The sequence below is a fragment of the Crocodylus siamensis genome, chromosome 8, assembly GCF_052110815.1.
Source record: "Crocodylus siamensis isolate JL-2025a chromosome 8, ASM5211081v1, whole genome shotgun sequence".
NCBI classification, from domain to species: Eukaryota; Metazoa; Chordata; order Crocodylia; family Crocodylidae; genus Crocodylus; species Crocodylus siamensis.
Window position 1 is genome coordinate 45,896,227 of NC_143402.1, and position 144,179 is coordinate 46,040,405.

The 144,179-nt window shown below is 46.0% G+C and overlaps 2 protein-coding genes across 2 annotated transcripts; both read right to left on the reverse strand.

Moving 5' to 3' along the window:
* Nucleotides 1-1,390: 1,390 nt before the first annotated feature.
* On the reverse strand, nt 1,391-13,463 carry GLOD5 (glyoxalase domain containing 5). Its single transcript, XM_090061174.1, has 4 exons — nt 13,416-13,463; nt 9,630-9,794; nt 7,199-7,354; nt 1,391-6,758 (listed from the first exon to the last, which is right to left on the reverse strand). Exons 2-4 carry the CDS (start codon nt 9,768-9,770, stop codon nt 6,612-6,614), a joined length of 444 nt encoding a protein of 147 aa, XP_089917300.1. The 5' UTR covers nt 9,771-9,794; nt 13,416-13,463; the 3' UTR covers nt 1,391-6,611.
* A 37,477-nt stretch (nt 13,464-50,940) lies between these two features.
* On the reverse strand, nt 50,941-117,260 carry LOC149858409 (exocyst complex component 1-like). The gene is made up of 18 exons (XM_090059688.1): nt 117,213-117,260; nt 112,175-112,304; nt 110,883-111,010; nt 103,466-103,625; nt 98,497-98,690; nt 84,343-84,570; nt 83,275-83,407; nt 80,817-80,926; nt 76,872-77,021; nt 75,411-75,504; nt 65,566-65,690; nt 64,505-64,618; nt 64,148-64,221; nt 62,191-62,431; nt 61,167-61,350; nt 58,357-58,556; nt 53,368-53,562; nt 50,941-52,858 (listed from the first exon to the last, which is right to left on the reverse strand). Exons 2-18 carry the CDS (start codon nt 112,296-112,298, stop codon nt 52,703-52,705), a joined length of 2,610 nt encoding a protein of 869 aa, XP_089915814.1. The 5' UTR covers nt 112,299-112,304; nt 117,213-117,260; the 3' UTR covers nt 50,941-52,702.
* Between the last annotated feature and the right edge of the window lie 26,919 nt (nt 117,261-144,179).

Below are 144,179 nucleotides of genomic sequence, written 5' to 3' on the forward strand. Positions count from 1 at the left end.
AGGCAAAAACCTATGACCAGTGTGAGGGAGCCCATCAGTTTAGCCATTAGGACTCCCACAAGGGAAGCGGGAGGTCTCCCTCATCCAGAGGAGATTCGAACATGCATCTGCATCCTGACTTCCTCATACAATGCTCAAACCACAGGCCGTAGTTGTTTCACAGTGGGCCGCTAGGACTTCTTCCTTTCCTGGTGTATCCAGTAGTCATGTGGAACAGATGCACAAACTTCTGGTAAGCACCAAAGTTAGCGGTCATGTGGCTAGGTAATTGCCATTAGGCATGAGAAGTGAGAAAGGATTCTGAATCACTGGTCCAGTCTTCCTCCCAATTTTATGACCCTTTGCACCAAATTTTCAAAAATTTGGGCCCAGATTTTCAGCTCAGCTCCCACTTAGGGGCACACCAGATTCTCTTCAAAATTTTATTTTAATTATTTGTGCCCAATGGAACTGGTTTGGAATTTTTTTGGCAAAAGCACTTTTTTGTTAGAAAAATGCCAGTTCATTGAAACCATCACATTTTGTGCAAATAACCTGGGTTTCACTTATTATCATGGGTGTTTCTCAGCCCCAGCATGGTGGTGGTGGTGGAGGATATTCACATGGGTTTGGGAAGACTCAAATGCAAATCCCTGGTCTGAAATTTGTTTCTCATGAAACCAAAGTCAAAAACCTCCTTTTTTAAAACAGAAATGGAGTTTTTGATTCCAGCTTGACTCACTTCTAAGCCCTTCCGAAAAACCCAGCAAAGTACTTACATTTTACCTTCAAGATACACACAGCACAGGCAAGACCTTCATGCCCCAGAAACATATTTGTTCACTAGGCCCTGTTTTGTCTACACCCTTTCTAAGTGCAAATCAGGTACCTATATATAAATTATGTTCTTGGTTACACTGGTGCAAATCAAGAATTTAATGACATCTCTCCATATTTTCAGAAGTGTGCTTGAGAATCACTTTGACATCTTATCCTTCAACATCAGAATTAGTTTACATGCATTTCTGCAACACGTGGATTAAGTTTCAGTCTGGCTGGTTAAATGAATAAGCAAAGTTGATGAACGCCCACAGAGCTTCACCATAGAAAGGAACTGATTTGCAAGACACATCACAAAGGACTCTGGCAGATAGGATGACTTCTTACAATCAGAAAAGCTTATCTTTTTAAAATTTTCTCTTTCATATAAAACTGATCTGCATCTGGACATACCTATGCACAACCATAGCACCTGCCAGTTGGGATTATGACCACAAAGACACACTAATTTGCAACAATAAATGCAAAATACAATTACCTTATCAACGAAGGAAAAACCCCAGCATAATACAAAATAACCGCCAGAAGATGAAGCCATAAAAAATGTCAGACTAGAAGTCAGGTACAAAAGTGTAATTATGATATTTAATTAGCAGAACAACTTCCCTAGGGTTGTGGTGGATTTTCCAGCACCTGCAGTCATGAAATCAGTATAGGACGGCTTTCTTTAAAAGAAGCTTTAGCTTAAACAGAAGATATGATTGAGAAAGAAATCGCTAGATAAGTTTTAATGGTTTGTGTTATGCAAGAAATGAGACAAAACAACTGGTGTAAGAAGTGGTATGGCCTAGAGCAGACGTTCCCAACCACCAGCCCACAGCCCAGTACCAGGCTACAAAGAGTCAACTGCCAGGTTGTGGCACGAGCCCCCTGCTCGGACCCGCCTGTCCGTCCGGGCGAGTGGCTTCCGCCGAGGGCAGTCATGTGTGGGGTTAGAGCGGGGCAGCCCTGGGAGGGGGGCAGCTGGCTCTGTGTGCCCTGTCCCACTCCCACCGCCATGGCTGCGCTTGGTGAGGCGCTGCCTGCCCAGCAGATACTGGGGCCTGCACCAGACCAGGCAGGACCCCCCAGCCCTGCCCATGGCTGGGAGCGGGGAGATGCAGGTGGGGAAATGCCTGGGACAGAGGGCAGGGAGGGGCTCCACAGCCTGCTCCTAGGGAAGGCAGCGGAGGCCCTTCTTCCCAGGCAGCCGCAGCTGGGAGCCCCAGGTCACCACCTGTGCAGCCCCCTCCCCTGCAGGGTCCCTCAGTGCCACAACCTGCACCTGGGTACAAAATTACTATTTACAAGTTTACATATTTAAATATTTACAAATTTAAATATGTAAATTAGACTATTTCTATACCCAGTCTGCCAAAATTATTTGAGTGAGTTTGCCGGTCTGCAGTATAAAAAAGGTTGATAAGCACTGGTCTAGAGGACAGAACGCTGGAATGGGACTTGGAGCATCAGGGCTCTGTGCCTGGCTGGCCTGCTGGGTGACCTTTAGCAAGTCACTTCCCTTCTCTGTGACTCAGTTTCCCTCCGTAAAATGAGAATAATGATGCTGCTTCTTTTGTGAAATGCTCTGAGGTCTGTTGGTGAAAAAGTGCTATGTGAAAGTAAGGCATCAATATTATAACAGTCCCAACTGTCCATAAAATCCATGTACTGATGACATTAGAACATGCTTAGCACAGTAAAAGCCAATTGTCTGAAGTTTGCACCCTCCTCTGCAGTTACATGTGTACAAAACAGATGTGTTTAGCTGAAACAGATTTAATAAAGCTACTGTTCTCCACAACCCTCATAAAGTCAGGATTTTCCCATAAGTACCATCAGGAATAAAAATCTGAAGATTTTGACAGTTATGCTTAGACTTTAGAGAAGATTTTTAACAGATACAATCATAGATGTTATTCCCATTTAAGTACTTTCTACTAGTGCCCATGTTGATAACAAGACTGTCCTCTTGTGGCCATTGTGAGAACTGCTCCCATAGGCAAACTGAGAAACCGTTATATCCTCAGCTCATGCTATTCATCACTTCACATAAAAACAATAAATGATATACAGTCAGAAGGAAAATCCACCCATGTATATCTATGTGGATGCAGGCAACAACTCAGATGAGGGTCAGATGGTGCCTCGTAATGTGACACTAATTCAGCTGTGATGTAAGTCAGTCTCCTAAATTTGTGGGCCAAGTTGATGTTCATGCAAAAAGGTCCATGGGTGCCAACCAGAGTCAAACACCACTTAGAGCAGGGCTGTGTGAGCCTCCCACTCACAGCGGTACCCAGCAGTACAGGTACTCTTCCAGTGCTGGGCTCCCACGCACTGCTCTGCTGCCGCCCCTCCAGCTGGTCCTGCAGAATCCCCCGGGACTCCAGCCCTGAGCGCCCACTCACACAGCTCTGCCAGTGCAGGACTACTGTGACTAGTTAAATTCTGTATCCTTCAAACATGGCTATAACTCACATCCACCGTATCCTTCAAACTGCACTGCACCTTAGTCCTGACCTACATTGCCCATTACTGTTCCACTGCTAAGTCTCACATGCACAGAGACTAATAAGCAGGCCAAGTTGGACCACACTGCTACAAACTGGGTGCATCTACATGTGCACATTTACTGCACAGTAACCTAAATTACTGCGCAGTAACCAAAAACTACTGAGCAGTACAGGTACTCATCTACATATGCATGCCTGTACTGTGCAGTAAATATGGTGACTTATGCCAACTTGGGCATGTATTTGATACCTGCATCATGCAGGTATCAAATTTATACCTGATTAGTTACTGCGCAGTAGTGCATGTATAGATCTGTCTCCCCACACCCTTTCCCTTCCCCCTCCCTCCTCCCCTTCTACCACACACCAGACTTATCAGCTACACGCAGTTCTTCAAGCTGCTGGGCTGTACCCCTTGCTGCCTATGTGCTGTGCTGCAGCTGCACACATGCACGGGCCATTTATCAGTCAAATTATCAGCTATATCAGGTCAATTTCTGGCACAGACAATTTTCTTTATATCGGTGCTGATTCAATACTGGACTGATGTATTGGTGCCCCTCTACTTTCCACCCACCGCTCATATTTGGTCAGCAGGAGAGTCAAGGCAGCTGAGCTGTTAATGGTGATGTATATTGTTCAGCCCAACACTTGCTCTCATACCCTATGCTCTGCCCACTTCTTCTTTCTCCCAGGGCTGATTTCATGCCTTTATATTTTAAATAGATCCTGTTCTATTCGGAACAATAAGCTGCTTCTTTCCCATGCATCACCCTCCTCCTTTGTGACTCTGCTTAGAACCCATCTCTACTTCTCGGTCTTAGAACATAAGTTTCCCCCACACTCTAGGGCCGTCTCAGCTGAAACTCACTCAAAGCCCTGATCTGTGTGTTTTAATATGCCTAACTTAAACGATAATCTCCCCAGGGAGTGGGCTCTCCTACCTCACCTTGCAGTGATGATGAGTATATAGGCAGTGCTATAAAGCAGTTTTTAGCAAAGATTTCTTCCCTCAGGGTCTGTTCATGCATCCATGCTCATCCACTGGGATTGATCTGAGACCAACTCCTGATAAGCTCTGACTTTCAATAACAGGGGCTGGATTTAACCCAGTGACCATGGGCTGGAACACCCTATATCTGAATCCCACCCAGCCCAGAGTGGGAGACCAGTTAATATGCTAGGTTTTTCTCTGAGGGTATACCAATGGTGGATTTGGACTGAACTGTAGATAACACACCAGTTATTGCTACTTCCAGCTCTGTCTGTGGAGTCCACAGTAGGAATGCAAAAAAACTGCTCCTTAGCAGTTGATTCAAACTTCAATTTTCTTACACTCTGGACCTCACTAATTACCCTTTGTATTGCACAAGTGCAATACAATGCTTTGAAGCATTTATGGTGCACAGTTCCACTGTGTTGGTTGCTGTACAAACACAGAACAACCAGACAAGACCCTGCCCAAGGAAGCTGGGGAAAGGCCACCCAAAGTAAGTGTGTAGCCACTCTGTGGATTTTTACCTGTGATGCTTAATAAAAAGCAGGGTCACTTCTTTAACAGCTGAATTGTCTCAAGATCTGAGAAGCAATTTTTAAAGGTTTTGTTTACTTATACTGATCATTTCCATTTGATTCTTTTTTTTCCAACAGGGCCCTTCTCAGCTACTTAAGACAATGGCCAAGGTAGGGTTTCAATGGAGTGAAACTAACTCAGTTGTGGGAAAATAAAACAATCTCCCTTCCCCAGCCCCAGCCCCAGCCCTCTACTGTTGTCCATGGAAGTATGGCCTGGGATTTAAGACAGAGATTTTTTACCTTCTCATGAATCATCACAAGCAATAAGAGCTTTGCAGACTATATTAAGTCCTCAGGCTCAGAGGTATTTAGGCAAGTCACTCTTACTGCATGCGCCTCTGCATCTCTATGGCTTGGGACATTATGGAGAGTGGCTCCCAGAGGGAAGCACAGGATTAGAACTCAGGAGCTGCTCTAGGTTGGGGGGGGGCACAAAACACTGATGATCAGACTCTCCAAACGCAGAACTGGTGTGTAATGTGTCAGGAAAGAGCCTTGTTACAAACTCAGTCCAAACACAGTGAGCTCAATACCACTTAGAGCAAATTTGCTCAGATGCGTTTTTTCTTAATGAGGTGAGCTGGGCCAGGTTCTTCACTACGGCTTATCCTTTCCCCTGGCCTGATCTATTCTAAGAGATGAACAAGGGAAGGGCAGAGCAACACACCTGTTCTCAGTGAGCCAAATTCAGATCTGGCTTGAATAGACGCTAGTTCCACTGTGATCTTTGTCTGCCTGTGTGGTTGACTTCCCCGGCTAACTGGAGACACAATCATGAACATATGCTTGAGAACACAGGCATGTTCAATCAGAGGTGTGACTATGCTGTTGATAAATCCTCCCCCCACTCCCTTCCTTCCCTTTCACTCCACCTCTTCCCCTCTCCCTCAACCTAGCTTAAATCTACCTAGTACAAGAAGCAATGCAGGGCTAACGGCTGTCTTTAGTTCTGCTGTGGAATGAATATGGGTGGGACTGAATGTACAGGCTAGTTATGTGTTAGCCATGTTAAAGGATTGGGCTACAGTATTTTGGTCTAGAGTTTAGGATTTGAGAAACTGTGCAGCTGAGAAATTCATATCTGGGCTCAGATTCAAAATCCTACAAACCTGAGGTTGTTCCCATTAATATTCTGCCTCAAGCCCCTCATCCAGTGAAAGGCAGAGCAAGGGAAGATTAAAGCAACCACTACAGCCCTTGTATGAGTTCAGTAATATGATACACTGGAGGGAGCTGAGAGATTCTTGATGCATACTGCTTATTGCAGGGAGTGGCTGATGATACTGTGAGCTTGGGGTCATAAAAGCCTGTGCATCTCTGATTTATTTAGTCTGCAAGATGTATCTCTACCATGCCTTTTGATGACATTGAAGCATTTTCTGCAGACTCCTGACATTAGCCACTGAGTCCCTCCTAACACTATCCAGGGTTGTTCCCCTATTGATTTGCAAAGGGATCAAAATCAGCCATTTCTCTAAATTCTCTCACACATCACAGCTTTCAATGGAATGGACCCTGCACATGAGCTGATGCTGGTTCTCGATATGCAAAAAAACCCAAAAAACAAAAAAAACCATAGGTTTGCCCTGTCTATCAGATATTGCAAAAAAATCTAAGTAAAATCGTAAAAAAAAAAAAAAAAAAGTAAAATCATGGCTAATTTGTCTTACATAAAAATCAGTAAGGAAGGAGATAAGCAGAGAGAGGATTTCAACTAGTATTTCACTTTCTCTTGTCCGCAGCCAAGTCTGTGTTGTAACTGGAAACTTCAATGAGGTTTTCATCAGGATCTCGGAAGTAGATGGATGTGATTGGTCCAATGGCACCAGTTCTAGACACAGGGCCTTCTTCAATAGTCACACCACAGGCCTGCGTGGAGAGAGGATTGTTAATGTTCATAGTGATTTGACAAGGCTCCTGGCTGCAGATCCTTCCGAGCCCTGACACTTGGGCCCTCTTGCTCCTGAACCTGTTATACGCTATGTACAGCACATGGTGGGTATTTGTCACATAAAGGGCACCAAAGCAAGCCATTCCATTTCATGGGTACTCATGTTTAGCTTCATGGATATGGGTATCCTCTGTCCTATACCTGTTTTATGCTGGTTGGGCCCCACTAACCTTAAAAGAGTCGCTCCTCATTCTTACACATAAAGGATGCAGTATGAAGCACCAGGTCTCCAGAGATGAAAGGGTTGTTCACTAGCTCCATTCCCCTGCTAAGCCCCTTTCTTGATCTGTTCATCCCTAACCCACTACAGCATCCCCTAAGACAGAATGCCATGTGGGGGATACACCACCTGCCCCACCTTCAGGTGCTCCACCAGCTGGTCTGGAGGGGTCTCCGAGATCAGGCAGACATCTGTGGAACCAGGAACTGGGCTACGGGCCTTGGGCTCAAACTCCTTCCCAGCCTCGTGGAGGTTAAACTTTTGGTTGCCAAATTTTAGTGCTTTCCTGTCTTCCTGTTACCAATGGAAAGAAAGAATCAGTACAGTATGTTACATTTGCCTCCGCTTCTTCTGAGTGCCAGGATGGATAGAAAAACCCTGCTCATGGCTCCAGGGACACAGCAGGATCTTCCTTGCTCGGGATCAGATGAAGTGCCCTGTGTATTTTCTGTGATGGATGCTGCCCCTTGTGTCCTACACATGGAACAGTCCTTTCCTTCCTTCCATGTCCAGCATATCAAAACCTGTTAGGGTTGATGGTATCACAAGAATTGCAGATTGCAACCCATCTGGTAGAACCGGCAATGAGCATGCTTCTTCCATAGATCCTATTGATTAGTTATTCTGGAGGTGCCAATGTGCCCTGCCTTCTGCCTGATTTGAGACTAACATGACTAACAACCTCCCTAGACTGAAAGAGACTCAGTTACTCAGGGTCACACACAGTCAGTGGCAGGATCTCCCAGGCTCCAGGGAATCTATTCCCACTTTTCCCAGTGGGCTGTTCTTCCATCCATAATACAATGCAGAACACCAGAGTGGACTTTTTCATCACAATCCATTCAGAAATTTGGGAAGGGGGGGATAGATAATTGTGTCACCTGGACTACTTTTGCACAACCAAAACTACTAAATGCAAAGTAACTCAAATTTGTAGATGCACAAAGGGCTTGTGTGCACAGTTATGGTTCTACCTGTGACATTTGTTGCTCATATAAACTGCATGCCTTCATTTGGATGCAAAGTGTTTGGTGACCTCTCTGCACTGAAAGGAGAATGCCACATGCAGTGTAGATGGCTTTCTTCTGGTCAGTTTGGGTTGTGGGTGATGTGGGATTCATTTGTTCTGAGTCTGTTTCCTTCCTTTATAGATTTCATAGACCTTAGGGCTGGAAGGGACCTCGGAAGATCATCGAGTCCAGCCCCCTGCCCAGAGGGCAGGAAGTCAGCTGGGGTCATAGGATCCCAGCAAGATAAGCATCCAATTTACTCTTGAAGGTGTTCAATGTAGGTGCTTGAACCACCTCCGCTGGCAGACTGTTCCAGACCTTGGGGGCTCGGACAGTAAAGAAATTCTTCCTTATGTCCAGCCTGAAGCGGTCTTGCAGGAGTTTGTGACCGTTCGACCTCGTCATCCCCTGGGACACTCTGGTGAACAAAAGTTCCCCCAGATCCTGGTGGTCACCCCTGATAAACTGATAGGTGCCCATCAGATCACCCCTGAGCCTGCGCTTTTCCAGGCTAAAGAGTCCCATGGCTCTCAGCCTGTCATTGTAAGATCTGTTTTCCTGACCTCTGATCTGCTATGTGCTGTAAAGAGACATCACTTCTCATAGTGACTTCCTAAATCTTCTATCTACTGGCACTCAGTTCTGCTATTGTAATTTTTATTAAGTTGGGATCTTACACCTACATGACTCATAGGGTCAGTGTAAGTTACCCATTGCCCAAACGTACCTGATTCATAGAAGGTGTGGGCCGGCAACAGCCCCAGCTATATGGGCTAGGAGAGAACCCAGGAAGATGTGGGGCTAAGGTTTCTAGGCATTGTTATAGCTTGACAAATGTGAGAGAAGATTTTCAAAAGCACAAATGATTGTTGAGAGTCTAATGCCCATTGAAAACTAATGGGAGTCATTTACCCAACTTCTACTCATAGTTTTTGAAGCCCTCATGCCCTTTCAACTAACCAACCTACAAGCAGCCATGGGAAGTTGGGTTAGCCAACAAAAAAATTCTGTTTGTGGTCAACACTTGAAACTTTGCTGAAATAACTAAATTCCAAACATTTTAATCAAATCCGAGTCTGGGAGTCCTGAGCTTCAGCCCTGTGTTGGACGGGACAGGAGGACTGACTCTTAAAGGCAGTTTCTTCCTGATCCCCAATATCTAGGTTTAGTGCTAGCCCCCTGAAACAGAAGGGTTTATGCCCCATTGATCCATAAGCTCTTTACCTCTAGAGCACCCTGACATATTTTAATTTTTAAATGTCTGCAGGCACATGGAGGATAAACAAATGGGGAGAGAAATTCACAGAAATGCTGTCAAGTTTATCCTTCTGCAGGGTTTCTTTTTCCTTCTTTTTGTTCAGCAGGTGCTGACCATTGTTGGAGACCACACACTGAGCTAAGTGGACCCAGCGCTCTGGCACTTCCTACAGTCCTCATCATTATATAAGATGGGGAGAATTGAGATGCAGGAGATGCCTTGCCAAGGGCTACTCAACACATCAGTGACAACACCAGGGCTGAAGCTCAGGACTCTCAGACTCACTGGCTGCTTATGTTACCTTGAAGGTGACTACTTCCATGCCCAGGACTTTGGAATAAAAGGCTACGGTGTCCTCAATGCTCTTCACAGTCAGCACTAGGTGGTCCAGTCTCTGGATAAGACATGGGGGTGGACTCTTATCCTTGTCCAGCCAGGACATCACTGGAGAGTCAGCAGCCAGAGACTAAAATAAAAGGAAACGTGAATAGTCAGGACAAGCTGGGCTATCTCCTGATGGGGCTGGCCAGTGAGATGCAGGGTGAATTAAATGGAAGCGGAAAGCAAGCTTTGGTTTTATTTGGGCCTATGGGTGAATTGAATAGAAAAAATGAGGTCTCTTCATGAAACCCATCTCAGCCCTTAGGGCCCAATCCAAAGCATGCTGAAATCCACAGGACTTTCACTGATGTCAGTAACCGCTGGGTCAGGCCCTAGAGGAAGCAGCTAATGAATAACAGCTAAATGGAAGGGCAGACAGGACAGGTGACATTTATGCTTTCTCTTTTAATGGCAATAATGAAAATATACACGCGTGCTGAAGAAAGGAATATACATGGCTATCTCCATCTCCTCCCACTTCCGCTCCTTCTGCTCTTAGTGTGAGTGGACACTTGCACATGTCACGAGTGAAGACCAATGAGGACCTGCCCAGGCCCTGGGCCTTGACTTGCCAATTTTTTGAGGAAGGAACCACATCTGGCTTTATACATACACACAGCCTCTAACATCACAGGATCCTGATCCTAAGCAGAGCCATGAGGGCTCCTGCAAATTTATAAGTCTCTGGCAGCGTTACTGCCACAGGGCTGGTCGTGACTAGAACCGTAGCTTGTAGCTCTCTGAGGAACGGGGGATGTTTAGGATTCCCAGTCCTAACCATTTACTAATAAAAGTCAATCTTCTTTGAAGAGGCCAGAATACCTGTTGGTATAAAATGGTAACCTCATCCTGGTTCAGTCTTCAAACACTATTGTAAAATAAGGACTGAGGGCCTGATTCAAAGCCTATGGAAACCAATGGATTGCCCCCAAATTCTGTACTGATGTAACTATGCGAAGCCTCTAGCGTTCTACTCCAGTATACCATCAGGGAATCCAAGGGGATTAATAGTGACAATACACTGCAAGAGGATGCTTAAAGGCCGACTGTTATCACTGAGGTTTTTAGTTTAACTTCCATGGCTCTGTGGGCACATCTACATGAGATGCTTGACTGCGCAGTAGCATAGTTTACTGCACAGTAAGCACGTGTCTACATGCAGTAAAACTGCACAATAAAAAACACTTCATCTCAACTAAAGTCCCCTAGGCTCCTAGGCTGGGAACCTCCCCTGCCCCAAGGCAGGGCTACTTCTATGGCAGCCCCTGCCTCAGGCCTTTAAAAGCCTGTGTTTAAAGAGTGCTCCAAAGAAGAAAATCTTTTCCCCAAACCATGGATTTTCTTATTTGCTCAGCCCCATGGAAACCTGCTCCCACACACTTGCCTTGCACTTGTCTAGCTGAGCTGGCCAGGTAGGGCTGAACCACCCTCTGTATGGATACGGTGGGCTCTCTATACTAAGTGCCTCTCCCAGGGGGAGGGGGAGGACACTGCTCGTTCCCAGGGAGCTGTCAGTTCACACATTCCCTATTAAATCCACATGCAGAAGGAGTCCAGTGCTTCAATGTGACAGCTCCTAAAGCCCAGTCCCCCCAGCACTGGGCTCCCCATTGCACTTAGGTAAACACACAGTCACAACAGATTTGTGTTTACTTGACTCCGTTACAGTGACACCTTCTGTTTTTCCTCCAGGGAATGGGAACTCCATTGAGTCATCCTGCAGAGGAGGAATAGATTTGGCCTAATCCCCTCTCTTGCTATTTGGCACCGGGGAAACTTAGTTTCTTTTTCTGACTAATATGACATTTAGATAATCAGGATTTGTCTAGAAAACCCAGAGACTCTATGGACCACTGAAAGACCTGGAAGTCTGGCCCATCAAGATGCTTACAAGCAAAACCTCCGCAGTGAAAAGGGGGAATTATTTTAATTCATTGTTTCATAGTTGATAGGGTTGGAAGGAACCTAAACACAACATCAAGTCTGCCCCCCTGCCATGGGCAGGAATGGATGCTGAGGTCATATGACCTCAGTCAGGTATCTATCCAGCCTCCTCTTTAACACCCCAAGATAGGAGCTGGCACCGCTTCCTTGGAAGTTGGTTCCAGGTCCTAGCTGCCCTAAACATAAAGTAATGCCACCTGATGTCTAGCCTGAACCTGCTCTCTCTCAACTTGTGGCCGTTATGCCTAGTCGCCCTGTTCCCCCAGGCACCACACAGGGTATCTCCTATTCCCCCCTGGTGAATTTGTAGATGGCCACCAGATCCCCCTCAGCCTTCTCTTGTGGAGGTTGAACAGGTTCAGGTCCTGTAGCCTCCCCTCGTAGGGCCTGCCCTGCTGCTCCCTGATCATGCGAGTGGCCCTCCTCTGGACCCTCTCAATGCTGTCCAGATCCCTCCTGAAGTGCGGCGCCCAGAACTGGATGTAGTACTCCCACTGCAGCCTGACCAGTGCCGCATAGAGGGCGGGGATCACCTCCTTCGCCCTGCTTGAGATGCATCTGTGGATGCATGCCAAGGTGCGGTTGGCCTTACTGACAGCTTCCTCACATTGGCAGAAGTTCAAAGTGCTGGATTCCTGTTTACAGTTTTTTTACACTCCAATACCCCATGGATAGCTGGGAAACATTTTCTTTGGGAAAAAGCCTCAACTTCTGGAACAAACTACTTCCCTGAGACACTCAACAAGTTATCCAGCAACATCACTGCATGCCACACTTGCCCATCCTGAGAGTTCTAATAAAAAGGCAGGGGTTTTTAAAAAGACTTCCAGCCTTTTCCATCGTGAAGTGATACAAAAAGGAAGAAAAAAGCTTCAATCCAACCCCTTTCTTGAATGGGGTTTCTCCTTTAAATCAAGGTTCTGTGCCTTAATAGTGGGTGATGCAATTGCTGTAGGAGTATTATTGATTATGGCTACAGTGTGATCAAATTTATATGAGACTCACTAAACTCCTGGGCTAGAGGTACAGAAGCATTTGTCAGGGTTAAACTGCACAATGGTTTTACACTCCAGGGGCCCATCCACTCCAGCACTATCAGCAGCACACCTCTGGCAGTGACAAAGTTGAAGGAAAACTGAAATTCCAAAGTCCAGCTCAGCAAGCAGTGAGCTCAGTGTAAAACCTTTGAGCAGAGACACTGACACGCGTCCCTTACTTATCATGGTTTGGAATTGGAACGGGATACCCCCAGGACTTCAGAGTCAGAAACACAAAGAAAATTTCACATAACATATGCAGGATGCCATTAGCCAGATATGACACACAATTACGTCTGCACCAGCTACAGCAAAAAAATATACACCACTAAGAATTACCCAGGTTTTCTTAGGCTGGTGTTTGAAAATACCAGCAAATATCAGCGCTCAACAAAATGCATCTTAATCTGCAGACTGCCTCATCTCTCTTGCAAAGTGCCATACATTCCTGGACTAAATAGAAAACACACACATTATCGTATTGCTTTTGTTTTGACATTTGTAAGAGCTGATTTCTAGGTACACAATCACTCAGGAAGTTTCACTGTTTGCCATGTAGAAACAAAGCCTTCGTTTTGTTACCTGGCATGCAGTTTCACCCTCTAGCGTAGTATCAACATTTCCAATATTTTCAGAACTGGCCTCTAGCTCTAGGGTTAATATTTAAGTGTTGTATTATTTCTATAAATGAGCAGAAGTGAAATTTGTGAAGAAAGTCTGAGTACCTGCAGGAAGCAAAGACAGACAGGCTGGAAACAGCAGCCTAAAAGAAGAAGCTGCCTCCTGCAACTAACTACTTCCTGTGACCCAGAGCTGAGCTGTGCTGGGAGCAGAGTTTGTTGGGAGGGGGCAGGGCGCAGATGATGGTAAGAAGTCAAAGCCTTGAAACTGCAAGCTGCTTTGTACAGACAGATTCTTGAGCTCTGTGGAGCCCTTGAACTCATTCAACATAGAGCTACTTTTAGGATCAAGGCCTTGCCTATCAGCTAAAGAACCAAGGATCCTTGTTCAGTAAAGCATATACAGAAGTTGTTGCCTCTTATTAACCCTTTTTTTGGAGTAGGTGATGCAGGACACCTCTGCTAACCGAATGGGGACTAACAACCTGGATCAAAGACAACAAGAAGTCCTTTTTTAAATGCATAGGGAGTAAAAAGAAGGCACCGGGTAACATGGGGCCCCTACAGGACACATTTGGCAATCTGGTAGTTGCACCAGGTGATAAAGCTGACCTCTTTAACAAATTCTTTGCCTCCATATTTCTGAGCAGGGACCGGGACATCTTCCCCACCGGAATCCCGGATGAACTCAGGAGAGGCGCAGCCAGGCCAGGGTCAGAGAGGACCTGGTCAGGGAACTTCTGGTGCAACTGGGCGTCTTCAAATCGGCAGGTCCAGATTATCTCCGCCCCAGGGTGCTGAGGGAAATGGCAGAGGACCATTGCCCTCAGCACCCTGGCACAGCTCTACAAGCACTTGTGGTGCTCTGGAGAGGTGCCAGAGGATTGGAAAAGGGCCAATGTCGTCCCCATTTTCAAAAAAGGGAGGAAGGAGGACCCAGGAAACTATAGGTCTGTTAGTCTTATCTCGGTCCTGGGGAAGCTCTTTGAGAAAATTATCCAGGAGCACATCTGTGAGGGACCAGCAGGGGATATTATGCTTAGGGGCAACCAACATGGGTTCATCAGGACTAGGTCCTGTCAGACCAATCTGGTGGCCTTCTACGACCAGGTCACAAAAATAGTTGGATGTAGGTGTTTCTCTATCTTCAAAAAGGGAAAAAAGGAGGACCCGGGAAATTACAGGCCAGTTAGTCTTACCTCAATCCCGGGTAAGCTCTTTGAAAAAATTATCCTGGCACACATCCAGGAGGGCCTTGCGGGGAAATGCATGCTCAGGGGCAACCAACATGGGTTCATCAGTGGCAGGTCTTGTCAGACCAACCTGGTGGCCTTTTACGATCAGGTCACCAAATCATTAGACGCAGGGGTTGCTGTGGATGTAGTCTTTCTGGACTTCCGGAAGGCTTTCGACACTGTCTCTCACCCTGTCCTCATCAAAAAGCTGGGAGACTGTGGTGTCAATGCCCACACAGTCAAATGGGTCGCTAACTGGTTGGAGGGCCGCACCCAGAGGGTGGTAGTGGATGGGTTCTTCTCGACCTGGAAGGACGTGGGCAGTGGGGTTCCGCAGGGCTCGGTCCTCGGGCCCGCACTGTTCAACATCTTCATCAGTGACTTGGATGAGGGGGTAGAAAGCACCCTGTTCAAGTTTGCTGATGACACTAAGATGTGGGGGGATGTGGGTGCACTAGAAGGGTGCAATAGGCTACAAGCTGACCTTGACAGGTTGCAACGGTGGGCGGATGAGAATAGGATGGGGTTTAACACTGATAAGTGCAAGGTGTTGCACATGGGGAGGAAGAACCGGCACCACACTTACAGGTTGGGGAACTCCCCTCTTGCCAGCACGGAGACGGAAAAGGATCTTGGAGTCGTCATTGACTCCACGATGAACATGGGCTGGCAGTGTGGGGAGGCAGTCAAGAAGGCCAACCGTACCCTGTCATGCATCCACAGATGCATCTCGAGCAGGTCCAGGGAGGTGATCTTCCCCCTCTATGCGGCATTGGTCAGGCCGCAGCTGGAGTACTGTGTCCAGTTCTGGGCGCCACACTTCAAGAGGGACGTGGACGATATGGAAAGAGTCCAGAGGAGGGCCACTCGTATGATCAGGGGTCAGCAGGGCAGGCCTTATGAGGAGAGGCTACGGGACCTGAACCTGTTTAGCCTCCACAAGAGAAGGCTAAGGGGGGACCTTGTGGCCTGCTACAAACTGGTCAGGGGGGATCAGCAGGTATTGGGGGAGTCCCTGTTCCCCCGTGTGCTGCCAGGAGTGACCAGGAATAACGGTCACAAGCTGGCGGAGGGTAGGTTTAGATTAGATATTAGGAGGCGCTACTTCACAGTCAGGGCGGCTAGGGCCTGGAACCGGCTTCCAGGGGAAGTGGTGCAGGCTCCTAGCCTGGGGATTTTTAAAAGGAAGTTAGATGAGCACCTTGCCGGGGTCATCTGACCCCGGTGCTCTTTCCTGCCAAGGCAGGGGGTCGGACTAGATGATCTACCTAGGTCCCTTCCGACTCTAGCTACTATGAAACTATGAAACTATGAAACATCTTCATCAGTGACTTGGATGAGGGTGTGAAAGGCACCTTGTTCAAGGTCATGGATGACACTAAGATGTGGGGAGATGTGAGCACATTAGAAGGGAAGGACAGGCTACAGCTAGACCTGGAGAGGTTACAGAGGTGGGCGGATGAGAATAGGATGGGTTTCAATATTGACAAGCACAAGGTGCTGCACCTGGGGAGGAAGAACCAGCAGGCTGGGGAACTCCCTTCTTGTCAGTGCAGAGGCAGAAAAGGATCTTGGAGTCATCACTGATGCCACAATGAACATGAGCCAGCAGTGTGGGGACGCAGTCAAGAAGGCCAACCGCACCTTGTCGTGCATCCACAGATGCATCACGAGCAGGTCCAAAGAGGTGATCCTCCCCCTCTATGCGGCACTGGTCAGGCTGCAGTGGGAGTACTGCGTCCAGTTCTGGGAGCTGCACTTCAGGAGGGATGTGGACAGCATGAAGCGGGTCCAGAGGAGGCCACTCGCATGATCAGGGGGCAGCAGGGCAGGCGCTACGAGGAAAGGCTACAGGACCTGAACCTGTTCAGTCTCCAGAAGAGAAGGCTGAGAAGGGATCTGGTGGCTGTCTATAAACTTACCAAGAGGGACCAGCGGGGAATGGGAGAGGCCCTGTTCCCCTGAGCACTACCAGGAGTAACTAGGAACAACAGCCATAAGTTGACTGAGAGTAGATTCCGGCTAAATATCAGAAGACACTACTTCACAGTTAGGGTGGCCAGGATCTGGAACCAACTTCCAAGGGAAGTGGTGCTCACTTCTACCCTGGGGGTCTTCAAAAGGAGGCTGGATAGTCACCTCTCTGGGTTCGTTTGACCCCAGCATCCTTTCCTGCTTAGGCAGGGGGTCGGACTTGATTATCTGCTCAGGTCTCTTCCAAACCTACCAACTATGAAACAAGTCTTGAAACCTACAGCTACATCTCACTCCTCAGTGAGAAAGTGTGTGGCAACTTGGGGTGGTAACAACCTATAGGTACAGTACAGCAGTGGGTGTCAACCCTCTTGCATAACTAGGACAGGGTGAGGGGCCACCTGGCCCGGGCCCAAGTATGAGGGGTGCCAGGGTCCACCCTTCTAGGAATCTTTGCCACATCAGGAGAATCCCTACACTGCTTTACCCAGCCCCAGGAGCTGGGCAGTGCAGTACCACACTAAGCAGTGTATCTGAAGATGGTGGGGGAATGAAATTGTGCTTCTGTCTCCCTCTCCCCCCAGATTTTGCAATGCTGTGGTAAATCCTGTGCTGCCTCTTCCCAGGCACAGGAGTTGGGCAGTGCCATGTCACACCAGTGTATCTGGGGAGCTGGGGGAGGCAGGGTTGAGTGGGGTAAGCAAAATGGTGTTCTCCATTCCACCCATCTACTGTGGTGAACGTACCCTTGCCATCATCCCTCTGACCTGGGTGCTGAATGAAATCCCTGATCCACTGTGCCAATCTTTTGGCAGGCATGTCACAAGTTTGCCCTGCACACTCCTTGAGTGCCACTCTAGCACCCTGCCCCCGACCATCCACTCCTCTGCTTTTTGCTCCCTGCCCTGTACTCAATCTGCTGCTCTGTTTTCTGTTCCCTGCCCTATCTGATGCTGTACTGTCTGTCTGCTCCCTGATCTGCCAGGTGGCACACAGGCTGCCCATGCTACTTGTGCCATTCATGCTACAGGTTGGCCACCCCTCTCGTAGGGCATCACTGAGACAGGAGACAGGAAGGAATTTCCCTCAGTGTTGAGAACCTCACTGCATGCGGAAACTGGGCTGAATGTGTTTGAGGAATATTAAATGCACTAAAAATTGAGTTTTTGGGGAACTGATACTTTTCCTGCGATCGATTTGAATTCAGTGAATAAAAGAAAAGGTGGGGGAGGGATTATTAAAAATTTGTCAAAATATTTCATATCAAAGCACTTTTAAATGCATCCTCTTTTTCCCCCTCAAACTATTACTTTGGATTTACAAATGGAGTAAAATAAAATACAAAGCAAAACGGAACAAACCCAACTAAACAAGAAAGCATTTGAGAAGGCAAAATACCTAGAAAATGATGCAAGTCATGTCAGGCTGAGAAAAATGTCTAGGTTGATTCAAGGCACTGTTTGTTTGGTTTTTTTACTTTTTGGTCTTGACAAAAAACTTGAAACAATTTTTTGTTTTATTTTATTTTGATTTGACTCAAACAACTTTTGTCATGACTTTTTGGTTCAGGCCCAAACTGAAAAGTACCTACTGCCAGGCACTGGCAATGTTAAAGATGACCTTGGTCAAGCCAGTGCTCTGTTCTGGGACAGCAAAGCTATGCTTTCAGTTCCTTAAAGATCACCATTGGCTAGGGACAGAAGTGACACAAACCAATTCAAATCTGTAACAACAGAAATTCAGTGCACATAAACTGCTTTCAAAATGGCTGAAACCAATTTAACATAAGCCTGGATGGAAGTAGTATCAAACTTAACTGATTTAAGTTAAGTCTGTTTATTGAACTTCTGGCCCAGATTTAAGTTAACTCTCAGTCCCCCAGCACCCCAGCACGTGTTGCACCTCTCTCGCAAATCCCCACCCCCCACAGGTGGGTGGACTAGCCTTGGCCCAAGTTGTCTGCTCCAGCCAAGCAAGGAGGCATGCTCTAGTACTCCCTGGCTTCTGGCCTAAGCCCATAAAGGTGGCTGCATTTCCAGAATCAAAAGTCACTAAGGCTAATAGGTTTTCCCTCTGCTCCCATGATGGTATCCTGTTGGATTCTTGGGCTAAATACAATCAGTCAAAAAGCCCAAGATTGAATTAATTCAGTCTTCTCAGGTTGTTCAGTCTACACAGTTTAGACTAAGTAAACAGACATTCATTTTTGGTTCCAGAAATGCAGCCACATGCCAGCAGTGGCCCATGCCAGAAGCCATGGAGTGCTAGAGCATGCCTCCCTGCTTGGCTGGAGCAGACAGATTAGGCCAAGGCTAGCCTGCCCACCCTGCAATGGCAGGGAGTGGGGTGCAGGGGACATGCAAAGCATCCTGGGATGCTGGGGGACTGTGAATGAACTTGAATCTGTAGGGAATCTGGGACAGAAGTTCAATAAACAGCATTAGCCTAAATCAGTTAAATCTGATACTACATCCATCCAGGTTTATGTTAAACCAGTTTTGGCAATTTTGCTGGGACTCAGGCACTGCTGGTGGGGGCAGGGTGCTGCAAACCTGGGTTTTGGGCCCAATAGGCCTGACAACTGGAGGCCCCCTTTGGCAGGGGGGGGCGGGGGGCAGTGGGTCAGGATCGAGGGGCAAAGATATGGGGAGGGCACCTGCATATTAGGGCTGCTCAGCACCACAAAGCAGTGTTGGGGGGGTGGGAGGGACAATCACAGGTAGACCCATGTCCTTGTGAGCAAAAGGGTCAAGGGGGGCACTTCTCCATGATAAAAAACCCAAAATCAAATGCCAAAATTTAGAGGTATATAGAATTAATTTTATTATAGTGATTGAGGCACTGGTAGTCTTCCAGATTGCTTTAAAATTATACATATATAGTGGTGTTTCATTTTCTTCATGAAAAAAACATGGATTTGGGGGTTTTAATCAGACAATATGTAAGTTTTTACTCAGTGAATTTGTGATTTTTTAAATAGTGAAGAGCAGGGCAGGGGAACTCAGTGCCCAAGATGAGTGGTTGTTCCTTAAGGAGACGATACTTAGGGCTCAAGGGGTGACCATCCCAACAAGAAACAAGCGGGGCAGGAGTGCCCGAAAGTACCCCTGGCTCACCAAGGGTGTCCGGGAATGCCTTATTGCCAAAAAGGCAGCGTACACCTGGTGGAAGGGGAGTGCTATCTCCAAAGAGGAGTATACCTCCTCTGCTCGGGCCTGTAGGAAGGCTGTCAGGAAAGCTAAGGCGGACATAGAGCTAGGACTAGCGTCCAAGATCAAAGATAACAAAAAGTCCTTTTCCAAATATATAGGGAGGATGAAGAAAACACCGGGAAATGTGGGGCCCCTGCAAGATCCTCTGGGCAATCTGGTGGTTGCACCAGAGGAGAAAGCAGACCTCTTTAACCAATTCTTCACCTCCGTTTTCTTGTGCAGGGACCAGGACTTCCCCACTGTGATGCAAGATGGACTTAAGGGGAACGCCCCCAGACCTCAGGTTGGGGAGGACTGGGTTAGAGAGCTTCTGGAGGGGCTGGATGTGTTCAAATCAGTGGGTCCAGATGTTCATCACCCCAGGGTGTTGAGGGAGCTAGCAGGGGTTATTGCAGAGCCTTGGCATGGCTTTATGAGTGCTCGTGGTGCTCGGGCCAGGTGCCAGATGATTGGAAGATAGCCAGCATGGTCCCCAACTTTAAAAAAGGGAGGATGGAGGACCTGGACAACTATAGGCCCGTCAGTCTTACCTCAATCCTAGGGAAACTCTTTGAGAAGATCATCATGGAGCACATCTGTAATGGGCCGGCCTCAGAGATGATGCTCAAGGGCAACCAGCACGGTTTCACTGGGGGCAGGTCATGTCAGACCAACCTGATTGCCTTTTATGATCAAGTCACGAAAGCATTGGATGCAGGTGTTGCCGTGGACATAGTTTTTCTGGACTTTAGCAAGGCCTTTGACACAGTCTCCTACCCCATCCTCATTAAAAAACTAGGCGACTGTGGCATTGATGTCACAGTCAGATGGACTGCAGATTGGCTGAAGGGTCACACTCAGAGGGTGGTGGTGGACGGGTCATATTTGACCTGGGGAGAAGTGGGCAGCGGAGTCCCCAGGGCTCGGTCCTTGGGCCCGCGCTGTTCAAGTTCTTTATCAGCCATTTGGACGATGGGGTGAAAAGCAACCTGTTTAAATTCACTGATGATATCAAAATTTGAGGTGAGGTGAGCACGCTAGTAGGGAGGGAAAGACTGCAGCTAGACTTGGATAGGTTACAGGGGTGGGCTAACAAAAACAGGATGCTCTTCAATACTGACAAGTGCAGGGTGCTGCACTTAGGCAGTAGTAACCAGCAGCACACTTATAAGATGGGAAACTCCCTTCTTGAGAGCACGGAGGCAGAAAGGGATCTTGGAGTCATTATCGACTCCAAGATGAACATGGGCCAACAAGGTGAGGTCACGGTTGGCAGGGCTAACTGGACCTTGTTGTGCATCCACAGGTGCATCTCAAGTAGGGCCAAGGAGGTGATCCTCCCCCTCTATGCGACACTGGTTAGGCCGCAGCTGGAGTACTGCGTCCAGTTCTGTGCTCCCCACTTCAGGAGGGATGTGGACAACATGGAGAGGGTCCAGAGGAGGGCCGCCCGCATGATCCAGGGACCACAGGGCAGACCCTACAATGAAAGACTGCGGGACCTGAACCTGTTCAGCCTTCACAAGAGAAGGCTGAGGGGGGACCTGGTGACCATCTATAAACTCACTAGGGAGGACCAGAAAGGTTTGGGAGAGACCTTGTTTCCCCAAGCGCCCCCTGGCATAACAAGGAATAACGGCCACAAGTTGTTGGAGAATAGGTTTAGATTAGATGTCTAAAAGAACTACTTCACAGTCAGGGCGGCTAGGATCTGGAACCAACTTCCAAGGGAAGTGGTACTCGCTCCTACCCTCGGGGTCTTTAAGAGGCTTGATACCTACCTGGCTGGAGTCATTTGAGCCCAGTTTTTCTCTTGCCCAGGCGGGGGGTCGGACTTGAAGATATACAAGGTCCCTTCCGACCCTACTTCTATGATCACTTCTACCTGTTTATGCATAATTTCTGTCCCTCGCCTTAAGGGTTAAGTTATTATTCTTATTTGCCAAAGGTTGGTCATGCTCTTTTGAATTCAGTGAAGTTTCTTATAGCTGTTAGCACACCACCATGGTCACTTGCTGTTTAGTTTATAGCCTTGGTGGTCTGTTAGCAGCTTTAGTGTCACATCTTGCACTCAGCAAAAGTCTACTGAGCCTCCAGCCCACATCCATTCATCTAGTGCATCTCCCATCTGCTCCAGCTGGGCCCCTCAGGAAACAAGTCACTGACCCAGAAAGATGGTCTGACAGAAATGCTATTAAATACCTATCAGTTTGACAGGAGCCTCTGGATTGAGAGATCCCTTCTTCTGACAACTCCATAGTAAGAAACACAGAGTGGTGTTCATGTACATTTTTATCCAAATTCCCCAACTGACTTCCCACATCTCTGGTGCTCATTGACAGAAGCAGTTAAACTCCCAGTAATGTTGGTTTGGGAAATGATCTGTATGTTCATTAATATTCTACCCCTCCATACATCCCTATTTAAAGCCTCCTGTTTTGCAGACTTGGCCTGAGCCCTATATTTGCTCCTTCTTGCCCCAGCACTGCTCTAAGTAAGGACGTGCCTTGCAAATTGGTGGTTTCTTTACCTAAGACAGTGAATTGTAGCTACAGCTAGTGTCTCAGCCAGATCTCAGAGACTATTGCTGTGTATGTTGTAAAGCAGTTTCAAAAGAGGTAGAGGATAATCCCAATAGTGTTGGGACTATGGACTGGTGGCTAGAGCAGTTTTCAGGGAAGAAGGAAGTGAAGGTTCAAACTCTCTGTGAATGAGAAGGACCTAGAACCCAGTCCGTCTGCACCCCAGGGCACATGCTACTTCCTCTTCTGGGGTCAGAGACCTGTTCTGGTTTTTCTGCAATTGCAGTTTAAGGACTTGGCCAGTATTGTGCATGTACCTGGGCAATTCTGTTCTCCTCAGGCAACTGCCCATTCAGAGTGCAGCCTACTGGGCATGCACAGAAGGGAAGCACAGGGAAGTAGTGTAACTTGGGGGTGGTAAGTGGGGCACCAGCCTCAGGAGCTCATTCAGAGAGGGCAACAGGGTCCCCAGGGAGCCCTCACTGCTGCTGCCACAGCAGCCCTGGCAGCACCACAACAGCAGCAGTCCCTGCATGAAGAGGTTAAATGCTTGCTTTCCCCACCTCCAACACTGTTCAGGGCACCAAAATCATGTAATGGTGGATTTAAATTTTCATTATAATAATTAACATTTAAGGAGTTAAAAATATAAAATGTATGCTGGTAGGGGTATGTGGGCAGCTGGTAAATCCGGCAAGAGGTATGCAATAAGAAAAAAATCTGGGAACCTCTGCTTTAAAGGCTCAAAAACTAGAGGACAGCTACAAAGAATTTGGAATATGATCCCTTTATAAATAATGGACCTAAAGCTCTTTTTCTTCTTGTTGTTCTTTGATTTTTCTGCTAAGACTTGTGACATTTAGGATGCTTGAAGCTGCACTGCACCACGAGAAAAACATTGGTGCTCTTTCTACACTAGATCACCCCAAATTGTGCTCAGTGGCAGAGCTAAAATGCTGCTAACCACAGCGGGTGATTTTTGCAGTTTCCTTTGCACTGCTGAGGCCTCTACGACTGTGACCGTTTAGAATCCAATGGTCTGCACACCTGGTTTACCTCCCAGTCCCTCCTCCCTACAGAAACACCAGCTACCTATTAACCCGAGGATAACCATTAGATTGCTGTCACCTGCATTCCAGTTCCCTCACTCCTTCCAAGCTCTCTGATTCAATACAGGCTGCTCTTTCCTTACAGCAGCGGTCTCCAACCTTTAAGTAGGAGATCACCGTTGGCATTTAAAAGCAACCCAAGACCTACCGTGCACTGCCATCCCCCCCCTCCCAGCAGGTAAGTCTGTGGGGACGGAAGGGGGGGTTGGAGCAGATCAAGGCAGAGGCAGAAAAAAATTATTTGGGGGCATGCCTCTCTAGCAGTAAGTCCCACCCAGCCAGGGCCCCACTCAACTTACCCCTGCTCTTGCCTCTGTGGCCCTGTCCCTCACCATGGGGGCCTCAATCTAGCCCCCACCTCTTCCCTCCCCCATGGACCGACCTGCTGGGCTGCAGTACGCAGATGTGGGCACTCAGCCCCCCACCCCAGCCTCAGATCAACTTCAAGAGGCTCCAAGATCTACCAAGATCAAGATCCACTGGTTGGTGACCACCCCCTTACAGTCCAAGCATCTGGGTCATTATGGCATTAGTTTTGTTTAGTGGCTCCCAGACTCTCTGAACCAGTAGACTACTCCCGGTCTTCAATATTTCTTGCAGAGCAGCCATTTTAATCATCTTTTTACCTTAAAACTGGGGGAGCTAGTGTTATCCATGACCCACCTATCATGGCCTGTGGTCCACCAGTGATCTGCAGACTATAGACTGAAAAAATCACTGGTAGAGCTTCATGAAAGAGGTTTCATGGGTTTCAGTGAATTCCCCCTGCCTACAAATCCAGTGATGCAGTTTGAGTCTTGTCCAAAGTCATCCTATTTTACTTTTTTCTGCCCATCAGCTCTTTGGGCTTTTCTTCACCTACCCCACACTGATGGAGTCCCCTCACTTGAACATTCACACCACTGGCTTGATTAATACATTTTAAAAAGGTCACACGTCAAGCACTATTGTTCCTCCTAATTATTTCTCCCCATGTCCTATATTTGTCATCTTTTTTGATATTTTAGTTTTTCAGCATCTGGTACATGTGAAAAGTACTTTATACAATCAGGAGCTGACATTATGAGCTGCCGCATCACAGCAGAAGACTAAGACCTTGGTCACTGCCACGTAACTATTCTTTCTAGGACTAGGAAAAAAATTCATAGACGGGAAAATTTGTATTTAGCCTGTGAACAGCTTGGACCATATGTTTCCTTTGTTATGTGCAGTGCCTATCACACTTCTGGCAAAGTAATAAAATAAACATTGTTGGATAAATAACCAATGTACGGGTTTGACAAACCAAGGTTTATTGCATAACTCATGGATAACTGAGGCAAATTTAGCAACTTATACAAGGATCACTCTTACTCATTCATACCATACACTCCATTCACAGCATTAACACCGAGTCACCTATCCACAGCACTTGGAGTCACACTGTGGTAGCCAGTCTTCAAGGCGATGTCCAAACGAGAGGGGCACCAGCTTCAACTCTCTCAGCATGCAGGTAGGCTGCTGTTGTTGGTCAAGACATCCATCTGGCCTTGGTTTTCACTGCCATTTTGTTTTGATGGAGCAGACTTTGGCGATTGGTAAAGGAGTGTCCAGGTATCGATCACTTAATTTTTCATTTGTGCTCATCTTTTGGACTCTGTTACTGGTTACATATTGTTTTTATATTTCAGTCTGTTTTCTAGCTCTTATTCATAGATTCATAGATGTTTTGGGTCAGAAGGGACTTGAGCAGATCCTGCCTGGGCAGGAAAGAGTGCTGGGGTCAGATGACCCAAGCCAGGTGCATGTACAGCCTCCTTTTAAAGACCCCCAAGGTAAAAGAGAGCACCACCTCCCTTGGAAGCCCATTCCAGATTCTGGCAGCCCTTATTGTGGAGAAGTTCTTCCTGATGTCTAACCTAAATCTGCTCTCCATCAGTTTGTGGCTGTTGTTCCTAGTTACTCCAAGGGGTGCCCTGGTAAACAAAGCATCTCCTATTCCTTGCTGCCTGCCACACCCAACCCCGCAGTTAATTTTTAGGCAGCCACAAGATCACCTCTCAGTCTTCTCTTGTGGAGGTCAAAGAGATCCATGGTCCTCAATATCTCCTTGTAGGGTTTTGCCTGCAGGTCCTTAACCATATGAGTGGCCCTCCTCTGAACCCTCTTGAGGTTGTACACAACCCGCTTGAAGAGTGGCACCCAAAATTGGATGCAGTACTCCAAATGTGGCCTGACCAATGCCGCATAGAGGGGAAGTATCACCTCCCTGGACCAGTTTGTCATGCACCTGCTAATGCATGATAAAGTGCAGTTAGCTTTACTGATTGCTTCATCACATTGATGACTCACGTTCATCTTGGTGTCAACAATGACTCTGAGATCCTTTTCCACTGCTGTGCTGCTGAGAAGGTCCTCCCCTAGCCTGTAAGCATTTTGGCGGTTCCTTCTCCCTAGGGTGGGAAGGAACCTCAGCAGGTCATTGAGTCTGACCCCCTGTCATGGGCAGGAAAGAGCGCCAGACACCTCCAGATAGATATTTGCCCAGTCTCCTCTTGAAGACCCCCAAGGTAGAGGAGAGCACCACTTCCCTTGGAAGCCTATTCCAGATTCTGGCAACCCTCACTGCGGAGAAGTTCTTTCTAATGTCCAATCTAAATCTGCTTTCTGTCAATTTGTGGCCATCGTTCCTAGTTACTGCAGGAGGTGCCCAGTAAATAGTTTCATAGTTTCTAGGGTCGGAAGGCACCTGAGTAGATCATCTAGTCCAACCCCCTGCCATGGCAGGAAAAAGTACTGAGGTCAAACGACCCCACCAAGGTGTTCATCTAACCTCCTCTTAAAAACCCCCCAGGGTAGGAGCCTGCACCACTTCTCTTGGAAGTTGGTTCCAGATCCTAGCCGCCCTGACCATGAAGTAGCACCTCCTGATGTCTAGTCTGAATATACCCTCTGCCAGCTTGTGACCATTATTCCTGGTCACTCCTGGTGGCGCTCGGGGGAACAGTGACTCCCCCAATGCCTGCTGATCCCCCCTGACTAGTTTGTAACAGGCCACTAGGTCCCCCCTCAGCCTTCTCTTTTGGAGGCTGAACAGGTTCAGGTCCTGTAGCCTCTCCTCTTAGGGCCTGCCCTGCTGCCCCCTGATCATGCGAGTGGCCCTCCTCTGGACCCTCTCCATGCTGTCCACATCCCTCTTGAAGTGTAGCGCCCAGAACTGGACGCAGTACTCCAACTGCGGCCTGACCAGTGCCGCATAGAGGGGGAGGATCACCTCTTTGGACCTGCTCGAGATGCATCTGTGGATGCATGACAAGGTGCAGTTGGCCTTCCTAACTGCCTCCCCACACTGCCGGCCCATGTTCATCTTGGAGTCAATGATGACTCCAAGATCCTTTTCCACCTCTGTGCTGACAAAAGGGGAGTTCCCCAACCTGTAGGTATGGTGCCGGTTGTTCCTCCCGAGGTGCATCACCTTGCACTTGTCTGTGTTGAATCCCATCCTATTCACATCTGCCCACCCTTGTAACCTGTCCAGGTCCAATTGTAGCTTGTTGCTTCCTTCTAGCATGCCCACATTCCCCTACATCTTAGTGTCATCAGCAAATCTGAACAGGGTGGTTTTTACCCCCTCGTCCAAGTCACCAATGAAGATGTTGAACAATGCGGGCCTGAGGACCGAGCCCTGCGGAACCCCACTGCCCACGTCCCTCCAGGTTGAGAAGGACCCATCCACTACCACCCTCTGGGTGCGGCCCTCCAGCCAGTTGGCAACCCATCTGACTGTGTAGGTGTCGACGCCACAGTCCCTCAGTTTCTTAATGAGAACGGGGTGAGAGACAGTGTCAAAAGTCTTTGGGAAGTCCAAGAAGATTATATCCACTGCTACCCCTGCATCTAATGATCTGGTGATCTGATTGTAAAAGGCCACCAGGTTGGTCTGACAGGACCTGCCACTGATGAACCCATGTCGGTTGCCCCTAAGCATGCAGTCCCCTGCTGGCCCCTCCTGGATGTGTGCCAGAATAATTTTCTCAAAGAGCTTGCCTAGGATCGGGGTAAGACTAACTGGCCTATAGTTTCCCGTGTCTTTCTTTTTCCCCTTTTTGAAGATGGGAACCACGTTGGCCCTCTTCCAGTCCTCTGGCACCTGACCAGAGCACCACAAGTGCTCATTAAGCCGTGCCAGGGTTCCTGCCATGACCTCAGCCAATTCCTTTAGAACTCTAGGGTGGAGATCATCTGGACCCACTGACTTGAATACGTCCAGTCCCTCCAGAAGTTCCCTAACTAGTTCCTTGCTAACCCCTGGCCCAGGTGTGCCTCCCCTGGGGCCCAAGGGGGGCCCAGCAGGTAGGTGACTGTTCTGGTCCCTACTTAGGAAGACAGAGGCAAAGAGCATCTCCTATTCCCTGCTGCCCTTCCCTGATGAATTTATAGGCAGCCACAAGATCATCTCTCAGCCTTCTCTTGTGAAGGCTGAAGAGATCTAGGTCCCTCAGTCTCTCCTCGTAGGGCCTTGCCTGCAGGCCTCTGACCATACAAGTGGCCTCCTCTGAACCCTCTCAAGATTCTTCACATTCCTCTTCAAGTGCAGCACACAAAACTGGATGCAGTACTCCAACTGCGGCCTGATCAGTGCTGCATAGAGGGGAAGCATCACCTCCCTGGACCTGTTCATCATGTATCTGCTAATGCATGATAAAGTGTGATTAGCCTTGTTGATCACTTAGTCACACTGATGACTCACGTTCATCTTGGAGTCAACTACGACTCCAAGATCCCTTTCCAGTGCTGTGCTGCTGAGAAGGTCATCCCCCAGCCTGTAAGTGTGTTGGTGGTTCTTTTTGCCCAGATGCAGCACTTTGCACTTGTCTTTGTTGAACTGCATCCTATTTCGTTCTGTCCTTTTTTCCAACCTGTCCAGATCTGCCTGGATCTGTTCCCTACCCTCTGGTGTGTTACCTTTGCCCCATAATTTGGCATCATCTGTGAACTTGGACAGGGTGCTCTCTACACCCTCATCCAAGTCACTGATGAAAACATTGAATAGCACTGGTCCAAGGACCAAGCCTTGTGGAACTCCATTGCCCACATCTTTCCAGGTTGATATCAAGCCTCCACCACCACTCTGGGTGCGACCCCTAAGCCAATTTGCCACCCACCTGACTAATAATCTACATCACAACCTGTCAGTTAATTTATGAGAATGGAATGAGATAGTGTATCAAAGGCCTTCTTAAAATCTAGGTAGATGACATCTACCTTGACTCCTGCGTCTAGGTATTTTGTGACCAGGTCATAAAAAAGAAACAAGGTTAGTCAGGAAGGATCTACCTGCAATGAACCTGTGCTGATTTCCCTTCAGCATTATTTCCCTTGCTGGGCTCCCACAAATGTGGTCCCTAATGATTTTTTCCAGAGTTTTCTCAAGGATAGAGGTGAGACTAACTGGCCTATAGTTTGCCAGTTTGTCCCTCCTCCTCTTCTTGAAAAAAGGGACTACATTGACCCTTTTCCAGTCCTCTGGGACCTGACCAGAGCACCATGAATGCTCAAAGAGCCATGCCAGTGGCTCTGCTCAGACACTGGCCAATTCCTTCAGCACCCTTTGTATCATCTCCACATTCTCAGATCACCACCTGCACTTAATCCTTACAGTTAAGTTTTTTATTCCAACTATTTTGTACTAGTCTGTCTAATTCCTGTTCCAATTATCCAACTATTAATCATACACCCACAACACCACACATAGAAAACACACACCATTTTTGCTTCTTTTTCTACAAAATAGAAGTACATTTAAATGGCAGCTTAGCATAAGCATAACCATAGCATAAATATAACATATTTTAGAACATATTCTAACAACATCAATAATAACCAAATAAATCCACAGGAGCTCAGAGATACCAGAGCCTGGTACACAGCACTTTAGCTCCATAGAGGGGACCACAAAAGTGCTCACTTCCTTCAGTGCTTTGGAAGTGCACATCTAAGCGCATTAGGAAAAGAACACCATTCAGCTGGGTTAATATTCAATGGGTGTGTCTACTTGAGAAGCTTTACCACAGAGTTGACTGACTGTGCGGTTAAGTGTCACTATCTACACATGCAGGCAATTACTGGTGAGGTGATGTGGAAGAGGGGGATCTACTTTCCCGTGCCAGCACTCCCAGCACTGGGACCACTACTAGCCAGTCTCCTCCATGCCAGCCATTGCCAATGTGGGCCATGGGCACGGCTTCAATGCTGGGGTCCAAGTGCACCAGACCCCAGCCTCGGGCAGGTAGTAGCTGAGGTAAAAAAAACTCTCGGTTCGTTTTCTTTGGAGGCTCATTGAATAACAAATCCTTAGGCACACATTGTTGGTGAGACAAAAGGTATATATTTGCAAATAGGGTCAGAGGGAGAAGACAAAAGATCAAAACCCTCTGCCCCCGAGTACAATCATTAGCAGGCTTTTATCCCCTCTCTTCTGGCACGTGTACAGAAACAGGAACTCTTACAACTCATTTCCGGTTCATACAAACATGCATGAGAATACGTCAGATCATGCATCCCATGTGTATTATAATTAGCTACTTAAGTATGCGGGGCGGATAGGCTTAATATGTATTAGGTTATTGCGCTTGCCCAGAAAGCACTGGAGGTTATGGAGGGTTTAACCTCAAGGCTAAGATGGCAATTATTCTTATCTTAGCCTAAGAGCCGTGGGAGCCATGAAAGAAAGTGTGATTTAGTGTAACAAAGAGATAGTAAATTTGCAGAACAAAGAGAGCTCTTGGAGTTTTTCCTTCAGTTTCCAACCCCCCCCTTCCCTCTCTCATTAAGGAGACAAGGAGGGCTGGCAGCCGTGCTTATTCAAAGGACAACACTATTGATGGGAGCTAACAGCTATTGATAATGCATTTTTAATAATATTTCTAACATAGCCACCAAAGCCTCGGTGCTGTCTTACTGAGGATGTGGAGCCACTGGCTTGCAATGCCTTGGCCTACTGGGCAAGCCACAGACAGATGTGGCAGGATCTGGCCATGGTTGCCCAGCAACACCTGCCCTGTCCACCAACCAGTGCTCTAAGCGAGAGGGTGTCCAGCATTGCTGGGGATATTGTGACACCCCACCGCACCTGCTTGGATCCTGCTTTGGTGGAGCAGCTGGTGTTTTTGAAGGTGAGCCTCCCACTTCTGGGATTTCCCAAGATCCACCTGTAGATGGACTGAGTGCCACCCACCTCACTCCATCTGCACTGATTTCTTTTTCTGATTTTTTTAAAAGCCGAGTAATGCCCCACCCTCAGCTGGAGGGGGCACTAACTGCATCACCAGCCAGCAGGGGAAGAATTTGTCCCTGATGAGCTTATTCCCCTGCCAGGATGAACTTGGAGGTATGGGATTGGGGCTATGGGGAAGGAGGAGGCCCCAGTGTTACCCCTCAGCTCCATGTCCTTGGGGAACCCTGGCACAGGACACAGACTGTCTGACTCACAAAGAATCCCCACCCCCACCTAAACAGAAACTGATTAAGATGCAGTGAGAGACACACCTAAAACCCTCCAGATAAGGGTGACAAGAGTGAAACAACTGCCCTAGGTCTCATTTGCATCTGAGATGAGACCAGATGACCATTCATTTACATGAGAGATGGGGAACAGAAAGCCTGAAGCAGAGACTGCAGTGAATTCTGGGATCAGCGAAGCAGGGGAGCACTGCATGATGGGGAAGCTGTGCTCCAAATGCTAATCAACCCTCACACCCAGCTCAGCACTTATCAGACCACTTCTAATCTGGATTTACAAAGGACCTCCCCCCAACCTCTAAGCAGAAGTAAGTTTACTAGGCATCTTGGCCCATACATTCCCCAGTCCCACTATGGGAGACCTATGTAAACTTAATTGGCTAAAACTCGGTTGTCGGGCTAGGGAATGCTGAGGCAATAGACTGAGTCAAAGGGTATGGATAACATTCGAACAATGGTACAGGGTTCATCACAGCGTCCAGCCCGTTGGAGCCTTGTCCATGAGTGCTGTCATACTTTTCCTGAGACGGCTGGTGGAAGTCCTCTCCACAACAGGTTATGAACACTCCAGTAATTGCCTTAAGTCTGTTAAAAGACTATAGTAAGATCTGGAAAAGTCATGCTAAGCTGACGCTCGTTCACAGCAAGTAAAAATCCAAAACCCTGATGCTGCAAGCTATCCATTGTTTCTGAAGACACCAGGTGATGTCCCATCAAGTATATCTGCTATCCATAGGAATGCCAAGCTGGCTCCTATGTATGTGTTTCCTGAGTATCAGTCAGTTTCCTGACATGTTCCAACCAGATAACCCCTTGTCAATAGAAAAGACAATTTGGTTTACACTATTGAGACTGCTTGAAAGAAGTTGAACTGAGGGTATAAAAATCTGTAAAAGAAGCAGCAGTGTGGGTGCTGACACCACCCGCTTTCTTCTGGAGAGGCTGCAGGAGGCAGATCATCTCCCTTCCAGGATCGTGCTGAGAACTTTGACCTGTCCGCTTTGCAACCCAAGTGCCTTGGACTGGTGAGATCCCAGCTCTCTCTCTCTCTCTAAGCATAGATTTCTGAACCTGAACTGTATTAGTTAAGCTTGAGCTAAGTTTCCCCAAATATTTAGTGAAACCAGGGTAATACGGTAACTGTTTGTGTTTGTTTTTCCTTTGCATGTCTATTACTACTAGTGTCATTATATATTTAATCTACTTAGCAATAAATAACTTTTATAGTCAAACTGATGGTAACTGGGTATATTTTTCCTTCTTTACTTCTCCTTCCCCACTTGCTCTGCAGCAACGCTTCTTTTAGCTAAGCTAAAGATCCCTGTGAAGCCCAGAAATACTGTGGGGTCTGCTCATCAAGAAGCTAAAAGATTGGGACAGGTTGAGTTTGAAACACATAAGGGGATCAGCTTGTACGGGCTAATTGACCCGGTTTGGCTCAGACGTGCCCTAATGAACTGAATGCTGGCCCATGAGGGTGTCATCTGGACACCCATCGAGATTCAGAGGTATTCTGTTTAACTGTGTGCTTGTGTCTGACTGTAGTTATTGTTGCTCTGATGAGCTGATTCTTGGCATATGAGGGTGTCAGCCTGTCCATGCCAATCAACCTGGCCAGGTCAGGCGTGTCACGTTAATCTGTGTGTGTTTGTGTGTAGGACTGATTTGGGGACTGGAGGAACCCAGCCCCACTGAACTGAGTCCTGCAACATAGCTCCATTGGGGGTGAGGGCTTGCAGAAGGGAGAGATACAGCTCTGTATAGAAACACAAGTAACACAAGCAGCACATTGATAGAATTACCAACACCCCAGCCCTAATAAGTGAGCACACCCCAAAGTAGCAGGCAAATCTGGTAACACCAGGTCCTGGGCATGACCACTAAAACTGCACCCTGCCTGGGTAGGGAGGCCTGGTGGGACTGCTGGCAACTTGGCAGCCCCATAAATGCCAGGACCAATGATCCCCTGGTGAAAGGTGGGTAGGAGGCTTCATAACCTCCAACTAACACATGTACACATACAGTCCTGGCTGGAGAATGCCCAGACCCATGATATCTTTGACGTTTGCTGGTTGCAGTGCAGCTATGAGGCTCCTGATGAGCTTAGCTGCCCGGGATGCCAGCTTTTGCACTGAAAACCCCTTTGTCAGGCTGAGGAGGTACCTGCAGTTGGTCCTGGATGGAAGGAATAGTAAAGAAGCCAGAGGCTGGCCTGGCCTGCAACGCAGGCAAGAAAGCCAGTCAGTGAAAATGGACATGGAGGCGTCAGGGTATGAGGGACAGGCTGGGGTGTTCACCCCCCCCCCACACCCTAAGAAACACAGTTGCCACAGCAGGGCCTAGCATCCAGACCTGCAGTAGATATCACCCCCCTGTGCCCCAAGACAGACAGTTGCACAAGCACCTATGTCATGAGTTTTGCCTGTTAGTGGCCAGAGGTGCAGGGCCCTGGAACCCAGACTCCCTCTGCACCGATCTCCCTGACAGCTGGCAGGCTTTGTGGCTGTAGCAGGGCCTAGCAGGCCTGCAGTTTTTTACCACCACCCCCCCTGCTTGCCTTAAACACACATACAGTGTCACCTATGTCACGAGTTTTGCTTGTCAGCAGCCTGAGGTATAGTTTCCCAGAAACCGCTGCACCTATCACCTTGAGACTTGGCAGTCTTCATGCCCTTAGCAGCATCTACCACCCTTGCAAGTTTCATCCAAATCAGCCCAAAACCAAGAAAGATATAGATATTTCATTGATTTACCATTACACTCTACAGCCAAATCTCCAAATCAGATCTGAATCAGATCCATAGTTTTGGAGCCAATTCAAAGTGGAAAACCAATTCGGAGCTCCAAATTGAATCGCTGGCATCCGAATTGACTGAATCCAGTTCCAAATTGAATAGTTTCCTATTTGCACAGGCCTAGTAACTGGCTTTGCATTTCATGGTGGCTCCCACACCACCAGTGGCCCCACCAGGCCACCTCTCCCTGGCAGGGTGCAGTTTTAGGTCATGCCCAGGACCAGAAGCCTCCAAACCATCCCCATAAGTTCCTGCCCTTACCTCCAAGGTCTTCCAGGAGCAGAAGAGATCAGCATGAAGATGTTTCTTCCCTGCTGGCTGGTCATAAACTGCTCCCCTTTAGTACAGAGAGCTGGGCAATAAATGGCCACCCTCATCAGGCACCTGCCCTCTCCCTGGCTTAGTCCTTAAAGTGGGCCACACCCTCCTTGCAGAAAACTGTGGCAGGTGGAATTCGCAGGGATTAGCAACCAGTCCAGTACTGCAGGAAGAAGGTGAAGAGAGTATATTATGTTCAGATTTGCAGGGTTTTTTTTAAATTATTTACATTTTGTACATATTTTACATTGCTAAGCTGCTGGGGAGGAAGATCCCATTTTTAATACAGTGCTTCCAATAAACTGTTTATTTTTGCTTTATATACGTGTCATGTTTTCTTTGGGGTGGTTGTATGGTTGGGTTGGTTTTCAGAGACCATGTCTGCCTCAGTGTGGGGATGCTGTGTTCGGGGGGTTTTATGGAGTCTTGGCATTACTGGAAAAAGTTGCAAACAGCTGCAAGGAGTTGCAGTGTAGACTGTTATCAGGGGGAGGTCGAATGCTTGTTAAGTGCTAGCTAGGGTGCAGCCACCATTTCTTGTAAGAAAAAAGACTAAACAACCCCACCGACCCCCAGCGGCAGGAAGTCTGCACACACACACAGGAAGTCTGCAAAACTTCTTCATGCATGGACCTCCCAGGGCCTTTAGCCTTTAGCAGGGCTTTAAAGACTTTAGCAAGTCTTTGATGCATTTTATATGCATGTCATGGGGGGGGGTAGGGTTAACGCCTGATGCCGCAGCTCTAAAACAGCTTATTTTTTTCTGAGTTTTTTCTTTCCAGGGTGTACTGTTATGGGAAGTGTGTTTTCTTTTCCTCAATGCTTTCTTTGTAGTGCAATATTTTCTTTAAAAAATCCTGCATGCAGCACCTTTCAGAGCCAGGATTGCAGACTGCCCCCCTCTCCCGCCCCAGTTAGCTGCAACCTGCTCCCCGCCCTGGAGAGAGTTCATAAGATTTTGGTCAGGATTGCTTTGTCCTTCCTCACCATATCTCTCTTCTCAGCCTTCTCAAAGAACAGGGAGAAGGTGAGAGGGAAATGAGGAGCAGTGCTCCCAAGGCAGCCCAGAGTAATCTCTTCAGCTACCTCTAGGCCTCTACAGAATCAAGTGTATTCAAAGAAAGCATCATTGTGGGAGCACTTCTTTTCATCCAAATTCAAGAAATTTGTAATACCTCCTTCTCCTACACTAGGTGTTGGCATGTCTTCATCAGATGGGTCTCAGCTAAGCAGGGAGCTGCTAATCAGCCAAGGCCCGGGTTTCAAAAAGCACTCTGCTCCCTATAGGGAGACCAGAAGTGTTATGCAGCAGATGACTATCCCCAGACATATCATTGAGGTGTCTGGAGGGGAGGCCAACCAGTCTGAAATACAGGCCCTGACCAGCTTTGTGTCCAGCCTGGGAAACTACTGCACTCTCGCCCCTGGCTAGCTGCAAACTGCTGCCGCGCTCCCAGGTCCAAGCCCTGAAATCAAGCAGGAGCAAGTACAAATCAGCATTTTTTGTTCCTCATCTTAATTTTTTTCACAATAAATTGAATTGCAATCAATTTGATTGAGAAATCACAATAAAGGTAAAACAGTATACACATTTTTGTTTTACTCAACTGTGCTGTTGGTAGTCAACTGGTGAATACATTTTTTTACAGTACAGCTTGTGGCAAAATGCCATCTCTATTTCACCCTAGATGTTGTTATCAGGTGGATGACCAATCTGACAATTTGGTTACCATGGTCACTGCAGAGGGCAGACACCCCTGGCCCCATCAGCTTCAAATAACCCTGAGTTTTAACCTGAGCTGGATACATTTGTGAGGGAGGGGGAAACCTGTTTCCTCTGCCTACGTGACTGGCCTCACACACCTGGGTGGGGGCTTAAACTCTCTATTGTTCTAAGCAATGTCATCATGACTGGGAGGGGGCTAAAGAATTTGCCAGTTTATCCAGCAACCAGTGATGCATTTCAAATTGGTTGGCTGACAGTGAAAAGTTGCTGTCCTTCATTAGATCAGGTAAATTAGATCATAAGGTCTATATAAGTTAAGAATTGCCCAGGAGGCAGGGCTGCAGCCATGATGAAAACTCTTAGAGAAGATGGATCATCTGAAACTCACTCTCTGTCTTAAAACTCATGTCAATGAACTGCTTGCTTCCAGAGGGAATATTCACCTACCTCTGGATGATACTTCTGAGTAAGCTACTTGAGATTTAACTAGATATATAGCTTGCAGTAATACAGATGTGTAATCAAAGGCTACCATGCCACTGTTTGCTGTAGGAGATTTCTCTGATATTTCTCTACCCTATGCCCTATTTCAAACCTACTCCTTGTAACCAATAAAGTTCTCCTTTGTACCTAGCATGGGAGACTTATTGGGAGAGGGCCTAGATTATGGTTTGGGCTCCCCTTGGTTCAGCTGACTAAAGGAGATCACTGGTTATACTCCAGACTGAGGAAAGCACCCCAAGGTCTTGCAATGGGTCAAGTACCCTCAAGGACTACTAGGCCTGTGTTTCCCAGGGGGCACAGAGCGAAGATCAGTCCAGACCCTGAGTAGTTGCAGTATTACCCTCAGGCTTGCAGGTGTGCTTCAGGAAGGGGGTAGGCCAGACTTGAGGTGCCCCCAGGGAGGCATTTGGAGCCTGGAAGATGGTTAAGTGCAGTGAGGCAGGTGGCTTAACACAGAAGCACCCCCTACTGGCCCACCACACAGCTATTGCAAACACATACAATACCATAGGATAAAATACCAATTCACAATATGCTCCCAAGGTCCCTTGAGTAATCCTTTGATATGATATGGATGGATGGAGGGCTGCATGGTGGGAGGGTGAGAGGGAGGCAGGTGGCAGGTAGGCAGTCTGCCTGGTTACTGGCTTTTCCTGGTTACTGGCCATGTCCCAGCAGTGTTTTATTTTTGGTCTATATGGCATGCATGGCCAATGGGGGGTGGTTTTCAGAGAGCTCATGACCATGCGACTTTTATGGAGTCATGGCATTACCGGAAAGTTGCAGGGTGGACTGTTATCAGATAGAAGGAGGTTGAATGTTTGGCCAGTGCTAGTGTGCAGCCAGCATTTCTTGCAAAAAAGAAGACTAAACAAACCCACCCACCCCCAGTGGCAAGCATGGACCTCCCAGGGCCTTTACCCTTTAGCAACTCTATAAAGACTTTAGCAATGCATTACAATGTTCTCCACCAGAAGCTGGTTGGGTGGATGTGGGAAATGGAGGGAGGGAGGCAGTCATCCTATACTCCTTACTAGTTACTTAACATGTCCCAGCAGGAAGATGGCTGGGTCAAGGTGGGTGGGGGCAGCCACAATCCCAAAAGGCCCCCCTCAGGTGGAGATGGATATATGGCCCAACTGAGCTGGGTGGATGAGTTGGGCCATGCTAATCTCTGTTACATACATTGTAACTTTTGAATATTTGCTGGCCACAAAGCATAGGTAGGAAGGGAGTGATGGATGGATGGGGGAGAGGGAGGGTATTTTATATTGTACAGGTGCTGGGGAGGAAAATCCCCCCTTCTGTTACAGTACCTTCTGTTATCCTTATTTATTAAAAAACTTCCTTCCTTCTGAAAGTCAGAGAAGAAACTCAAGGAGACAGAAGCCTCAAGGAGACAGAGTGGTGGGTGGATGTCAGAAAACATATAACCCAGTCCAGTAACCAGGAGGAGGGTGAGAAGATGAAATGGGCCTGCAGGACTTGTACAACTCAAGATGATGCTCAGGCCAAAGCCAGTGAAGAAAGCTCAGCTTCCTTTGTGGCCAGCAATGATTCAAATGTTACAAGGGTGCAATGGAGAGGTGTAAGGCAGAGGTGGGTGAGTTGGATGAAGAGCCCGCAGGCATGGGCCTACTACCTGGACCCTAGGAGGGAATTTGCCAGAGGTCTCGGCCAGCAACCAAGAAGAAAGCCTCCGCGTTTGTGGCTAGCAACACTCCTCACATTACAATTCCATTACGCTCATTAGAAAACATGGCCAGCAACCAGGTAGAGGGCTAGAGTAATTTGAAATGGATCTGCATAACTTATGCAACTCTTACCATACTCAAGCTGATGCTTGGGTGGGCCAAAGCCTGTGAAGAAAGTCTCCATAATTCAAGTACACAAAAGAGAAGCCTTGTGGCCAGCAACCAGGAGGAGGGCGAGAATAATATGAAATGGACCTGCAGAACTTGTGCAACAATTCAAGTAGATAGAAGAGAAGCCATAGCAGTACTAGTGGCCATAAACAATTCAAATATTAAAGTGTGTAAAGACAATTCATAATTCTTAATAATGTATGTATTTACTTTAGTATGCATTCGTTACACATTTCTTTACATGCTTATTTACAGCAAAAGTCACTTGATAGTAGGCTGGTGAAGAGACTGTGGCTCAATGAACATGAATCCCCTCAATGATGTGCCTTCTACTGTATACTGTCCTATTGAAAATAGCCTCAGCTGCATTTGTGGCCTGGCCAGCAACCAAGGAAGAGGGCAAAAAGAAAGCCTTGCCCTCCTCCTGGCGCAGAACCAGGCTCAGAATTTGGTACTTTTCCATAAGCCAGAAGGCCCAGCCACAGGAATAGAGGGACCTAGGGAGGAACTTGAACCAGGAGGTGGGCATTTCTCCCTCTCCCACCATGGGGAAAGAAGCAAGGACAGTGCATTATCACCTGCCTTATGCTCACTATCTGCTTTCTCATCATAAGGAATCAAACTGTAATTATAAATCTGTATAACATAAGTCTATCTCATATATTGGCTATATATATATATGGTAGAGGACCAGGATGTGTGTGATGTGTGCCCTGGATGTGTGGTATATGTGGTGCAAGAGGCAGCTGGAGGTGCGGGGTGGTAAGGCAGATCTACATGCTTTGAAATGCCGTGATAATGAATGGAACCATTACAGTCATTATTGACCATTAACAAATCATCATTAATATTAATATTATTACAAACTCTTATTACTAAATTACTATTGGAATTCATTGTATTATTGACTCTTATTATTAGTATTACCTGTTATTATATTTTAAGTCTATATAAGTCAGAATGAAAGTCAACTATAATTATAATGTATAATAATTTAGTTGTTTGGAGAATCCTCAAGGAAGTGTTTGTCATCCTCTTCATCTTCTTTTTCTTCCTTTCTCTTTCTGCCTCTTGTCACACCAACAGGGATCAATCAGCCTGTGGCTAGCAGTGGAAGGGGATTTAAAAACTGAAGGGAGGGAGGATAGAAAGAGCATCAGAATTTGTATCTCTGCCTCTTGTGCACCTCCCATATCTTCCTTCATGCCCATAAAATTCCACCAGCCCCATTTACAATAAATTTGAGCTAAACAATGCATCCTCCCCAACCAGAGATGACCTTATTAGGGTGCAGGGCAGTGGCGTACCGATGGCGGTGGGTGGGGTGGCTGTCCCAGCATGGATGCGAAGGGGTGCCATTGGCAGGTGCTGGCAGTCATATGGCTTTCCCACAGTCCCACTGAGTTAGGGGGAACAGGCTCAGCTGTAATTTTCCATCTGGGTTTTTCCTGCACAGAGGCAAGATGAGCAGACTGACTTTTCCCTTTCAGGTGTGGTACCCGTTTATTTAAGAGGTACTTCTGCATGCTCTGAAAGGCATCATTGAAAGTGTCCTCTGACCTCTGTAATTCAACATGGGACTCGCTGACCATGTCTTTGAAATTCCACACGGTATCTTGCACTTCCTTGAGGATGGCATTATCCTTACACAGTGACTCATGGAGTTTGTCCTGACAGGCATCTGTGTGTTCTGCTCTGGCTACTGAAGACTCCACCAAAACCTCAAGAGAGGTTTTGCGGGACTGTCTCTGTTTGCTGTGAAAATCTCTGCAGTGCTCTGCTGTAGTGCGAGTGGGACACCATTCTGGGTGGCCATGGGCTGCGGTACCTGACAAACAAAGAGAAAGGCAATGGTTGCCTTCCCCCCAACAGGAGGAAAGTACACCCCCCCATCCCCACCACGCAGTGCACAAAATGCCGGCAGGCACAGAAACAGACCCCGCAACAGTGGGGCACCACTCGCACTGCCCAAAACTTACAAGTACCCACTTCAGAAACAGGTCCGTGGCTGCCACTGCTCATGGTAGATGCAAAAAATTAATTAATGCAAATAATTAGTTAGACATTTCTTACGTTACAAGCTATTGAACCCATCATGCACCGCCACCAAAAGAACATGGTGACCCACCTACAGCAACGCATGAATTTCTCCCAACCCCCTCAGTTCTCCAAATCCAACCAGCATGAACCCGGGAGTTGCCAGGCAATGGCAAGAGGCACATTACAAGAGATTTACCAGGTCCAGCATGTTTTTGGGTCTCAGTAACAGTAGATGATGTATCAGCCACATGGGTTTCTTCCTGACTCTCCATTTCCTCTGCTTCATCATCTGTGCTAGTCTGTTGTATGGAGAGGCAAAGTGGTACTAAGTGTATGGTGACTGATGGTTCTTCCTGCCTCTCATGGTCATCAAGGAGCAGGGAGCGGTCTTCATACAACTGAGACATGCTTATGGTTTCACTCAGAGAAGGGGCTGCTGCTGCCTCTTCCTCCTCCTTCTTTTCCTCCTCCTCCTGCTCAACCCCACTGCTGAAAGCCTCCATACCCGGGTTGTTGCCCACATCCTTGGAGAGAATGATGGACAGCTTGTTGTAGAAGAGAGAATTGTATGACCTGCCCCTAAACAAGAGTTTGTATCTTTGGCTCTGTAAAATGCTGATCTCAGGGACTTGCTCTTGGAGTGGACCTGGCTCCAGTTACGATTGTGCCCTCGCACCTGCATATCTTTTGCAATCTCAACATAAACAAGCTTATTCCTCCTACTTTCCAGCCTGTTTATGATCCTTTGCTCCTACCAAATGTCTATTAAGTCCTCCAGTTTTTCCCAGGTCCAGTTGGTTCCACGTGCATTAGAGGTATCAGCCTCCTGGCCCATTGGCTTCATACTGCTGGCCTTGGTTTTCCGAGACATGGCAAAGCAGTTTGTGGTCAACAGCACAAGCAATTTGTCAAAGAGGAATGGCAAAATTGGGGTGGGGGGGTGTCTTTATTCTCAAGCTGTGCTTGCATGAGGGTCTGGGAAAATTCCAAGGATTGTGAAGTTATTACCTGTAACTGTCAAAACACCCAAAGGTGATGAAGCACCCAGGTTAACACCAAAAAAGACCTGGTGATGGGGTAAATAAGATTATTGTACTTTGGGATGGCTGCTCAATGGCCTGGAATGTTGCAAAAATTGATACCTACCTGCCTGACTGTGCAAAATAATTTTATTGCAGAAGTACAGCCTATTTTCCCTGAAGTGGCAAAAGTTTGGAGTAGCCTACACTACCGGGAGGGGAGTAGGCAAAACATTTTTTGTTTGCAAGTTTGATTACACCAGAATACCAGTAGCTGCTAAGTTCAGGATGAAAAGATGAAAGGATGTGCAAAAGCCCCAATGCCCCGGGCTGCCGGGGAGAAGTGTTGAAAAAGCAGCTACATCAAGCTCCATACCACACAACACCCTAAAGTCTCTGCCCCACTCTTGGTGCAGATGGGTAAGAAGGCACTGCTGATGGAGAGGGGCAAAATGGAGAATGATGATGTAATGCATAATGATGGAGAACAACACAGTGAAGAGTCCTCTGACATGGAGAATATGGAGGGTATGAGTGAGCAAGAGGAGGAGGAGGAGGAAGAGGCGGCAGTACTGCTTCTGTAAATGCTGTTCACTTGGGGATTACTGCTGCAATGATTGAGGATAGGAACTATGCTAGTGTTCACTGTCAAGTTGTGTTCCTGCTTTAACAGCATTAATGACAAGAAGAAGAAGAAGATACAGGTACCCAGAGGACTTGGAATATACAGAGGAAAGCGAAGAAGTGGAATTTGACCTGGCTTTGTTGAGAAACCTGAGGAGGACCAGAATCCACGTAGTGTGGGCCCATGAGAGCAACTTGGACTGGTGGGATTGAATCATGCTAACGGCTTGGAATGACCAGCAGTGGCTGGAGATGTGCCCAATGAAAAGGGAGATATTCTATCATATTGTCTTGATATTGGGATTGCATGTTGGAAGGCAGGACACTAATATGCATTGGGCCATCCCACCAGACAAGAGGGTTGCAATGGCCATCATGAAATTGGCCAGCCTATCCAGCCTCTTCTACATCGTGAACCAGTTCAGCGTGGCTGCCTGCACAGTCGGGCTGGCAATTCATGAGGTATGCTCAAGGAAACTGCTGCAAACAAAATTATCTGCCTGGCGAATCTGCAGCAAGTCATAGAAGGCTTTAATGAGAAGGGGTTCCCGAACTGTGTGGGGTCTTTAGACAGCACTCACATCCCAGTACCGTGCCCTGCAGGGATGGGGAGGGCTTTCACAAACAGGAAAGTTTATGCCTCCATGATCCTGCAAGCCATGGTGGACCACCAGGGCTGGTTCATGAACATTTATACCAGGTGGGCTGGCAGCACACATGATGCGCATGTGTTCAGAAACTCCCCATTGCCTGGCCTCATGGAGAAAGGACACTATGCACCCGGCATTGAGGAGACAGTGATCTGCGGTGTCACCATTCCCCCGGTTATATTAGCAGACACTGCCTATACTCTAAAGTCCTGGCTCTTGAAGCTTTATGGAGGGAATGTCACTGACCCACAAAAACAGTTTTTAACTACCATCTGAGCAGTTGCAGGATGGCTGCAGAATGTGCATTTGGCCGATGGAGGTCGATTACATGCTGGCTCGAGATGGAGCCAGAAAATAACACGGCCTTTGTAGTGGCAGCCTGCATGCTGCACAATATCTGTGAGAGCTACAGAGAGGTTTTCAAGGAGTCATGGGAAGAAGAAGCATGACAGGCAGTGGCCAGACAACAGAGATGTGTCGGGACTGAGGAGATATCTTCAAGGAGAGGCTGGTCGGGTGGCCCTTGTGTGTGATTGTCTGGCAGGATATATTGCTGACAACAATGCCTAGGAGTGCTTTGCTCTTTCTCTTGGTTGTGTTAAAATGTACTTTAAATCTGTGTCTGAATACAAGGGCGTGTGGTGTTGCAGACGGGGGTGGAGGGGAAGACAGTCAGGGACAGGAGGAGAAAATCTGGACTGGACTAGGGGGTTGCTGCTTCCAGACTGTGAGTTGTTTGGGGGAGGGGGACATTATGCACCGTCACCTACATCTGAATGACCCCCACACACACACATTGGTAACTATTACAGCTTTTGGCAGGCTAGGCGGGTGGGGGACCAAGCTAAACAGCAACCCATACTTTCAAAAACATTCCAAAAACATTTATAAAATAATTCACAACACACCTCCAAAAGCCATATGTGGCACTAGACAAACAGATTGATGGTGTACCTGGGCAGGGAACAGGAGGGCTCCAATGGGAGCCCCCACTGGAAACTGTATAAAGATCAATGAGTTTGGGAATGCTGGGAAATGTAGTCCAAAAATCCCAGAAAAAAAAAAGCCAGAAGAGCTCACCACCACCAACATTGACAGCAATCGCTAGTCAACCAGGCGGCAACAAATACCTACCCACCCGCTACTCTAAACCCTGAGTATTTTATAATGTTGCAGTTATCATACCAGCTATAGTAAATGAAAGAAAAAACAGATTTGTAATATGGTAGGATGGGAAGGGAAAGAAATGGGAGGGGAAAGAAACGCTCAGGGCACTCTCACCAGGCACACACTTGAGGCATAGTGGGGGGCTTTCCCCCAGTGCCTCTCCAAAGAGGTCCCCTGGGGGGGGAGAAGGGGCACCACCAGCTTCATGAATCAGTTATCCAGGAGCTCCTTGCCCCCTGAGCCCACGTGCAGTGGACCTCGTGGCAACCAAGAGGATGGCCTGCCCTGCAGAAGAAGAAGCGGGAGTGGGTCTGGAGTACCTGCAACAGGTACTGCCAGAAGCCAGGCCTGTCCCAGCCTGGGAAGGAGGCAGGGAAGGCACGCTACCTGTGGCAAGCACCCAGTGCCCCACCTGCCCCTGTGGAGTGAGTGGTGATGGGGGTCACAGCCGGCGGCCACCTGTGCCAAGGCCCACCTTGCCAACTTACCATGGTCCCTGGCCACCTGTACACACATGACCTCTGATCTGAGGTCAATCAGAATACAGCCCACTAGTGTAGTACGTGTTATCTCAGAAATGTTGTGAACTCTCACAAACAGCCTCTTTCTCCTAGCTCTGCAGGTCCAGCAGCTACATGCAGGGGAGAGGAACCAGCTGCAAATGGGGATGCACTGTCAGGGTCACAACCAGACTCTGCCAGAGCCCTCTGTATGTGCTGGCTCCAGCAGTGCTGGACCCAGGACCAGACCTAGCTGCTGGACCAGCTATTCACTGGGGTGGAGGAATGGTTGGCAGACTTGTGGGCCTGGTCCACAGAAGATTATGATCATGAGTGGGAGAGGGTTGTGCTTCAGCCAGAAAGGGTCATGCATGACCCTTTACGAGCACTCATGGTGCTCTGGTGAGGTACCGGAGGACTGGAAGAGGGCCAACGTGGTCCCCATCTTCAAAAAAGGCAGGAAGAAAGACCCGGGAAACTATAGGCCGGTTAGTCTCACCTCGATCCTAGGCAAGCTGTTTGAGAAAATTATGCTGGCACACATCCAGGAGGGGCCAGCAGGGGACTGCATGCTTAGGGGCAACCAACATGGGTTCATCAGTGGCAGGTCCTGTCAGACCAACCTGGTGGCCTTTTACGATCAGATCACCAGATCATTAGATGCAGGGGTAGCAGTGGATATAATCTTCCTGGACTTCCCGAAGACTTTTGACACTGTCTCTCACCCCGTTCTCATTAAGAAACTGGGGGCTGTGGTGTAGACACCCACACAGTCAAATGGGTTGCCAACTGGTTGGAGGGCCGCACCCAGAGGGTGGTAGTGGATGGGTCCTTCTCAACCTGGAGGGACGTGGGCAGTGAGGTTCTGCAGGGCTCGGTCCTTGGGCCCGCACTGTTCAACATCTTCATCAGCGATTTGGATGAGGGGGTAAAAAGCAACCTGTTCAAATTTGCTGATGACACTAAGATGTGGGGGGACATGGGCACATTGGAAGGATGCAACAGGCTACAATCAGACCTAGACAGGTTACAAGGGTGGGCGGATGAGAATAGGATGGGTTTCAACACAGACAAGTGCAAGGTGATGGAACAACCGGCACCATACCTACAGGTTAGGGAACTCCCCTCTTGTCAGCACAGACGCGGAAAGGGATCTGGGGGTCATCATTGACTCCAAGATGAACATGGGCCGGCAGTGTGGGGAGGCATTTAAGAAGGCCAACCGTACCTTGTCATGCATCCACAGATGCATCTCGAGCAGGTCCAAGGAGGTGATCCTCCCCCTCTATGCGGCACTGGTCAGGCCGCAGCTGGAGTATTGCGTCCAGTTCTGGGCACCATACTTCAAGAAGGATGTGGACAGCATGGAGAGGGTCCAGAGGAGGGCCACTCGTATGATCAGGGGACAACAGGGCAGGCCTTATGAGGAGAGGGTACGAGACCTGAACCTGTTCAGCCTCCAAAAGAGAAGGCTGAGGGGGGATCTTGTGGCCTGTTATAAACTAGTCAGGGGGGATCAGCAGGCATTGGGGGAGTCACTGTTCCCCCGAGGACTGCCAGGAGTGACCAGGAATAACGGTCACAAGCTGGCAGAGGGTAGGTTTAGGTTAGACATCAGGAGGCGCTACTTCACAGTCAGGGCGGGTAGGGTCTGGAACCAGCTTCCAAGAGAAGGCAGGCTCCTACCCTGGGGGTGTTTAAGAGCAGGTTAGATGAACATCTTGCTGGGGTCATTTGACCATAGTATTCTTTCCTGCCATGGCAGGGGGTCAGACTAGATGATCTGTTCAGGTCCCCTCTGACCCTAGAAACTATGAAACTATGAGCTGGAAAGGGACCGGGTGGGCTGGACATGCCAGGACAGATTCCTGGCCTTTGAGGAGAGGCACATTGCCCTTCTTGAGAGGATGGTGGAGGCCCAGGTGTGGCAGGCTGCTGTGGTGGCCAGGGCAGTGGAGAACAGAGGAGGACTGCCAGGTGCTGGACACCATCCTGGCCCTGGCAATCACCTTTGTCCTGCTGACTGCCCTGTCCCGAGCCCTAGCCCTGCCTGCCTCCCAGCAGCCAGCAGGCACCAGCCACCAGCCACAAGACCCCCAGTGGGCTTGGGCTGAGGTGCAGTGGCCCCTCCAGTGGCAAGATCCCCCTGCCCTGGGACCTGCCACAGGTACCCTGCCAACTGGGCCTCCCACTTGGGCCCACCCCTGCTGTTTGCCCTGCTTCCATGCAGCCCCTGAAGAAGAGCTACCCATAGTGGGACCAACACTGTGCCCAAGCCCTGCTGGCCTTGGCCACTGGCTGCAGGAGGGGGAGCCAGCTGTGATGGCAGAGCAGCAGTTACCCTCACCCACAGGCAAGCCTCTCACTTACCAACCGTGCCACGGCATGCACACCCTCAGTGGTGTAGTGAGAGGCCAGGCTACTGGGTGCCTGGCCCCAGGTTTACTCTTCCCCATCGTCACCCCCACTCCACTGTCCCCAAGCCCTGGAGGGCACACAGAAAGCTGTACATAGTCTGCATGGGGAAAAGGGTGCTTGATTGGTGGTGGATGGGGTGGTTGGTGGTGGGGTCTGTGGGTCAGCAGGGAGGGGTTTGTGGTTCAGAAGGTAGGCTGGAGATTGTCTGTTACTGGGGAGGGAGTGGGGAGGAGGTCTTCTGTTTGGGCAGGATGGGGTCTGTGTTTGTGGAGGTGAATAAAGTGCTTGGCAGAAAAGTGTCTACAGTGAGTGTGGTGCTGGGAACACACAGTGGGGCTGTCCAGATGGCTTACAGCAGGGAGTGCAGGAGCAGGTGGTCTGCTAGCGGCTCTCATATCTGGTGCCCTGACCCTGCTGCTGGGTGTGTGGCTCATGTGGGGCTTCAGTGAGGGGACAGGGGGATGCAGCTGATGCTATCACTGGCAGGCATCCTTTGCCCAATGTGCCTCCGTTCATGCCTCATGAAACAGCTTCCATAAGGTCTTATAGTTGTTGTGCAGCACACAGGCTGTAACAATGACCTGGGGGGTTTGGCCCCCATGGCCTTGAGGTGGCTGGTGAGGGTGCACCAGCTTTCCATCAGGTAGTTTAAGGCGCACTCTGCCAGAGTGCGGGTTGCCTGGACACTGGTTGAAACGTGCCTGGTAGGGGTCCATCTGGCCTGTGTAGGGCCACATGAGCTAGGGAAGGAGCAGGTAGGCTAGAGGTCCAGCACCCCTGGTGTGAAGTGCCTGCTCTCCAGCAGGGTTGGCAAGACAGAGATCCAGAACATGTGGGAAACATGGGCACTGCCTGCCCAGCCAGTGCTCATATTGGTGGAGGTGCTGTGGTGGTTGGTGACAGCTTGAAACACAATGCAGTGGAAGCTCCTCCAACTGTAATAAGGCCAGTCACCATGGGGCAGGCAGGTGATGGGAATGTGGGTCCTATCCAGGGCCCCAATGCACTGGGGAAAGCTTAGGGCACAGAACCCTGCCACCACTGCCACGGTGTGCCCCAGGCATCCTGGAGAGTGCTACAGACCTCCAGGATGGCCTCCCCAGCAGTTGCCCATACTGAAGAGGTGGCTGACATAGTGCAGGCTGGCAGGCAGGGGCAGCTTGAGCATGCCGATGGCCAGATGGGTCTCTGTTGGGAGGGGCAGCCAGACAGCGGTAGCCTGCTACTCTAGGTGTGGACAGAGCTGATCAAGGTGCTTCTGGAAGATGGCTCGGGTTATCTGAAAGGACTCCAGCCACTGCTCATGCCTCAGGGGTGCTCAGGTGTGCTGGATGATGTGCTGCCACCAGTCCTGGCTGGTGTGTCAGGCCCAGAGGCAGTGGGGCTGGAGCTCATGGATGGCAGTGGTGGTGGCATCCACATGAGTATTGTCAGCATCCTGCTGGGTTCCAGGTGGCATCAGTGTGGGGGCAGGGGGCTTCAGATGCTGTGGTGAGCCTGGTCATATGGCCAAGCAGCACAGAGGGGGAAGGCAGGGCCTGGACTGACCAAGGTTCCCTCTAAGGTGCACGCATGTGCAGGCGCGTACAGCTAAAAGTGTGGCCACGCACAACATTTTCAAGGCTGTGCACCAGGAGAGGAGCTGAAGGTCAGCTCCTAGGTGAGGTGGGGGCGGGAGCCTGGCGTGGGCTCTGCTACCACCAGGGAAGTGCTCCGCTCCCCCGCAGCAGGGCCGGGGAGTGGATCACTTCCCCGGAGCTGGTGGAGCCCGCACCAGCCCCCGGCCTTGCCTCACCTTGGGGAGGAGCCGCTGCCTGCCCCGAGTGAGGCTCCGCCAGCTCCAGGACACTGCTCTGCTCCCCTGCATGGCCTTGGGGAGTGAAGAGGCATGTGGCGTCAGGGCCAGGGAGTGGAGTAGTGTCCTGGAGCCGGTAAAGCCTCACTGGGGCAGGCAGAGTCTCCTCCCTGAGGTGAGGCAAGGCAGGGATGGAGGCTGGCGCGGGCTCTGCAGAAGTGCTCCAGTCCCCAGCCCTGATGCCGGGGAGTGGAGCACTTCCCTGAAGGCACTGGGGTCTGCGCCAGCCCCAAGCTCCAGCCTCCAGCCCCGGCCTCCAGCCCCCAGCTCTGGCCTCCAGCCCCCAGCCCTCGGCCCTCTTTGGTAAGCTTCCCACACTGGACCAAGGCAGTGCGCTCACAGACCGAGGTTGCATGCTCACGGACCACTACTCCTTAGAGGGAACATTGCTTACCACAGCGGTGAAGCACAGAGAGCACGGTGGCAAGCAGAAGCCTGAGACACAGGTTCTTCCTCCTGGAGCCTGGGGATGGAGCAGCCATCGCACAGTGGGCACAGGCTCCGGAGAAAGCATCACAGAGCACCATGTGGGGATGGCTTTTAAAGAGGGCCCCTGGCCCCAGACAGCTGTGGCAGGAGCCTCCATCTCCCTCTGCCTGCTGCAAGGGGGCGGTGCAAGGCCAGAGGAGGCTCGGAGCACAATAGTGCCATGAGGCCTTTGTACACACCACAAAATTGGCCTTTAAAGTGGCTTAAATGCCCTTTTGCACTGCTTTAATGGTGCTGCTGTTTACACTGTCGGAGACATGTTGAATGTTAAATGACTTTGGGATGTAGCAAAATAAAACATGTCTGAGGTGTTTTAGTTTGCTACCTTAGTAGCTGCCGAGAGACGCACTGGGCCCCAGGCAGCTCAGGGGCTGTGCAGGCAGTCTGGCAGCAGCCCCTGCAGGCAGGTTCCTCTGAAAAAAAAAAGGAGCAAGCCTAATCTTATTTTTTCCTCCTCAGAGCCTGCCTGCCTGCCTGCCTGAGCTGTGTGGGGACCTGGTGCTTTCCTCCATGGCTGCAGTGCCCCCTGAGACTACCCAGGCCAGGTGCCTGCAGGTGGGTACCACCTGGGGGATGCTGTCACCACTGCAGAGGGAAGCAGCAACGCCCACCTTGCAGCTCAGGACTGCTTGGCCTGCCGGCAGCTCACCATCTCCTCCACCACTGGAGAGGCAAGTAAGGATTGGGCCTAACCCTTGTGTACATTAGGGGTGTGCAAAGCAGGCCCTATTCGATTTGGATTTGGCCCAAATCAGGGACAGGGATTCGACTAATTGATTTGGATCACTGTCCCTGATTTGATTCGGCCGAATCTGAATATTCGATTTTATTCGGCGAATCAGTGATTCTGACATAGACACAGCTTTAAAAGTTTTTTCTACTTACACTGAGGTAGCTTGTGAATGCTGCAATGCTGGGGGGCATGCAGCATCCCAGAGGAGTGCAGGGGGACCCTACGTGTGCTCAGCAGCAAACCCGGAAGTGGACCCAGTGCCCCCTCCAGAGTCAGGAGGCATCAGTAACTGAGCTGGGGAACTGCGGGGGGGTCCCCCGCGCACTCCCTGGCAGACCCAGAGGTGGACTGGAAGTGCTGCCAAGCACGGTGGGGAGCCCCCTGCACTTCTGTGGGACACTCCATGTACCCCAGCATTGCAGCATTCATGAGCCCCTGCTACCTAGAGTTATGTAGAAAAAAATTTAAAGCTGTGTCTACGTCTGAATCTCCGAATCTTTCTGAATCTCTCTGAATTGATTCGGAGGGTTCTGATTTGATTCAGAGAAATTAAAGGGTCCTCTGATTCCATTCAGATTCAGAGATTCAGCCACTGAAATCGGCTAAATCTCCGCCGAAATGAATCAGGGACTGAAGCTTCACACAGTCCTAGTGTACATGACACAGGGGTTTATTTCAGTTTAAATTGAAGTGGGGTTTTAAAAAACCCACCACTTCAATTTAGGGAGAATTAAACCAAAGTAAACCCCCATGGCATGTAGCCATGAGGAACAAATCTGCTTCCAGATGGCTGCATGTGTAGAAGCTTGCCCAGGGTAGGTTTACTGCACATAGCAGTAATTGCATAAGTAGATGCGCCCACTATGCATTTCTGACCTCCACACAAATAAAGTCTGTCCTTCAGTCCATTCATGTTCCTGTGACCCACACCATCAAGAGAAAAGGGATAGTTCTGAAGGTCAACCATCCCTGACCCTGCTGCCTCAGGATTACAATCCAGTTCAGGACAAGGAGGGCATTATGTTCATTTGGACTGGGCATTTTAGACCCAAGCAAATGTTGGTTTAACTCATGATACTTCTTCACAGTTTGTCATAAGTGTAAATCTCTGCTTAGCAGAACCTCAGTGTGGAAAAGCAAGGAAGATGCTTCATGCTTGCAGAGACGCAGGTGGAGCTGTGTGGAAAACACTAGTGCAGGCCCTGTCTACAATATGCAATACTCTACAGATGGCCTTTTCACTCCTCTGAACCATGACTATTGCAGTCAATGGTGGGGTTCCCACTGCCTTCCATGGAAGAATCAGGCATTATTGTATCATCAAAGCTACACACATCTGAGCAGGCATTTTATACATTTTTTTAGAATGTTACTTTTTATTGAATTAAGGGCTTGAGGTTCTTCTTGGCATCAGTGCCACAAGGCAAGGCTGCCTATGGTGACATCACTTATGCTGCTAGGTCACCAGTAAGAACAGATCAAAGCAATGCAGTCAACGGTGAAAACATTCTATTATGTTGCTGTGGGTTTTTCAATAAGGAAACAGGCTGAATTAAATAAGAGTGGGAAGTGCCCTGGGAAACTGTACTAGGTGTCTATGGATAATAGTCTGCTCTGTCATGAACCTATTCACTGATATCATTTCAGAAATATTAACAGCAATGATAGTATGTAAAATAACTCTAATTTTAAATACTCTGTGCAGCATAGCTGACAGATTAAATAATATTTCAGATGACTAACAGAATTAATACAGATATAGTGGGAATCCTATGCATTGCATGAAGTCATCCAGATACATAGATCCATTGCTTCAGTACAGCTGAACTAAGAAATAAGAGTCATCCCAATGGAGAGCTTTGCTGCTATTTGGCTGGAGGTCAAGTCCATGGAAATCATATTAGTGAACAGAGATAGCTCATTTCAATTACATCATGGAGAGCATGACAGCACAGTCCTGCTATGGACTCTAAATAAATACCTTACACAAGGAACAAACACAAGGGAACAAACTTTGTTTTTTGTACAAATGAACCACAACCAAAACCTCAAATACAAACACTCACAAACTTTAGTTTCTTTGAAGTCCAATCCCAGACTCAGATCCACAGTTTGCAAATAATTCTTATCTTTCTCCTGGACTGTATTAAAACCCTAGATCTGGATGCCTTGGGATTTTGGAGTGGTTGAAAGCCAGATCTGGAGTTTAAATTCTGCTCTGATCTCTAGTTTTATGCTGGGAGGTTATGCTTTTTACTTTAGCTTATCATTGCTGCAGTGAGAAACTCCTGGCTCTCTAGTAGGGCTCAATGCCAAGGAACCAACACTGTGTGCATTCAGAATATATGAGGAACACAGGTTTCTCTAACAGATCTCTTTGGCAGCTCACTTTCATAGGACATTACAAAGCAGTGCTATAAGGGGTGATCCCATTGACACTGAGATTCACAGCTATACAGGGGGTTAGGTATATTACTGGCTATATAGATCACCTGAGCAAAAGGATATGGCTAGAATGTACCAGCCTCCTGACCATCCCCGACCCTGCTAGCTCAGGATTACAATCCAGTTCAGGACAAGGATGGCATTACGCTCATTTGGACTGAGCATTTTAGACCCAAGCAAATGTTGGTTTAACTCATGACACTTCTTCACATTTTGTCATAAGTGTAAATCTCTGCTTAGCAGAAGCTCAGGGGAGGGCAATTTTAAGACCAACACCTGTGAAAGATCTCCAGTTTGGTTAAGTTTTCCAGTAATTCAGTAGATCCTCATATTTGGTTAAGTCCAGGCTGAAAGACCACGTGTCAAATATCAGTGAGCGCATTTATATGAGATGCTACTGCGCATTTGTTTAGTACTTGTATAAGCAAGTACTAAATAAATGCACAGTAACTGGGGTTACTGTACAGTAGTGCCAGTGACTGTCTTTTAGGTGACGCTACTATACAATAGCCTAATAATACTGCACAGTAGCATATTAGCACTGTCTGTGCTGTGATGCGTAGCTGCACAGTCAGCAACTCATGTAGATGCACCTAGCGTGTGGTTAATTTGTATATTTTAGTTACAGCCTCTTGGCTACATGGCTGCTGATGGGAACAGTGGCAGCAGCAGAAGCAGCTTTCACCAGACACATGTCCAGGGGAAGACTGTTCTTACATTTTGAACTGGGTGATGGAGTTGAAGTAGCTCAGCAAGTCCTCCACAGTAAAGTCCATGGTGATCCCTGACCCTGCATAACAGCGTTGGATCAGGTCCTCAAACTCCTGGTACTGACATATGAACTTCTGCTCCATGGCTTGCCAGACCACCTAGGGAGAAAGCACCCGTTACTGGGAACATACTGCCTGATTTTCCTCACTGGTACATAACAGCACTGTGCAACCATCCTGCTCTACATACTCTATTAGTTCAACTGTCAATTTGAGAAGGTGGCAAATGGTCATCAGCATGGAGAAGACCTCAGAACTTTCTGTATCTCAAACCAGAATGATGATAATTTCCCTTATGTTAGATGGGTAGAGGAATCCTCACTAATTATCAGGTTGCATGTCAAACAAAAGCTACTAAGAGAAAAGTGGAGCAGAGAGAAGATATTTGAAAGTGGGAAGAGGGATGAGGGAAACAACAGTAGATGAGTGGTGAAAAAAGAAAGTGGAGATAAGAGATGGAAAGGAGGAGACTATGCAGGAGAACTCATGGGTAGAAAGGCAAAGGTCCCCTTTCCCTGTCATTTATTACTTGTCAAGTCTGAATTCCTAAAACATGTTAAGATGCTGCTACACTAGTAGCATACAAGTAGAGCCTGAGCTATAGTTACCGGCAATAGATTTTCCTCTGGGGACAGAGACTTGACAATTTTCTTGTAGAGGGTTTCAAGAGCTCTCTTCACTTCCTTGCCTGGGTACTTCTCTATCACCTTCCGCAGCTCTTGCTTACTGTATGCCAGGTGAAAGCTGACCTCCTCTTCTTTCACTCCCTGAGCCACACGGGTTTTCACTCCTTCAAAGAAATGCTGAGGAAATTAAGGGGAAGATAATTTATCAACCATTTGTTTGCTGAAGTCATTACTCAGCCTTTACTGAGCTCTAAGAATAAACTGCAGAAGCTGAAAGAGACAATGCCCTGTCTTTTACAAAGCCAGAAAACCTGTTTTATGCATGTGTTTTACAGGGGAAGATGCCTTTGTTTCTTTGTTGTGATTCTATGTTCTGCAAGGAGGCCCACAAAGAGTCATATATATAATGTATCAACAGATGCCACCTGGTATTAGAAACTCATACTGTGTTTTCTATTGTTTCATGTACTAGCAGCCAGTCTAAAGGTTTTAGAGTCCAAGCCCAATTCAAAGTTTTACAGGGGCTGTGTAAGTCAGTGCAAAACAGGATTCTCTACAATTAATCCAGAATATAAGGTTTGCTCGTGGTGCTCTGGACGGGTGCCAGAAGACTGGAAGAAGACCAATGTGGTCCCCATTTTCAAAAAAGGGAGGAGGGAGGACCCAGGCAACTACAGGCCCATTAGTTTTACTTCGGTCCTACGGAAGCTCTTTGAAAAAATTATCCAGGAGCACATCTGGGAGGGGCCAGCAGGGGGCAGGGGTGGGGATGCTCAAGGGCAACCAGCATGGGTTCATTAAGAGTAGGTCCCAACAGACCAACCTGATAGCCTTCTATGATCAGGTCACAAAATCATTCGATGCAGGTGTCGCGGTGGATGTAGTCTTTCTGGACTTCAGGAAGGCCTTCAAACACTGTCTCCCACCCCACTCTCATTATAAAGCTAGGTGACTGTGGCATTGATGCCTACACAGTCAGATGGGTCACAAATTGGCTAGGGGGCCGCACTCAGAGAGTGGTGGTGGACAGGTCATATTCGACCTGGCAGGAGGTAGGCAGTGGAGTCCCCCAGGGCTCGGTCCTTGGGCCCGCACTGTTCAATTTCTTTATCAGCGATTTGGATGTGGGGATGAAAAGCATCCTGTTCAAATTCACTGACAACACCAAGATTTGGGGTGAGGTGGGCACACTAGAAGGGACAGACAGGTTACAACTGGACCTGGACAGGTTACAGGGTTGGGTGAATGTGAATAGGGTGGGATTCAATACTGACAAATGCAGTGTACTGCACTTGGGCAGGAAGAGCCAGCAGCATACCTACAGGCTGGGGAACTCCTTTCTCATCAGCACTGAGGCAGAAAAGGATCTTGGAGTCATTATCGATTCCAAGGTGAACATGGGCCGCCAATGTGAGGACGCAGTCAGTAAGGCTAACTGCACCTTGTCATGTATCCACAGATGCATCATGAGCAGGGCCAAGGAGGTGATCCTCCCCCTCTGTGCATCACTGGTCAGGATACAGTTGGAGTACTGCGTCCAGTTCTGGGCGCTGCACTTCAAGAAGAATCAGACCAGCATCAAGAGGGCCCAGAGGAGAGCCACTCGCATGATCAGGGGGCAGCAGGGCAGGCCCTATGAGGAGAGGCTAAGGGACCTGAACCTGTTCAGCCTTCACAAGAGAAGGCTGAGGGGGGATCTAGTGACTGTCTATAAACTTACAAGGGGGGACCAGAGGGGATTGGGGGAGACCCTGTTCCCCCGAGCACCTCCCGGAGTAACAAGCAACTACGACCACAAGTTGGTTGAAAGTAGGTTCAGGCTAGACATCAGGAGGCACTACTTCACAGTCAGGATGGCCAGGATCTGAAACCAGGTTCCAAGGGAATTGGTGCTGGCTCCTACCTTAGGGGTCTTTAAAAGGAAGCTTGATAACTACTTAGCTGGGGTCATTTGAGCTTAAACTTAGTAGGGGTCATAAGAGCCCTGTATTCATTCCTTCCCAGGGCAGAGGGTCAAACTAGATGATCTTCTCAGGTCCCCTCCAACCCTACTTCTATGAAACTATGAAACAATGCTGACAGCGGGAACAACTAATCCCTAGGTAAAATATTCAAAAGTGTCTGAATATTTTAGGAGTCTCTAGTCCATTTTCACAAGTGATTTAGGCATTTGTCTTCAGTATAGTGTAAAAGATACCTGAGCTTGTTTTACACAAGTTTAAGTGCCTGAAGCAGTCTAGACACAGTATCATGAAGCTCTGCTAATTTACCTTGCTTCTTGGCAGGCTACATTAGCTTGCCAAGTGTTCAATGCTGCCACAACTAGAAGTTGCACTAACTTTTTTAAAGTTAGTTCAAGTATATTTGCGCTACAGCACAACCTACAATATAGACAGGCCCATATACTTTTAATGCAACTCAGGTCCATGAATGCTTATTTCCCTTTGAAAATGGGACATAGATACTTAAATCACTTAGATGCCCAAAAAATTTTTACCCTGTTTCAGTAAAGTAGGCAGCCCACAGGTGGAGAGCAGGGCTGTGCAAAACAGCACCATTCCATTTCACCTTGAGTTTTGACAGTTCAATGGAACAGTGTTTCATATTGAATTTCATTTTGAGTCGAAACAGCTGTTCTGTTCCTTTCTGTCAAAAAAGAAAGGCTGTTTCAACACTGTTTTGAGTTTCATGGGGATAGGAAGTCATCCCAGCTAGGCTGACTCATCCCCAGTGCTAGATCGTGCCAGGGCAGGAAGCAGCCCAGCCCCGTCCTCCGTGCTGCATCAGTGCAATGTAGTATAGGGGACAAGGAAGAAGCTCAGCTGGGCTGCCTCCTGCCCCTGGCACGATGTAGCGAGGGGAATGGGAAAGCAGCCCAGCTGGGCTGCCTTGCAAGGTCCCTGCTAGATCTTGTACTGCGGATGGGAAGTCAGCCCAGCTGGACTGATGTACCATACTCAGCCTATGCTCGAAACGTTTCAACTTTTGAAACATTTCAACCAGCCTCATTTTGGTTTGAGACTATTTCGAGGGCCTTTGTTTCATCCTGATTTTGCTGTTTCATAGTTTCATTGTTGGTAGGGTTGGAAGGGACCTGAGCAGATCATCAAGTCTGACCCCCTGCGATGGGAAGGAAAGGATGCTGGGGTCAAACGACCCCAGCAAGGTGTCTATCTAGCCTCCTTCTGAAGACTCCCAGGGTAGAAGCAAGCACCACTTCCCTTGGAAGTTGGTTCCAGATCCTAGCCACCCTGACTGTGAAGTAATGCCTCCTCATGTCTAGCCTGAATCTACTCTCTGTCAACTTATGGCCATTATTCCTTGTTACTCCCAGTAGTGCTTGGGGGAACAGGGACTCTCTCATTGCCTGCTGATCTCCCTTGGCCAGTTTATAGATGGCCACCAGATCCTCTCTCAGCCTTCTCTTGTGGAGGCTGAACAGGTTCAGGTCTCATAGCCTCTCCTCCTAGGGCCTGCCCTGCTGCCCCCTGATCATACGAGTGGCCCTCCTCTAGACCCTCTCCATGTTGTCCGCATCCCTCCTGAAGTGTGGCGCCCAGAACTCGAAATTGGTGGAAACAGCGTTGGAATGAAATTGCCGGCGAAATTTCGCACAGCCTTACTGGAGAGCTATGTATGGGAATGAACAAGAGGCCACTTAAGACTTTCATAAACTCCTTAGCAGACCATTGTAATAGTCATTAGCAGCCTGTCACTACTAATAAAATGATACTCACCTGTATTGCTGAAACATCCCAAATGACTAGCACAGACAGGATGTAGACTGAACCTGAGAGTAGTATTAGACATTGAGTGGAATTTTCAGCAAAGCCAGAGCATGAGGGATTTGACAGAAAAGACCAGAAGCAAATCAGATCAACAGGTATTCCAATTAAGTCAGGCTGGACTTGGCTTTTATTAGAAGTTACAGACCAATGAACAGGCAGGTGAGCATTAATCAGAATAGCAAGGAGCTGCCAGAATGGCAAGGATCTACAAGAAAGAACTGAATACCTGCCTGAGTTGGTGCTGTGCTTTTAGTTCAGTTAACAAAGCAGCTGCCCCTGACTTTATGTTAGGCTGATCAGCACAAGCAGCCATCCAAAAAGAATTAGCATCAGCCACCCACAGACATCCTGCTGAAAAAGAAGGCAGGGGTCAGAGTCAGCCCCTTCAATTCAGAACCAATGTAATGAACTGCAGCCACAGTTCTGCTAGTTTGATGTGTGTTTGTAACTGGGCCTAGCAGAGTGTGGCACTGATCTCAGGTTGGGACCGTAAGTGCTATTGAAATAAAAAAACCCTCTGTCTATAAAGGACTAAACACATAAGGGCCATGCTCTTGTACCATTATTCATGGTGAGAAGTACCCTACTCAGCAGGTAGCCCCAATGAAGTCAGTAGGATGCTTTTTATGGTAAGAAGGAGCATCAGCATCTGGACCCAAATAAACAAGAATTCAGAGTAGCGTCATAGATGACAGCCATTTCGTCTCTATTGTCTTGTGAGCTCAGAGAGAACAGCAGTGTGATGATGAGTAAAACTAGCCCTAACACCAACATCCCTTTGGTGGTCTATATGATCTTTGTACAGCTGTTCCAGGGTTTATCCGCATTCTGTGTAGCTTCTGCATTTGAGGCATCACATTTAGTTCTAAAGATCAGAAACACATTCTCACTCAGGAAGAAGGGAATGATCTCCAACCTGGAAAATGAGTTCAGTCAGCCAATGGTTGCAAAGCATTTTGGACAAAAGAAGTCTGATATTGCTGAAAAGGTGATACCTTCCTCCATACGTAAGACTCCTTTCTTTACCTACCTCCTCACTGCAGCAGCAGTGTCCTGCAGGCAGCAAGAGGCTGCCCTAAGTTCTGGGAACAAATGAGATGACAGTAAAATCAGAGATGCACAGTGCTCTTGGGGCCTCCTGAATACTGCATCTTGGAGTATGTCATAGCTTAGAAGTACTCACCTTGAGCTTCTCCAGTGGCTGTCCCAGGCACTGGGTGACATACAAAACTAGGTGCTCACTGTACATTTCCTTGGCTTCCCTCTGTTTGGTTTCCAAGCACCTGATCTTCTTTTGCAACAGAAAGCAGTGCACGTGGTGGAAGTTCTCCATTATGACCATATCTGTATTGACTTTCAAGTTCACTGAAGACAGATTATTGACTAAAGAGAAAGAAAAGGAGAAAATAAGCACAGAGGAATTTAGGGACCTTTCATTATCTAAGGTGAAGGGGAGAGACACAAGATGAAGAGTGAAAAAGCAGGACATGTTAAGCCCAGCACTTGCCAACAAGAAATTGGACTTACAAAGTGGTTACTTAAGCCAGATTGGATGAATCTTCCTAGCCTTCCTAGTGAGGCAGAGACACTGTGAGCTTTTTCAGTGCCCAGGGCAGAGGTGTATAGTGAGAAATTATGTTGAACACTGAAAAGCGGAGGGGAGGGTGCAGAAGGGGAGGGGGAACAGAGTCTTACTAGCCTGGATGCAGGCTGCTGCTGCTATGTCTATTGTTGCGGGCTGCTGTTGTAGGAGTGTGGGCTCAGGCTGATGCAGCCAAGGCATAAACATTGGCTCTCATGTCAAAGCCTCCCCAGGTGGGTGTCCTTCCACTCCCCTCCTTTCCAAGATTCACTACATGGGGCTGTGCCTGTCCAACTCCTATGGCCAGGCAGGGCAGGGCTTTGCTTGCTGTGACAAAGACTCCTGGAGGGAGGGAGCCATAATGGCTCCATCTCTAAGTCAGTGCCAGGGGGCGGTGCCCTGCTTGCTTCCCCTAGTAATGCTACTGGACTGAGGGTCATGATTGTCCCATTGGAACTGCTGGCTGTTCCAATACTGAAAGGAAAAAAGATCCCAATAACGGTTACTTTACTCTTATTTCTTATCTCAGTTGCTTTAGATGTTTTTTAATCTTGCAAGGACCTCACATGAACTGTATCAGTGTTGATGCTTGTCAGCAGCTCATCCAGGCTAATACCCAGACCCAAGTCAGTGCTCAGCAATGAGGAAAGTGCTCAGGGCTGTCAGGTATGGCAACACTTGAGAGCTCTGCAGTTCAGCCTTCTGGTGAAGTGAAAGGTATCACTCCACAGCACCCCAAGCTCAGCAGGCTGGGATGCCAGAGATCAACTATGATCTCAGCACAGATCTCTGGTCCAGTAGCACAGAAGGCAACCTGTCAGCTACCAGTCTTTTCCTCTTTCTGTCACAATACATCAGTGGTTTTTGGAGAGAGGCAGCCTCTTTCTAAAAGCTTTTTTGCAGTGACTGCATCTCCTGAGCTTTGTTATTCTTGCTCCTGGGATCTCCTGGCCAGTGTGAAGAAGAGTTTCAAATAGTGAATCTGTATAGCCTGGGTAGTCTCCATCACACAAGAGCTTGGACTCAGTTCTCAGCAGTGGAAGGTGGAAGAAAGAAGGGCACTTCTGATCTTGCACTTTTGGTCTTCCCAAGTACCAAATCAGTCCTCATGTTTGTATATACATGGGCAAATACATGCATGCATGAGTAGTCTAATATTATAAAAGCCTATGTCTGTCTGTCTGTCCATAACACTTTATTTGCACTCCATTTGGCTGATGGAAACAGCCAATTGGAGTGCTCTAACCATGGGGGAGCACTGCTATGATTCCGCAGCCACTCTGAGGACCAGATGGGGTAGGAGAGACGGGATCAGCAGCACTGGCCTTGGCTCCTCCACCCCACTCCCTGCAAGTGGCACCAAGGACCCCACCCTGCTCCTTGCAAGAGGCAGAACAGCGGCAGCATGGGGCGTTAGGTGGCACCACTCCATCCCAGCCCTTCCCCCGGTCATTCTTGATGGGCAATCAGCTAGTCTTCATATATGTACATAGGTGCACACAAGGAAGAGGCATGGTGGTAGAGCAGACAGGATGTCTTACTATGGCTTCAAAAGCATGAGTGTAAGTCTTATTTTGGACTTATATCACATGCTTTAAGAGAACTCTGCTGTAAATAGGTACCTAGTTATTAGGGCTGGACAGTCAAAGGTGGACATGGTGCTACCCTTGTCATTCCTTTGTGTCTTGTTGGCTATAAACGCTGGCAAACTAGCCATGCTAACTCAGTTGGTAGACATTTAGTTCTGTGTGTGTGTGTGTGTGTGTGTGTGTGTGCGCGCGCGCATATGCACATGCGCGTGTGTGTGTAGGAGGGATATCACTTGGACCTTGAGTCAAAATTTTAAATGGTTTCATTACAACATGAGGAGAAGACTCTGCTCTAGGAAATCATATACGTTTTTTTCAATTTGTTCTAAGTAACAGCTGCCCTTTAATGATTTTAAAAATTAAATAAAATAGTATTTCAGCTGTGTCATATTTTTAACAGCTTTGGGAGTAGTGCATATTATTCATAGCTACACAATGGAAAATAATTAAAAACAATATAAAATGTAAAAAATATAGAAAAAATCTAAATGAAATTTTGAAATGCTTACACAAATTTTTCAGAGTTTCTGTTTCATAAGAAGCTTCACAACAAAATTCAGGATATTTGTCTGAACCAGAAGCCAAACAAATGTGAAAAAGCAGCAATCCCCACAAAATGGGAAAACTGGGCTTTGAGCACCTCTTGTTTCATTGCTCCAACTCTCACATATTGCCACATTTTACATAGGCCTCTTTACATAACAAAACTCCCAAATCCAATATCTGCGTGATATAGGTTTTAAAATATGGAACTGAAATACTGATTCAGACTCAAAGTTTGTGATTCAGGTTCATATATAGAACTAGGACCTGTGTACTCACTGCTGTTGAAGACTGTATCCACCAGTTTCATGTGGGCTTTCTCCAGCTCCCCTCTCTGCCGTGCCCACTTGAAAGCCTCCTCAGAGAAATTCACATATTCCTCAAAGCGGCTTACAAATGGCAGGATCCCACCCTTCATCTTGCTGGGCAACTTCGCTTCCTCAATTTCTTTGCACAGAGCATACTGGAATCAATAAAATAAAGTAGAGCACTCTCAGACATGACTAATCCCTGTCTCAGCTGAGGACAGGTCAAGGAGAGTGTAGGCAAGCAAACCAACCAAAGCCTACACACCAGCATCAGTGTAACTGGGCCGCTGTGCTCCAGAGAGACAGAATTTATCATCTGCATGGGATGAATATGCATTACATGATAAAATGTTCAATTTTGGAGCAGTTAGATTTCAAGGCCAGAAGGGACCATTATAATATTTAAATCTGACCTTGTATTTGAGACTGGACAATGAATTTCATTTCCACTTCAAGACCCTAGTGCTCCTCAGGGGTGATAATGCACAGAAAGACACTAATGTCCAGATCACAAAAGCACCACAAGTGCTTTTGTGATCTAGACCTGTCTGCTAGCAGCTTGAGCTGAGACTCCTGTTTTGGTTCATAGAGACTGTTGATAGAGAACAGGTGGCCACCACTTGTAGCCACTGCTGAAAGGGACTAGATCTGAATCCATAACCTAGGTGTGGAAGCTCCTACATGGGAATTTCCATTCATGGTTTTATGAACTCCTGTGGCTTCCCAGCTCTGTGTGAACTCACAGACCTCAACGGCAAGTGAGAATAGTCTCACACACTATGGATGGGCCACATGGTGTGATTTCAGGCCTTACAAGATCTGAAGGCTAAATCCATGCCTAGTATAAATTATTATTCACTCCAGTGCTGGAGACTGACTTTAGTGGTATAAATAATACTGGCTTATACAAGGTCCAAAAGATCCATTGATTATAACACTATTTTGGGCTTCCAACACTACCTGAAACTCAGCGCTGTTTATAACTAGGAACTCACAATGCACTTGTTGAAGTTGTTCTTGGCTAGGAGCAGCATGTTGCTGAGGACAGTGTTGAGGAAGGAGGAGGACAAAGCTGAGGAAGAGCCCTGTATCTCCAACATGTAGTCATTCAAGGTAACCAGGACTTGCAGACAGCTAAACTCATGGACTTTATTGAAGGTATCTATAAAACCTCTCAGCTCTGGCTCCAAAGAACTGAACATCTCAGTCAGCAGCTGCGCAGAAGGTTCTTCAAGTCTAGGATAAGGGTTACAGTCAAGAAGGTGGTTGGGACAGAAAGGTGACACAGAGGTATGGACAGTAACAATGATATACAGTTGAAACTTCACACCCCAGCTAGACATGTTCATAAATCAAGAAGCAGGACTTGCAGAGACCAGATAGTTACATAATCAGCAGCAAGCCACCTACTACCATTCCTATACCACAGTATAAGATAAGTCAATAGACTTATCTAAAAATAAAAAACAGATGTAAAGAAAACACAGTCCTTGTCCAAAAGGGTTTGAGTATAGGATGAGAAACATCAGGTGGCAACAGCAAACAGACATGGGAGCACCAGGAATCAGTGGGACAGCTATGATCGCTAGGAGCGTGTGAAGTGGGCCCTATTCGATTTGGATTCGGCCCAAATTGGGGACAGTGATTCAATTCATTGATTCAGATCACTGTCCTTGATTGAAATAGGCCAAATCTGAATCTGAAGATTTGATGCTGATTTGGAGAATCGGCAATTCGGACATAGAGACAGCTTAAGTATTTTTTCTACATACCTCCAGGTACCAGCTCAGCTTGTGAATGTTGCGATTCTGGGGCACATGGAGTGTCTCACAGGAGTGCAGGGGGGGGGCCCTGTGCACTCCCTGGAGGACCCGGAAGTGGACTGGAAGTGCTTCTGGTCCACTTCTGGGTCTGCTGTTGATCACACTAGGGAGCCCCCCGCGCCTCTATGGGATACCCCATGTGGTCCAGCACTGCAGCATTCATGAGCTGCCTGGTACCTAGAAGCATGTAGAAAAAGCATTTAAAGCTGTGTCTATGTCCGAATCGACAAATATTTCTGAATCTCTCCAAATCGATTCAGAGGGTTCTGATTCAATTTGGAGAGATTAAAGGGTCCTCTGATTCAATTCGGATTCAGAGATTTGGCCACCAAATCTGGCTGAATCTCCACCAAATCAGTGACTGAAGCTTCACACAGCCTTAATGATTGCTGTAATAAGTAATGACCAGAACACACTAAATGTGTACCCAGGGAATACAAACTAGCTCTCCTGATGCCTAGTCCAACATGCTATCCTCTCCCAAGTTATAGTACCATCAGAATTCTTGGAACTACCTATGTGGTTGTATATGTGTTCATATTTTTGTGCCTTGCTTTTTCCACTAGATCAGACCAGAACCAAGAGATAAAGAATCTTTTCAGACAGTCTTCTAGCTGAATAAATATTGGATCTTAACTCACACCATCTTGGGTCCTGTTCCACTGGCAGGTAGAGAACCATCAGGTGGCTTTTCAGGCAACTTGCCCCCAATATTGTAAAAAAAAAAAAAGGTCACATTCCATTCTCATTTATATGGATGTAAGATAGGAAGTCTGTGGAGTTACTTCTAAGTATCACCAATCTAAATGTGATCAGAGCCAACATTTTTTGTGACAGAAAACCTCACTGACTTTATCAGGAGCATCACTAGGTCTGGGTGACCAAAGCAACCACTCTGGTTGCTGAATCTGGGTTGGACTTCTCCAAATACTCAGCCAGGATGCTGACTGTTTGATATTGTTGTAAAGAAAAAACCCTGAAATGTTCAATCACGGAATAAGAAGTATGAGATCAGCAAGGATATCAAGGAAAAAAATCTGTCCAATTCAACTCATTTCTCAACCAGGTGCTTCTGAGAAGCCCAGGGTCTGTGATCGTTGCAATGAGTTATAACTTGTCACTCACGTACTGGCTCTTAATCTTGGCACAAGGCAATTCCTCCGGAAAAGCTGCATCCTCTTCTCTCTCGCTTGTGGCAGGTGGCTGGAAAATAGAATGGGTCACAGAATATAAGTCATCTTTAAAGACACTCATTTTCCCCATCCAGAGAGTAGAACATAATCTTTGGATGTCATTTCAGTAGGACTAATAGTGCCTTATATTACAGCTCCATGTGTGATGCTCAAACGCACACTGATAGGGATGCTACAATAATAAAATTTTGCTGAATCCAAACCCTCAGGTTAATTTAATCTCCTTGCTCCCAAAGGGTTATCATGTTACGAACAGTACACCTTCCCCCATGTTATTCACTTAGCTGACTTACCTCTGGAACTTGCTGTCTTATAGCATCCTGGCTCAGCACAAAGAACTTCTCAATAAACCTCTGTTCTGAGGTACATAGGGGTTGAAGCCCTCTCAACACCTGCTGCAACATCTGCTACAGACACAGCAAACACACCTTTAAATACAGCTCCCCTTCATTCAGCATGTCCCATAGTATCTCCACCTGTCCCCGCAGCTTCAAGGTCAGCACTACAAAGAAACAGCCATTATTATTGAGGCTGTTGCTATACCAAAAACCTGAATTTGCTTCAGGGCTCCCACATCTACTGTTCCTGAGACCTATTTAATTTGGAGCAAGTGTTACCCAGTCTGTAAACTGGGCCAAATATGACACTCACTCAGGTCTCATCACCAAGAAACAAATAAGATTGTGGTATGCTGTAGGTGAAGTGGAGGATTCAATGAAAAAACACATGCAAAGATTTGGTGGCCAAAAGCCCCTTTAGTTCTCTGTGACTTTCTGCAAGTAACAGTGGTAAAGGCCAGACCCACATCACACCCTTCTGAGACATGGACTTGTACTTCTCCAGTGATGCCAGTTCTAGTTGCCACAGATTCTGGATGCTCTGTTTGCACCCTTGTCCCACTTTATGAAGCCATGTCTGCTGCAGCCTGGAATCTCCTAGTGAACAACACAGTCTGAAAACTTTCTTACAAAAGCAGAGCTAGCATCAGCATTCATTTAAAAACAAGAGCTACCATTAACCTGGTTTGTCTGTTTGGAGTGGTCTTTGGGCATCCCTAGGAAAGAAAGCATGCACTTTATTTTTGTGATCCTGTGAAATGAACTCTGTGCATCCCCTGGAGGAAAAGCCTACCCTTGATTTCTGAGTCCATTTTAAATAAGTTTCATGTAGTTAGAAGGAACAATTGCCAGAAGGGACAGGTATAGGTGCAGATAAGTGCACCTGTTAGAACTACAGCAAAATTCTGGTCTGTTAATTTGTTAGCAGTAGAAAGAACTGAAACAAAAATATTGCACATTGCATGGCCATACGTCTGAAGACTATGCCTCCCCATCTTTGACTCTTATTTCCTTACTTTGACAAGGTTTCCTTTGTCCAGATCATCCTCTTCCTCATTTCTGTTTTCAGGGAGACCAAATTGTGACTGCCGTCTGTTCCCGTAGGCCATGAAGCCAGTCCTGTCTAAACATTCTTGCAAACCTGCAACAGATAAGCAACTCTTGCAGACTTTTGCATCTACTGGTTTCTCTTCAGCTACCTCCCTTACTATGGTTTGACAGATGTCAGCTGCAATGGTGACTATCTCTAAGCTTCCCATCCACTCAGTGAGCCACTCCAACATAAATGATAGTAGATCTCAGATTTATTTGTTCATAAGCACAAGGGCAATCATAGTCAAAGTCAACTGGGACCCAGATTGAAAATGCCTCTGTCTTACTGCAACTTTGGAAGGTCATAAGCAATGGAGTAAAAAGTTGTAGAGGGGAATCCCACTTACTACACAAATAGTTTCTCCTATTTTCATAGATTCTTCACTTTCCCATTTCATTTGAGAGTATAAGATCTCAGATTTTCAGAACCTTGTAAAGCGACATCGGTCTTTTTCATGTGTGACAAACACCTAAAAAATGAGCTATCTAAACTGATACACTGGAAGAGGGAATATGATATGAAAGAACAAGCTATTTTTTTCTTGAATGCATCTGCAATTTTCTATACCTTCAGCTTCAAGATTTTAGAAGTCAGGAGAAAAAGTCCATGATCTCTAAGGAACACCCATGTTAGACTGCTAACTCCATCTCTCTGCATTTATATGAATCAATAAGAATGTGCATAAGTGTATAGTGCTGGGTCCTATGACAGGAGACAATGGGCCAGATATTTAGCTTTGGTAAATGGATAGCTCCACAAATTCATTGACTGAATTAATGCAGTAGAATCATGGCTGGCTCTGTCTGTAGGAGGGAAACCCTACCGCATCTCTCTTTCATCACAACGATCATGAAAGCTGTGTAACACACTATCTCCTTAGAAATTCACTGTTAATAAAATTAGTATATGGGATAGCTGGAGCTCACAAAAGTTATGGCTGATTTCAGAGCACACATGAAATTGCTTCATCCAGGGGCACAGCATTCTACTTCCTAAGGAAGACACCTTAAATTCACATTCGTTTTAAAAATCATCCGAGCAAATGCACATACCTCATGATCCTCCCCAGATCAGGGGGAATACAAGGAAACGGAATGCCTCCTACTGATAAAGAGTATTGATAAGACACTATTTAAAATATTGTGCAGTTCTGGTAATCAATGTTCAAAAACATTAACTAAAACTTAAAAAAAAGAAGGATAGATGCTAAAATGAAGATATTTTCTTGAAGGTCTTATGAAGAATTAAATAAAGGAGCCAGGCTTTTTTTCTCTAGCAAAAAGGAGATAGCGAGGTGACATGATCACCCTGTAGAAGTACATTCATGGCATGAAAAGCTTTTTAGGGTGCAAAACAAGTCTAGAAAAGAATTAAATAAATGCAAACTGATGAGAGTGAAATCTAAATTAGAGATTAGAAGGTTTCTAACTACCAGAGGAGTGAAGTTTTGGAATGGTGTTTCAAGCCAAGTGGTGAAGGCAAAAAAACAGCCCTGCTTTAAGACTGACCTGAATACATTTATGGAAGGCCTAGTAAAAAAGGACATGGAGTTCTGGTTCAAAAATCAGTGGTGAGGACAGGTGGGCAATCCAGGTTGACCTGGACAGGCTCAAGAAATGGGCAGATGAGAACCTGATGGCATTTAACACCAAAAAGTGCAAGGTTCTCCACCTTGGGAGGAAAAACCCATAGCATGCTTATAGACTTGGCAGTGCTGCACTGGCTAGCACTTTGGACGAAAGGTACCTAGGGGTCATGACTGACCACAAGATGAACATGAGCCTTCAATATGATGCTGCAGCTAGTAAACCAAGCAAAATGCTGGCTTGCATCCAGAAATGCTTCTCGAGCAAATCCCTGGACGTCATTCTCCTGTTGTACTGGGCCTTGGTGAGGCTGCAGCTGGGGTACTATGTCCAGTTTTGGGCTCCACAATTCAAAAAGGATGTGGAGAAGCTTGAGATAGTCCAAAGGAAAGCCATGTGCATGATCAGAGATCAAGAAAACAGACCTTATGATGATAGGCTGAGAGCTATGGGACTCTTCAGCCTGGAGAAGTGCAGGCTCGGGAGTGATCTGATGGCTACCTATAAGTTTATCGCGGTGCTCATTAGGATCTCAGGGAACGTCTGTTCACCAGAGCACCCCAAGGGATGATAAGATCGAATGATCACAAACTCCTCAGTGACCGTTTCAGGCTGGACATAAGGAAGAACTTCTTTACTGTCCTAGTCCCCAAGGTTTGGAATAGACTGCCACTGGAGGTGGTTCAAGCACCTACTTTGAATGCCTTCAAGAGACATTTGGATGTCTATCTTGCTGGGATCCTATGACCCCTGCTGACTTCCTGCCCTTTTGGGCAGGGGTCTGGACTTGATGATCTCCTGAGGTCACTTCCAGCCATAATGTGTATGAAATCTATGAAATCAAGGAAGGGGCCTGGAGAAATGCAAGTGCCTTTCTAAGTTAGCTCCTTTGGGACAATCCCTGATAACACCTCCCTGGTTTCTTTATGCTGTGCCAGATTGCTCCATTTCAAGCTTTTAATGCCATCTTTAAAAGGGAAATCATGTCCTCAGCTTCAGGACACTGTGGTGGTAGGGTAGATAGGAAGCAATTTCTTCCCTTATGTCCAGCACTGCGCAACAAACAGCTGGCTAGCTATGGGAGGCTGAGCTCTGCAGAGATGAGCAATTCTGCTTTGCAAAGGATTTTAATATTTCTACATTTTGGCTTGATCTGAATTTAAAATAAAACCCCCGAATTTCAAAATTCTTTCTGAGAGATAATAAAAACCTGGTTCCATGGCAGTTATCCTGGTGGGCTTCCTGGGAGTCATGAACTTTGAAGAAACTGGCAAGCACCCAACTCCCCATCGGCCCACCAGAGAGGCTGCTGGAAAAAGGGAGGCACGCTGTCAGGAAACCCAGCAGCTTTCCAAGAGAATCCTGTCTGGGTTCATCAATATTGGAGCATCATTAGACTCAAACCCTTTCTTCAGATATTGACAAATCAGCATTTTTATGAGAAAAGTTCTGGCAGAAGTTTTGCAGGCAGCTCTAGTGATGAGGTGGGTTGAGTTTTTTTTTTAGCATCCATTATTGGCAGATGCTGTTTGAGGCAGGCTACTTGAGCAGATGGCCAATGCTCTGCGTCAGCATGACAGATCTGAATGGCATGATTTTCTGAGCCACGCACAAGGTTGTTAGCAGCATGTGAGGTGTCATTTCTGCACTGTGGAGGGAGTGATCCAGGATTGGTGAACCTGAATGAGATCTGGCTTTGTCTCTTCCCTCTTTTTCCTCCTACAGTATTTCTAGGATGCCTTAGGGGAGGAGTAGCCAACCTGCAGAATGAGTGCCACAAGTGGTAAAGGCAGCTTCTGTGTGTGGCACACAACAGACAGAGAAGGGACAGGCACAAGAGCATATAGGGTAGGAAGCAGAAAGCAGAGCAGATTAGGTAGGGAGCACAGAGTATGGTGCAGTAACAAATTGGGAAGAGGAAAGGGATCGAAGTGGAGGGAGTGGGTCTACGTTGTGGCATGCCTGCCACACAAGTTGCCCCCAATGCATTTAGGGGAGTCTGTTTTAAGAGCAACTGAGAGCCACAGGCTGAATTTGCCTGCCTCAGAATCTAACAGAGGACAAGATTTAGAAGCTTTCATCTGCCCCTCTTCTAAAAACGTTCACAGTAGTTAACACTACACCACAGCTCCAGCACAGCAGAGGTAGCAGGGTTGGTGCCGCTGGTGTGACAAGGCTCCCAGGACTGTTTAAAGCACTGAGCCAAACAGCTTAGACTTTTAAAAATGTTCCTGGTGTAGACAGGACTATATAGGGAGTGAGCATGCAGATAGGAGAGACTTAAGAACACTGCAATCTGCTCCCAGCATTAGGCATCTACAAATGAAGGCAGCCCAAATCTGTGGCCTCTTTAAACCAACAGGCTTGCTCAAGCTCACAAAGATCTCTGGCAGAGTTGAGAACAGAAACACTAACGCTCTCTCCAGTGTCTTAGACCGAAAGTATTTCCTACCTTAAAAAGAAATGAGCCAGATAAACCAGCTACATTTCCTTGGATGATTTCCTGCAGCTTAATGCTGGGTACAAAGCCATCAAAGATTCCCGCTGTAACCACAATTGGTTTCCCAGAGACTATATTTCTTGTTATTATTTTAATTACTAGCTTTTTATTAGATGCCCAGACACACTGAAGAAAGATGGATAAAACGATGAAAGGAAACCTCTGATAAAACTTTTATAAAAAGGTATAACACTGATCTACAGTACCTCATTTCCTATATCCTTCCTTATTATTTTTAATGTCTGTTTTCATAAAGAGTGCCTTAAATAGCCAAGTTAACTTTCCACCTGAAACATTTCTTCATTTTAATAGGTTTCTGACAGAATCCTGTGGTGCTTGAAGAAGAAAAAAAAATGTTTTTATTACCCAGCAGAATTAAAATCACTTGTTCAGAGCCCATCAATTACCATACTGAATGGGAACAGTGGCCTCTTCACCTTATGTACCATCTTTGCTATTCCTTTTATTTAAATGAAAATATTTGCTTTTTTCACAAAATGGAAGCTGATCACATTATCTTGTAAATGACAGATCAGGCTGTTTGCCTTTCCCCTTGCAAACTCCCAGGACTCTCTGCCAGAATGATGGGGGCTTTTTGATTTTGTTTTAAATCAGAGATTCCTGTTTATAGGTGAAAAGAAGCATATTTCCCTCAAGAAATCCCCTGTCTTGGCATCAATGTCCCTAAGAAGCAAGTTATCTTTTTTTGATGACTTAGTTTAAACAATATAACAGTCCTGTCTTTCCTGGGCTAGATGCAGAATCCCAGTGATACATCAATTTCTGTCCAGATTATGCACAAAAAAATGAAGAAAAGCTACACTGGGGTGCATTTACTGTGCAGTAACCAAAATTACACTGCAGTATGGGCACATGTATACACATGCATGTCTGTACTGAGCAGTAAATATTGTGACTTATGACAACTTCAGCATCAATTTGATACCTGAATAATGCATAAATTTGATACTCTCCAGCTTACTGCATAATAACACTGTGTGTGTGTGCTTTAACACCTGCATGTGTAGATGCTGGCCTTTAATGCTGACACACGTAGATGCCTGCACAGGTAGATGCACGTGTAACTTACTGTGCAGTAAATTTAAACTGGCATAAATGCACATGTAGATATGCCCTGTATTATGCAATTTTATACAAATTTACTTCTAGAAGTAAACTGTATCTGATCAAAATATTACTTCAACACCTCTGGGTGATATTGATAGAATATTTGTTTATTTAAAAAAATGGAAGAGAGCTGTGGATTGTGACTTATTAATGAAGGTGTGGTTACAAAGTCCTTGGGAAAGAGATGTGGCTAAAAGCAGAGCCATTCCCAGCTCCGCCTTAAGCAAGTAGAACTTTAGGTAAGTTACAACTGGGACCGGATTTTCAAAATCGTTAAGCACCAAAGAGTAAATTAGGGAATTGTTTTCCTTCAGTTTCATACCAGGAGGACTGGTATGAAACTATGATCCATTTTACTCTCAACTCATGTTTTTATTTTAGTATCTACATCTTGACTCCTTAGTTACAGGAACTTCTCTTTTGACCCATTGATACACAGATCCAAGAGCCCCCTTCTACCAGATATAAAGCATGAAGTTAAGGTTCAGTATGAGAAGATTCTACCATGTTTAAGGCTTCAGACTGACTCTTAGGAGAGCAGAATTCAATTCCTGTGTTTACCATGGAACCATAACCCATTAATAAAATGGGAATAAAGAATGCTCTTTATCTACCTTGTCTGTTCTTAGCAGGGACCATGTCTTACTATGTGTAAGGATGACTCTAACCCTGATCTCATTTGGTACTACTGGAAGACAAATAATGATTAAGGTTTGAAATATGGTACAAATCAGTTCAGCTGTGCAGTTACTTCCAACATTTGGATGACAATCACATACCAATGGCTGACTTGTACACAGCAAACATAAAATGGAAATTGGTCTGGAAAGACACAAAGAACTTGTGGATTGCCTTGGGATAACAGTCAATTAACATTTTTTTTTCAGTCATTATCAAAAGCAGGCAATCTCAGACCTTATCTCCAAGGCTCCAAGCAACTGTTTAATTAAAGGAAACTGTTCATGAGGTTGATTTTTCCTCTGCTAAGGATGAAGTTAGATTCTGGGAGATATGGATCCCTGTATAAAAGGGATAGCTTTCAGCTAGATGGTAATTGTCTATTGATTGTAGCACTGTCTGCTGTGTATTATACCTTTGGTTGTTGTGGCATATTATTGATGACTTAAATATCTCTACATATGGAGATCAAGGCAAGTGGAAAAACACATCTCTAATTATTTCCTTTTTACCAGGCACAGTGCCTTTGAAATGTCAGAACATGGGCAATCAAATAGCACTAAATTCTGCTTTATGTACCAAAGGCCCAATATAGAATACAGAGAAGCATGGAACATTTTGGTTCCTCATTACACATAAGTTTGATCTTGGAGCAGGTGAATGGGATTCAACAGTCTTCAATCCAGCCCACAATGGTTCAGAACCCAAATATGTGGTGATCTAATAAGCTACAAGAATCTTACTGCTGTGTTAAATTAAGAAGACCTGTGCATCTCAGCCATTTCTCTACCATGGAATGGTAACATAGTCATCTCAAAGGTGGGGCAATAACATGTTATGGTACGATACTACCTGTGTTTCAGCTGCTTGAGCTTAATAAAAAGTGCTTTCTGGGTACCCTAAGCATAGCAATGTAAATTCCTGCAGTGTATAAGAATTGCTTTAGCAGGTCACACCAACAATATATCTAATCTAACAGCAAGTCTCTGACAATTGCCAATGCCAGATGTTCCAACAGAAGGTTGACATTCTTCAGGATGGGTAATCACACACTAACATACCCATAGGAGAAATATTTCTTTACATCTTTTATAAATTTTTATCTTTCCTAGAGTAACTTCAGACATTTTTATTATCCACATAAATAAGACAGAATGTCCTGAAACCTGCCAATTTTTTGCCTCAATGTCTTTTGGCAATGAGTTCCATAGGCTAACTGTACAGTGTACTAAAAGGGATTGCATATGATCAGATTTTCATGTGAACTTTTGAATGTTACTTACTTCTTGCACTATGAGAGAGAGGGTAAAAAAGCACATTTGACTGAATATGAATCATGTTGCTTTAAAACCTTTATCACATCACCCATGATCATCTGTATTCTATAAGCAAGACAAGGTTCACTGTTTGGCATATTCAGCTAACCTAATGTTCCACGTAAACGGAGCTGGTTGGAATTTTTTCAACATTTTTCTAATTTAAAAAATGGAGTTCTGATTTCTATTCATTCTTTTTCTTGGGACCATTCTTTTTTTTTTTCCATTTTCAAACAAATGTTTGAACTTCAAAATTTTGACAATCTTCAAACATTTTAATTTGGAAATTGTGGAAGAAATCCCACTTTCCCTGTTTTTAAATCTCCTTCCCCTCCCCTTTTGCCCCTCTCCAGAAAGGCATAGAATTTTATAAAGCAAAATCAGAGCAGGAAGTAGGGAGAGCCCACCACAGGGACATAGGAAAACAGGCCGATGTTTGGCCAGCAGAGCTGGTGGGTGTTCCACTCCCATGAAAGTTGTGCTGTTGGTTCTAGTGTCACTTTTGGTCCATGTTATACCGTTTTGTCTCTCAGCAATTACAGCCATGACATGCAACAAGATGGCGCTAAATGATCCCCGTAGGCAGAAGTGATCAAATGGGAGCAGAATGACATAGCTGGAATATTTTTGGAGGAAGCACTAATCCTCCAAAGGTAGAAAAATTCAAGGGAAAAGGTTTGGCACATACCTGCTATAGTTGTCCTTCAAAACAAGGTGTTTGTCACCCACCAATCCATATTTCAGAAAAGGAGTTGTGATTGGAAAGATGAGTGCCCAGATGGTAACACTGGCTAGATGTGACCAATAACAGTAAAACTACATGGAGAAGACCTCAGGAAAAGCTGAGAGGGTGGAAGCCATTTGTGATGCCCTAATCCTAGAATTAGACATGCAATGGCAGGGCAATTAAGGTGTCTCACTACAAATGCAGACATGTGATTATGAGCTCTGCTCTGATCTCATGCCAAAGGTGATGCCAGTCCATGTAGCTGAAATAGATACCTGGTCTCTCAGGCAGAGGAATGAAGAGTGGCTGGATGTAATGCTAACCACTCCCTTGCGGACAACTGCCTTAACCACACCAATTCTATGGGCTGCCAGGCTTAGAGCACCCTATGACCTTGTTTGAATTCTGGAGCCAGTTCAACTCCACTGTAGTTTAGAATGGTGCTACAGGATAGGAAGTGGCCTATCCTAGTGCAGGTAGCTATGGCCCCAAGGAGTGATCCACCAGCGAGGAAGTGCAATGTATCTTTACCAAGGGATGCAGTGTATTCTGAGTAGGAGGTACAGGATAGGAAGTGACCATACCAACCCTATGTAAGCTGAAAAGAGGCTGCTTTGGGTGTCATTACATTGCAAACACAGCAAGGTTTCTTGACTGCTCTTTGTTCTTCTGCTTTCCAACATCTGGGGCTAAAAACTATACAAAGACCAACAAGCCCAATAGCTGAGGGCAGCATGGTTCAGGCAGGCAGGCAACTTCTCTAGTCGCACCACAGTAATTAGTAACTTTACTTCTTTCCTCTGCTGACAGCTGTGGGAAGCACAACAGAGTCTTGGCAGTCATGGAAAGCAGCAGGCCTAGTTGAACAATCCCATGCAAACAACTTCCCAATGCCCTTTCCAACTCATGGCACAAGACTCATTGATTCAGGTGTCTTTTCTGTTGACATTTGGTGCCATTTGCAACTGAAGGAAACCAGACTAGGATGTTTGCTGCCTAGTCTATAACACAGTATGCAAAGGGAAGCTGAGGCATACACTAAGTCAGAAAACTCTGTCCTTGATTATTCATATGAATAGCCAAATCAATGTTAAGTTGGTTAGGAATTTCCTCTCCAAATGTTAATTCTTTGGAAAATGTGGTTTTCTACAAAACTGAAAAGTTCCATAGGAAATGGTTATCCTTTCTCCCCCTGCTATTTTTTGTCAGAAAACTCTAAATTAATATTTTGTTTGGTGTCTTTTCAAGATTATTCTCTGTCTATGGTGCCTCCAAGGAACTGGGGCTGCTTTTGATCAGTTTTGTGGTAAAGACAATGCACTCACTCATCGCAGGAATAAAGCTATGAAGATGCTTAAGCATCTGCAGGATCAGGGATTTTGTTAACACATTTCATGGAAAAGCCCCGAGCTCAGAATAATTCTGGCCAGCACTGTCTGTCTGTGGGATGGACTGGTTCCAAGGCAGATAGGCCTGCAACCCTAGTTTGCTTATTCCTGCAGGAATGCCTGTTTGGCAGTATATTTTCTCAGTTCTCCAGAGCAAAGATTTATCTGTGGATCTGAATGGGTTAGCCACATAAAACCCTCAGAACTGAAGAACAAGTAAACAGCACTGAATAATGTGTGCAACAAAGGATTGTGCAAACCCCAGATGGTGTAAATCAGCAAAGCTCCACTGTAAGCTTTGCACACCAGCTGAGACGCTGGCCCAGAGAGCAGGCAATATAAATTCAATAATCAGAGAGTTTGGGGAAAAAAGGATGGGAGCGATTTCTTTTACAAATACATTTCTGCCTCACAGCACAAACATTACCCTCCCTGAATTACTTACTGTCTTTTGCTCTTCCCAACAGCAGCATTCTGGCCATCTCAAAGAAGTTTTTGATTTCTTTCTCATATAGTCTACAGAGACTCCGTGCATAGACCTGGAAGGGCAAAGAAGGAATTGGAGTGCCAGTGAGTATTTCTCTATCTCTGCACCACTTCCCCATCTCACTCACTCCCAAAAGTCTCTCCTCTGTCTCTCCCTCCCAATGCAGGTTCTAATTCAAAGCTGACTGAAGTCAATGAAAAAACTCCTGTTGCCCTCAATAGGCTCTGGAACTGATGGAAAAAGGTTGAGGAAGGGAAGAAACCAAATCATCAGATTTTGAGACCATTCCTAACTGTCCTCAGGGAGCAGGGAGGCTGGACAGCCAAGGCTTTGGCTGCTACATCATGCTTCAGTAAACATACTCTTCCGCAAGACAAAAGCAGAAAGGACTGGATGTGAGCTCGTCCTTCCTACACCACATTGTCCACAAAATGAAAACACATTGTTCCTTGCTGAGAGTCTGCTCCTGTTTTATGCAAGGAGGGCAGGCCCACTAGCAAAGACAGTATCTGTCAAATGAGGAATACTTTCCTCCAAGCTGAATGCTCAGCTCTCTTAAGGTAAGTTCAAAGTCTTTGATGGGAGACTTTCAAAGGAAACAGAGGGTGTTCAGCGAACAGTGTCAATAATTAAACACAACACCTTTGTCATATTACCAGCTTGGTACAGGGGGGTGCTGTCTTTCAGATGAGAAGTAAAAAGCTAAGGTACTGGCACCTTCTGGACACTGAGACCCACAATTTTCTTTTATTATTTCAAGTACAAAGCCTCAATGGACATTCTTTTATCCCAATGAGATGCTTAAAACAGAGGACTGGGACTCAGATCTGTTTTCAGTCCCTGGCTCTAACTTTTATATTCCCTGTTAGACTTTGGGTTAATCACTTAATTTCTCAATTCCTTAGTTTGCCCTATGTAAAAAGGGGATGTGCCAACACTTCGTCTTTCTGTTTTACTAAGGGCAAATTCTTCTAGGCAGAGACTTTCTATAAGTGTTCAAATAGCCGAGCATAAGGGAAACCTATGACAGTTAGCAGCATCCCCATTAAGAAAAGCTACAAGCTGTAACCCTACCCCCTACACACACTCCCAAATACTAAAATACAAGAGTACAAGTAATTGTTTCTTTGTTGCTTCTTTTCCATTTCATCTTCATATGTCCATTTCTATACTGAAAGACCAGAACTTAGATTTCATACCTATTTAACAACTTGTTAAACACCACTAAAATTTCTGAGCACTAGTCAAATGTATCTCTATTAAGTGTGTAAGAAGCAATAACAATTACTAGTCACTATCATTAGGTTAAATCTCAATACAACTATAAATAATATATCACTTAAGTGGAATGTAATGTAAAACTATTTATGGGTGAGCCAACATGGTTGATGTTGCACTATTTCAAATCCCAGACAGTACCTTTGGTAGATCACTAAACAACATGGGGTTAGTATTCTTCAGCCAGGTCATGAGTGGGACATAAGGTAACAGTTCATCATGGTAAGGCTTATGTGTGGGTGAAATTAGCTTGTTGGTCTGCTGCATTACAGGTGGAACTTGTATATTTCCCTGAAACAACAGTCACAGGAAAAAAGTCAAATAAACTTATTCACAGACAGCCCTCTGCAAATGAATCTCTTCAGAACTGCTGGGAAATCTGTTTTGAAGAAGCATAAGAAGCAAACAGAAAGAACGATGAAAACACTCTGGCTAGGGACAGACATTATACATAAATTGGCTTAATTGATCAGAAACTGGTTTAAACCTGTAACAGAATAGACATTCAGTGCACATAAACCAGTTTGAAAATGGGGGGGAGGGGGAGGGAGAGGCTCCGTAATCAGAGCATCCTGCTGGGGCCTGGCCATGCCCCACCTCAGCTCAGCACTATGGAAGCAAATAGAGAGCTGCTCTGGTGCCTCCCCACCCCTCCACCTTCTAGCTTGAGACACTGCAGGCATGTGCCTGCATTTTCTCAGTCCAGAGGGGATGTCTTGACAGTTACAAACTGATTCAGCCTGGGAAGGTTAGACTAACCTGGAAAGACTGAAGCAATTCAGGCTCAGGCTTTTTGAACATCTGCCCCTAGCCCGTCATATAGAACTCCACATTGCATCCAAATGTGGGAATGGAGCCGACCTCATGCCATAAGCTGAGACATCAGCAATATGTGGGGAATCACCCACATATTGGCCAATCACCAGTGGGAAACAAAACTGACAGGCCACATGAGGATGCAGGATCACTGAGGGGGAGTCAGGAAAGTTGATTAATATTACATTTAAATTCAGCCTAAACTTAAAAGGGCCTAGATCAGGGGCAGGCAAAGTCTGGCCCATGGACCAGACTGGACCTGCAGCTGACTCCATTTCCCAGCAGCTCCTGACCGTGTTGCTGCAACTGATTTCCATGAAGACCCCAGGAGTGGCAGGGCCATGACAGTGTAGGGCCAGGGTTTCAATGGAGGCTGGCCCCAGCAGTACTGGCAGGACATGTGACTGGGCGGGGAGCTGCTTCAGATCCAGGGCTGGGATCTTGCAGCAGTGACAACATGGTTTGGAGCTGGGGCAGAGCTGTGATCCACTGCTCACTTGCCCTACCAGTTCTGCTGGGTCTGGTCTCTGTGGAAACCCTGGGCCTGCACTGTCATGGCCCCACCATTTCTGGGATCTCCATGGAAACCAGCTGCAACAAGAGGGGCCAGGGCTGCTGGTAAATGGAGCCTGGCTGATGGCCACATCCACCTTTTTGTCCACCCCTGACCTAGATCCATGGTGCTCAACCTCTAAAACTCCACATGTCAGAGGATTGGCACAGAGCTGGTCCATGGACTGGATCCCACATACCAGGGGCCAGTCCGCAGGGGAGTGGTGCATAGGGTTGGCCTGTGGATGTGATCCAGCACAAATCCATGTACCAGATCTAGTTACATGGGAACCTTGTGCACTAACCCAACCCTGCACACCAGATCTGACTATGGAGCATGCATGATCTGACTCATGGGACCGTGTCAACCAGACCTTGGGGCTCCCTAAGGGTCCGGAAATTTAACATTGGAGGAGTGGGTGGAAAATGAATTGACGCTGCTCTGGAAGCAATGAATGCTGCTACTGCTTCCCTGCTGCCATTTTTTCAGACCCCTGGGGAGCTATGTGGAGCACGACTGGCTTAGATCATGTAAACGGATCTCTGCAGATGCAAAGGCCCAACCATTCCATTCTACTTGCAAGACTGTGGCTCAGGGTAGCTACCACAAAGGCGCTTCTCCGCTCTGTTAAGGTGATATTTTGGGAGGAGGAGATCCCGAAGGATTACTGTTGGGCCTCACCATTTCCAAAAAAGAAATGAATGGAGGAAAATGGGGTTTTGGTGTAACCCAGGTGACGGCCCTATAGTTGCCACCTCTGCCCAATATCAGGGATGGTGTGGTGAGAGTGGGGCAGGGCTTCCGGCCAACACCAATTTACTTTCCAACTGGCCCCTGCTCCCCACAGAACAGCCTGTGGTCCCAAGAAGGTCTAACACTTAACTGATTTAACTATTTACACTTTATTTACAAAACAAGAATAATAGGAAAGGTTATTTACAAGTAAACTCATATGGCATAACCAGAAGCACAAAACAAACCAGAATGCATTAGTCAACTCTTGACTCAGGAACCACAGGTAGGGTGACTGGCAGCTTTCAGCCACTGCTGAGATGCTACCACAAGGAAGCAGGGTGCTCACTCCCAGCAGCTCCAACAGGCTTCCCAATAAGTGACAGACTGCAACAGGTTAAGCTCTTCTGGTCTGCAGCAACCAAACTGTATCAAACCCCAACCCCACAAAGAGCCTGAAGGGCAACCCTCCATGGCAACCAAAAAGGCAAGCAACAGAGTAGGCTCCTAAAGCAATCAGCATGACCCAAGCACAAAGCTCAGGGACTCCACCCAATGACAATCAGCTGTAGAATAAGGGACAGGACTGATTCCCCTCTGGAGGAGTCAGTGGCAGAGGGTCAGCAGCAGAGGCAGCTCCCAGGGGTCATTGCTCCACTCTTGGGGTCACTCAGAGTTCACTGGCACTGTTTCTAGCCCAGGGTAAGTAAGTATCTCAAGCCAATCTGGTGAGCCCACATTAGCAGTCTGTTACATGGGCAAATCAAGGGCTATTTTAATAATAAACTATATTATTCATTCCAAACTGAAATACATACAATATGTGTGTGATGAGTCACAAAAAAGTCAAGGGAAGTGGGGACTGGTCACTGAGCAGTGACATAACTTTAATTAAGACAGGTTTTTTTCCTGCAGTAAGATAGCCAGATCAGAATTCATTTGATGAAAGCACCAATATTTGACCAGGAATCTGACAATTACTCATCTGACAGCAGCTGCAGAATAAATCCACTGAAGTCAACACAGTCAGAGAGGCATAAAATCTGAGAGGGAGAAGAATCAGGGCCCAGGTTTATTCCAGACAGCATTCACCAGCAAAGTGTCAGACATGTCAAGGACTACTTTTAATCTTTCACAGAGCATAATCAGAAGAAAACAGTCAGTGTATTTTGGTGCTAATTAGAATGGAATTCAAGTAAAAGCCTAAAGAAAAAAAAAAACCCTGAACTGATTTCTATGCTCTCCTAACCTGTTTGCTTTTAAAATCCTTTGGTTTGTCAATTTCTAACTAACTGCATCCTCTCCTAAATTATACTTATATGTTTAAAGGTGAACTGCAAAGAACTTTTAAAATTTGTTTTTGTGCTTTCTTTTCTTTATATGCAAAAGCCAAAAAGCTCTCTCTTCTCAAAACTGTTTTTTCCCTTTAATTTTTAATTTTGCAATATCAGGACTCTCAAACCATATGCCAAGGTACAAAAATATTGTGGTTCTGTCAAACAAGACATTCTTTCTCCCAGCTGTTTATTAGGCATGGGAGGTAAACAATTGTTAACAAAAAACAATTAAGGTAAAATCCCTTTTTGTCTTCATTTCTGCATATTTCAGTCCCTTTCCTCTTTGATATCATTTCAGCAGTTTTCTAGTAAATTTAGGATCCTATGGGATAAACAAAATTGCATGTTTAATATAAAAAGGAGGAAATATTAATCATTTTAAACATGCCTTTTAGGCCTACAATTTTTAACTGTGCAAAAAATGCTGGTATGGAAAGTCTGCTTTCCAGATTAACACCATGTGTGCAAGGGTACCTGGGGAACAAACCAATGAAAAGTAGGCTTGTTTGTGTGTGTGTATATAGATGGCATGGACTGGAAGCAGGTTTTTTTGACTTTTTCCATGCTACAATAGGGCAGCAATTATACCACTAATACCGTGTTGCCAGAATATTCGTTGCTTTACATGTTTACAATATGTTAACCTACCTGCTGTTCAAAGATGCTAGTAATATGGCTGATGAAACTGTTTTCAAAGTTCTGCTTCAGTGTTTCAAACATGATCAACTGCTCAGCTACAGCTTGCAGCTTCCGGTAACCTTGAAAGACAAGAGAAAGCAACCACAACAAAAGACTGTATATAGAGTGTCAAGCACAAAGACACACATTAATCATCAAGGTAACAAATATGACAGCTCTCAACAGCATACTCTTTTAAAGAAACACCATGATCCAAAGACAAGAGAAGCAAAATAAGCATTGCAATACCCAAGGAACAAATGTAGGGCTCAGGTTTAAAAAATAAGTATGAACTTATGTATCTAGTGTCTCATTTTCATATTAACGTGTTCAATTTCTGAGTGTCATCAATGTGCTTTCATGACTAAATTAGGCACATCATAGCACACATGTGATTTTGAAATGAGGCCCATGGGATCTGCATGTTAAAGGAAGACAATGATGCTCCCACATTCAGATAAACATACCAGGCTAACTCAGTGGTCTGTAGTTTCTACGTGCAACCTTCTGCTAAATTTCTTCCTTCAGCACAGAGCAGTTTAGTGGCCAGAATAGAGATGACCCTGGCTTTGCTCTCCTCCCACTCATGTGGAGAAAGGAGAACAAAAGTTTAACCCAAGCCTGTGCAGATATTAATACTGAATGGGCTGGTCACTGCACCAGGCCAGAGGGACTAAGCCAGGCAGGAAGTGTTTACAAGAGTTTTTCCTACCCCTGCAGACAACAAGCAGGCTAGCCATTAGCTGTGTAATTCTATGACCTATAGCAATACAGTCCATCTGTACCGATTCCTTTTTTCCCACAAAAATGCAGAGGGGGCTACGTTTACTTTCCTGATCCCTCAGAGGTCTGGCTGCTCCTGATCTTGAAGGCCTTGGTAAGTTAACCACCAGCATGTCACCAAAAGGGTATTTTTGCATGTAATTTGATCCCCCAGATAACAAGTTTTCCCCTGTACTTTTAAGCATGTGAAAGGGAGAAAGAGTTTTATAGATATGTACCACTCCAGGGACATTGTTTTCTTAGCAAAGAGGATCTCACACACTGAAAATGTACAACCATCCTGCAGCACACAAACATCTGAAGTCATGGAGGATCTTCCGCACTAGCACCCAACCTCTTGATGCCATGCCCAAGGAGACATGACTACAAATGTAGAACAACAGGCTGAAGAAAATACCTGACAGCAAAAAAATGGACATTCCAGAAGCTGACTACTTGCCACCAGGGGCTGACAAACTGCAGCAAAGGTAGCTGTCTCAGCCATTCAGGTACGGGAGTTGGATGCTCCAAGGAACTAATAAAGAAGTGGGATGATATCATTCCTTCAACTATCTTTGGCTGAAGCACAGAGCCTCAGACTATGCAACACCTGCTGCAATGTCTGCTACTTGAAGGCACATGGACAATGAAAGATCTCGCAAAGTACAATAAATGAGTACAAGAATGTGTAACAAAATAGTCAAGTGTGGTATAGAAGAAGGAGGAGGAGGAGGAGGAAGAGTAGAAGCACAAGCAGCAGCAGTTCACACCCTGAGTCCTGAGGACAGCACCACTCTGGAAGACGATATACCACACTAGAAATGGCAAAAGAGAAACTGTTTTATGTAGTGAGGGGTGTGGTCCTCTACCTGGGGTCTCAGGTTAGGGTTTACCACAGTCAGGGGTGACTGTAGTTTTACTAAGAGGTTAGATTGTGGATTTGTATAGGATGGTTCAGCTAGGGATGATCCTGCCTCAGGCAGGGGATTGGACTAGATGACTTAGGGAAGTCATCCAGCCCTACTTCTCTATTATGGTCTATGGTAATAACAAGGTAGAAATCAAATCTGGAGTGGATAGAAAAGTTTTGGGGTTTGTGTTTCCTAGTAAGTATCAATTTAAGGAGAAGAACAGCATACATATTGCTCCCATTGTATAATGAAAGTGAACAAGCCTTCTGTGACCGAATGGTATTTCAGATGGGTGCAGGGGAGAAAAGTTTGATCAAATGAAGCAACAAGCTTGAGTCAAGATGTAGGGGGTCCATGCCCTGTACCCAAGTTTACATCTAAGAAACTGAGGAAAAAGAAGGTTAAATGTCTTGAAGAATGCCTCTAGGATCATAGACTCCTCGGTCCTTCCCGAACTTTACTAATGGCTAATTGCCAGAATTCACAGGTTACTTCTGTTTTGCTGCTTTGCCTCAGTCAGCACAGAGGGCTGTTGATGGAGCCTTTGAGTTAATCTTGGGAAATGCTACCTCCAATGTGTGCGCAATGCAGGTGGCTAATATAAATCATAGAGTCATAGAAAATTAGAGTGGGAAGGTGCCTCAAGAGGTCAGCTACTCCAACCCTCAGTTCAAGACAGGATCATCCTTGTCTAAACCATTCCGTTGGTGCTGTTAATGGAAAAACAGCAGCTGCGAGTTTCCACTGCTACTCACCAGGCTGTATCTGAACATTCATGCAGCTGGACAATGCTTCCACCGCCGCAATGCAAACCTCGACTTTTCTGGGGCTAGAGAGGTCCCCCTGGCGCAGGACCTGGCAGTGCTCCTCATTAAGGTCCAGGTTACTCTAAGAAAAATGAAAAGCATGATTTCAAATATGCTACCTCCCTCAACCCACCTCCCTATCTGGTGTCCCATATGGATGAGGACTAGTGGAGCTTGGCTGGACACCAGTGGTATTTTAAATTGCATAATGCTACATTAAACTGCCAGCTCGTATTTTCAGTCAGTTGCACCATGCTACCATTTCCCTTCAAAAATGAAATTCAGCAAAGAAAAACAAAGCATAACCCACATGTGATCCTGGCCAGTAGCAGCAGGATTTCTAAGTCACCATATTGTTTCTATCTGTTATTCTTGCACAGCCAGGAGTTAATGCTCTGTAAGGTACAAACATAAAATAAAGCTACACTCTCTACTCCAAAGCTGGTATCCCCAGGATTGTTACACAGTGCAGGCTCCATGAGCACCATCAGCAGTGAGGAAACCAAGTCAGGGTTCTCTCATGTCTAAGTGACTGACACTAATTCGTAGGAAAGGAAATGACACAATTTTGGACATTGATGGTGAGGAATCAGAGGAGTTTCAGGCAAACATAGTAATACCAATATGACTCTGATCAATGGTAATTGTACCACATGTTCTAAGGCAATGAAAAGGTTAATGTTGTTAATGTTGATATGCCCAAGAACAGCATTTGCTATCTGGGTCATGACCAACAAAACAGTTGCCATGGTTGTAACCTCGTGCACCTTTCTGTGCTCCTTCCTGCCCCCTGTTCAGCAGCAGGACACAGATAAACATTTACAAGTCAAACATAATCTATGTTCAGGGAATATATTTCCGGGCATGATACGCCCTCTGCATACAGTCTACCCCAGCATTTTAACAACTGCCTTGGGCCCTTCATTTTTAGGCCAGATGGCCTGGAAGTGCAGTGCAGAGAGATGACAATCTTTCCACCTCAGTGGGACTTAGTCAGTCCTACATGCCTCCACTTACTGTGAGGAAGAGGATCTCGCCCATCAGCTTCTCCTGGTTGGACTCAATCCGGTGCAACAAGAAGTTCTCCTGCTGGATGTGATCCATCTGCTGCTTCAGACTCCCTAGCAGTTTGTCATGTATCTGCAAGGTCTCCTCCACTTTGGCAACCTCTACCAGGGCCTCATCAATGGAATTCATCAGCAGCATGACCTGCCTCTCGGATGAGATGATGGCCTGGAGGTTGGTCTGTGAACAAGAGGAGCAGAGAGGTGTAGTGAAGCATCATGCCAGTGTAATGGAAGAAGTAGTATCTGATTTATGCAGTGCACCATAATCGCATCCATAAGGACACTATGATCACTAGCTAGGAATGAACAAGAGACTTCAGCATCAAAACCACAGATTTCTGCCACATGAGAGGAAACAGAGCTCCTTCAGACACTGTATACAACAGGCTGTTACAATAACAGGGATCCTCAAGAGTCACACACAGAAACTCAATGTATTATTTTCACAGATAGCTAACTTAAACTCTCTCTGTATGAGCATGATTGAAGCCTCAGATCTGAATGCTAGCCCATAATGTTGGGGTTTCTCTGCAGCCCTGGGGCAGAGGTACCAGAAATCCCGGCAGGATTTGGCAGGGTCCTGCCTTGGATTCAGTGCCAGTTCATCAACCCTGAAATGTTTCAAATGATACACTTCAGGTTTGATGAACCAGAATTATCTCACTGGAAAATTTCTAACCAACTCCACTCCCCACAGCCAGATTTGCCCACAGTCATATATTATTTATAAATGTGATTTATATGCCACCCTTCCCAACAAAAGCCGTTTACAGCAAGAGAAAAAGAACAATTTCACAGGGCAAGTGAAATACATAAAACAACAAAATAAAGCAGAAACCCATTAAATAAAATTTCAGCTTAGCCTTGGTTGTTAAATGCCTGCCTAAATCAAAGTCTTGCTGTGCTTCTGAAAGATGTCCAGGCTCAGGCTCTGGTGAGCCTCAAAAGAGGGAAGGCACTTCAGGGCTGAGGAGCAACTGCTGAGAATGACTTCCCATATATTTTGTCAAGCAGACTTGGCATACTGATGGAACTCATAAAAGGTTGCTCTTGGGTGACCTTAGGGATCATGAAAGGATGTAAAAGCAACAGGTATGTAGGGCCCAGGCTGTTTAGGGCTTTATAGATCAAAACTAGCACCTTCAGTTGTGCCCAGACAGCTGCTGTGAGCCACTGTAGATGCTGGAAGCCTAGAGTTACGTGCTCCCGGTGACTCAACCCCATCAGAAGATGGGCTGCCACATTCTGCACCAGCTGGAACTTCCCAATGGATTTCAAGGGCACCCCTGTGTAGTGCACTGCAGCAGTCTAGCCTTGAGGTTAAGAAGGCATGGATTATGGTGGCCAGATCACAGTCTGAAAAAGACAGCCACAGCCTTCTCACCAGCTGGAACTGGTGGAAACTATAGGCCAGTCCTGGGTAAGCTTTCTGAGAGAGTTATCCTGGTGCATGTCCACTAGAGGCCAGCAAGGGACATTATGCTTAGGGGTAACCAACACGGGTTCATTAGACCAACCTGGTGGCCTTCTACGACCAGGTCACCAAATCCTTAGATGCAGGGAAAGCAGTGGACATAGTCTTTCTGGACTTTAGGAAGGCCTTCGACACTGTCTCTCACCCCATTCTCATTAAAAAACTGGGGGACTGTGGTGTCGAGACCTACACAGTCAAATGGGTCACCAACTGGCTGGAGGGCCGTACCCAGAGGGTGGTGGGGGATGGGTCATTTTCGACCTGGAGGGATGTGGGCAGTGGGGTCCCCCAGGGCTCGGTCCTCGGTCCCGCACTGTTCAACATTTTCATCAGCAACTTGGACGAGGAGTTAAAAAGCACCGTTCAAATTCGCAGACAACACTAAGATGTGGGGAGAAGTGGGCATGCCAGAAGGTAGGAATAGGCTGCAATCAGACCTAGACAGGTTACAGGTTGGGTGGATGAGAACAACATGGGTTTCAACACTGACAAGTGCACGGTGCTGCGCCTGGGGAGGAAGAACCAGCAGCATACCTACAGGCTGGGGAACTCCCTTCTTGTCAGTGCAGAGGCAGAAAAGGATCTTGGAGTCATTATTGATGCCAAAATGAACATGGGCCGGCAGTGTGGGGAGGCAGTCAGGAAGGCCAACCACACCTTGTCATGCATCCACAGATGCATCTCGAGCAGGTCCAGGGAGGTGATCCCCTCCTCTATGCGACACTGGTCAGGCCACAGCTGGAGTACTGCGTCCAGTTCTGGGCGCCGCACTTCAAGAGGGATGTGGACAACATGGAGAGGGTCCAGAGGAGGGCCACTCGCATGATCAGGGTAGGCCCTATGAAGAGAGGCTACGGGACCTGAACCTGTTCAGCCTCCCCAAGAGAAGGCTGAGGGGGGATCTAGTGGCTGTTTACAAACAGGTCAGGAGGAACCAGCAGGCACTGGGGGAGTCCCTGATCCCCAAGCACTACCAGGAGTGACAAGAAATAACAGTCACAAACTGGCAGAGGGTAGATTCAGACTAGATATCAGGAGGCGCTACTTCACAGTCAGGGCAGCTGGGATCTGGGACCAACTTCCAAGGGAAGTGGTACTCGCTCCTACCCTGGGGGTCTTCAAAAGGAGGCTGGATGAACACCTTGCTGGGGTCATTTAACCCCAGTACTCTTTCCTGCCATGGCAGGGGGTCAGACTTGATGATCTGCTCAGGTCGCTTCTGACCCTACCAACTATGAAACTATGAATTAATGAAAGGCACAGCTGCCACTTGAAGATTCAGGTGCAGCAGAGCATCCTGAAGAGCATCCCAAAACTGCAAACCTGAGTAACAAGGAGAAACTGAATCCATCAATGATAAGTGTCCCAGTCCCCTCCAGTCAGGTGGTCTCTATATCACATCACTTCCATCTTGTTGGATTCATAGTTTTTTATATTATTACAAGATTGTCTGTCCCAAGAGCATAAACTCTGAGCCAATGCAGCCGTGCTGATTGTTTCCTGTTTGTTACCATGCTGAGCTATGCTAATTTCTGATGGTGGAATAAATGAACAGTCAAATCATGTGTGAAGCAAGTGCGTGCGTGCGCGCACGCACACACACACACACACACACACACACACACACAGAAAACCTTGGTTGCCTAGGGAGGTCTAAGACATTTGTTTTGATGGGCCATAGAGCTATAATTGCTTGTCAATCATCACTGACAAGATCCATTAGAGATTAACTACTTTCAAAATGTTAACTGCACTATATGCAGGTTTAAGCATCACAATGGATATCAAATAAGATCATCAATAGACACAGGCTCGGGAGGTCTGAGGTTTCTTGTCTATTACTTTTCTCTGTATTCATGAAGCTTTTAAATGAGCTTTTCTTTGTTAATATTTAAATAAGCTGATGGCTTTTTTATTAAGTAAAACACATTAACAACAGAAACATCTGTGCCCTTCAGTAAATTGCAGGTACAGTTATGAAAGGGATAATGTATTGCAGGGGAGAAAACAGAGATTCTGTAAACCCAAATCAAGCCTGGCTTTCTAGTGAAGCAAAACAAGTTTGTGAAATAATTATACAGTGCCAGGGTGTATACAATAATTATATAGTGCAAAAAAATTCCCCCTTGGAGTAAAAAGACCATAATATACCAAACTAACCATGGTTCACTGAACTGGACACCTAGATACTTACCAAACTCATTTCTTAGAATCACAGAAAATTAGGGGACAGTACTCCAGATGTGGCCTCATAAGTGCTGAATAGAGGGGAATAAACACTTCCCTGGACCTGCTGGTAACACACCTACCAATGCAGCCCAGGATGCTGTTAGCCTTCTTTGCAACAAGGGCACACTGTTGGCTCATATGCAACCTATTTGCCCACTATAACTCCCAGCTCCTTTTCTGCAGAGCTGCTGCTTCCCGGGCCTGTACCACTGCATGAGATTGTTCCGTCCTAAGTGCAATATTTTGCATTGTCCTTATTGAACCTCATGAGATTTCTTTTGGTTCAATCCTCCAACTTGTTGAGATCTCGCTGAATCCTAGCCCTACCTTCCAGCATATCTACTACTCCCCCTTGGTGTCATCTACATGTACTGGTATATTGAGAGGCAGAAGTTGTTGTTTACAATGATAACTCATGATTACCTGATTACTTATGGCAGTAAGGGTGGCTGCTTGAGACTACAATCTAGTCTTACACTGTAAGTTTGAGTATGTATTTTGGGGCATCAATTCAAGATTTTCTGTAGAAGTGTAGCCACTTTCACAGAATCATAAAAAAGCAGGGATGGATGGGACCTCTAGAGGTCATCTAGTCCAACCCCCTGCTTAAGGCAGGTTCATTCCTATTCCAACCGTCCCGTACAAGTCCTTGTCTAATCTTTTCCTAAAACTACATAATCATCTCTGTTGCACAATTACAAGGCATTGTGCCCAAAGACACCTGAAATGCCACAGGTAAAGCAGAGGAGTAAAGACAGTCAGTGTCTTGTTGCTGCAACAGTTGTTAAAATGCACTCAAGAGATCCAAGGATGAGAGCCATGCCCCAAGTACCACAAACTGCAAAAACACCCTGTGTATCTCTTTATGGCAATACAGCCACACCCCATTTGCACTCCATTCCTTCCACCAAATCAAGGCACTCTGGTAAGACTATGGGAAGTGGCATGTAATTCATACAGAAGATCATTTCCAAGAACCAGAGTCATTAGGTTAAGTAATATTTCTCTGACAAGCACTTCCTGCATTACTTGCCACTCTATAGGCTGAGCAAGTAATTTTAGATCTAAGGGGCTAAGTCTAGGGAATAACAGAACAAAGGCCACATAGATAGTCCCCTGTAGCTATACTGGATTGAATGTGCTTTAACCTGTCTGATCTTGGAAGACAAGCCATCTAGGGCTTAGGTAATATGTGGATGGGAAATCACTTTGCAATCCCAGAAGCCAGAGATGCAAGACAAGGAGTATGGTTGAAGATATGTTGAATACTAAACCATAGAAACTGCATGAATGATAGGATTCATTTGGCCACATCTTCACTGCTGAGCTGCTAGAAGGGATATGAAGGAAGGCTTCTCCCCTGAACTAATCTGGTCCAGAGACTAAATCCAAAGAATGATGTTGTGTGAAGATATGGGTGGAACTCCATTCAGCAGCCCTGGATTGGGACTGTGCCCTTTTCTGGGCCAGGAAAGCTACTGAACATACTCACCTATCACAAGCATGGTGCCATTTTAGGAGACCCAGGGCTTAAATTTTGGTGAGCTTGGCTTCAAAACACACTCAGAGACCAAGGAACAAGGAAGATTCAGGAAAACCTTAGAGAAACAAAGACCTGAAACCTTGGCCTAATATTAACTACTTAAACTCTAATGGAGTCCATTTACCAAGAGAATAAGATGGCAATCTTTCCAACAAGAAACCCAACATAGTCAGTGACAGACACAGCTGACTTCCTGCTTGCTGCCCCAACAAAACTCAGAAGGAAACAAGTGTGTTTTGGCACTGTTTGTGGATCCCTGCAGGCCCTTATCTCACACAACCACAGCAACTAAGCTAAATAAAATTGTACTCTTTCCTCTGAACGCCAATTGTTTCCGGGGAAAGATCAGTGTTTGGGACTTGCCAGGAAACAAGCTGGCATAGTTTCCTATTGCTATTCAGCTGCCTTTGAGACTTGGATTTCCAGCCTCACTGCAGTAACTCCAGGCCATGCTCCGCAAGGTTTCAACTGAATTTTTGCTTTTCATTAAATGCTACTAAATTATAGCCATAAACCTCCAGCAAACCTGTCACTGCTGTGCTTTCTGATTTTCTTATTAGGGCTTTTCAGACCCATGCGACTTTGCCTTTAGCAAAGTGGCACCAATCAAACTGGCATGGAAACTGCTAGCAGGGACAGATCTCTGGAGAATTATTGCTCAGGTAATGATAATAACTCTAGTGCTTGAGACATTTCAGAAATGCCTGTGGATTTAAGAATACACTGGGAATCTGAGCATGAACTAGGGTATCAATGTAAAAATGAGAGCTCCAGGCTTTCCAAATACAGTAGCCATCAGTTTGCTCACACTGAAGCTTTATCACCATTTTGCTAATATTGGTAAACTGCTTTAATAACTCTTAACAAGAAGGTGCTAAAGAAGAAGTGTTCTTGTTGTAAATATATACATATAAGCATATCATAGTTTTTCAGAATAATTTTAACAATTCTTGATATAATTGATTAATAAATATAAACCTTACATCATTTACTAAGCAGTGTGAATAACATCATAGGTATTCATTAGAATCATAGAAAATTAGATCATCCCAGGAAAAGCTTTGTCTAGCCAGGTCTTGAAAACCTCCAAGGATGAAAGGTTATAAAAACCACAACCTCTCTGAGTAACTGGTTCCAGTGTTTTACTACCCTCCTAGTAAGAAAAATTTTCCTAATATCTAGCCTAAACTGCCCTTGCTGCAGCTTGAGACCATTGCTCCTTGTTCTGTCATCTGCCACCACTGAGAACAGTCCAGCTCCATAATCTTTCAAACCTCCCTTCAGATAGTTGAAGGCTGCTATTAAATCCCCTCAGTCTTCTCTTCTCCAAACTAAATAACCTCCATTCCCTCATCTTCTCATAAGTCAAGTTCCTCAGACCCTGAAACATTTTTGTTGCTCTCCGCTGGACTTTCTCCAATCTTTCCACATCCTTTCTGTAGTGGTGGCCCAAAACTGAACACACTACTCCAGATGTGGCCTCACCGGTGCTGAATAGAGGGGAATAGTCACTTCCCTGGACCTGCTGGTAACACACCTAACAATGCAGCCCAGTATGCTGTTAGCCTTCTTTGCAACCTGGGCACACTGTTGGCTTATATTCAGCTTATTGGTCACTGTAACCCCCAGGTTCATTTCTGCAGAGCTGCTGCCCAACCAGTCAGCCCTCAGCCTGTACTGGTGCATGGGATTATTCCGTCCTAAGTGCAGGGCTTTGCACTTGTCCTTATTAAACCTCAGGAGACTTCTTTTGGCCCAATCCTCCAATTGTGTAGGTCACTCTGAATCCTAGCCTTACCCTCCAGCATATCTACTACTCTCCCTAGCTTGGTGTCATCTGCTAACTTGCTCAGGGTGTACTCTATGCCATTTTCCAGGTTGTTGATGAGGCCATTGAACTAAACTAGCCCCAGGACCAACTCCTGGGACACTCCACTTGATACTGGCTGCCAACTAGACATCAAGTGAGGAGGGCTTTGGCTTCCTCAGCCATGACCAGCACATTACGACGAGAGACACGCTGGGATAGGATGCGCTCCACCTTTCCCCTAACAGTAAGTGTGTGTTCTCTTCTAGGTTGGCGGACCTCCTCCGGCGGGCTTTAAACTAGGCTCGTCGGGGGAAGGGGAAGATGAGGGCGGAGGAAACATCAGACTGCCAGACCAAACAGCACCCACAACTACAGCCCAGCCCAGACCAATGAGCAAAGTGAATAAACAGGTAAGAGAGAGGGGCCAGGGTAACACTGGGACTAGGGGGTCAGTACACACACCCACAGGAGGCCTCAAATGCCTCTACACAAACGCTCGTAGTATGGGCAACAAGCAGGAAGAACTCACCCTCCTGCTGGCTGACACCAGCCCGGACATAGTGGGGATTATGGAAACGTGGTGGGACTCAACGCATAATTGGGCGGTGAATGTCATGGGCTATAGGCTGTACAGGAGGGACAGGATAGGAAAGAGAGGTGGGGGCGTGGCACTCTATATTAAGGAGGAATACACATCCTCATCAATTAGCAAGGAGTCAGTGGAGGGGCACTCTGAAGTGCTTTGGGTTAGAGTACAAGGCAGTTGGGGGGAAAGAGACTTAACAGTGAGAGTCTACTACAGACCTCCCAACCAGGGAGAAGAGCTTGACCAGGAATTCTTGGGTCAGCTCACAGAGGTAGTGATGTGGTAGTCATGGGGGACCTGAACTTCCCGGACATCTGCTGAGAAGAACAGTCAGCCAGGTCTGAACGCTCACGTAGGTTCCTAGCCAGAATGCAGGACCTCCATCTAACCCAGGAGGTGCACAACCCCACCAGGGGAGATGCCTTGTTGGACACAGTGCTGGCCACGGGTGATGACCTGGTGAGGGGGCTGCGGGTGCTCGACCACCTGGGCGACAGCGATCATCGCCTGCTGGAATTCACCATCCAGCGCAACGTGGCAAAGGCATGCAGCAAGGCAGCAGCCCTAGATTTTAGGAGGGCAGACTTCAACGAGCTAAGGAGGATAGTTGGAGAAGCGCTGAGGTCCCGGAGGGGAGGGGAGCCAGGTGTCCAAGGAGAGTGGTCGCTCCTTAAGGAGACAATCCTCCAAGCCGAAAGGAAAGTAATCCCAATGAGGATCAAAGGGAGCAGGAGAGCACACAAGCCTCTGTGGCTCACCAGAAGCATCCGGGAATGTCTCTTTGCTAAAAAGGAGGCTTACACTCAATGGAAAGAAGGGGTCATCACCAGGGAGGGCTATTCTGTAGTTGCTCTGGGATGTAGGGGGTAGTTAGGAAGGCCAAGGCAGAGATGGAACTGGAACTAGCTTCCCAGATTAAGGACAATAAGAAGTCCTTTTTTAAATACATAGGGGTTAAAAAGAAGGTCCCGGGTAATGTGGGGCCCTTGCAGGATGCGATGGGAAACTTGGTCATCACACCAGATGGCAAAGCTAACATGTTCAACGATTTCTTCGCCTCCGTCTTCCTAAGTAGGGACCAGAACAGCCACCTCCCTGCTGGGCCCCCCTTGGACCCCGGGGGAGGCACACGTGGGCCATGGGTTAGCGAAGATTTAGTTAGGGAGCTTCTGGAGGGGTTGGACGTATTCAAGTCAGCCGGTCCGGATGATCTCCACCCTAGAGTTCTAAAGGAACTGGCCGAGGTCATTGCAAGTCCCCTGGCATGGCTTTACGAGCACTTGTGGTGCTCTGGTGAGGTACCGGAGGACTGGAAGAAGGCCAACATGGTCCCCATCTTCAAAAAAGGCAGGAAGGAGGACCCAGGAAACTATAGGCCGGTTAGTCTTACCTCGATCCTAAGCAAGCTGTTTGAGAAAATTATTCTGGCACACATCCAGGAGGGGCCAGCAGGGGACTGCATGCTTAGGGGCAACCAACACGGGTTCATCAGTGGCAGGTCCTGTCAGACCAACCTGGTGGCCTTTTATGATCAGATCACCAGATCATTAGATGCAGGGGTAGCAGTGGATATAGTCTTCCTGGACTTCCAGAAGGCTTTCGACACTGTCTCTCACCCTGTTCTCATCAAGAAACTGGGGGGCTGTGGTGTAGACACCCACACAGTCAAATGGGTCGCCAACTGGCTGGAGAGCCGCACCCAGAGGGTGGTGGTGGATGGGTCCTTCTCAACCTGGAAGGACGTGGGCAGTGGGGTCCCCAGGGCTCGGTCCTCGGGCCTGCACTGTTCAATATCTTCATCAGTGATTTGGATGAGGGGGTAAAAAGCATCCTGTTCAAATTTGCTGATGACACTAAGATGTGGGGGGATGTGGGCACACTGGAAGGATGCAACAGGCTACAATCAGACCTAGACAAGTTACAAGGGTGGGCGGACAAGAATAGGATGGGTTTCAACACAGACAAGTGCAAGGTGATGCACCTCGGGAGGAACAACTGGCAGCATACCTACAGGTTAGGGAACTCCCCTCTTGTCGGCACGGAGGCGGAAAAGGATCTTGGAGTCATCATTGACTCCAAGATGAACATGGGCTGGCAGTGTGGAGAGGCAGTCAGGAAGGCCAACCGTACCCTGTCATGCATCCACAGATGCATCTCGAGCAGGTCCAAAGAGGTGATCCTCTCCCTCTATGCGGCACTGGTCAGGCCGCAGTTGGAGTACTGCGTCCAGTTCTGGGCGCTGCACTTCAAGAGGGATGTGGACAGCATGGAGAGGGTCCAGAGGAGGCCACTCGTATAATCAGGGGACAGCAGGGCAGGCCCTATGAGGAGAGGCTATGGGACCTGAACCTGTTCAGCCTCCACGAGAGAAGGCTGAGGGGGGATCTAGTGGCCTGTTACAAACTAGTCAGGGGGGACCAGCAGGCAATGGGGGAGTCCCTGTTCCTCCAAGCACCGCCAGGAGTGACCAGGAATAATGGTCACAAGCTGGCAGAGGGTAGGTTTAGGCTGGATATCAGGAGGCGCTACTTCATGGTCAGGGCGACTAGGGTCAGCTTCCAAGAGAAGTGGTGCAGGCTCCTACCCTGGGGGTGTCTAAGAGGAGGTTAGATGAACATCTTGCTGTGGTCGTTTGACCCCAGTACTCTTTCCTGCCATGGCAGGGGGTCGGACTAGATGATCTGCTCAGGTCCCTTCCGGCCCTAGAAGCTATGAAACTAAGCGATTGATTACTACTCTCTGAGCCTGATGCTCCAGCCAGTTTTCTATCCACCTTACAGTCCATTCATCCAGCCCATATTTCCTTACCTTGCCTGTGAGAATGTTGTGGGACACTGTAACAGAAGCCTTGCTAAAATCAAGGTACACCACATCCACTGGTCTTCCCGCATCCACAGAGCCAGTCATCTCATCATTGAAGAAAGTCAGGTTGTTCAGGCATGACTTGCCCTGGGTGAATCCATGCTGACTGCTCCTAATCACCTCCTCCAAGTGCTTAGAAATTGATTCCTTGAGGATGTGATCTGTGATTTTTCCAGGGACTAAGGTGAAGCTGACTGGTATGTAGTTCCCTGGATCTTCCTTTTTCCCTTTCTTAAATATGGACAGTGCAGTTGCCCTTCTCCAATCATCTGGGACCTCTCTTTATAGCCATGAGTTTTCAAAGATTATGGCCAGTGGCTCTGCAATCTCATCAGCCAATTCCCTCGGCACCCTTGGGTGCATTCCATTTGGCGCCATGGACTTGTATACGTCCAGCTTTTCTGAATAGTCTCTAACCTGTTCTTTCACCACTGGAGGCTGCTCACCTCCTCCACAAACTGTGCTGTTCAATGCGGTAGTCTGGGAGCTGACCTTGCCTGTGAAGACTGAGGCAAAAAAGGCATTGAATACTTCAGCCTTTTCTGCGTCCTCTGTCACAAGGTTGCCTCTCCCATTCAGTAAGGGACAACATTTTTCCTGATCCTCCTCTTGCTACCAACATACTTGTAGAAACCCTTCTCCTTACCCTTCACATCCCTTAATAGCTGCAACACCAATTGCACTTTGGACTTCCTGAGGTCCAGGGGCGATGCGTGGTTGGTACATGTGGGCGCACGTGGAGTCCCCAAATGGGATGGTGCACACTCTACAAAAAGGTGTTACTGACACTGAGCGGCACCTGCAGGCAGTCGCTGCTCGCCACCCCACCGCCAACACTGCCAGTGGCGTCTGCGGGTGGTCTGCAACCCCTGCTGGCCGCTGCCAACACTGCCAGTGGTGGCTGCAGGTGGTCGCCATCACTTGGTTGGTGCTCACCATCCACCCCACTGCTGACAATGCCGGCGGTGTCTGCTTCCGCTGTTCCTGCCACCATTGTACTCTGGCCACCGCCGTGCCCCACCCCCCCGGCTGCCAGGGGCAGGAGTCGCTCATGCTGACATCCTCCCTGCATGCCTAAGCAATGCTTTTATATTCTTCCTTAGTTATTTGTCTAAGTGTCCACTTTTTATAAGCTTCCTTTTTGTGATTTAGTTTACTGAAGAGGTCCCTGCTAAGTCAAGGTGGTCTTCTGCCATACTTGCTAGTCTTCCTGAACACTGGGATGGTTTGTTCCTGCACTCTCAGTAAGGCTTCTTTAAAGTACATCCAGTGTTTCTGGACTCCTCTGCCCCTCAGACTGGATTCCCAGGGGATCCTCCCCATGAATTCCCTGAGTAAGTCAAAGTCTGCTTTTATGAAGTCCAAGGTCCTTACTCTGCTGCTCTCCATCCTTCTTTTCCTCAGGATCTTGAACTCAATCATCTTGTGGTCACTGCTGCCCAAGTTGCCATCCACTATTACATACCCCACCAATTCATCCCTGTTCGTGAGCAGCAAATCAAGAGGATGGCCCCTAGTTGGCCACTCCAGCACTTGGACCAGGAAGTTGTCCCCAACACTTTCCAAAACCTTCCTGGACTGCCTGTGTTCAGCAGATGTCCAGTTGATTGAAGTCCACCATGAGAACCACGGCTTGTGATTGGGAAACTTCCTTACAATACTGCCTTCTGCAGCACCTTTCATGATAAAGAACTCAAAAGATTTACTAATCCTTGCAAAGTCTTTTACAGATGGAAAAAGTGAGTCACAGAGTAGCTATGTGTCTTGCCCAAGAACAAGCAAAAAGTCAATTGCAGTCAGAAACAACCCTCAGGATTTTTGCTTCCCAGAGCTAACAACTAACAAAATATACAAAGCCTTTGAAGTAGGGAGCAATATAGAAACCCTAGCTGGGGACAGAGGCAGGTATAAAGGAACAAAGCATGATAGAGCTAGGATTTTGTGGATTCTGGTAAATTGTAGGTTATTTTCTCTCTTTTTTGTCACTTCAGTTATTTAACTATAATATCCAATGTACAGAAATATTAGTGTAACATAAATGTTCAAAACAGTTATCTGAACACTTTCCTTCTAACATTCCCATTAATAGGATGTCTTCCAGAGAAACATGATAAAATATGGGAATATAAATACATTCAATAAAACAAATTAGTCTACCAGTAATGTGTGCCCTTTCTTTCTGTTCATTTCTTCTGTTGCTTTTGCTTCTGCCCTTTCTTTCTCCTCTCATTCTCTAACCCTTTTTCTCTATCCTCTTCTCTTTCTTCGCTGCTTTTCTCTAATAAGGGACCATCCTCTCCCCTATTCTCTTCACAAGCTCCTGTCAGATCAGCCTCTGATACATCACTCACTCCATTGCTACTCCACAAGCTGTCTCATCCCACTGCTTCACTATTCAGTTCCATCCTCTGTACTGGCTCATCCCCACCAGTGTCCCACTCTATGCCTCATTTTTACACTGTTTACCTCAGGGTAACTAATGACTGTAACCAGCCTGAAGTTAAAACATAAGGGGGACAAAGACACTTTCATCTGACTACAGAATAAACTAAGCAAGGTCAACACCAGACCTGGCTGACTTTGATCTCTCTTGGTTCCGTATATTGTAGAACCGGAGAGATTTGTCCTTACTGTGGTTTATCCTCAGCATGTTCCTCACCCCAAGCAACAAATCACCTTTTTAGTAGTAAAGATAAAGTCCTAAAGCCTCCAAGCCATATTTTCTCTCCTTCATCTAATTCAAGGGAATCCATGTCTCTTTTGCTTTACTACTTGGAGTCAGTTTTCCATTGTTCCTCCTCTCACCCTCTCTACCTGCTGAGCTTCCCTTTTCAAGTCCCTCACTTGGGGCCTACTGCTACTGTGGGGACTCCTGTGTTCCCAGTGTTTTCTCTACAGCCACCAGCCTGCTTAGGGCTGCCAGTGTCCTTGAGAGCGTGCACATGTTCAGAAAAAGTCCCCTGATCTGCTGCTTTCCTTGCGCCAATAGCCTGCAGCTGAGCTAGTTCCTGTACTTTGCTCTCCTCCCTTAGAACACTGGGAGTACAACAGAGACACCCTGGGTGCAGGCTACCAGCTGGCAGTACTGTAGCAATCCTAGCTCCATCTCTTCCAAATAGGCCCAAGAAATCAAGGACCTAGTCAGGAGCTTTATGGGGTTGCCACACTGGCCATTTATCTGGGATTAGGAAACACCCAGTCATGAAAAATGAGGTTGAAGATTGTGACAGAAGCCACTGAATGCTGATACCTGTCATGTGACAGGAGGTAATGGTACTTGTAATGCTAAGTAGCCACATCCCACAAAAATTACTTCTACACCTTAGTTCAAATGCTTTGATTCAGTTAATTTTGTATATTGGCTTCTATTCCACCCAGGAGACTGCACAAAACACAAGCAAACTCTCCCTATGCCTCAGTAAGAGTGTTTGTGCCTGCAAGCTTGTAAAGAACATTTTTTTCCAACTATTTAGTTAGTCTAACAAAAAATATCACATTTACCCAGGGAACCTTTTGTGCCTTGATTCAATTAAAGAGCCCGTACTGTCCACACAGATACCCTGCTGATTTCTACGTGCTTTCAACCATCTTGCTGCTCACCTCATCCAGCACTTGAAGATCACTGCTGAGCTGCTCTGCAAATGCTGCAGCATGGTTCACAATTGGCTCATACTCTTCCATCAGTTTTAGCATGTCAGCTGTTTCCTTTGGTGTCATCTCTTGGTACACACAGTCCTCTTCCTGGTTCTCTGCTTCTGCACTTGCCTTTGCATTCTCTTGGGGACCTTGTTTTCCTGCATGCACAGGGGAGATATATGAAAAACTCTTTTCATTATTTCTTTGTATTAGCCTTTCCCTTCTGGGAAGTCACACCAAATCTAGTTTGGGTCACAAGGGCAGTGAATATAATGGTCTCAGTTTAGTGCCCACTTTATGTTTAACTCCAGCACAAGAAAATCATGGAAGGTCTCATAGCTGCCAGGCATTGGGGAAATAAAGTTTAAGCCTGGGATAGTGCTACAGTGCTACAGATCAAACAGAAGCATATGTGCGCAGGAAGTCTAAACTGAATGAAGGGTGTGCCCTTGCCTGCTGCCACCTCTGGGGAAGTGTCTACATGTTGCTGTATGGCGACGTTGCTACAGCACCATGCTTTAGTACTTCCTTTTAGAAGTACTAAAGCACAGCACAGGTGGTTACTACACTGTGTGCGCAATGGACAGTTAGATTTTGCCACTATGTCACTCGCTGTAGCATGCCGTATGGCAATGTAGCATGCCGTAAAGCGATGTAGCGCATCGCTGTGTCTCAATAGGATGACATGTAGATGAGCCCAATGTGAAGCTATCTGCAGGGCATTTGTGGGAATCTCAGAGATGGGCACTCCCTAATACAGCCAAATATGATGATAGACATATCCAATATAAACCCCCCACCTCAGCAAAATATCTTGACAGCAGAGAGACTGGAAACATTCTCCCAAATGTAGCTGGTCTTTTTCTGAGCTGATACATACCAACCCATAAGATTACAGACAGAACCATTAGAAGCAAGATAAACTACCCATTTTTTATCCCAGCCCAGTGCTGTCTCTATGTGGCAAGAGTCAAGGAAATATATCAGCCTGCTCTATAAATTCTTCCTTAAGCCTGAAGTCCCTGGATGAGTGATTCCTATTCTTTTTTTTCTCTCTCTCTCTTGCATTTCAGACTGGTCACTCAGTCTTGTGCTTCGTCCTCTACTCTTTACCCTACTCAGAAATCTGTTCCCTTGTGTGACAAACGAAGCTGTCACTTAGAGTAATGCGGCAGGCTTGTCGCTTTTGCCTGGCAAGCCGGACTTGGAGAAGCACACTTCGGATTGGTGGAACATTTCCACCAATCAGGTAACAGCTGGGAGGGGCTTGCCCTGCCCCTGCTCTGATGGGGGGTGGGGTGCAAAGAGCCCCTGGACCTGGTTGAAGACTGTGCTTTGCAGGTCCCATGTACTTCAGGGTGAGGCCTCCAGTGTAAATAAAAGCCCAGCATGCTTGGCGTGCTGGGCAGATGCAGCAATGGACAGCAAGGAGAGAGGAGCTCTGGAGAAGACTGTCATCGGGACCCTGCCTGAACCTCAACAGTGCATGGATCAGCAACTGAGAGTCAGCCTTGGGAGCAGCTTGAGACTGCTCAGGGCCCACACGGTGTGCAGGTCAGTGCACAGAGAGTTGACCTCGAGAGCAGCTTGAGGCTGCTCAAGTTGGCCCCAGCTCTAGGCTGGGCAGCCCAAGCCCCACAGTGTGACTCAGCATTAAATTAAAAGAACTGTGGTGCCCAGAGCAGGGCCCAGGAAGGGGAAGGACCCCCCGCACGAGGCCAGGGAACAGTAAGGGCTCAGCTCCCGTAGAAGCTCTGTGGGTGTGCAGTATGAGGCACAGGGCCATCAGCGGAAACCCTGGCGGGAGGCTGGGCAGGCCCAGAGTGGGGCACCAGGACATCAAGAGGAACCAGAGGTGCCGCCGGAGAGAGGCCCTTGCAGGACTGGCCACTGGGGGACGAGCTTTATCCGCTTCAGAGCAGGAGTAGGAGTTGTTGGGGAAGCGGGTCACACGGGGGGGCAGCCTTGGGAGGGGAGGGTCTGCAGCCTCCACCCTCCTCCATTATGGGACAGGCATGTTCCCATCCCAGGGCCCTGAAGGGGAGCGGCTCCATGGAACACCCCATGGGGTGCTGAGTGCACCTCATATTTTGTGATTGATGTTTGCTTTGTATTGTTGATGTTAATATAGTTATGGGTACTCCTTAAGGGGGGGTTATATTGGTTTACCTGTTTTCTTTACCTTTATATGTTTACTGCCTATTATCTGAACTTACCTGTGTTGTTGCCTGTGTACATCTATTGCATTGCTACCTCAACTTACCTGGGTTTAATTGGAGTTGATGCTTATGTGTTTACTATGTTGATGCATTGACTTACCTGTTCCAGGGTGTTAATATTCATCTGTGCAGGGGTGGTTAATTATTGCCTGTGCTGTAGATCACCTGTACTGAGTTCCCAATTACCTGGTCTATATTTTGCAGTCCCTCAAAGTGGTGCGATGTGTTGATTGCAGATTATTGTATATGGTGTCACATACCAATTGTATTGCAAATATTTAATGTGTCTTATTCATATTTATTTTTGTATAGCAGTAAACTTGTATATAGTTAAGTGCTTTTTCCCGGCCAGGCTCTATGAAGAAAAGAGGGAACTACTCCTCAGTGGCAAGCCCCCCTCAGAGCACTCTTGCCTGACCACCCCACTCCTTCCACTTGTGGATGGAGCACACCCCCGGGTGTATCCAGGCTACAGTAAAATGAGCTTTGACATAATTTGAACTTTCCAGCAAACTAACAACAAGATGCAGAGGCAACAAATATGATTTGAGGGCTGCATCCAGCTCATCTTATATTGACCAGATGATTGCAGTCAAACCCTAACAACAACAGCCTCCTTATCCCTCCCCTAAATTACCTCCCTTCTGGCAATGTTTACATGGAGTGTAAAGGTCAAGCAGGCAAAACATATCCAGTATTAATTAGCTCTGTGTGATTCTAGCTGGGTTTTTTCCTCTGACTCTAGCTAACCAAACCCTCTCATTAATCAAATGTTGGCCATATTTGTTGTTGTCTCCCCTGTGATTTAATCATGATTTTTGTGGAACTTGGGCTTCTCCATGAAGTCCCAGCTCTTGGAAGAAAGTGATTAGGAGAAAATCCCAGCTGTCATTAAAAGTATAAAGTAAGATTCTCGCCTTCATGGTAGCAAAAAAAAAAAAAAGAAAAAAATGCCTGGAAATGTGACCCTAGTGTAATGTGAAGGTTCAGCAGGCAGAAGATGAATAAAACTATGCCCCATTATTTTTATGAGCTCATGATTTTAAATCTGATCTCCTAATTCTTTGAAGGAAGACTCATTTTTTTTTTTTTTAACGCTCGTGGTTGGTGGCACTACACAGCCATTGCTTATAAATCCCATTTCCCTTGGACCTCTTCAGTAAAGCAGAGTTTCCTGGAGTGTATAGGTACAAGAACAGAGCAGAGGCTTGGGCACAGGAGGAAGAAACACTAATGGTGATGTTAATCTGTGATGCCATCTCTCTCCTGATTGGAGTGGGCAGCCCTTGTATTTCACCAGCTGTCCTCTGGTCCCTGGCCACAGCCCTTTTTACCTCCCAGTTTGGTGACTGCAAGATTGCCTTCAAAGCAACTGCTGAGCAAAGCAGTTAGCCTAGCAGGGAGAGGAGGAAGCTTTACATATTGCTCCAAGGCTTCTCAAAGCTCTACAAGTAAGCAGGGATAAATTGCCAAAGGAAGGTACAGTAATGTAAAAGTGATGTTGTAGCCATGATAATACAGAAATTATGCAAGAGGTAAGGATTTCTTAGGGTGATATTTTTTATTGGAACAACTATGTAGGTGGGATAAAGTCAGACTAGCTTTTGAATACAAGACCATTCTTCCTCAGGTCTCTAATCACATAGTGAAAAAAATAAAAATTGACCATAGCTGTCTTTGGCAATCCCCAAGGTAGAAGGAATGGAGACAAACCAATGCAGCGGTGGTAAACTCTTCAGTCCAGCCACTTATATAATGCTACTAGGCCACTCCCACTGAGTGGGATGAACTGATCAAATGGGAAGGCAGAGCAGAAAAACAGAAGAATAGAAACTGTTTAGACACAGCTCTGAATCAGTTTGAGAATACACCCCAAGGGAACTGAAGGTAAAAACAGATGTGGATTTCTCTCAGGAAGAAGCCTGAGAATCCTGGGATCCTACAAGCCCACTGTCCTATTTTAAGTACTGTGACATACCCGAGAGAACAATTTCCCCTTGGACAATCGAGGCTTATTTGAATTAACTACCATTCAGGCCGAGAATGTTAAAGATTGAATCTTGCTTGTTTTGGTGCAAATCAATGCCTGGGACAATCAAAGTAAGGATAAACCCAAAGTGTTTTTTTACCCTGAGAATGTGAGAAGAGGTGGGTTTGTAGTAAACTGGGTATGTCAAAGAAGGTTAAAGCAAAACAGTGCTGGGGTGAGAGATGTGAATGCAGAGATATGTCTGCGGCAGGAAGTGTTGCTGTGAAAGGTCCGAAGGAACAGGATTAATCACCCTCTAGAAATATTACTTTACCATAACTAAAGATAAAATGGGCCTCTACTTCCTTTCTTGCTGGTATACAGAGATCTGTATACAGATTTGTTACATAGTCTGTTTCTATTGTTTGAATCTGATTTTCTTTTTTTTCCTCTTTGTTCATAATGCATCTTGGTTTCCCTTAGATGATCTACACTTTAGACTACTTTGAGGTGAAGTCACAATGTATGCCCTTGAAGGGAGGCAGTTCTTGACAAATAGGAAGAAAATCATACTTATACCAAGGTATTTTCTTGAGGTAGCCCCAGGTACTCACTTCTGTTGAGGAAGGTGGAGCAAAAAAAGCCAGCGGCCCTTAAAATGTGACAGGAATAAAGGACTTAAGAGTAGAGGGATCAAAGTATATAAAAAGGCATTCTGAGTGTGTATGACAAAAGTCATAATTACCTTCCATTGTACAGGAGGGGACATTGACAAATGTGATAGTGCCAGAGAGGTATCGGTGGTTCAGCTTCCACAAGCATCTGATAAAGGCATTCTTCTCATCACAGCTGCCAGCTGTCCACTTGTAAACCTTATCAAACTGCAGCTCAAAATCCAGAGTTACCTAAACACCAATAACAAGAGCTACATTTTATTAGTGCTGTGACCAGAAAGCAGTTACCACACAATGTATACTTAACATACAGGAAAGTAATATATTTTAATAAATGCAATGGGTGTTTTAAAAGAGAAAACACCTTCTGTGTCCAACACAGCAGGACCCCATATCCTACAGATCACTAGGCTAAGGGATAATGGGACAAACCATTTTTCCAAGTTGCACCTCTGAGATTAGCATTTTTAATATCACCAGGCGGTCATGTTGCAAATCAGCATTCTGGCAGGGGGTTAATCTGAAATCTGAACTGAGTTCACTGATACAGAACATAACTTGATCTTAACAATTCAGTAGCAATTAAGCACTGGCCCAGTCATACCACCTTGGGTGGTGATATTGTTAGATCTCAGACTAAACTGCACTGGGCCCAGAAAGCAAATGGAAGGGAGACATCTAAGGAAAACCCAGCTGCTACCAGCATTGTTGGTGACTCAAACACCTGGTGGGGGTGGTGTGCTCACTATTAAAATGTGACAGCTTGTGATCATGATGAACCAGATTTTCATTCTCTCCTCTCCCACTTCTCACCTGCTTGTTGCCTCTTATTAGTTATGCCATATCTAATGTGAGACTGACTTCAAGGGAGTTGCCCACTTGGTCAGAAAGTAGTTGGGCACAAATCTTCTTGTTAAGCTTTCATGTTCCAAATCAACCGTGGTTGGCAGTTGCTGATGATGTTTTCCCCTGAGTTTCTCCCTTGCTGGGAGAGACTCTCTTTTTTGGATTTAACTTGGCATCAAAGAACACAGCATAAGATATGACATGGAAATCCATGTCACTTGGTGCATTGGCATGGGTAACATACGGAGAGAGGCTGTGTGCGCAGAAAGGGGAATGTTTTAAAGTGGCAGTTTGGAAACCTCTTCACTGAGCTTGCTTCATAGGGACTGGCCCTGTTGGTTGCCTACAGGGTCAGGAAGGACTTTTTCCCCTGATGCATAGTGTTCCACATTCTCAGTTTTTATTTAAAAAAAAAAAATTGGAAATTTTTCGGGGTTTATCTTCAAAATGTAAAAACCAGGATGAAATCAGGATAAAAGGAAGAAAAGGGAAAAAGTCAGTTAAACTGGAGAAAAATCGGTAGTGAGGGAGGGAGTAAGGCTGGGACTAGGGAAGGGGGAGGGGTGCAGTACAGCCCGTCAGCTGCTTCTGGGGCTGCAGCAGGGAGCAAAGCGGGGGGAGCTGTCAGTGGGTACAGGGTGTGGGGCGGGGAGGTGCAGCTTTTGTTGCTATGCACCCCCCAGCAGGGCTGTGGGCTTGCGGGCCTGTGTCGAGCTCTTCCCCAGGGGCACGTGCCCCCAGATCAGCAGCAGGAAGCACACCGCACCATGCCCTGCCTTTCTTCCCTAGCTGTGTTTGTGCCCCTTCCCCCTGCTGCAGCAGCCTGCTGCCGGTCTGCCCTGATGTTTGGGGGGAGTGGTCCACAGCCAGATGTGGTGAGGGGGGACCCGACCCTGGCAACGGCACCTCCTGCCCCACCTGGAGTCAGAGCCTGGAGCTCTGCACCCCCAGGCAGCAGCTCCAGGCCCATGGGCCTGTGCATAGCAGCTTGGTGCAATGCCCACCACAGAGAATGGGCCTAGGCTCTCCCACCTGCCCCCCACCCCAGTGGGGCTCACAGCTCGGGGCAGGGCCGAAGCCGATGTTGCTGGGGTACAGCTCGGACCCACCTGCACCAGGAGGAATTCCTGCAGCCTGTCCCACCCCATTTGGAGTCAGAGCCGGGAGTCCTGCACCCCAAGCAGCAGCTCCAGCCACCCTCTCCTGGCCCTCATGTGGCCAGCTGCACCCCTCCGGCTCCCTGCTCCACATGTGGCCGCTGCCACGTCTGCCCCACCACCATCCGGCTGGAAACCTGTGCCTCAGGTAACTAACACAGTGGCATTTTTAGCTTACCAGCACCACCCATTTTTCAGTACAAATCCCTGTAAACTGGCACAAGTGGGGAATGCCAGTTAACAGGGATTTGAACTGAAAAATAGGTGAAAATCAGTAAAAACTGACTTTAAAAAATCAGGGAACTTATTCATGAAAATTGGTAAAAACTGACAATGCAGAACACTACTGATACGCAATTGGCCAAATGATTTCTAGGTTGTTTTTTCCTGAATCATCAGCGACTGGGGTCCTGTCTCCAGCTGGGGCCAATCACAGTGGACTGATGCTGTAAGGACCTTGCTTTGCTGATGCATGGTTGATGTGCCTTGTTTTCACTCAAAATCAAACTGATTACTTGATTTTGGGCCAGGAAAGAACTTTCCCCCAGATATCAGATTATCACAGTACCAGGGGGTTTTTACAACACAGAATAGGAATAATTAGCTACAGCCTGCTGGGAACCACTTAATAAATTCCCTGTCATGGCAGGACACTTGCACCTTGTTGCCACCTGGTTGTTGCCAATTGACCTGCCAATTTGGCTACAGGGAACAGCGCTGGCTGCCTCTGGGGAAGGCATGATGGAATAGGGGACAGAGCAATAGCAAAGGAAGATCTGCAGAAAGAGGGGTCCTGAGTTGGGAATATTCCACTAAGACTAGCTCCTTAGCTTATTAGTTCAGCAGCACTGCATGATCCCATCTTCTAGAGAGTTCGCAAGCTGCACTTATTATTATTGATACTACTACTACTAATAATAGGCTCAGACTTTATGATGATTTATTCAGTCCTGTGACAATTTGCACCATGCTTTCTAAACACCTTAAAGTGATATATCACACCCCCGCACTGCTTTACAGGCTGGATAGCAGCGTCTGGAACAGCTTTTAACACCATCGTCTGAGGGGGGATTTACAACTGGCATGGTTTATAGCATGCTTTATACCTTATAAGGAGTGATTAAAGCAGGAGGCTATTCAGTAATCGCCTCAAATATTAATACAGTTTTTGTCAAGAGAGGCATAACTTAAAAAGCACTGCCAAATGTGCAATATCAGGGCTTTGGCAGCACCAGGGGAAGGCAGGTTCCTTGTGGAACACGAGGCCAGCATACACGAGCAGGCCCCAAGTCACTGGCATTCACCGCACAGAGCACAAGTTGTGCACAGGCTTCATAATCATGTCTGGTTTTTAGCATTCATTTGCCTGTTAGGGTCTCATCTTTCACACTGCCACACAGGGAGGCTTTCCCAGAGATGTGCTAATTAAAAATACCTCCTTGTTAATAGCGGTTTTACGTCAGTCATTTGTTTTCAGGGGTCTCCACTGATTCAGGGGCAGAGGGTCGGGGGGGGGACTGTATGGGTTCATTCTGAGGAGGGAAGTGTTGGTTTTTTGCACTATTTTTGTGGGACCGTTACTGGGGACATGCATATTGTAACTCTTCTTTAGAGGACGATGGACTTCCATCCCAGGGGCCTGCAGTTCTACAGTCTCTTCTCTGGGGCATGAAGAGGATGGATTTGTGCTAGTTTCATCTTGGAGGGTGGTCTCTTTTGCTGACCAGATAGCAAGACCACAGCTGTTTATAGTTAAGGGTATAATGCACAGCACACACAGGCAGGTTGGCTACTCATCCTTTACACAGGCCTGCCCTGCCTCTTGCCCATCAGACTTACAGGAAAATTAAAAAGTTCTGAATGGATTCTGGGAGCTGTACCATGATAATGCAGATGTCTCCATATGTTGGCCTGATGGATGCTGCATCCATTAGGATGCAAGTTCATTTTTAATAAGGGAACATCATGATAAAGACACATCACAATAGGCTGATTCAGCTTCCCACTGAGATTATTATGTCCTGCATAATAAATCCAAATTATAGGCAGTGTCAGCACTCCAGAAAGTGATATTTCTGGTGCTCGGCTAACTGTTTTCCCTCCTCTGTGAATGGCTGCTGCTGTTGAAGCTACACAGTTTACATTTCCTGTTTTAATCATTCAGCATCATTTTCCGCAAATGTCTGTGTTGACACATGAAGGTAACTGCTAAGTCTTTGTTTTCTATGAACCCTCCGTTTAAATCTCCAAGCAAAGTGCCAACAGAGGCAACCATTTTGGCCAGGGGCAGACATTACACATAACCTGGTCTAAGTGATCATAAACTGGTTTAAACCTGTAATAGAACAGATGTTCAGTGACATAAACCAGTTTGAAAATGGCTGAAACTGGTTTGAGATAAACCTGGTTGAATGCAGTATCAGACTTAACTCTGATTTAACTTAAACCAGCAAGGGGTCTGGGACAAACTGCATAAACTGGCTTGACCCAAATCAGTTATCAGCATCCCAGCATACTCTCTGGGCTGGTTGGGGCTCTTTGCTACACTGAAGGGCTGGCCCCTCCCTTCTGCTCCCTGGCTGGAGCTTGGCACAGACTTGCAGGCACAGCAGGGTCAGCTGGTTTTCCTGTGCCCCCCTCTCCCCTCCCTCTCACCACTCACTGCTTAAACAGAGATCCCTTCCTCCTCTCTACCACAGCAGAAACTGTAGCCAGCATGTGGTATGCTAACTAATGCCAAGAGGTGTCTGTGTGCATCTCTCTCTTCAATTTTACTGGGAGAGGAAGACAGAACAGTGACCGCTTAGGGCTTTTAGAGCTAAACAACAGGTCAACTGGTAAGCTGTTTAAGAAGTTTGAAGTAATGTGGAGAGAGGCTATTGTTTTGCTAATTGGGTGATGAAGACTGTTATCAGCCCCCCAGCTGGCTTGCTCACCTGTCAGTTTGCTGCAGACAGTATGACAAAACAGGGAGGGAGACTGAAAAGCTCGGTATCATCAACAGATGCCTGCACTGCACACTCCCCCTTGCCTCAGAGTGCTAGGCCGGGGTTGGGGACTGGCAACACTCCCGCCCCTTGAGCAGCCAGCTGGGAAAAGGCTGGGACCGTGCAGGCAGACATCCCTAATGAGAGAGTCCTGCCAGGGCCTGGCCGTGCCCTCCTCAGCTCAGCTCTCTGCAGAAGGGAAGGGAGGGCTGCTCTAGCACCCCTGGCTTCTAGCCTGAGCCACTGCAGGCATGTGCTTGAATTTCATCAGTCCAAAGAGAATGTCTGTCCAGTTTCAAACCAGTTCAGCCTAGTCAGGTTAGACTAACCTGCAAAGATTGAATCAATTCAGGCTCAGGCTTTTTGAATGTCTGTCCCTAGACTTTGTGTCCAGCTCATGCAGGCTGTCTCAGAGGACACATTCCACACTGGGAACTTTTTCATGGAGCTTCTGTGTTTTGTTATCTGCACTGCTAAAGCAACGTTAGAAGGAACTGTCCATGCAGAGAATGACTGGAATATCATGCAGGAAAAACCAAATGACCTTGAGGACTGGAATATCAGAAACAGGATGGAATTCCATAGTACTAAGTGCAAGATCATGCACTTGGGAACTAATACCAAGTATTTTGATTATAAAATGGGAGATTGTCAGCTGGAAATGACTGAGAAGTGAGCATGTTAGTCAGCCACAAGATGACTATGATCCACCAATGCGATATAGCAGTGATAAAGGTAAATACCATCCTAGAATGTGGCAAACAAGGTAGAAACATGGAAGTATGAATGCCTTGTATAGGGCTTCAGTGTGATCTTGTCTGGAACACTGTGAACAGTTCTATGCAAACATCTTCAGCCTGAGCTACCTGGGTCATCAGGAGAAGTAGAACTTATCTTACAAAGGGAGAGCTTGGGAAACTAATGGATGAAAGAATATGACTGCTGTCTATAAATCAGAAGATTTCTAGTCATTAGAGCCATCAGGTTCTGAAAACAGCCTCCCAATAGGAGTAGTGGGAGCAAAAACCCTAGCAGCTTTTAAGATTAGTTTATGAAAGGGATTATATGACATGGCTGTCTGTTATACCAGGGAGCCAGAACCAAGAGGTCCCTTTTAGTCCTATGTTCTTAAGACCTGATCTGGATTGGACATGCTCTCATTGGCTTCAGTCAGAGCTGAATCAGACCTGTCTTCTAAAATAAAGATTAGGCTATCTCTTCTTAGGGCATAACAAAAATGAAATACCATTTTAGTTTCCACTCCTGTATCGTGAACCCATGAAAATTTGCAAGCACTATTTTCTAAGTAGGTCCTAAAAAGCAGGCTTTCTTTCTCGTGCTTTCTGTAGCCTATATACAGGTATATTCTGTTTGTCCTAGAGACAGAGTGGAAAATTATTCTGTTGCTCTCCTTTAATTTATTTCAATGTTTGTACAAACCCAGGCTTATTGCCAAAGCCTCTGGCACATTCACATTAATAAAAAACTAATTATAAGAAATTTAACAACATGCTGCCAACAACTGGCAGCATAAAGGAAATGCTGCTTCCCAAGCTCTCATTCCCAGCTGCAATAATGTCATTGTACAAGCACAGACTCACCACATTGACTCTCCAGTAACCTTGCTTTTGGAAATAACTTTGTACTTAATCCTTAATTACCTATGCAAATGGCTGTAAATAACCTATTTCAACATGGACAAGCAGATGGACCCTACAGTGTGTTCTGCAAATGCTGGTGATCTAACAAGGAACCACTTTGCACAGCTGAGAAAAAAGTCCACCATTCCAAGGTCTGTACGAGGATTCCAATAAATAGCATTAAGAATACAGGAGGATACAAGCCACAGATGCCAAGTGAACTCTCGTGTACTCAATAGGAGTCTTTTCTTTTTTGATTTACAGGGTTGCTGTGACAAGCTGTATGACAAAGAACAGTCCTTCATTGATTTCTCAGCCTGCTCTGAGATCCAACAAGCCTGCCATTACTACATACACCCCATTTCCTCTTTGTGAAGGTGCATTCCCACCCCCAAACCTCCCTATAACACACATACAACCCCGTCTCCATCCAAAAGAGATGTCTGAGATAAGTCATCCAAAGCATTCTGGTAGAACTGGTGGTCCATTAAGACAGATCAATATTAATTTTCTAAAATTTTTAGGGGCCCTGCAGGCCGGATCTGGTCCACAGGCCCACCCCTGCATAAAGGGCACGTATCTCTGACCAACTAAATCAGAAAGCAGAGATGCCTTTTTTTTAAAAATTTTTGATGGCTGCTCTCGCCAGATTATATTGAAATCAAAAGCTGTTCTATCTTTTTCGGTCCTGGATTTAAAATGTCCTCCCTTCCTTCACCTACTGCTTCCATTTTGCTTAAAACTAAGACCAGGACTGTATCTGTCTGGCCTCACACTCAGCCCGTTCATTTCTCTTTCCGTTTACTCACACACTGTGTCATGCCCTATACCATGATAAGAAGCAAGAGTTAACAGTACCTGATTGACTGTCTTTCCATCTACCAGCTTCAGATACTTTAAGAGCCACCTGTTGGTTATCTTGTACTGTTCACCCCGATCTGCCTTCACCTTCACAAGGAACAGCTGGATTGGCCTATAATTAGCAACTAAGTATAGGGATACAAAACACCAGTGTTACTGTTTGGCTTATACATGCATTCCAGGTGTGCGGAGATAAGACTTCTACTTTACATATAATTGATGTGTGATGGAACAAGATGTTATAAACATTGCACTAACATACAGAACTGGTCTCTTGCAGCGTTATCCAAAGTCTCTTTCAATCTCTGGAAGGAGTCCCACTGACCTCTGTGTTTCCAAACAGATCCTTGTTCCCTTGCCTAAGGTAGAAGCCACTGCAACAGTAAGACTAAACCCAGTGGGATTTACCATAGGTAAATGCCATATTGAAGGAGTTTGTATAGCTGGTATCCGGATATTCAGAATTAAGAAATGGATGGAGTTGTACCTTCTTATTCATGTTTTCACATATGCACCACCTCAAGACAAGCCTCAAACCTGGATTCTCTTTGCATTAGGCAAGAGTGGACACATCTGCATGAGATGTTGACTACGTAGGTGTTACTACAGACGCAAGTACTAAATGATGGCACAGTAACTGGAGCTACTGCACAGTAGCATTGCCAAATGGCTTTTTGGTGACACTGACCGCGCAGTAGTAGAATGAGCTACTGCACAGTCGCATTGTGTCACATTCCATGCCAAGTGATGCTTCTCTACAGTAGTAACAAGATACTGCACAGTAGTAACGAGCTACTGTGCAGTCAGCATCTCATGTAGATGTGGCCAGTATTAACTAAAAAAAGTTTTCTTGTAAAAGGGACCCTTCCCAATAAGTTAGCCAAAAGGAGCTACACCTCTTTTCAGACATGGCTGATCTGGGACAAATGCTTTTCAGAATTTCAGATCTGGGACAAACACTTCTTTTCAGATGTGGCTTAAATGGTAAGGTGATGGGACACGAGGGAATGCATAGATCATATGAGCTATAATATTTTCAAAAGTGCTTAAGTAGAAAATCAGAAAGTTTTAGGAAAAATTCCCTTGTACTTTTGCAATTCTTTCCTAGAACAATAGTGAAACAGCACTTAGGAGTTCTACAGCATCTTATGTGATGTTACACGGTGTTTGTCCCAGATCTTTAACAACATATAAAACAAGACAGTCATGGGAATAACAACAAGAATAATAATCTAGGGTCCTGCAGTATAATCTCCATCAGTTCACAGTGAGAGAAGAAAGTTGCTCACCAACTACACAAAGAACAGAGCCCTTCCTTTTCTTTCCAGTTTTCCAGATGTGGACAATTTCCAAGAGTCTCTCATTCAACGGGGCAAATACATCCTTCTCCAACAAGATCCAAGGGGAAGTCATGGTGAACTGTGAAAGAGGCAACAAGCAACAGTTATGTGCACTGAAGCTCATCAGTTGTCAGAACCTCTGTGAGAACCCTTGTGTCTCCATCCTTTGGGAAGAGGAATTACTGAGATGTGTGTGTGGTACAGTGATACAGACACTTGGATTCCAATGGTCTGAGACGGCATCACTATGCACTTTGTGTACAGAAGGCGGAAATGGGTTTTTTATACGGTATGGCTATACAAACAGTTTACTTTGCAGTACACAGGGTGTGCCTTAATTGAGCACTGGTTGTCCTGTGGCAGTTACCTATATTTATGCTCTTACCTTAGGGTAAGTGGAAGATAACCTGTAGCAGTTCAGCCATCAATGATTGGGGTATGTAGCTGTGATTGAGCTGCCATTGCCCATGTGGTAAGACCATGCAGATAGGCAATTAAGGTACGTCTGCATTACTTCCTTAGCTTTCCAAGGGGCGCTGCTCTTGAACATGCATGGTGCTTCAACTTTCAAGCCCCAGAATTAGAAATGAGGCAGTTAATGCAATCTAGGGCTACCTGCCACCACAGCTCTCTCTCATGATCTCTGGATCTGGTATGCATCACAGACGTGGCTAGGGGGCACCCAAAGGACAGCCTTAGCATCTCATTTTTGTGTATGTTGTATGACACAGTACATGCTCATAAGCTTCTTTCCCTCAGACTCCCATGTGCAACTGCTCAGGACATGAAATAGAAACACAACTACTGCAAAAGAGCTGGCACTCAGTAAGCTCAACGCTCCCTTTTACCCAGATATAAATTGTTGGTATGGCACACCCAAAGGTTCCCAGATTTCATGGGTAAGGGGACCATTTTGATCTTCTAGCTTGAAACCCTGCATAACAGGTCAGAATGTTTTTGGGTTTTTTTCTGCTCCCTAATAGTTCCTGCTTCAAACCCATAATTCCTGGTTGAACTTAGACCAGTGATTCTCAGCTAGGGTGCTGTGGCACCCTGGGATGTCTTGAGATCCTTTTAAGGATGCTGCACAATCTTAGGACTGTTTAGTGTATAAACACCTACACAGAGTTCACAAGATAAACCCAGAGATTTCAAATAGGAATCCATAGTGTCAAAAGCATTCTTACATGGTGTAGTCTTTCCAAGCTCTTTTCAACAGAAAAATTGCTCCACTATCTTTCCATAGTCAAAAAATGAGTGAAAGCTAAGAGCTGGCACTTCACAAGGGGTGCCTTGAATTTAAAAATGGTTGAGGACCACTGAGCTAGACCATCATGTTTCAAGAACATCCTGGTTTAGACGGTATGGGTTTGCACTTATTTTAACCCCTGTGACACCACATAGTGCAAAAATTAGAGATTTGTGCCCAGATTTTGAGAATATTTTTAAAATATCTTCCAGTTTTCGATGCATCTCATATATCTGGCATGTCCTGTCCCCCCATCCCTCCCACCACTGATACTTTTTGCCTTGGCTCCCAGCATCCACATGCATATAAAACCAGCACTGGAAGTAGCTTTGAGATGAGGGTTGTGGGGAGAAGAGGGGGTGCCTGGTCCACTGCAGAGAGGGGATGGATGGGTGAGGGCCTGGGAGCCAAAAACAGCGCAGTGCCTGGGGGCAGGTAGGAAAAGTTCAACTTTTTATAGAGAAGTGCCATTCACTGGTCTAACTTACAGTGATTGAGTCTGAGCGCACATCAGTCCAGGTCTCTTAGACCAGGTTCCATCATTTTGAGGCCAGACTGCGTGCGCAGAACTTCTGTCCAGGTACAAGTATAGGTTGGTTTCTGATTACTAAGACTGGGTCTAGTGTAAGGTCTGCATCGGCGCAAACTAAGTTAGATCAGGTGGCCATTTTTAATGAGATCTAACCTCCCCCTCCCCCTGCAAATGTCTGCACTTAGCCCCTTTCAAGCCTCCCCAGGTTGCTCTACCTCAGTGGCCTCAGAGGCTTCCCAGTGCTGGATGAGCTCTAGTGCAGGCTGGGAAGGGGGAAAGGAGCTGACACTGCCCATGTTGAGCCAGGACTACGTACATTGGCTCAACCAAGGTCTGGGAAAGAGCTGCGTGGCAACACGTGTGCAGCGCTCATGTCACTTCCAAAGCCCCCAGATGGGCAGCACACTCCTGTGGCTTCCCCAGACCTTTCCTTACTTCACTCTGGCACCGTTCACTTGCCCCAAACCACCTCCGCCCCCAGTTGTCTCACTCTGCCCACAACCCCAGTTCTCCTCCTCGTGGTACCTCCGTCTCCCTTCTCGGGCCCTCGTGCAGGGGTGAGCACCTTACTCAGCAGTTGCAGGCCTCCCACCTCCGCTGGGGCTGCTGCCACACTTCCCAGTCAGCTCCTTGACCCGCTGTCCCTCAGCTCCTCCCCCAGCTCGGAGAGGCTCTGCCATTGGTCGGCAGGGTCAGAGTGCACTGAGGAGCTGGCAGGGGAAGGAGGAGAAAGCAGCCACCTGTCACTCCAGTTGCCCCCAGCCTCCCCCCTCTCCTGGGTCCCCCACTCAGTATCTGATCCTGGAGGGTCTGAGTCTCAGAGAGCAAGCAGGACTCTTCCCAGGACAGTGCAACTGGCTTCTCCAGCCTCCATCTCTGTTCTCTAATGGCCTGCATTGGATGAAGAGCTCCGAATGGTTCTTCCCTGGGTAAAACCCTTAAACAATAAACACCCAGTGCCGAGAATGGAAAGAGCCAACCCTGCATGCAACACTAAAACTGTGACAACCAGTTGCTACTGACAGTACGTGGGCTGAAATATCCTGAGCGATGGCTGTGGGAGGGAGGGGAGTTTGACACACATGTAATTTTGAGCAGTCAGCAAATAAACACCTTAATCAGGCAGTTTCCAAACTGTTAGGGAAAATTCTGCCTGCAGACTATTTTAAGCAGTCCCACATGCAAGAAAATCACCTCCTCCAACCAGAAATTATTATTCCAAACTCAAAGTGCTGGAATCATGGCAAGTACTAAGAAAACAAGGACTTCTGCACTGTAGAAAGTTAACTTTACGCAGGTGAGATTAGGAATTGGTGCATATGATTGACCCTTTCGTGTGGTTATGAAAGCTGGACACTTCCAAAAATACTGAGCTACAAAGCAACATCTACCTTTTCAGGCTCTAGGATATGGAAAATCAGCCAGATATCCAATATGTTGCACTTTGCAAGAGCCCAGCCTCTTGAAATACCAGGTAAAAGAATTATTTTTTTTCTGTGCACCTATTGCCCAGTTAGTACTCAGCAACTCAATTCCAATATTTTTATATCAGAAGGAAAACCAGGAACCAGGAAGTGTGTATATAGGGGTGCTGGAGGGGAGGGGGGGTTGTATAGTCAGCCTTGTTGGACATGGAGTGTTATCCAGCTCAGCATGAGCATAGAAGATGGTAAGTACTGACTGACAATCCATGAATAGGAAACATCATGTGAAGAAAAATCATGAGAAATGGAATTTACTGTGCCCTAATACCAGCACATGTATAGATGGTGATGCTTTACTATGGAGGTAATTAGTCAGCTGCAATACAACACATGTATAGATGTCCTCCTCTAACAGAGCTGGTTGAAAATCAAAATTTCTGTCCCATGAAAGTGGTGCATCATGGGAGATGGATTCTGGCTAGACAGTCTAGCCCATTGTTGAAAATGGGGACGTGAGTATATGGCAGCACTCTAGCAACTTGAGGAGACACAGGTTAACATCAAACTGAGCAGACACAAAACAGTTTAATGGTGTTTGCAAGATGGAAAGTCTTTGGTCTGGGTAAATGCAGTGCAATAGGAAACAGTTCATTTTGACTTTTCCAATGGAAAACTAAAACTTTCAGAAACATTGCCATTTTTCTGCAGCAAATTTCAATTTGGATCATCTAAAATCAACTTGCAACAGCATTTCCCATCAAAAAATGTATTTTGATGGAAAATCACCTGTACCCTCTAACCTCAGGATCATGGTTCAGCATGTCTAATATAAATTGTCTTCAACAGTAAAGAAGAAGGTATATTAATTAATGACTATAATCATTTCATCAACAAGCACTTGTGATATTAGAAAATCTTATATTTCAGGTGGAAAAAGGGCAACAGGGGACACAGGAAAGAAAGATTTGAATGTAAGAGTCACAGAATAAAATAGATCATGTTTAATGCAAATGTTTTCAATAATAAAGATGAGAAAGAAAATATATAAACACTAAAATACTTTAGAGAGATTTAGAGTAGAGTAGATTTTAAAAGTATGATACAGAAAGTTTCTCATAAGACAGTACCTGTTGCTTAATATATATGATAATTATGCAGATACAGCATATAAATTAAACCCTCTTAGACAGTGATTAATCTTCCAGCTCAGTCACTTACTTAACTAGACTGCAGTCACACTAACAATTATTCAAAACTTTTTTTTGTGGAGCTGGGACAAGGCAAAGAATTATCTTTAAATGTTTCTGCCACATCTTTTTGAGTTCAGTGTCCCAGTTGAGTTATCTTTGCTTCTCCATTCCTAACAGTATTTCATATCTCTCCATTTAAGGTCTTGTAATGATTTTCACCTACAAAGGCACACAGGATAGCAGCCTTGAGATCAGACTGTCTACGCCTGCTCTTGCTTTTGAACTCACTAACACATTTATAACAGGACCTGAGCAACAGCTAAATGGAAATGATTGAAAACCAAGCTAATAGAAGGATCACCGTCTCCCTGCTGACTTACTCCAGAAAGAATAGTATCTTCCTTGAGCATTTCTGAAAAGCTGTCTGTACCAGAGCTATTTAATTCCTTGTTTTCTAGAGCGAATGCACAAGAATGAAGAACCTCAGTGAAACCCCATTGGAATTTCCACAAAAATCCAGATTACCCATCTAGAAAGATTATGGACAGGAAGACAAAACATTAATAAGAGGAAGAACATTCAGAGACTTTACCAGCCAAGTCTTGCTGAGGACAATTGTGGGATTCTAGTCACAAGAAGTCTTAGAACAGGAAGCAGTACAGCGGCGAAATAAAAGCGTTGAGAACAAAACAGGAAGTCTGAAGAACCTGACAGTGGAGCTGTGAGCAACAGTCTTGAGGTTAGTGCCGGAAATAGCTGACATCTACAGCTGAGAGCTGCAGAAAACAGGTGCAGGTTAATTTAAGTGCAGTATCAAAAGAACCAAAAAGAAACTGGTTGTTGGCAAGAAGCAAAATGGGCCAGGAGGGAGAGAAAAGACTGACTTTTAATTACTTTTTCTTTTTTCTGAAGGGATTTGAGTTTCTGAATGGAAGGGAGCTACAGTGCAACTCCCAATGGGATATTACTTTAGTTCACAGCCCCTAATGATAGCCATCAATTTCTTCTTAAAAAGTGCCTATTGATCTAAGAGTGAGAAACAGTGATGATAAGGCATGATATGCCCTGGGTTAGTACTTGAGCACAAACATAACTTTAAGCACTTGGGGAATTGCATCTTGATTCATGTGAAGCATGAGTGTCAGGATGTTAGGTATATGTTGTGTCAGGGTTGAGGGAGCTTTTATGTAGTTTAGATTATGGTTGTATGGGCTGGTTTGGATAGGGATGATTCTGCCTCAGGCTGAGGGTTGGACTAGATGACCTCTGGAGCACCCATTCAGTACTACTTCTCTATGAGTTTCAGACACATTGAAACTATGAGTTTCAGAAGCATTGAAATCAATAAGTTGGTGAATGTTTCGGGGTAGAAATGGGGATCAGAGGTGCTAAAGGCTTTTTTGGTGAGGGTGGATTTCCTAAAGATAGTCAGATTTGTCTGATCTTCCCTAGATTGTTCCTGTCCAGGTCCTCTGGAGGTAAAGTGTTTTGTCCCCCAGATCCTCTTCATCCCACACATTGTAATGTGTCACAACGTAGATGACTGCTGTTAGGTCATAGATCAAAACTCTGCCTTTGCTGTAGCTGGGGCTTGATCCATTGTTTTGAAGATTAGGATGAAGACCTTAAACTGGCAATGGGAACTGACTGAGAGCTGGGGCAGGAACTTGAACCTGGGCCTGGAGTGCTGACGGCAGCTTACACCAAAGAAAAGGCTGGCAGCTGTTTGCTGTATCAGTAGTAGCTTGTACATCATCTCCACATTTAGCTTCAGAACGAGTGAACCACACCAGTCCAGCCTGGAGGTAACAAATGCATGGATCACTGCAGCCAGGTCCTCGCCAAAAATGAAGGCACAAAGATTCCGAGCAAACTGGGGGTAAAATAAGACATTGTTAGATGCTGACAGGTCATGCAAGCTTAGTAAGAAGTCCAAAGGGACCTCAAGGCTTTGTACCAGACCCTATCCCAACCTGTGATGCTGGCTAGGTTCTTAAAGAAGTGTTGTGTGTTTTTAGTTCCCATTGACTTCAACAGATACGAAAGGTGTGCAGAAACTCTTCAGGGCCAGGATATTAGTGCCCAGGATCACTGTGAATCTTGTAGAAGCTCCAAGGCGTGAGGTCGATAAAACTCTACTTGCGAATAACATAATATGCCACTGTACCATGGCTGAATCCTGGTAGATCAGGAGAACACTTTGGTAGTTATGAGCATGGAAACTGGATTCCAGTCATGATGAATCTTTTAGGGTAGCTCAGTTCCAAGCCTACAAACACTGCACAGGCTGGCATGTCTTAATATTAGATAAATACATCAGTGCCACCCATTTCTCTCCGCACACAGGAGTTTACAGACTAAAACATGGAAATTCCTAGTTAGAAGGTCTTGCTCCTCTGCTCAAGGTTGGACCAATTGCCACATTTGGGATTAGGAAAGAATTTTACTACAAGGTTTGATGGTCTTGGTCTGTGGTGGGTTTTGCCTTCCTCTGTAATGGAAGCATGGGCTTTTTCTATGGAACTCTTGTATGTATTTTAATAACTTTTGCACTAGTAGGACATTTTGATGGTTTCCTCATCCCCCTGATTTACCTGTGGCAGGTTTAGGGGATTTTTGGTATGTTTGGGTAACATGCCCTGTACTTGTGTGACAGGCTTGCTTGCATGGTTTTAGGAATAGGTTAGACAAATATAGAGTTGGACGGTTTAGACAGGGATGAACCGGCCTTGAGCAGGGGGCTGACTAGAAAACTTCTTGAGGTGCTTTCCAGCCTTATTTTATATGATTCTAAACTAGTAGGGCAGAGAAATAAATGGCCACTGAAAGGCACTGAGTTTTCTGTTTCACTGTTTTATTTACCAAATACCGACAAGATTGTGCCTTGGTTATCATCATTAGACGCTGATCTATCAGAGGCTATGATCCTTTCTCCCCATTTTAAGGCATACTAAACTGTGAATAGCAAGGTTGGACCAATTGCCACATTTGGGATTAGGAAAGAATTTTACTACAAGGTTTGATGGTCTTGGTCTGTGGTGGGTTTCACAGCTGAATACAGGACAGGTGATCAGAATCATATATAGGTGAAAGGTTTCAGTGCATTAACCGTTGGCATGGTGCTTGCTGTGCAAAATATGGTATATGGTAATCAAAAAAAGCAAAATCCAGGCAACTTCTGTGTCTGGAGAAACAACTTATTTAGTTCACTAGGGCTAAACACATTACATGCACAGTAGAGTATAAATTAGATAGGACAAATATCATGCAACAGCCAAAATGTAATAGGGCTGTACAGCAAGAATGTATTAACATAATGTAATTTACTGCTAGAATGCAAGGATACTGCAACAGGATGTTCCTTCATGATTTCCTTCATATCTTTTCAGTGAAGCAATTTGCTTAGCCTCTTCTGTCTAAAAGGGAGGGCTCACCTCTTCCACCCTGCCTGCTCACACCTCCATTAACAGTAATGGACAATGTAAACGGTCATCCTGTGGGAAGAATAGGACAACACAGTCCAGTAGGATAACTTACCCTCATGCTAGTTCCCAATGCAAGCACTGGATCCACTGGGGGTAGAGTTACTTTTCAGAACTCTATAGCTTGCCTGGTATTAAAAGGAAAATGCATGTAGTCTGAGCAAGGAAGAACTTATCAACCAACACAGACTTTGGTTAATTTACAGTGTAGGAACTATAAACAAGTTCCTCATTAGCACTGCAGTCTCAGATAATAGGCCACAGCCAGAACTGGTTCTCCATAGCACAAACCAGGACATTACAGAACCAAGATATCCAAGCTCCAGACTGACACACTCATTGCTGGACCACTCTTCTCTCATGAAGTCTGTTGCACCATAGAAGAAAACATCTATCTGTCTTTCCACACCTCTTCTCTTACTAAACATTCACAGGAAGATTCATTAGGAAATGGCCAGTGATTCCAGTCATCTCCCCTTGGGGCCAGGATTCTCAGTTTTATTAACCCTATCCAAGGCTTTTTGTCCTTCTGATCTTTCTCTTGATTTGGCAGGTCCTTCACCCAGCCTGGAAAACCTGTCACCTTGTATCTAGTAGCTGGGTTTGTTAAAGGGAAAGCTTTTTGCTTTTCTTAGAAAATTCCCTCAGGATTGATGACACCACATATCTAGTCATACGTGTTCTTTTGGCAAAGGAGGGGAGAGTCTGACACAAGGTCAGCAAACTTGTGACCTCCACTGCAATTTGAACTGAAGCCCCTGGAAGTGAAAGGTCACTACACAAACACAAACTACAGCACCTGGTAGGACTAATGTCAAGCCAAACCATTCATTTCTGTTTCTCTTGCATTTCCCTGTTTCTGCATGGACAGAAGTGTTTCAACTTGTAATACACAAGCAAAAGGAGGAACTGGAACCTGATCCTCCTCTGCTTGGATTGTCATTGTTGTCATTGACACCTGTGCAAACCCCTCCTCTTCTGTCACCCCCATACACATGGCAGTAGAGAGCTACATCCATTGCAAGCCTCAGCATCAGACAATGTTTTGACAGGGACAAATGTAGCCAGAGCTTTGGCCTACGCGGTATGTCATCTCCCAGACTGCTTTGGGGAGACTCGTGGGATTTTCCAAATGAATTAAGAATAGCAGATGACACTCAAGGTGCACATAGGGAGAAAAAAAGTTCCCTTCCCTGCTTCCTCTTTGTGATTTTGCCTATTTAAACCTGGGAAGGGATTGTTGCTCCCCATGAAGGCCAAGACAGAGCTACTGTTACATGATGAAAGCTATTTCTGTGCTGACAGATCTCACATCACCTTCAGAAGGGCTTTTCTTAGGAAATTCCTCAGCCTGTCATTGGTGTCTCTTACCTCTTGCCTTTGTTTTTGCAGTCTTTGCTGGCTGCATCTGCAGCATAGAGCCAGTTTCCCATCCCATTAGCCATTCTGTGGATTAAAAACTGGATCTGCCATTACAAAGAGTTTCCATCCCTCAGAGCTAATGAAAAGAGGATTGGTTCTAAGCTGCCTTGCCACTCCTCTAATGCCAAGCTGGTTGGAGGGTCCCTGGCATAATTTAGATTGGGTGTCAAAGATAGAGCCCATGGACTGGCTGGAATGGGTGCTTGTTCCAGCCAGTTAGGGTAGGGTGACCATGTAATGTGAAAAAAAATTGGGGGGGGAGGTGGTATTGTATGATTGGTACTGCCTGGAGGAGCTCTACAACAAGAAGTGAGCATTGCGGGGGCGGAGTGACATAGAGCATGAGCAAGGGCAGGGCTGCCCAGAGGGGGGGCAACTGGACAATTTGCCCCAGGCCCCTGCAAAGCATGGGCCCCCTGCCTCAGGTCCTGTGTGTACTGTTGCCCCCTGCCCTGCAACATTGCTCACCAGAACTCTTGGTATTTTGTCTTCATGAAAAAGAGGAAATTGGTGCATTAAAGTCTAAGATGACACTGAATCATTCTCAACATGTAATTGTGACATTATGGGACCCATCCTGACCATGAAGTAAATAATATACATAGTTGTGTGTGAAACAGATGCTAATTTGAGGCTTAAGTGATTGTTGCATTGATGTCCAAGGAGGAGTCTAAACCAATCACAGTAAGGTAACATCTTTCTTTATGTCTAGGCAGCAATAGAGACAAGATGGATCAGGCAGGCTTATGATTTGCCTAGGCTAGGGCCTAGGCCAGGTAGCCCTGGTTACAGAGTCTGTTGTGAGGAGAGAAGGAACAGGGAATTTTAAGGAGGGATCTGTGGCAGAGCCGGCCTGTTGTCACAGAAGGACCTCCAGGGGAAAGGGTTCAAGTCGTGAGTGAATGTCAGCTCTGTGGCTTCTTAAGGGCCAAAGTCAGAAATGAATTTGCAAGAATATAATAATTAAAATGATATATATTGTTTTCTTTATATTTGCCAGGGAAAATAACGTTAAACCTAACACATATTCAGGTTCACATATTGCCCCACTTCAAAAAGTGCTTAAATGCAGTGCCGATATAACTCTTGGGAGAAAAAAACAATTACAGTCCTTCTTGACTGAAGAAACCTGTGCTCCAAACTTCAAATCTTGCTTTCCGTATTGCAGAGATGACTTCTGGTCCTTCAAACAGCAGCAGTTATTTACTAAGGCCCATAAGAATATGAACAGTCTCACAATGCCCTTAATCAAGGGGTTAAAGGCTAAATATACATGTCTATTCTCCAGCAACAGTACAAAGACAATTCTTCTTCCTCTGCAGGGGTGATGTGTAGGGGGTGCACGCGGGTAGTGCACCCTGCAGCACACAGTCTTTAAACCTGCGTGGTACCCATGCTATGGAGAAAAGCCCTGATGCGAAAACATATTTTGGAAATGTACAGAAGCTGTACACTGTATTTTCATGCAGTCTTGAAAAATGGAAAATTCTTCAGGAAACTGCAGGACTTTCTCTTCACTCTGTGTCAACAACTAGATGGAGCTCAAGAATCAATGGTGTTCGCCCCCTCATGAAAAATTCTAAAGGGATGCTGGATTCTCTCTTCAAAATTGAGGAAGAATTGGACTTGACAGCAGGAAGCCAGGCTGATGTTTCAGGTCTCATTGAGTGGATGCAATCCTTTGAGTTCATCCTTCTGACTACAGTGTGGCACAAGATATTGCAGTCCATCAATACCTGAAGCAAGCTTGTCCAAGGATCCAAGCTTACCATGGAAGAAGGGATGCAACATGTCAAGAGCCTCCTAAAAGAAATTCAACGGTTGAATAATTCCTGGCCAAATCTTCTCATGGAAGCTAAGGTTATTACTGAGGGGCTAGTATCACCGCTGAATTCAAGAGAACACACAGAAGAATCCACAGGATGAAGTGTTTTCATGATTAGCCAGCCAACACAAAACACACAATCTCTTCCCCTGAAGATAAATTCAGGGTTGAAGTGTTCATCACAGCCATGGATAAGCTCCTCTCAGATCTTGAAAGCCTAGCTGAGATCATGGGAAACTCTCAAGCTGGTTCTCACCCATGCTTGACCCACTAGCTGTTGCAGAGGATGAAGAAAGTGTAAAGTTTGCAGGGTCCCTATCCACCACATACCCACGAGATGTGAACAAGGATGGGTTGCAAGAAGAACTTTGCTCATTTTAGAAAATCAGCAGACTCAAATTTGTGCACCTCCAAAAGAGCCATGGGCACTGAACTTGAGCTTCTCAATTGGATTTATGGCAAAGGTGTAGAATCTGTGTTCCCTCAGATATGCATTTGCTTGAGAATGCTCATTGTCTTGCCAGTCTGTGTTGCATCCGGGGAACGCGTTTTTAGTAAATTTAAGATTATTAAAAACTACTTGCGGTCAGTGATCGGGAGAACAGGCTGAACCATTTGATCATGCTCTCAGTGGAGAATGTACTTGCAAAGCAAATAAATTATGATGATGTAACTGATGATTTTTGTTCCCTCCATCAGAGAAACCCTCACTTGCCCCATTAGTGCAACTGCAACAGTTTTGCTTTGCTGAGGCATTGCACGAGATCTGGCCCTGAAGTAGCTACATGATAATTTGTGAGAAGCTTTGCTAAAATCTAGTGTCTAGAACTCCTTGTCCATTATCTTATTGACCCCTACATAAAAAAGGAGATTAGGCCAGACCAGACTGCCATGATTTGTTTTAGGTTAAACTATCCTAGCTTCCACTTATCAACCTCTGTCTCCTCATCCTACCCCATCAATCTGTGCCTAGGAGTCTCCAGTATATTACCTGATTCTGAAGTTAATCCAACTGGATTAAAGTATCTGGCTCACACCTTTTTGTCTTTATAATGAACAACTGTACCTGAGACCCAGGATGCTGGGTCCAGCCCTGCAAGGGATTTAGCACTCTCCTGTTCCTCTGATGTTAGTGGGAGGTGAGGGTGCTTTGCACGCATCAAGGAATCTTGCTACATCACATCTGGAGTGAATATGTATGCTAGAGGTGTTGCAAAATGCTTACACAACCCCCTTGGTATTGTGGGCATAAATCATCCAGGCATGGTGTTTTATCCAGGATTACACTTTTAGTTTTGCAAATATACTGGGTCCAATTCACCACTGAATTGCTCCAGCTTTAAGCCACTGTAACACTTCTGAACTTGATGGTATAAAATTGACATTAAAGCAATGATGCTTCAGACCTGTAGCTAGGAATAATTGGTGTAAATTAACAGCTCAGCTAAAGCCCACATTCTTGCTAAAATCAATGGAATTACATCAGGTTATTCCAGCTGGGGGCTCTGGTCTGTTGTCATCATTTTAGTACCAGCATCCACAAGTTCTCATGTGAATAACTGAGGAAATGAGCTGCTATTGTGTCCTCAAGGGCTCTTCTGCTTCAGTTTTCAATAGCCCTTCAACAACATGACCTCTCTTTCCCCCACCTGCCTGCCTTTACTTTTCCATAAGTGCCTGTTCAGCAGTTTGAGAAACAAAGATAGAATACCTTGATTCCTTCCAGTCAGGGGCTCAGTTCCCAGTAGGAATAACTCACTCATCACCCCAAGGTAGATCAACTGAGTAGTGAGAAGTATTCTGCTGTGATCTTTCAGGACAAAGATGAAAGACTAGAGCTGAGTGAATAATTTATTTGATGACTTTCCCCTTTTCCTTTTTGGTGTCTAGGAATGGATCATGAAAATCTTAAACACTGAATCGTTCAATACACATCTTTAATTCTTCAGCATGTAATTCTTGGTCTGCATCTGATTGTGAAATATTTGTTGTGAGTATTCACAACTGATATGGTATCTGCTACTTATGCAAGTCATATGGGATTGTTTCTCCTCCTTGCCTAGATGTCTAATGGAACGGTTCAACAACAGAAAGAACTGTGAATATTCTTTGAGGACCGTGTGTTCTGGGCACCAGACGATACAGGATGACTATGGCTAAAAATGGAACACGGTGATGTAATCAAAGCCTCTATCAAGATGTAGATGTACAAAGAAGCTAAATTACAGTTTCATAGGCAGTTTAAAATCTGCATTTCCTAGCTGTGCAATGCTTGACCTTGCACCCGTAGGAAGAGACTTTTTTTATCCAGTGTTTTTATATGCAATAAAAAAAATACCTGAACATTTTCTTTACACTTTATGGAATTAGAAAGGCTTGCTTCACAGCCCTTGGGCACTGTAACTTAGAGAGTCAGCAGGGGCTAGCTCAGGACAAAGGAAAGCTGTACTCTGTTCACAACTTTGTCATGGACCTTCTGCATGAACTTGAACAACTCACTTTGACTCCTCAGTGCCTCTCTTACCTTTCCCCTCTCTTAGCTTGTCTTGTCTACTTATGTTGTAAGCAGTTGTGGGGGGAATGGGGGCCAGGGAGCATCTTTTGTTGTATATATGTACAGCACTGAGCACTCTGGAGGTCCTGCTTTTGGCTGGGACCATTAGATGCTACTGAACTATAAATGCCAATATTCCTCTGTCTGGTGTGTCTGTTGATTTCTGGTTTCCACCCCAGAGCTGGCTGGTGATGCTTTGAGTGAGCACACTTCACAGACAGATATGTATGTTTCTATCCATCTTTTAGCAAGAAGATGCGATTTAAATGTAAAATATTACTATTAATAAAACATAATGTCTTGTTTTTCCTCAGTGCTTTCACCCACCATGCTCTTTCCTCACATTTTTGCTGGGCTGATGATTTTCTTACATGCCCTAGATAACTCACTGAGTTTCATCTTCACTGAGCCTTCCACCCTTGTGCTCTTTCATTTTTTATAAAGACTCCTTTTCGCTCTGCTAACATGCTCTTAATCTTTCTGTTAAATCAAGGAAGATGTTTGTTTTCAGCTCTCTATTTGCTTTCTTGAACTCAGAGATAAATCTACTTACTGTGCTGAGAAAAACCAGCTAGAATATGCATCTGAATGCTGATGTTTCCTCCCCTCCTAATGGACATATGGGAATATGTTGCATCAAAAGATCTATGAGTGATATATCTCCATTTTCTGGTAAAAAATTGAGCAAAAAAAAAAAAATAACAAGGACACTCCTGGTTAGCTCTGCATTCTCAGGCCTTGGTGTGTATGCCATTGTAGAGGAAGGTCGTAAGTAAAATACCTGATCCCAGGTCCACTGAAGTCAATGGAAAGACTTATAATAAAATCAATGAGCAGTGACTATTACTGGTGTGGGCGTCCTTATAACTTTATTACCTGCTACAAAGCTTACAGAATGGAGCTTTTCCATTGAGTATTGTGTCAGGAAGTATGGTCATAGGTATACCCAAAGCAGTGGAAGCCATCTTTAACATATGCATATGATTAAGAAAGTCAGTCCCTTTCTAGTCCTACTTAGGTAATGGGAGTCTGACATGTGAGCCTCCTTGTTCCTTTGGTTCTGCTGAAGCAGGAGATGGGACTTGCCATGAACAGCAGGATGCAGGATCTGCATAAGAGCAGGGTCCCAAGTGGTCACTTGGTTTGCCTGAGGCTGAGGCTGGTCCTATAAGCACTCCTCACACCATGCACCTCACTAGAGGTGTCATGGATTTATGTTCTGATCCTTTACATGGTGTAATTCCACATCAAGATAAAAGAAGAGGAATATTGAGCTGAATTTCAAGCAATTTCACTTACTCAGAAAGGAGAAATGAGTATAGAAATAACTTGAAGATTTATGGAACAAAGAAAATGTCTTAGAAGAAGCCATTTGGGGTGTTATATGCCCCATAAAGTCTCCATAATGTATTTATTTACAGGTGTTTCTGTAGTATTCATAACTGAAGCACAGAACAAAGGACACAGAATGAATGAATAAGCAAAACATTTCAAACATGCAGAACAAAATCCATTTTTAGGTGCCATATAATTACTGTACCCTGTGGAACTCATTGCCTCAGAAGATCATTGGGATTCAAAATCAGGATTTCAAAAGCTGGTTTAGAAAGTTATACAAATATGGTGGTATAAAAATTATTTAGCCTCTTATTTTGTAGTGACTTTCATGCCAGAACTTCACTTTACACAATTTACACATATATACAAATGTATGTATATATGTGTATACATTTTATAGTCTCATTGAAGTCAGCAGAACCACTCTCAGTGTAGTCAAGCACAATATTTGACAAGATTGGGGCTTTGGACTACACTTGCCTGATAGCTAAGGGTGAATCTTAAATAGGGATCAATATAAACTAACAGCACAGTGCCAGATCTAAACGAACAGCATCTGTGCAGTACCTCTTCCAAAGAGGGCTCACCTTGTCAAATACATATATTTGGCAGGTAACACCCTCAACCTTAGCACCTGTTGGAGAAGCAAAACTAGACTAAATGGATCACTGGTCTGTCCTAGAGACAAGCCATTTGAGGAGAGGCTGAGGGTCTTGGGCCTCTTCAGCCTATAGAAGAGAAGGCTGAGAGGGGACTTGGTAGTGGCTTACCACTACATCGGGGTATAAATCAAGAACTTGGTGAACAGTTGTCCACCAGGGCACCCTTGGTGAAGACCAGCAGCAATGGATACAAACTCCTGGAAGGCTGCTTCAGGCTCAATTCCAGGAAAAACTCCTTCATAGTCAGGGTGTACAAACTGTGAAATAAGCTCCCTCCAGTGGTGGTACAGTTGCCTACCCTGGACATCTTCAAAAGGAGACTGGACAGTCACCTTGCTGGGGTCACTTGATCCCAGTTGTCTTTTCCTGCCAAGTGCAGGGGGTCTGGATCCAATGATCTACATAGTCCCTTCCAGCCCATAACAATCGGTGAATCTATTAATTTCTGCCCAGGTCTTATGACATGACATTTTACTTTATAGATTAAAATGCTAGTTTCCCCTGGCTTTTTCCAAAAAGGTGGTTGTATGAGTTAAAGGATTGCATTGTAGAATCTTTGTGGAAGGACCTAACAAATCAAAGTCTTCCCACATAATGTACCTATTAGATAATATAAACTTTGATGCAGAGAATATATAGTGGTGGTAGTAGTCACATTTTGCAGTAGAATAACTGCTATTGAAATCAGTGCCTCATCTTTTTGGGTAGTATAATTTCCTGAGAGACCATCCCTGAAGTCTAAATAGAGAAGATACACAAAAGATGAGAGAAAGGAAGTATCATTGTCCCAGTTGTCCAGATGGGGAACTGAGGCCCAACAGAATTTCTGTCTGTCTTTGGCATCATGTTCCTTCATATTCCTCTATTTTCCTTCATTCTTCATGTCCCTCTCCCATGAATCTTTCCTATCTGCTGAAACACAAAGTCACCTGCTATCCTTGAAGTGTCTTGGAAGTTTCTTGAGGTATTATAAACAATAACCCTCACTCCCCCCCCCAGCTCTGAATAGCACTAATTTAGGGAAGAAGTCTGCTTTGGAAATTTGCATTTTATGTGCATCTCTGGTTCCTGGTACTTCCTGGAGCTCAACAAGCCCATCTTAGTTGCTTCCAGCGAGCTCCTACTATTTCAGGTATAGTTTACTTTGCAAACAAGTAGTTCTCAAGTGGTCTTTCAGTCTAATAGCATGCCTTTCTAATCAGAGCGGATTAAAAGAACTGAGATCCAACATTTCTGGGAATACCTATTTGTCCAGTTTTGCTCTGACCCTCTTCTGAATACAGATGCTCTGGTTTGGGACACAAGTCACCTTTTCTGCATCCCCCACTGTATTTCACAACCTTTTAAATTGAATTGGCCGCAGGATACGGAAAAGAAAAAACAGTCTGAATATATATGAGTTTGTGCTCCTGTTGTACTAAAGCTTTGTTTCGAGATGGCAACGATACATACATGGCACAAATATATTGGATATCTGCCACCTGCCAGTGTGTCATTGAGGGTTGAAGATCAAATGTCAGGTGCCTTTATCCAACCAGAAGATGCAGGTACACAGTGTAAGCCTCAAAATAGCTTTCATCCTAATGGCACTGGAGCAAACCCCATTTATTCCAGCTGAGGACTGAGTGCAATGTGACTATACCAGTTCTCAAAACAGAACACTCATCTTTCTATGAAAACACATCCTGTAATTTTCATTGTGTATTTAGGCTGACTCAATTCTGATGTGCATTGCTGCTCATCGTGTACCACTCAGGGAGTGATAACACAACCTGAGATTCACTTTCTGAATCTAGCTGAAAGTTTGAAAAGCCTCATTTACGTTTGCCAATAGAAGAAAAATCATATGTAGAGTACATGGTGGTGAATAAATAGATGTGCTGCCACAACTCGGAGGACAGAATTTTAAATAATTTAATTAACTATCAGTACTGTAGTATGAAGTGTTACAATCTAGCCTGGTAAACCTGGCTGCTGCAATAGCAATGGATATGTGAAGTGACAAGCTTTGCTTCCGGTACATAGCAGTCTACATTTAACAAATATTAATGTGTTTACCCATACAACACCACTCTTAAGGTGGGCCAGGGCTAGCAATCCCATGTAATCAATGGATGATTGAGGCATAGAGAACCTCAGGGCAGAATCCTATTTCACTGTTCATGCCCAAATGGTAGCTCCCCAAGGCATAACTGCCATTTTTGGACACATACTCATCAACACACCTATGATCATGTGCATAAGCTGTGCGCTGACCAGGCAGGTAGATGGCCCTGTATACTGTAACTGTTTTTTTTTTTTTCTCTTCTATATAACTGCCGCGCGGCACTCTCACATTTATGTAACCTTGAAGTCTTGACTAGTAAGCTAAATGAGCGCTTTGTATTTTTCTCTGTTGGCATTAAGCTACACGTGCGCATTTTGTAGATTTTATTTCTTATCTAGAAGTGTTATTTTTACAGAAATGAAACTTATGTAAAAAGTCTGCCTAGCAATTACTATGTAAAAGAAACTATCCTATCCCTGTATGCTCAGCTTATATCTTAGTTAGTGTCACAGAGGCAGTCCAACCAACATCTATAAAGAGGCAAAGAAACAGAAAACAGCAGAGACGACGACCGGAAAACTCTATAGGCCTGATCACCCTATAGACCGGTTCTCAGCCTCTCCATCTGGGCGTACCCCAGCGAAGACAAAGGCCTCAAAAATCCGACAACTGACAACGATTCACCATGTTACAGTTTTGTACTGTATATCCCATTCATGAGCTGTTGACCAGTTCTGGGACTACGGAGCCGGCAGCCGCACCTAGGTTTGGACTAGCTCCACTGTTGGAGAGCAAGGGCTGGCTCTGGAACCCCGTGAACCAACAGACCCCCTTTGTATCCAGCATACTGTAACTAAAGAAACATCGGAGACTCCACTCCTCGACTGCCTCTCATTGTAGCTTAGACAGCATATCTATGCTCGCTATACTTATATTTACTGCAGCTTTGTTCCAACCGGCCTCCCCTCTTATTCATAAGAGGGTGAGGCCAGGTGAGTGGATAAAATCTTTTTATTTTATCCTATATCTACTCTGTAATAACTTCTATTACTAACATCCCATCTAAATGAGCCGTTGACCAGTTCTGGGACTACGGAGCCGGCAGCCGCACGTAGCTTTGGACTAGTTCCACTGTTGGAGAGCAAGGGCTGGCTCTGAAACCTCGTGAACCAACGGACACCCTATAAATTAAGAAACATTAACAACTTACTCTAAGTCGTCTACTTGTGCCAACTCGGCGAACCTCGAGGGCGGCTATAAAGCTACCTCCAATCCCGCCCCACAAGCCGCGCGCTCGCACAGCTCCGCAAAGCCCGCGGCTCCCCTAAGTGGTGCCGGAACCACTAGCCCAGCATTCCGCCACATATACGTGTCAGTGTAAGTGACAAAAACTAGTAAAAACTGCCCAAAACCTCTAGTGAGGTTTAGATGCAGGAGGAAGAGGGATCTCCCATGGGGTAGCCCCCGTAGCTGCAAGGCTAAGACACTCACCCAGGAAGTAGAAGGCCCAGGAGCTAGGCTCCCATCATGCATATTGGATTTGAAGCTGCATCTCTTAACAGGTCCTAAAACCTGGGTGAGTGCCCCAACCGCTCAGCTGCTGAGCTAAAATATGAGTGTGTCTTCCCTTGTTCTGTTTGGCCACTGTTTCAGGACTTGTGCTTAAGTATATACATATGGAGGTGCATACTTGCATGGCCAAAGGCAAGCTACTGTACATGCTTAGTAACCATGTGGAGCAAGTATCCATGCTGCACATACAACAGGAACCAAAACTGGGCATGAGGGCCAAAAATGATAGTTACATTACTAGGAAATAGCTATTTGGATGTTTAAAGTGAAAAAGAATACTGCCCTAAGGGACTTGCCCAGCATGACATAGGGTAGGCAACTGAATCTGGCTATTTTGAGACTTAGGCCAATTCCTGACCCCTGAACCAGCCTTCCTGGCAGCTTAACCTGTTCTCTCTCACCTAATGGAACCAGGTCTCTATTGCTTAAAGGCCACTATCTAACAATGTAAGTGGCTCTCAGAGATTGCAATGGGACAATTCCCATAGTAAAGTAGTGGTCAGCAGGAGGAAGTGAGGTAAACATCTGGTCCTGTGTGGTCATTTGTTTCAGTGAGGCTATGAGCACTTTCTGATCTTTCTGTTTCCACTAGAGGGTGCCAGACAACTTTATTGGGAAATCCCAGTAGGCTCTGCCTGCCCTGTACATTTGGTGTCTTTATTAACCCTTGGTTCCTTATTACCTTGCAAACTGTCTTCCTTTTTATTCCTGATTTATCTCCATGGCAGTGAGCTCTCCATTGTTGCCCTAGAAGGCTGCTGACAGCAGAACAAATCTTCACTTTCTTATTTTATAGCTCCACAAAAATTTTATCAAACAAACACGGACAATAAACCAAGTTACAATGAGCCAGGGACTGGGTCCAGAGGCTATATATGCACTTTTATTCCACCACAGCTTGGTGGATCTGCCAGAGCAAAACCTGCAGACAGTAACACAGTGCAGAACAAGAAGCATATTGCTGTCTCTCTGATGCCAGCAAGTTACTATATAAAATGATAAAAGAATCATGTCAGGTGACTCAGATTAATTTTTCTTTGACCTATCTTAAAGCATGAAGACTACCAGTGTCTCTATCATCATGTGCTTGCAGCAGCTCAGAAAGAAGTGGTGCAAATTTGAGCTGGGGCTTTTTGTGTCAGCACACGTGCTCAGACATGCACTTGGCTGTGGAGCAAATTGTGCCACTTGTGGCAAATTAACCCTGCCTGTCTTCTCCCAGATCTGCAACCAGGGGGAGCTAGAGCCTGGGGCCAGGACCTGTGCTGTCCCCAGCAGGAAAAAAAGCTGCCCTGTCCTGGCCCCATCCATACAAAAAGCTGCCCTGGCAAGCAGCTAAGGGCTATTCACTCTCAGGAGCTTCTGAAGCACAGCCAATTGGTACCTGGGGACACTATCCCTTGTGCCAGGTGGACTGCTGCAGCAGCATCCCAAATCCATTCTTAAAAATACCGACATGGTCCCCGTGTGCCGGGCCAGGTCCTGCCGCTATAGGAAGGGCCCGGCTGGGAGGCAGGACACAGCACAGCATGTGGTCCCTGCTGGACCCCAGGGCCGGCTCCTGCTTCTGCCCCACTGTGCCTGTGGGGGCAGTGAGGACCTGGCCCAGCCCCATGTGGCTCTCTAGTCTGGCTTTGCATAGGAGTGGGTCACATGGCTCTGGGAGGCGTGGCTCCTGCATGCACCTCTGGAGCCGTGTGACCTGCTGTGATGCAAACCTGGACTAGCAAGCCTCAGGGATCTGGGCCAGGTCCTCACGCCCCGCAGCCCTGGGGACATCCCCCCTGCCACTCCCCAACCCCTGCCATATCTCCTGCCACCCCTCACTCACCCCCACTTACCTTGGACAGTGCTAGTAGCCGGGGGCATCAGGAGAACCAAAGAGACGCTCTGGCCAAAACCAGAGCATCTCTTCTGGAGGACCGAATCCCTGCTGGCTCCAGGCATGGTCTCAAACTGTGCCTTGCTCTGCTGTATTGCAGAGCCGTATTTTAGACCCCTGAATATCCAGGGGTCTAAATTTTTCATTCTCACATATGCCTCTTGCCCCGCCTCAAAGGGGTTTGAGACAGAGCAAGAGGCACGTGCACACTCGTCTGGATGCGCCCCTTGATTCTAAGCATAGTATTTCTAGGCCCCACCTAAAAATTAACACGTAAGCTTCCCTTGAGGATCCTAAAATAGAAGACAACTGTCAAACACTTTCCCTGGGCTGTGCTGATACTATGGAGGGGGCAGATTCATAATCCACAAGGTACCTGAAATGAGTCAGATTAGTTTTTTCAGTTCCATTTGAATGAGACAGTTTCTGCCCATTTGACTTGCACTGATCAAGTTGGATGAAATTACAGAACATCATATAAACTGGAGTGGGTTAGCTTAGCAGAATCTAACCCAGGGTGAAGGGCAAGAAGTGGGAACCACTGCTGAAGGTAGAAATGATTAAAATTGTCTGGGGAAGAAATAGTATTGCACGTGTCTATAGTGAGCAATAGCTGCCACTGGTATTCTTTGCTGGTTTGGGTAAAATGTATCTGGGGACCTGTCTGATATCCAGCAAGCATCTGTTCATATGTCACTTCAACACCTACCTCACCTGGCTTCCTTTGCAGCAGCTTTAGCAGACAGGCCAAGGACTGGATAGGCCTACACACTGAATCTATGGGAAGGCCCACCAAGACAGAGCTGAGATCTCCTGGCTAGGAAGGGTGCAAGGAGCTTGAGCATACAACAGCTGTCTGAGAGAGAAAATGAAGGTTTGACTCTTGCATCAGCACTAAATTCTCTCCTACAAAAACAGAGCAACTGAGCACAAAATAGGTAAACTAGTAGATGGATAAGAGTGCCCTTTCAAAAACCATTATCAATAAGTCAGCCCTAAAGCCAAGCTTTCCATTCCCTCAAGGCTTCTCCTACCTCACAGTCTTCATTAGGGATGTGAGAACAGACTTCACCTTAAACAAGGGGCAACATTTCTCTTCTGAATGTGGCATTATCCAGAAGTTAACCTGCCATTAAGGTATAACTGATTCATTTCCAGGATCCTGTTGGCCTTGTTGTAATCAAGTATTTTTGCATATGTCGCCCTGTTTTCTACTGGGTGAAATCAGAACTGCCTATCTGGGGGTCCCCTTTAATCCAAGGGGCTGAAACCTAAAGCAAAGAGATCAAGGGATCCTTGCAACTGCCCAAAATGGGGGCGGATCCAGAGAGGGTGCAGTGGCATGGCTACACTCTCCCATTTTTGGATTCAACTGCACAATGGGAACCTCCAGGGATTTTTGTAATTCCCTAAAGCAGGTGAAAAGCCTCTCTCCCTTCCCCTTCCTGCTCAAAGGCATACCTCCTGTCTGCCCTTTCCTCCCCTTCTCCCACCTGCCTTTTCCCATGGTCTTGAGGATGGGGAAGCACCAAAGCCAGTTTTGCCTATTGCACAGGGGCTGGGGCTCAGCTGGGGATGAGGACAACAGCATCAGGGATTTATAGGGAGTTCCCCTTCCCCTCTCCTGCTTCAGAAATGGGCAGGGTGGGGGCAACTATTCTCCAGCCCCTGCTGTTGCTGCTGCTCCCCCGCTCCTTCAGCTGAGCCCAACCCCAATCAGCCCAGCGCACTGTGGATCTTCCTCACCCCAAAACAGTGGAAAAAGCAGCAGAGGCAGGCAGGGGAGGAAATGAGGTAGAGGAGGAGAAGGGGCCTCTGAGAAGCAAGGGGAAGGGAGGGTGGGGGTTTCATTTGCTTTAGGGACTTTTAAAAGTCCCTGGCAGCTCATGTGGCATGGTCTGCTGATATTGGTGAGGGCAAAGGAGGCTGGGAGCAGAGGGTACCACCAGCCCTGCTGTGCGGGTTGCTGCTCCTTCATTCCACTTCGGGAAATTCTGGTTCTGCTCCAGTCACAAAATTATAAATGTACATTGTGCAAACAGAAGGGTGTCTCTGTAGCTCTTAGTGACAAGAAATTTGGCATAATACTTTATAAAAACACCCAGGGAAGGTCACTTTATTTTAAAAAAGAGGAAGATGCAACAATCCTTTGTTCTCTATCTTAACAATGTTTTACATATTTCTTGATGTAGACCAGTGCTCTTTTAATTAAAAAAAATGGCCCACTGTTTACTTTAATAACCCAAAAGAATACAAAATGACTATGAGAGTTTCCAGTGCTTGGGGCTGTCACTGAAAGAACAAAAATATCTTATACAAGGGACCATGACAGAATTTGAATGAAGTTAAAGGTCCACCTGAGCTGAATAGCTCATCAGGTTACTGTGGTTAAGGCACACCAGTTTCATTTCCAGACTGCACCCAAGGGAGTGATATGTCCAGCATCATGGCTGGCTGCTTTTGACACCCCAGCCTGAATGACCAGGAAGCCAGTTACAGTTGTATAGTTGAGAGCAGGACTTTCACTTTTTAGCAAAACATCTTATACTGGCAGCTGCCACACCCTCACAATAGCCAAGTGCCTCATTTAAAACTACACTTTAACAACAGATAAGTGAATCCTATTTTAGCCCAGTTATTACCTTTGTTGGTCAATAAATGGCTCCATACTCTTCATGGATGCCATACTTATCCTATTTAATGGATGATTCTGAACACCACTGATGCATGCAGCTGGTTGACCAACTATGCAGCTCCCCATCCATGGACAGTTGCCATGTTCCATTATCTTCTGTAGCAAAGCTGTGCTGCGTTTTACTCATATGCTTTTGTTGCTGAAATAAAGTGTGACTTGGTGTCCAAGAAGAGGAAATTTCTGCATGTTTCTCATAAAAAGCATCAGAACAGATTCTGCTGTCAGTTACCCAAGGACAGCATGAGGAGTCCCATTTAGGCAGCAGAGGACAGGATTCAGCACAATACTCCTCATTTACTTGAAAAGGTATTTTATCTTCAAAATGTCTCCCACATTACAGATGCCCGAGCTAAGGATTTCCTTCTGCTTTCCCCTTCACCATGAGCTGGATTCACCTGAACTCTACCTAACATAATGGCCATATTGACCACTTCTAAGGAGTCCTTGGAGAAAACCTAATGTGATAAAATGAACAGATCACAACTGTGCTCACTTCTATTGAGGTGCAAAGATTCACAATAATATAAGTGGTCTGAATCCCTATGTCAGGAAGAATGCCTTGTATGAAGTCTCTTGTGGGCTGTGATTCCCTGCCAAAGATGACAGCAGTGGAGCGGCTAGTACTATCCCATGGGCTGCTTTGGACCTGTAGGACATAGTTTGAACATCCCTTCTTTAGCACTGCTTCCCTTTTGCAGCAAGCTCATCAGTTCTGCACTGTTGTTATTATTATCTGAACCATGATAGTACCTGGTGCTGGCTTAGAAAATGGTATTTAAGGGTTTGCTTTTTGGAAATTGGCTTATGGCGGGGGTGTATGTATATATATGTATGCATATATATATATATGTATGTATGTATTAGAATGGTTCAGGATGGGCAGCAGAGATTAACTGATTTCTAAAAAGACTAGGTATCACAGGGTTTCACACAGCCTTCAAAGCAAACAGCCTGGCTAACACAACAAGGCCAACAGGCACACACAGTCTGGAAAACTGGGGGCATGTATCATACTGTTCCATAACATGAGATAAGGTGGCACCAGCTTACAAGACCCCAGAGTGAGAGGGCCTGATCAAATTAGGAGAAGGCCCAGAAAAACCAAATTAGCATGTGTGCATGTGATGAGCTAGGTGGACAGTGTGACGACCATGGAGATAGACCAACCAGTGATAGCCACGGATGAAGCGTCATCAAGAGTCATCAGAAGTCATCAGGAGGGAAGTAGAATACAAAAGCAGAGACTTGAGTGTAACAAAGGGTCCTTCCTCCCCGTCTCTCCCCATCTCCTCCCCCACAAGAGGGGCTCCAAGAAGGGGCCCTGGTTCGGGGTCCCTGAAAAGGGTCGCTGTCCCTGGGAGGGGCCCCCAAGGCCACCATGGACAGAGGGCATCATCAGCTTGTCTCATGCACCCCACTGGAAGTGGGGGTGGGAGTGGGCCTCAGTATCCTGCCCCCGGGCTGCTGATATGCTGACATCTGACACTTAAGAAAGAGCCTCACAGTGAAGACTGCATCCTGGCCAGATGTACTTTGACTCTTATGACAGCCCTAGGATTTGGTAGATATATAGAATTGCTTGATTGTTTGTATTGTTTCTTTTCTGTTATCACTGTGTATCAGTAAATTTGCCTATTATCAAAAGAAAAGGTTGTGGTCCCAAACAAGGCCTCTGGGTCCTAAATCCAGAGCCAACACCTAGGAGAATCCGTCACGGATCAGAACCTCATTGGATTAGGTTCTGTATAAACACAGAACAAAAACATGGCGGTGCTGTCTAAGTAACATTTGCCAAATTATCTATAGGATAGTGGCAGTACCAAAGAGAAAACCTGCCTTCAAACTGCTTGAACAGAAAAATGAGTTTTAGTGCTCACCATTTACATGAAATATTTAACATTTCATCCATAAAGGGTTTTTTCCTGCTCATTAAACTGGTGTTCAAGTTGGACAGAAGCTGGTTTTCCACTGCTGAGAAACAGGCCTACATGTTGTCAGGCCATAATAAATTATGTCACTTTGCAGCAAGACACCTCTTCTGCCCTTGATTTTTAAATTCAACTGCTGTCATAGGCACTGCTGTTGGTTACTCACCATGCCAAGTCTTGATTGGCAGCAAAAGGCAAATTGATGAGAAAAGAGGTAATAAAGGGTAAAGGAATGCAGGGGGAAAGATTACCCTCTGGTTAAAATAGTGGACTGGGTGCCTGAAGATCAAGTTTATTTTTTTAATTATGCCATGGATGGACAGGGCCAAGAATTCTCCATAAAAACAGCTTTTTTTTTATTGGAAGTTGCTGTTTCCTCCAAATTGAATCTTTGTATAAGATCACAGCTGTTTCAGTGGAAGTTTCATCATGAAATGTTTCTCAGGCCCACAGTGAAAGTACACCTCATCAAAACAGGGAGAGTCCCAGTCTGGAATAGCCAAAAGTGTGACTGAGTATGAATCTGCTCCACCTGAATCAGACCAGGGACTGAAATGGGACTGACTTCATTTCAGATGACTGCTCCAACCATCAAGGTGGTGGCTACTCTGAGTTGGGTCTCTCTCTCATTTATAAAGGTCTTGGTTTCATCCCAAAACAGAATAGGTGAAATTTGAAACTCTTTACAATTTTTGCAATACATAAAATATCTTTCTTGCCTACAGATTGTGTGTGACCTTGAGTACATCAATTATCTCTCTGTGCTTGAGGAATAATAATGCTGATATCTCTATTTATACAGTACATTCTTAAGAGCAAGAGTGTGTGTATGTGTGTGTAGTGTCTAGCCTTATGGGGCCTTGGGATAATATAGCCTCAAAATGCTACTGTAATTCAAATGATAAGCAATGAGGGTAAGGATGTATCAGAAAAATAGCAAAAGGACAGGAAGGAGCTATCTTTTTCAAATGAGTCATAACTACTTTCTGCCTCTAAGCTCCTCTTTGCAATTTCAGCTTGATAAAGCATTCCTTCCTACTTCCCACCACAACTATAGTGTCGTGGAGCTTCTGTGTTCTGCCCTAGAAGCAGATGTATTTCTGAAGCAGGTGAAGAAATCCAGTAGATTTCTTCTCAAACTCACATGTGCAAAGTGCTTTAAGACCCAGATGAAAGGAGATAGAACAATGCAAAGTTTTTATTATGAACAATCAACTCTCAATGCACTTGTTTTACAAGAGCATCATGGACTTTTGAGAGAAAGTGGGCGCATCTACATGAGACAGTACTGTGCAATCGTTACTGAGAATTTATTTAGTATTTGTATAAACAAGTACTAAATCAATGTTTAGTAACCAGTTACTGTACAGTAGTGCTGGTGAATGATTTTTAAGTTTTTGCCACTTGATGCTACTGCACGGTAGTATTGGGCTACTGTGCAGTCAGCATCTTGTGTAGATACTCCCACTAGTATGGTCCAGTGGATGTGACCCAGGACTTGAGGCCAGGACCCCTGAATTCTGCATCACTTCTGCTGATGACTCACATGGTGACCTTTGCCTTTTTGTTGTCTTCTTTGTCAGTGGAGAATAAAGAGACTGACCTACCTTTGTAAAATGCTTTGACATCTTTGGATGAAAAATGCTAAATATTATCATTATTAGCAGCAGCTTTTCAGAGCAGCGCTATGGTGATAGTTGCCTAGCATTGCCATGGCATCATTTCTGGTAATAATTTAAGCTAAACACATGGCAAGACCGACAGCTGAACATTTTGAACAGGTAACATGAGGGCAAAATCTGAGTCACTTGTTTCGGCAGTAGCAATACCAGTGTTGTCATTGTATTCTCTATGGTAACATAGTAGCATAAGGAAACACTCATTAGAAACACAGGAAGAAACGTTTTCATAATTTTTTTTTAGGCCCTAATTAAATTCCCTGTTCTAAAGCAGCAGTTTGATAAATGGAGTCAGGGTTTGCTTACTGTGGTTAATAATTGTGCAGGTCAAGAAGGATTCAGACAATGACAGGACCAGAAAAAAAAATGGCTCCTTCATATAATCCTGCAGAAATTGTGAAAAATAACAATCCTGGGTTTATACTATGGACCTAGATGTTGACCTAACACCTAGCTCTGAGTTGTAGTGTACAGAGGTACTGTGCCAGAAGCTTAGGGAAAGAGGTGTTAATGTCTGTTCTCCCTTCTTCCTGCTCTCTTCCAGGATGGGGGAGGAAGATAAATGACAATATACCTTTATGTAATGCAGCTTAATCCTCTCACATCAGCTCATCTCTTGAAGCCAGTGGTGTTCCCACTTGAATGTCACATCTAGGTCTAAGTACTAGGGGAGTGCAAAGCAGGCCTTGTTTGATTTGGATTCAGCCTGAATTGGGGACAGTGATTCGATTAATTGATTTGGATCACTGTCCCTGATTTGATTCGGCTGAATCTGAAGGTTCGATGCTGATTCAGAGAATCAGCAATTCGGCCATAGACATAGCTTTAAATGGTTTTTTTTCTGCATACCTCCAGGTACCAATGCAGCTTGTGAATGCTGCGATGCTGGGGCACACGGAGCATCCCACAGTGGGGAGGGGCCCACTTGCTCAGCGGTGAACCTGGAAGTGGACCAGAAGTACTTCTGGTCCACTTCTGGGTCCACCAGGGAGTGCACTGGGGGACCCCCCCCCCCACCCCTACCCCCCGCCTCACCTGGCTTGGCGATCAGCCATAAGGGGACCTGGGTGCCTCCCCAGACCCAGGAGGCACACAGTTGCTGAGCCACTGGGGTGCAGGGGATGCCCCTGCATGCTCCCTGGCGGACCTGGAAATGAACCAGAAGTGCTTCTGGTCCACTTCCAGGTCTGTAGCCAAACATGCTGGGGACCCCCTGTGCTTCTGTGGGACACTCCATGCACTCCCACATTGCAGCATTGATGAGACACCTGCTACCTTGAGGTATGTAGAAAAAACATTTAAAGCTGTGTCTATGTCCAAATCACCTAATCTTTCCAAATCTCTCCAAATCAGTTCAAAGGTTCCTACTTGATTCAGAGAGATTAAAGTCTCCTCTGATTCAATTCAGATTCACAGATTCGGCCACTAAATTGGGCTGAATCTCTGCCAAATCAAATCAGGGACTGAAGCTTTGCACAGCCCTACTAAGTACACCAGGCAAGGAAGAGCTTATGGCCCCTTCTCACCTGCACCTCTGCATAAGGACAAAGGACACTCTTGCCTTTAGTAAGAGCTGGAGTAGTTGATGTGACTGAGATGATAGATTAAGTTGCTCCCACTCAAGCAGGAAAAACGGAAGTTTCTTTGGCATGCACAATGTGCTTAGAGAACACACACAGGATAAGTACAAAGATCCTGGTCTAATGCTAGTATAAATCAGGTGTTATTGCGCTGAAGTTAATGGCATAATAATAATATATGTAAGGTCAGAATCAGGCTCATAGAATCAAAGGACCCAAAGGCATCTGCAAGATCATCAAGTCTGGTCCCCTGCCATGGGCAGGAAGTTACTGGGCTCAGATGAGCTCAACAAAGTGCTTGTCCAGTCTCATCTTGAACACCTCCACGGATGGCGACCTCACCACATCTGCTAGAAGTATGTTCCAGATTCTGGTGACCCTTTCAGAGAAAAGGTTTTTTTCTTATGTCCAGCCTAAATTTACCTTCCATTAGCTTGTGCCCGTTTGTCCTTGTCCTCCCCTGAGGTGCCTTCCTGAAGAGCCACTCCTCCAGATCTTGGTGCTCACCCTTGACGTACTAATTAGTGACTATCGAGTCACCTCTCAGCCTTCTCTTACTCAGACTGAACAGGCCCAGTTCCCAGAGTCTTTCCTCATAGGGCCTATCCTCCATGCCTCTAATCATATGGGTGGCCCTTCTTTGTACCCTCTCCAACTTATCCACATCCTTCTTGAAGTGTGGTACCCAGAAGTGGACACTAGGGCTGTGCGAAATTTCACCACCAGTTTTGTTTCAACACTGTTTTGACCTGTTTCAAAGTCGAAATAGCAAAATCAAAATGAAACAGATATGGTCGAAACGGCCTCAAAATGAAATGAGGCAAGTCGAAATCTTTCACCGTTTCAACACTGTTTTGACATTTTGCCCATAGGCTATAATGGGGAAGGACAAAACAGCCTATAACTTTGTCATTTCTGGTCAGAATTGAATAAAACTTTCAGAAATGGTGGCCCCTTCTGGGACATATAGCTTGCTAAGTTTTAAGAAGATAGGTGCAGGGGGTTCAGAGAAACTGCACACCAAAATCTTGAGAGCCAAACTTGTGTCATGTGTATGTGTTAAGCCACAGTGGGGTCAAAACCATAGGAATGCTAGCCCCTGCTGAGGCCACAAAGCGTGCCAAGCTTCAAGGAGATAGGTGCAGGGGGTTGGGGGAAACTGTACCTCAAGCTGCAGACAAGCAAAACTCGTGCCATGGGTGACACTGTGTGTGTTAAGACACAGCAGGGTGAAAGCTGCAGGGATGGTAGCCCTGCTGTGGCCACGAAGCCTGCCAGCTGTCAAGGAGATGGGTGCAGTGGGGTTCTGGGGCCCTGCACCTCTGGCTGCTCACAGGCAAAACTCCTGACATGGGTGCTTGTGGGACTGACTGTATCTGTCTTGGGCCAGTTGATGGTCTGTATTGATTATTTTCTCTCCTTAGTGGTTTTGTAGGTGTTAATTCATGGTTGTTATGTGTTATGTAGTAGCTGGGTACTGTGTACTCAGCTGGTCCCTGAGTGAATCATGATTAACTGGTAACTGGTAACACAGTAGCTTAGCAGCCAGGCCTGCAGGAGACCCCCCGCCCCTGCCTTGCCCAAGACAGACGCAGTTGCACAAGCACCCATGTCACGAGTTTTGCTTGTCTGCAGCTTGAGGTGCAGTTTCTCCCAAACCCCTGCACTTCTGTCCTTGAAACTTGGCAGGCTTTGTGGCCTCAGTAGAGGCTACCACTCGTGCAGTTTTCAGCCCACTGCGCCTTAACACACACAGTGTCATCTGTGTCACAAGTTCTGCCTGTCAGCAGCTTGAGGTGCAGTTCCCCACAAACCTCTGAACCTATCACCTTGAAACTTGGCAGGCTCTGTGGCCTTACCAGGGGCTACCACCCCTATAGTTTTGACCCCACTGTGGCTTAACACATCCACGTGACATGAACTTTGCTTTCAAGAATTTGGGGTGCAGTTCCCCCCAAACTCCCTGCGCCAATCTTCTTGAAACTTGGCAGGCTTTGTGGCCCCAGCAGGGGCTAGCACGCCTGCAGTTTTGCTCTCACTGTGTCTTAACACATACACATACACATACACAAGTTTTGTTTTCAGGAATTTGGGGTGCAGTTTCTCCAAATCCCCTGCACCTATCTTCTTGAAATGTGGCAGGCTTTGTTTAATCATTAGGGGCTATCATCCCTGCCGTTTTGACCCCTCTGTGGCTTAACACGTACACGTGACATGAGTTTTGCTCTCAAGATTTTGGGGTGCAGTTTCTCTGACCTCCCTGCACCTATCTTCTTTAAACTTGGCATGCAGCATGCCCTCAGAAGGGGATATCATTTCTGCAAGTTTCATCCAAATATGGCTAGAAATTACAAAGTTATAGCCTGTTTCAACCTTCCCCATTATATCCTATGGGTGAAATGTCGAAACAGGGTTGAAACGGCTAAACGTTTTGACAGAACGAAATGGAACAGCTGTTTCAACTCAAAACAGAAGTTGAAATGAAACACTGTTGTGTCAAAACATCGAAACGCTGGTCAAAATAAAGTGCTTCCGTTTTGCACAGCCCTACTGGACACAGTACTCCATGTGTGGCCTCACCAATGTAGAATAGAGGGAGGATCTATAGTTTATCAAAGCCACATCATGTGACTTTATTCTTTGGTGACAGTCCCGGCGATGAACATGTTGTCATGTTGACACAACCTCACCTCTTTTAAACCAGTCTGCCCGAGTGTCATTTTTATCGTGAATTATTTGGTGTTTCTTAAGACTGTAGTTCCTGGATTCCTGTGTGAACATTTCATACCTCAGTTTTCTTACAGCAAGTTTCTAGCCTCCTTGCTGCAGAGAAAGGCTTAAAAGAATGACCTTTAAATCTATAGTAACTGAAGTCAACAAAAAGGGACGCAAT

Excerpts from the sequence above, each read along its gene's own strand:
- GLOD5 (XM_090061174.1), bottom strand. The coding sequence starts at position 9,770 with ATGTCCTGGCTGGACAAGGATAAGAGTCCACCCCCATGTCTTATCCAG. Across the intron at positions 7,355-9,629 it reads TGGAAGTAGTCACCTTCAAG|GAAGACAGGAAAGCACTAAA; the intron begins GTAACATAAGCA and ends CATTGGTAACAG. Across the intron at positions 6,759-7,198 it reads AGCTGGTGGAGCACCTGAAG|GCCTGTGGTGTGACTATTGA; the intron begins GTGGGGCAGGTG and ends CTCTCCACGCAG.
- LOC149858409 (XM_090059688.1), bottom strand. The coding sequence starts at position 112,298 with ATGACTTCCCCTTGGATCTTGTTGGAGAAGGATGTATTTGCCCCGTTG. Across the intron at positions 80,927-83,274 it reads GAATGTTCAGATACAGCCTG|GTTACCGGAAGCTGCAAGCT; the intron begins GTGAGTAGCAGT and ends TTGTCTTTCAAG. Across the intron at positions 58,557-61,166 it reads GGATACAGTCTTCAACAGCA|TCAATAATCTGTCTTCAGTG; the intron begins GTGAGTACACAG and ends CTTTCTCTTTAG.